Source organism: Ovis canadensis, chromosome 23, assembly GCF_042477335.2.
Source record: "Ovis canadensis isolate MfBH-ARS-UI-01 breed Bighorn chromosome 23, ARS-UI_OviCan_v2, whole genome shotgun sequence".
Classification (NCBI taxonomy): Eukaryota; Metazoa; Chordata; class Mammalia; order Artiodactyla; family Bovidae; genus Ovis; species Ovis canadensis.
Genome location: NC_091267.1, coordinates 44,103,293 through 44,221,525, shown reverse-complemented (window position 1 = coordinate 44,221,525; position 118,233 = coordinate 44,103,293). Strand labels below are relative to the sequence as shown.

Below are 118,233 nucleotides of genomic sequence, written 5' to 3'. Positions count from 1 at the left end.
AAATATTGCATGGCTCCACTTAATTAATTTACTTAGCAAATATTTACTAAATACCTTTTTAGTGTAATGTATTTTGCCATGAGTTATGTGTATGGGATACAAGAATCACTAGCGGAGTAGTGGGAAGAGATGTGCTTTGGGATCAAACAGACTGGTTAAATTCTCAGCTTCATGGATAAATTACTCCTTTGCAGTTTTTAAGCCAGTAAAATGAAGTTTTTTGCTTTTTTTTTTTTTATAAAGGAAGAGGAAAGGAAGAAAGCAAGAAGGAAATGTAAATATCCGTGACCAGGACACAAGAAGTGCACAATAAATCCGGTTTTCCTCTCTTCAATTCCACTTGCAGGAGTTTTTTATAAGGTAAGTGATCAAGTAAGCCTTCATAAAATGGGGAAGGGTGTAATTGACTTGGGTCTTAAGAAGGGTTCTTGATTTGGACTGACTGAGATAACAGGAGAAGACAAACTCAGTGATTGATGTGTTTGGACTGGAAGTAGATCCTGTTCTCTGGAACAGACTAGGAGGGTGAGAACTGGAAGCTGCAAAAGTCAGGATGCCTTTTATAATCTCATTCAGTATGGAACAGGTTCCTAAAAACACAAAATTATGAGGACAGTAGCGTGAAATCAACGCATCTTCTCTGATTAGATCTAAGGGGAACGTTTTTCCGAATTTGATTGTATTATTGATTCATTCACCGCACACTTTGGATTTATTCAAAGAATAACACAGCACTTAAAATCTAAACACTAGAATGTGACGATGTAGAAATCAAAAGACACTGTCCCAGTTTTGAAGCGGGCAGACACATAAACAATTTAAATATGTTTAGAGGTGATAAAGCGGAGAAGGCAATGGCACCCCACTCCAGTACGCCTGCCTGGAAAATCCCATGGACGGAGGAGCCTGGTGGGCTGCAGTCCATAGGGTCGCTAAGAGTCGGACACGACTGAGCGACTTCACTTTCACTTTTCACTTTCATGCACTAGAGAAGGAAATGGCAACCCACTCTGGTGTTCTTGCCTGGAGAATCCCAGGGACGGGAGAGCCTAGTTGGCTGCTGTCTATGGGGTCGCACAGAGTCGGACACGACTGAAGCGACTTAGCAGCAGCAGAGGTGATAAAGAGTCAGGTAGAGCAGCTCCGAGAAGAAAAAGATTTTTTCTTGGGTCAGTTCAACTTTAATTATACGAAAATAAACACATTTTACCAACTGTAAAATTATACGCCACGCTTAAACATTAAAAAAAAAGAAAAGGGACATCAAGTTTCCCCCCACCCCCGAAGTGTCAAACGTAAAGCTCATTGTAGCGATGCTTTTGGAGCTAAACCCGCAGAAAAACACTGAGGAAGCGTGACTGAGTTCTTACTGTTACTGCTCTCTGGAATCGGTCCTCCACATCGTTTCCTTAAAAAGAAGCTTGTGGGAAACACAGTCTTCGTTCCTCAACGAACACGCAACTGGAGACTCCAAGGACAAAGCAGAACGCGGATGCCGCAGCTTTCCAAGTGCGGTCGGCCCTTCCCACGTGGTGGATTTTTGGCAACTCTCCCCACCTTCCTCCGGATTCCGGGGAAGAGTCTAACGCCCTCTGGAGCCGTCCCTAGTGACGTCACGAGCGCGATTCCAGTCTGCGGCCAATCACGCGGCCGGATTCCGGGGGAAGCCCGGGGCGGCGGCGGCGGCCTGTGCGCGTGCGCGAGGTCTCCGCGTGGCTATATAAACATGGCTGGCGTGGCCGCGCGGCGGGGCCGTGCGGAGCGCGCGTAGGGGGCTTTGGGGCGCTCTGGGTTCGTAGGTTTGAAATTTCTGGCGGGGGATCCGCCGCGCCAAGTTTCGGTGGGAGGTGGGAGCCGACGTGACGCCCTTCCGGGAGCCGCGCAGCCGGACTCCGCTGCATCTGGTCCCGGGGCTGAGGCGCCGGGTTGAGCCGGCGCACGTGTGAGCGCCGCCGAGGAAGCGGCCGAGCAGGTGTGGCAGCCGGCGGGGCCGCGCGGACGGGAGGAAGGTCCAGGACGCCGGGGTCCCGCTGTCCAGCGCGGCGTCGGTCACTGACTCCTGTGTCGTGGCCCCGGCGCCTCTCCCTAGCGATGCTGTGGAGCTGGAACTGCACCGGAGTCGGCGGCCGCTTGTCAAGCCTCCCCTCGCCTCTGCTCCCGGAACGGCAGCGCCGCGGCTGCCGCTGATCCACCTGGGGGGATGCCCGCGGGCCTCACGGAGCCGGCCGGCGCCGCTCCCCCTGCCGGTGTGGGCGCCTCCGGGACCGTGACCATGGCCCCCGCCGCGGCTCTGCCCGTCCGGGTGGAGAGCACTCCGGTGGCCTTGGGCGCCGTGACTAAGGCTCCTGTCAGTGTCTGCGTAGAGTCCTCGGTGTCCCAGCCGCTGCGGTCCCCCGTAGGGACCCTGGTGACCAAAGTGGCCCCTGTCAGTGCCCTTCCTAAACTCAGCAACGGCCCTCGTCTACCATCTCCTCAGATCGTCGCCGTGAAAGCCCCCAGCACCACCACAATCCAATTGCCTGCTAATCTTCAGCTTCCTCCAGGTACGTGGCTCACCTTGGTAGCTTTAGCGGGCCAGCCGGCTGTGACAGGGGAAACGTCGCAGCCCCCGATCGCGGCTTGTCGCGGGGAGTTCCAAAACACTCAGCCCAGAGAACCTTTCAACGTCTCGACTTTGCGGGGCAGTGATTTGGCTTGACAGTGGAGATAACCTCTTTGAGTCCTTACTGCATAGTTTTTCTTTTCATATGTAAGGAAAGCATTTTTCACCTAAGGGGCCACAGTAAAAGCTGGAGCAGCGTGTTCCTGAGGGCCTTTCAGGCACTCTCTCGCTCTTAGATTCGGGAAGATAGAGATTCTTTCAAGTTTTATTTCGTATGGAGAAAAGATCAGTTTTTATATCCACACACTTAGATTACTGTGTGTGTGTGTGTTTTTTTAAGTGTTTCTAAAAGGTTCTTGTGTGTTAAAACCGAAAGAGAATTTTAACTGAAGCAAGCCTAAATACGTTTACTAGAAAGAGGTGCGATGATTGTAACCTGCCAGAGTTGACAGTTCAGAGCCAGAAGGTTATTTGTGAAGCAATGTGTGAATTCTGCAGTTAATGAGCCTGTGACTACTTTTTATACTAAAGTTTACTCTGTAGCGCTGTTTTTCTTGACTGAGGCAAAGTTTTTGCTTTGTGATGACTTACATATTGTAAATATGCTGGAAGGTGTGTAAGTATTTTATCTTGTTTTCTTGCCTCCAGTGAAAGTCACTTGGAATTTCTGTGGAAGGAAAAGGCACATTTTCTCTTTGGGAAAAAGTTCTGCTAGTAATTTTATTGTATTCTGTGTTTTGCTTAGCAGCAGTGGGAGCTCTGACCAGCAGAGGTGGTAAAGAAATGGAAACCTTTTGGTTCACAGGATGTCAGTTTCCCCTAAGCAGAATGAGGAGGCCTCTTTTGTAACTAATGTTCTGTTTGGTCAGGAACGTTGTGGAAAGATTAGTTCTTCACTTCTGATGAACTTGTGTTTTAGTTCTGTATGGTACAGGAGGTACTTACACTTAAGACTGTGTGCTCCACTGGATACATTTTTTTTTTAATGTTTTGAAAGGACATCATCTATTAAGAGAATCATCATAAATTAACCCTGTACAGAACACAGGAGCTAGGTGGACAGAGACTATAGTCTTTTGTAGGACATTGCTTCCTGCTAACCAGTCCCTGCAGGGCTTGCTTTTTTTCTTTCTTAACGTCTATACAAGGTTACTGTGCAATTGGAAAAATTATCTTTCTCAAAAGCTGATGTCAGTTTCCCACTGTCTACAAATTCCAACAAAAAGTAAACCCAAGCGTGCTCACAAAGTGCTCTTAGTCAACATTGCCACTCACATATAGTTTCGAGGTCTCCCCTCAATTGGTAAAATAAACAAAATCTTACAAGAGGAACACTAAAATATACATTAATACTTTGATCAATATCACACAGTAAGTTAGGCTGTGCGATCCACCTCATCCATACTGGTTCCTAGGACTGTGTCCACTTGGAGGTTTAAAATAAAGAAAATAAGCCTACCTCTGTGGCTTAGGAGTCATCTCTGGAAGACAGTACTGGCCTTCTGAATGCTGGGACTCACAGACTCGTTGATGTGGCTTTCTGCTGTGCCAGGATGTCCTGGCAGCTCCTGTACATTTCAATCAAGCAGTTCCACTGAATATATTTTCTGCTGGTTCTAAATTATCACCCTACATACCCTCTTATAAAGTAGCTATGAATTTGTTTAGATGAAGTACTCCTGATTTGTTAAAAATGAAATTCCTATCTAGTCACCAAAGTTTGTTTAGAAATGATCAAAAAGTATTGAGAGGAAAACTTTCAAAAGTGGGAACTTGCTGGTGAGAGGGACCTGATCACTTATTGAGAATATACTGTGCTATGAAAATTGAAGTAAAGTTGACATACAATATTATGTCGCTGGCCTCTTCTTATACATTTACATTATTTTGTTTGTTGGTCAAAATAGATAGCAAATAAGGAAAAAGTTCTCTAAGTGTAAATAATTTGTCCAATGCCAGACAACTCATAGATACCAAAGGAAAATTGAATCTAGCTTTGTTTGACTCTTTCCACAGTACTGTGCTTACCATTTGATGTGCATGTATGATATGCCTCCTAAGTAGCAATGTTAAAAGATGATTTATAGAATTTTAGCAGAGAAGGCAATGGCACCCCACTCCAGTACTCTTGCCTGGAAAATCCCATGGGCGGAGGAGCCTGGTAGGCTGCAGTCCATGGGGTCGCCAAGAGTCAGACAGGACTGAATGACTTGAGTTTCACTTTTCACTTTCATGCATTGGAGAAGGAAATGGCAACCCACTCCAGTGTTCTTGCCTGGAGAATCCCAGGGACGGGGGAGCCTGGTTGGCTGCTGTCTGTGGGGTCACACAGAGTCGGACACGACTGAAGCGACTTAGCAGCAGCAGCAGCATAGAACTTTAGAGCCTGATCTTTTTATTTCACAGAGAAACCAAAACTGAAACTTGCTAGAGCAAAAGAGCAGCAAGCCAGGACCACAGCTTAAGCATGCACCACCCTAACACTTGTTTTGCCGTGGGAGTGCTGTGCTTAGTCACTCAGTCGTGTCCGGCTCTTAGCGAATCCATAGACTGCAGCCTGCCAGGCTCCTCTGTTCATGGGAGCCTCCAGACAAGAATACTGGAGTGGGTTGCTATGCCATCCTCCAAGGGATCTTCCCAACCCAGGGATCGAACCCAGATCTCCCACATTGCAGGCGGATTCTTTGCCTGCTGAGCCACCAGGGAAGCCCATGCTGTGGGAGAAACATCCACAAAAGAGAGGAGATAAATTGTCTTTAGGAGTTATTTAGAGAAGAGATAGGATGGTACTTTGAGGGGCAGCTTTTGGAATTTCTGCTCAAGTATAGCATACTCAGGTTTGCAGTCTGTAGGACATAGAAACACTGATTAAAATAACATTTGGACACTGATTAATGTTTTAAAGAGTTTATCAGTCTTGTACTAGTTCTTTTATAGGCCAAGGATTAGCAGAGGATTGCTCAAAGATACTTAAATTACATAGGAGTCAGCTCTGATTTTTCCAAGGTAATGAATTCTTTGTTTGCTTTCTGTTTACTTCAAAATGTTCTCTGTGAACTGAACTATTTTTTAAAAATGTACATATGTACCACAGGTTTTTCTTGGGAGCAGGAGCTGGAAACAAAAAGAGGGGCATTGTGAGGAAATGAAAGAAACTGTAGCAAAGCCCTGAAGATTATTCTGTGGAATATTTTTGGTAATCTCTTCAGTCTTTTCTCTTTTATGAATTTGTGGGATTCAGACCAGACTGTGGCTCTTTGTGTTTTTGGTATCCTGTGCCTCTTCTATCATGTATTTGAGAGTGATGAGGAAGGACTTGATTGGTTTTTTTAAGTCACAGTTCTTTTATGAACTGTGTTTCATAAATTCTGCTTCCATCGTCTTACTGTACAGAAGTTTGTGAAAGTTGCTGGTGAAATGGATCAGGTCCTTTTATATCAGCTCCTTCATGTGAGACATGGTGTAGGTTTTGCATCTTTCTCAAACTCTGAATCAGTACCTGGATAAACTTGTGGCTCTTGTTTTCACCCCAGCTTTATCAGAGGGATATTACATGATCATCTGCTGCTATGGTTGTCCCAGTACTCCTGGACACCATGGAAAGAGTTGGCAGTTGTCTTCAGTGGTCACCAGTGACCCGGTGGCTCATCTGGTAAAGAATCTGCCCACGCTGTGGGAGACCTGGGTTCGATCCCTGAGTTGGGAAGATCCCCTGGAGAAGGGAATGGCTACCCACTCCAGTATTCTGGCCTGGAGAATTCCATGGACCGTATAGTTCATTGGGTTGCAAAGAATCTGACACAGCTGAGCAAGTTGTGTCACCTTCAGTGCTCACCATATGTACCAGCCACAGTTTGGATTTCAAGGGCTGTGAAATCCAAGGGCTTTGACTCACATTTACCCTTACAGCATTAATAACAACTACTACTGACAACTTTAAAATTCATAAATTTGCTCAGAAGTATTGTCTTATTTGATCTCTTTAACAATCTTGCAAAGTAGGTGTGTCTCTCAGTCCACAAACATGAGATATCTTTCCATTTATTTTAGATTTTTAATTTCTTTAAATGACATTTTATAGTTTCCAGATATTGCTTTTGTACTTTTTTGGTTAAATTTATTCCTAAAGTGTATTATTTTTTATCTTATTGTAGGTGGAATTTTTTCTTAATTCTGTTTACAATTATTCATTGAAAATGTATAGAAATATAGCATTCTTGTTTATTGATCTTGTATCCTGCTTCCTAGCTGAACTCATTTATTAGTTTTAATCGTTTTTTTTCATAGATGTTTGGATTTTTTTTTATAGATGTTTGGATTTTTATATACAAGATCATGATATATGTGGATAGATAGTTTTACTGTCTCTTTTGGATGCCTTTTATTTTCTTTTATCATTTCCCTGGTTAGAACTCTCAGTATAATGTTAAGTGTTAGTGATTGTAGGCATCCTTGTCGCATTCCTCATCTCAGGAATCCTGATCTTAGGGTAAAAGAATTTAGTCTTTCACTGTTAAGTATGGTGTTAGCTATGAGTTTTAAACCAACCTTGCATATTGAGATAAGTATCACTTGATCATGGGGTATAACACTTTTTATATGTTGCTGAATTTAGCTTGCTAGTACTTTGTTGAAAATTTTTGCATTGGTATACATATGAGGGTAATGAATTGACACATGTTTTCTATTCTGTTTTTAGAAGAATTTATGAAGACCTAGCATTTATTTTTCCTTAGATATTTGATAGAATTCATCATTGAAGCCATGGGGAACTGAGCTTATCTTGTGGATACTATTTTAGATTATTCATTCAATCTGTTTGTTAGAGGTCTATTCAGGTTGCCCATTCTCTTAAATTAGTTTTAGTAGTTTATTATGTTTCTAGGAATTTGTCCATTTCATATAATTTATCTAATTTATTGGTTCATAGTTGGTGATAACATTCAACTAGAATCCTTCTTTCTGTAAGATTAGTGGTAATATCCCCTCTTTCATTCCTAATTTTAGCAATTTGAGCCTTTTCTCCTTTTTTTTCTTTATTAATCTAGGTCAAGATCTGTCAGTTTTTTGATCTATTCAAAGAACCAACTTGATTTTTTTTCCCTCAGTTGTTTCTCTGTTCTCAATTCTCCTGACCCTGCTCTAATCTTTATTTAATTTTCTTTCATCTGCTTGCTGTCATTTTTGTTTAGTTTTTTTCCCAGTGTCTTAAGATAGAAGGTTATAAAGCTATTACTTTAAATTATCCTTCTCTTAAAATACAGGGATTTACTTTTTATAGTCTGTTTTCAGCCTGAAGAACTTAATTTAGTATTTTCTGTCTGATGCTAGCACCCAGTCCTCTGTTTTTATCTGAGGATGTCTTTTCTCTTCTTTTTTTTTTTAACTTTTTATTGGGGTATAGTTGATTTGCAGTGTTGTGTAAGTTTCAGGTGTACAGCAGAGTAAATCTGTTATACATACACATATGTCCAGATTCTAGATTCTTTTCCCATATAGGCCATTACAAAGTATCGAGCAGAGCTCCTTGTGCTATACAGTAGGTCCTCATTAGTTATCTATTTTATATATAGTAGTGTGTATATGTCAGTTCCAATCCAGGATGTCTTTGTCTCCTTTTTTTGAAAGATATGTTCAATAAATGTCTGATGGTTGGTTGATAATTGTTTTTGTCTTTCTTTTTCCCCAGCAAGTGGAATATGTCATACTCCTGATGTCTGGCCTCCGTTGTTTCTGATCAGAAGTTAGCTGTTAATCCTGTTAACGCAGTTCTCTTGTATATTTTTCTCTTACTGTTCTCAAGGTTTTGTCTTTGTATATTTTTATCATGATTTTATCTTATTGGGTTGACCGAAAAGTTTGTTCAGGTTTTTCCATCTTATGAAAATTCAAATGAACCATTTGGCCAATTCAAGACTTAAGAGTTTGTTTAGATTATTTTTCACCAAATTTGGGACGTTTTTAGCCATTATCTCTTTGGATATTTTTCGGCTCCTTTCTCTCCCTCTCTCCCTCCCTGCTTCTGTCCCTCCTCTCCTTCTGGTATTCACATTAGGCCTGTGTTGATGTGCCTGTCACTGCCAGGTTTCTGTGAGGCTGTTCGTTTTTCTTCATTCTTGTTGCTCTTCATTCTTTGGATTGCGTAATCTCTATTGAACCATCTTCAAGTTCACTGACTTATCTTCTACTCATTCAAGTTTGCTGTTGATCCTCTCTAGTGAAATTTTTCTTTGAGTTTTTGTACCTTATAATTACAGAATTTCTTTTTTTTTGTAATATCTGTTTCTCTAATGGTATTCTCTGCTTAATGAAAGAATCATCATCATATCTTCCTTTACTTCTCTAAGCATGATTTCCCTTAGTCTTTTGACATATTTATAACAGTTACTTTGAAGTCTTTGTTAAATCTAACATCTGGTTTCACTCTTAGGTGGTTTCTGTTGCCTGCCTTTCTCTGTGTGTCATTCTTTTTTCTTTGCATGTCCTATAATTTTTAAATTAATATATTGAAACTTCCAGTGGCTAAAGCTCCATGCTTCCAATGCAGGGGGCCTGAGTTCAGTCTCTGATCAGGGAACTAGATTCCACATGCTGCAACTAAGATTCAGCACAGGCAAGTACATAAATATTTTTTAAAAATTAACAGAATGACTTGAGGTATTGGTCTTTACTCCCTTGAGTGGATTATTGTTGTTTGTTTTTTAAGTGTCTGGCTGAACTATTTTAATGAGATCTGTTTCCCTCAGAAGACACAGCTTTAGGCATAAGCACAGCCTCCCTGGGATGACAGAGGTTTCAACAGGGCTCTTTTTGACTGTTTCTTTCTCTGATAGCTCTGTTAAGCTTTCTGCCTCTGCTGGTATCATGCCTAGACTCCACTCACTGCCAGTACCTTCTTGTTTTCAGCAGCACCCGAAGGCCTGACTAGCTTCACAGTCTAATTCAATTAAACATGGACTCATCTACAGGAAGTAGTTTTTGAGGTCATTACTTGAGGTTCTGACCCCAGTAGGGCCCTTCTTAGTTGTTTCTTTATCTTGCTCTCTGTGGTAGACCAGAGATAGACCTGTGACTTAGCATAGCTTGTATCTGTTAGGAAGATACCAGAACCCTTTCTTTTAATTGTTCGTTGTATTTGAGAATGCCCTTAGTTTGACCTTTCCCACACTGTGAAATAAAGTCAGTTTCTCTTGGGAGACGTTTGGAGCAGGTACTCAGGACAGTGGCATGCTTCTTTCTAAGTGATGTCTTTGCTTTAGAAGTGGGGTACTGGGCTTGGGTGGTGACCTCTAGTCTGCTCTGCTTATCTCTTCCATCATGGAACTCCCACCCCATGAAAGAGCTGGGGTGAGGGTGATGGGGGCCCAAGTATTCTAAGTCAAGCCTTCCCTTTATGAGTAGGCATGAGTAAAACAAGAAGCCTGGAAACCCTTGGATGCACTTGTCTCCAATTTATTCTCTTCTGTATTCAGCTTGAGGTGGCAGAGATGCAAGATACTGTCCCTGGAAAGTAACATAGCCCTCAACTGGAAGCTTGGGAGAGAGGGACACCCTACATTGGCCACGTTGCCTAAACTGAGAAGAGAGAGGGGTAGGTCATGGTTCAGATGCCGCAGATTCTTGTTGTTCTTACTGAGTTTTAGTAGATTCTCTTTAATAAATTGTCTAGTCATTTTCTGTATGCCTTTGGGCAATTTCTGAAGACTTTAAATAGTTGTTTTTAAAAATAATTTTCACCAGTTATGCTTATTTTGCTGGGGAATGGCTTTATGGAGCTCTTTGTGCTGCCATTCCAGGAATGGAACTCCAGCTATGACTATTCTTGCTTGTACCTACTACTTACATGGACAAGAATTTCTTTACAATAGAAATACTGGGTTAGAGGGTATGCAAATGGGAACCAGTTTGGCACAGTCATGGAGAGTTAAATGAAACAGTTGTACCAAACTATACTACCAGCTTCAAGATTTTAAGAGTTTTTGTTGCTACACATCTCTGTAACACTTAATATTGTCAATGGACTTCTTAATTTTTGTCTGCCTGAAGTAAAGTGAAGTGAAGCCGCTCAGTTGTGTCTGACTCTTTGTGACCCCGTGGACTGTAGCCCACCAGGCTCCTCTGTCCATGGAATTCTCCAGGCAAGAATACTGGAGTGGATTGCCATTTCTTTTTCCAGGGGATCTTCCTGACCCAGTGATTGAACCCAGGTCTCCCACATTGCAGGCAGATGCTTTAACATCTCACTGTGGTCTTAATTTACCTTTCCCTGTCATTGGTATCTGTGTTTCTTTTGTGCATTTTGGATGTTCATTCTTCGAATATATGTGAACTAAAATTTTTTCCAATTTTGTGCTTTGTCTTTTTACCTCATGGTACCTTTGGCTAAGCAAAAGTTTTAAAAATATAGTGGTATGTATCAAGCTTTATTTAGTAAGAAATTCTTCCCTGTTCCAAGTTCAGAATGACAGTTTTCTAGATTGTTTAAGAGGTTAAAAGTTTTTATTCTTGTATCCTTGATGTCCTTGGGTTTTTGTGCATGGTGTGGAACATTTCATCTTTTCATATAAGTAACTAATTATATAGTAGCTCTTTGTCTCACTGATCTGCAGTACCCTTGGAAAAATTTCATATGACATATATGGAGGCTATTTGGGATTTTCTATCCCATTGGTCAGTTTGCATAGTCTTGTGTTGTTACCATACTGTCTTAACTGTAGCTTTATAAATAGTTTGAGGTCATGAGGAAAAGTGTTTCGCCTCTTTCAGGAGTATCTCATCCATACGTTTAGACTTTTAATATATAGCTTTGAGTAATAGCATTTTTCTGTATTATATATTGTAATTAGTAGACATGGAATTCAGTATGTACTAACTATTCACTTAATCAGAGCATTTTACAGCATTGAAAGAAATGGGAGAACAAAATATATAAAGATTATGCTTCATTTATTAGCTGACATTTTGTTTTCTGTTACCTATAGGAACCGTTTTGATCAAAAGTAACAGTGGTCAGCTGATGTTGGTATCTCCTCAGCAAGCTGTAACAAGAACTGAGACCACAAGTAACATAACTTCAAGGCCAGCTGTACCAGCAAATACGCAAACCGTCAAAATCTGTACCATGCCGGTAGTATACATTAATGTTTCCTCATCCTCCTTAGTTTTCTAGCAATTATCTTCATATAAGTGTGTATGTATTTGCCAGTAAATATAATAGAAAAGATGATTCTGCTCAACTTTTTGAATTAAGCTACTTTCCTTGAATATGTTAATTATATCAAGATGTTTGGTTTTGTCATTTGGTAAAATTAAAAATTTAATCTTCATACTCAGATTTTGTTGTCCTCAAGGGAATGTTCAAAGGGCTATTTGCATCTCTAAATGGGAAGAAAATAACCATTCTGCTTCAATTTTTAATTTGTGGTAAGACATTAATACTACAGTTTACAGTATTCATTTTTATCTATATCATATAGGAGTTATCTTTAAAAAATTAGAAATCTACTGTAATATTTCATTAACATGGATTTTTTTTTTTTTTTTTTACTTTACAATATTGTATTGGTTTTGCCATACATTAACCTGAATCCACCACGGGTGTGCATGTGTTCCCCATCCTGAACCCCACTCCTACCTCCCTCCCCATCCCATCCCTCTGGGTCATCCCAGTGCACCAGCCCCGAGCACCCTGTATCATACATTGAACCTGGACTCGCGATCCATTTCACATATGATATTATACATGTTTCAATGCCATTCTCCCAAACCATCCCACCCTCGCCTTCTTCCACAGAGTCCAAAAGACTGTTCTATACATCTGTCTCTTTTGCTGTCTCTCATACAGAGTTATCATTACCATCTTTCTAAATTCCATATATATGTGTTAGTATACTGTATTGGTGTTTTTCTTTCTGGCTTACTTCACTCTGTATAATAGGCTCCAGTTTCATCCACCTCATTAGAACTGATTCGAATGTATTCTTTTTAATGGCTGAGTAATACTCCATTGTGTATATGTACCACAGCTTTCTTAGTCATTCATCTGCTGATGGACATGTAGGTTGCTTCCATGTCCTGGCTGTTATAAACAGTGCTGCGATGAACATTGGGGTACACTTGTCTCTTTCAGTTCTGGTTTCCTCGGTGTGTATGCCCAGCAGTGGGATCTCTGGGTCATATGGCAGTCTATTTCCAGTTTTTAAGGAATCTCCACACTGTTCTCCATAGCGGCTGTACTAGTTTGCATTCCCACCAACATTGTAAGAGGGTTCCCTTTTCTCCACATTCTCTCCAGCATTTATTGCTTGTAGACTTTTGGATCGCAGCCATTCTGACTGGCATGAAATGGTATCTCATTGTGGTTTTGATTTGCATTTCTCTGATAATGAGTGATGCTGAACATCTTTTCATATGTTTGTTAGCCATCTGTATGTCTTCTTTGGAGAAATGTCTGTTAGTTCTTTGGCCCATTTTTTGATTGGGTCGTTTATTTTTCTGGAATTGAGCTGCAGGAGTTGCTTGTATATTTTTGAGATTAATTCTTTGTCATTTGCTATTATTTTCTCCCATTCTGAAGGCTGTCTTTTCACCTTGCTTATAGTTTCCTTTGTTGTGCAGAAGCTTTTAATTTTAATTAGGTCCCATTTGTTTATTTTTGCTTTTATTTCCAATATTCTGGGAGGTGGATCATAGAGGATCCTGCTGTGATTTATGTCTGAGTGTGTTTTGCCTATGTGTTCCTCTAGCATTTTTATAGTTTCTGGTCTTATGTTTAGATCTTTAATGCATTTTGAGTTTATTTTTCTGTATGATGTTAGAAAGTGTTCTAGTTTCATTTTTTTACGAGTGGTTGACCAGTTTTCCCAGCACCACTTGTTAAAGAGATTGTCTTTTCTCCATTGTATATTCTTGCCTCCTTTGTCAAAGATAAGGTGGCCATAGGTGTGTGGATTTATCTCTGGGCTTTCTATTTTGTTCCATTGATCTGTATTTCTTTCTTTGTGCCAGTACCATACTGTCTTGATGACTGTGGCATTGTAGTAGAGCCTGAAGTCAGGCAGGTTGATTCCTCCAGTTCCATTCTTCTTTCTCAATATTGCTTTGGCTATTCGAGGTTTTTTGTATTTATATACAAATTGTGAAATTATTTGATCTAGTTCTGTGAAAAATACCGTTGGTAGCTTGATAGGGATTGCGTTGAATCTATAGATTGCTTTGGGTGGTATACTTGTTTTCACTATATTGATTCTTCTGATCCATGAACATGGTATATTTCTCCATCTATTAGTGTCCTCTTTGATTTCTTTCACCAGTGTTTTATAGTTTTCTATATATAGGTCTTTTGTTTCTTTAGGTAGATATATTCCTAGGTATTTTATTATTTTTGTTGCAAAGGTGAATGGAATTGTTTCCTTAATTTCTCTTTCTGTTTTCTCATTGTTAGTGTATAGAAATGCAAAGGATTTCTATGTGTTGATTTTATATCCTGCAACATTACTATATTCATTAATTAGGTCTAGTAATTTTCTGGTGGAGTCTTTAGGATTTTCTATGTAGAGGATCATGTTATCTGCAAACAGTGAGAATTTTACTTCTTTTCCAATCTGGATTCCTCTTATTTCTTTTTCTGCTCTGATTGCTGTGGCCAAAACTTCCAAAACTATGTTGAATTATAGTGGTGAGAGTGGGCATCCTTGTCTTGTTACTGACTTGAGGGGAAATGCTTTCAGTTTTTCACCATTGAGGATAATGTTTGCTGTGGGTTTGTCATATATAGCTTTTATTATGTTGAGGTATGTTCCTTTTATTCCTGCTTTCCGGAGGGTTTTTATCATAAATGGATGTTGAATTTTGTCAAAGGCTTTCTCTGCATCTATTGAAATAATCGTATGGCTTTTATTTTTCAATTTGTTAATGTGGTATATTACATTGATTGGTTTGTGGATATTGAAGAATCCTTGCATCCCTAGGATAAAGCCCACTTGATCATGATGTATGATCTTTTTAATGTGTTGTTGGATTCTGTTTGCTAGAATTTTGTTAAGGATTTTTGCATCTATGTTCATCAGTGATATTGGCCTGTAGTTTTCTTTTTTTGTGGCATCTTTGTCAGGTTTTGGTATTAGGGTGATGTTAACCTCATAGAATGAGTTTGGAAGTTTACCTTCCTCTGCAATTTTCTGGAAGAGTTTGAGTAAGTTAGGTATTAGCTCTTCTCTAAATTTTTGGTAGAATTCAGCTATGAAGCCATCTGGTCCTGGGCTTTTGTTTGCTGGAAGATTTCTGATTACAGTTTGAATTTCCATGGTTGTGATGGATCTATTAAGATTTTCCATTTCTTCCTGGTTCAGTTTTGGAAAGTTGTACTTTTCTAAGAATTTGTCCATTTCTTCCAAGTTGTCCATTTTATTGGCATGTAGTTACTGATGGCAGTCTCTTATGATCCTTTGTATTTCTGTGTTGTCTGTTGTGATCGCTCCATTTTCATTTCTAATTTTGTTGATTTGATTTTTCTCCCTTTGTTTCTTGATGAGTCTAGCTAATGGTTTGTCAATTTTATTCAGCTTCTCAAAAAACCAGCTTTTGGTTTTGTTGATTTTTGCTATGGTCTCTTTTGTTTCTTTTGCATTTATTTCTGCCCTAGTTTTTAAGATTTCTTTCCATCTACTAACCCTGGGGTTCTTCATTTCTTCCTTTTTTGTTGCTTTAGGTGTAGAGTTAGGTTATTTATTTGACTTTTTTCTTGTTTCTTGAGGTATGCCTGTATTGCTATGAACCTTTCCCTTAGCACTGCTTTTACAGTGTCCCACAGGTTTGGGGTTATTGTGTTTTCATTTTCATTCATTTCTATGCATATTTGATTTCTTTTTTGATTTCTTCTGTGATTTGTTGGTTATTCAGCAGCATGTTTTTCAGCCTCCATATGTTGGGATTTTTAAAAGTTTTTCTCCTGTAATTGAGATCTAATCTTACTGTATTGTGGTCAGAAAAGATGCTTGGAATGATTTCAATTTTTTTGCATTTACCAAGGCTAGATTTATGGCCCAGGATGTGATCTATCCTGGAGAAGGTTCCATGTGCACTTGAGAAAAAGGTGAAATTGATTGTTTTGGGTGAAATGTCCTATAGATATCCATTAGATCTAACTGTCTATTGTATCATTTAAAGTTTGTGTTTCCTTGTTAATTTTCCATTTAGTTGATAGGTGTGAGTGGGGTATTAAAGTCTCCCAGTATTATTGTGTTATTGTTAATTTCCCTACTTATTAGCATTTATCTTACATATTGCGGTGCTCCTATGTTGGGTGCATATATATTTATAATTGTTATAGCTTCTTCTTGGATTGATCCTTTGATCATTATGTAGTGTCCTTCTTTGCCTCTTTTCACAGCCTTTATTTTAAAGTCTATTTTATCTGATATGAATATTGCTACCCCTGCTTTCTTTTGGTCTCTATTTGCTTGGAATATCTTTTTCCAGCCCTTCACTTTCGGTCTGTATGTGTCCCTTGTTTTGAGGTGGGTCTCTTGTAGACAACATGTATAGGGGTCTTGTTTTTTTATCCATTCAGCCAGTCTTTGTCTTTTGGTTGGGGCATTCAAGCCATTTACATTTAAGGTAATTATTGGTAAGTATGATCCTGTTGCCATTTACTTGTTTTGGGTTCAAGTTTATACACCCTTTCTGTGTTTCCTGTCTAGAGAAGATCCTTTAGCAATTGTTGGAAAGCTGGTTTGGTGGTGCTGAATTCTCTCAGCTTTTGCTTGTAAAGCTTTTGATTTCTCCATCATATTTGAATGAGATCCTTGCTGGGTACAGTAATCTGGGCTTTAGGTTATTTTCTTTCATCACTTTAAGTATGTCTTGCCATTCCCTTCTGGCCTGAAGCATTTCTGTTGAAAGATAAGCTGTTATCCTTATGGAAATCCCCTTGTGTGTTATTTGTTGTTTTTCCCTTGCTGCTTTTAATATTTTTTCTTTGTGTTTGACCTTTGTTAATTTTATTAATATGTGTCTTGGGGTGTTTCACCTTGGGTTTATCCTGTTTGGGATTCTGTGGGTTTCTTAGACTTGGGTGATTATTTCCTTCTGCATTTTAGGGAAGTTTTCAACTATTATCCCCTCAATTATTTTCTTATGGCCTTTCCTTTTTGTCTTCTTCTGGGACTCCTATGATTCGAATGTTGGGGTGTTTAACATTGCCCCAGAGGTCTCTGAGGCTGTCATTTCTTTTAATTCTTTTTCCCTCTCTGTTTCATTTATTTCTACCATTCTATCTTCTACCTCACTAATCCTATCTTCTGCCTCACTTATTCTACTGTTGGTTCCCTCCAGAGTGTTTTTGATCTCATTTATTGCATTATTCACTATATATTGACTCTTTTTTATTTCATCTAGGTCTTTGTTAAACATTTCTTGCATCTTCTCGATCTTTGTCTCCTGGCTATTTATCTGTAACTCCATTTTGTTTTCAAGATTTTGGGTCATTTTCACTATCATTATTTGGAATTGTTTATCAGGTAGATTCCTTATCTCTTCCTCTTTTTTTTTGGTTTGGTGGGCATTTATCCTGTTCCTTTACCTGCTGGGTATTCCTCTGTCTCTTCATCCTGTTTATATTGCCGTGTTTGGGGTGGCCTTTCTGTAATCTGGCAGTTTGTGGAGTTCTCTTTATTGTGGAGTTTCCTCACTGTGGGTGGGGTTGGATGTGTGGCTTGTCAAGGTTTCCTGGTTAGGGAAGCTTGTGTTCTGGTGGGTGGAGCTGGATTCTTCTCTCTGGAGTGCATTGAAGTGTCCAGTAATGAGTTATGAGATGTCAGTGAGTTTGGAGTGACTTTGAGCAGCCTGTATATTGAAGCTCAAGGCTATGTTCCTGTGTTGCTGGAGAATTTGTGTGGTATGTCTTGCTCTGGAACTTGTTGGCCCTTGGGTGGTGCTTGGTTTCAGTGTAGGTATGGAGGCGTTTGATGAGCTCCTGTCGATTAATGTTTGCCTGGAGTCAGGAGTTCCCTGGTGTTCTCAGGATTTGGACTTAAGTCTCCTGCCTCTGGTTTTCAGTCATATTCTTTCAGTAGCTTCAAGACTTCTCCATCTATACAGCACCGATGATAAAACATCTAGGTTAATGATGTAAAGTTTCTCCACAGTGAGGGACACCTGGAGAGGCACACAGAGTTACATGGAGAAGAGAAGAGGGAGGAGGGAGATAGAGGTGACCAGGAGGAGAAGAGGAGGAATCAAAAGGGGAGAGAGCAAGCTAGCCAGTAATCACTTCCCTGTGTGCTCTCCACAGTCTAGATCCCTCAGAGATGTTCACATAGTTACACAGAGAAGAGAAGAGAAGAGAAGAGGGAGGAAGGAGACAGAGGAGGCCAGGAGGATAAAGGGGGAATCAAAAGGAGAGAGATAGATCCAGCCAGTAATCAGTTTCCTAAGTGTTCTCCACAGTCTGGAACATACAAAGAGATTCACAGAGTTGGGTAGAAAAGAGAAGGGGGAGGGAGGAGATAGAGGCAACCTGGTGGAGAAAAAGGAGAGTCCAAAGAGGGAGAGAGCAATCCAGCCAGTAATCTCGCTCCCAGGTAAAAATGAGTCCTGAAGATTGGGTTCTTAAAGGTACAAAATTTATAACAAATACCAAAAAGTAAAGATTAAAAATCTAGAGTAGAGGTTAGATTCTCAAAAATACAATATTAAAGAAAAGAACAAAGTCACAAAAATTATAAAATGTATATATATGAAGTTTGCTTTAAAAATAGGGTCTTTTTTTTTGCAAAGTAATAGTAGGTTGTAAAAATGAAAATTAAAGATATAATAGAGGACTTAAAATTTTTTTTAATTTTTTTAATTAAAAAAATGATAATAGTAAAAATATGTCTAGGAATTTCTCTGGTGGTGTTGTGGACTGTGTAGGGTCAGTTCATTTTTAGATAGTTCCTTGATCCGGCTTAACTTCTCAATATCTATATGCCCATTCCTATGTAGTCGGTGCTAACTGCAGGGTTTTAATCTATTACAACTGTCACTTCCAAAGCGGTTCCCTCTGTTCATTTTAGCTTCTGTTTGCTGGCCTCTTCAGTGTCTTAATTTCCACCCTGACACGAGGGGGCGGTGGTGGTCCCTTTTTTTAGGCTCACTTGTTCAGTCCTGCTGCGGGGAGGGAGGAGCATGGCAAACAAATTATCACTGGTGTCTCTGGGGAGTGCTCCCAGTGTCTCGGCCACACTGGTTTGCCCCACTCACGGCATGAGTGCTTTCCCAGTCTACACTGCTCAGGTTCTAGGTGCTCTGCCAGGAACTGTCTCAGGCCAGTCCTGGGTTGAGTGCACCTCCCAGGTCAAAGCCGCTCAGGTTCAGGTTCTCAGGTACTCCACAAAGGCACAGACTTGATTAGGCCTGTGTTTTGTGCCCTTCCCTGGTCCATGCAGCTCAGGTGGACAGGTGCTTGGTGAGCTGCGACTTATCACCTCCCCGTCCCAGCTGCTCAGTTTTCTGGGTATACAACAGGCACGCCTTCTCAGGTGTGCCCTGTGTCTCCTCTGGGGAGCTGATTGGCTGCGACCCTCCCGACGGATGTCGACCTTCCAGAATCCCAGTGAAGCCTGCTTGCAGTTTGGTAGATGATGCCTCTCTGGGGCTGTAATTGCCCCCTTCCAGCTCTGGCTGCCCTCATCTGCCTGTCTGGGACGGGGCGGTGGGGGGGCCGTGTGCCGGTCCGCAGCCAGCTAGCTCTGCTCAGTCCTTTGTTCTGTGAGCGGGCCTGGCATTGTTTTAGGTTAGGGCTTTTCGAAGGATAGCTATCCCACAGTCTGGTTTGCTATCTCAAGTTAGTTCCCTCAGATTGCCCTCTGGCCATTTGGACCCTTTCCTTACTCTAAGCAATGCAGCCTGTGCCTCCCTGCCCAGCCCCCGCTTGCTAGTGGCAGATGCAGGCATCTGCGCTGCTTCTCCATTGGGGGTTGCCTTAGGCACGTAATCTGTGGGTTTTAATTATTTATTTATTTTGCCTCCCGGTTATGTTGCCCTCTGAGGTTCCAAGGCTTGCCACAGATTCGCCAATGAGAGTGTTTCCTGGTGTTTAGAAACTTCTCTCTTTTTTAAGACTCCCTTCCTGGGATGGGTCTCTGTCCCTCCCTCATTTGTCCCCCTTTTTATCTTTTATATTTTTTTCCCTACCTCCTTTCGAAGACAATGGGCTGCCTTTCTGGGTGCCTGATGTCCTCTGCCGGCATTCAGAAGTTGTTTTGTGGAATTTACTCAGCATTCAAATGTTCTTTCGATGAATTTGTGGGGGAGAAAGTGGTCTCCCCATCCTATTCCTCCGCCATCTTAGGACTGCCCCCTAACTTGGCATTGTTAAAAGGTGATTTATTTTACATACACGATTATCTTTCTAGGTATCTAAAGCTTATCCTGTGTGTGTCAGAGTTAATAAAAAAACTTTTATGGGCATCTTTCTTTGGTTAAACAGAAAATACGGAATGTAGTATAGTAATTTCTTCATGAATCAGGCTCATCCTGATAAAAAGGTTCATTGGAGTCTGTGGTAATATCACCTCTGACAGTCTGTCCCAACCTGCTGTGTTCTGTGCTCCCCTAATTTGATTCTAGGTGCTCAACCAGTCATTTTCTCTATTTCTGTATTAGTGACAGCTACTCCTTCCTTTTCTTGGTTGCTATGGGTTGAGAAGATAGGTTAGCAGACTTTTGTTTATAATCACATATTAAATAAGAATCTAAAGGGGAGGGGCATGGATAGTGGTAGAAGACTTAAGAGATACAAACTACCGTGTATAAAGTAAGTAAGCTACATGGATATACTGTACAACACAGGGAATATAGACAATATTTAAAAATAGTTATTAATGGAATTTAACATTTAAAAGTTGGGAGTCAATATATTGTAAGCCTAAGACATTATTGTATTGAGGTACAATATTGTACCTCAACTATACTTCAATAAAAAAGGAATGATAGTTATCTGATACGATGTAGATGTTAGTGAATGTTACAGAATCATTGCATTATATACAGTCCCTTTCATGTTAGGGAATCATATAGCATTATATAAATGTATCAAATCAACATATCACACACTTTAAACTTATGCAATGTTATATTTCTATTATATCACAATTTTAAAATTTTAATTAGCAATATTTTTTTTAAAGACTGAAAGGATATCAGCAATGGAAATGACAGAAAAAAAGAATCTGTTTTCTGTGAGAATCAAAGAGTGAAATTCAAGATTTTAATGCTGAAATACTGTGATATTTAGGAATCTTAAGTCAACTCTTTACCTGCTGTGCCATCAGGAAGCCCTAGTAACAGTTTATTAGTTAGGTTAATAGTAGAAAATATGCATAAAATTCATAAGGTTATATAGCAAGTTATAACAAAGAAGTTTGTTGTGGTAAAGTATTTGGATGTTTGCTATAATACTGATTGATTTTAAATTACTAATATTGATAACTCTCTATCCCCCTTCCCCCAAGAATTCTAGTTCACAGTTAATCAAGAAAGTGGCAGTGGCACCTGTTAAACAGTTGGCACAAGGAGGAACTTCCGTGGTAACCTCTGTTCCAAAGCCTTCCCCAGTGCAAGTAAGTTGTGACTTGTGGTTATGTGAACCCTGGTTATATTCTCATATTTTGTTATTATTTGTTGTTAGCTATTTCCTGAAGAGAACAATCCACTGATACATGAGGACACTTACTAAACTGGGAACTGTTGAAAGTATGGGAAACACAAGATGAACATGGTATATATTTTTGGAATATCATGTTTATTTGAATGTATTAAATTAATACAAGATGTGTCTAATGTTTATGTGTCCCAGGGTCTATAAGCAGGTGCTGGGACAGAATTTTGGTGTCTGGGATGTTTATAAAGGATTGATAGCTGTGGAAGGGAAGGAGAATAGGAGTTTGAACTAAATGCAGGCCCAAAAATGCCTTGGCCACCCTGATGGGGAACTCTGGAGCAAGTGTGGCCTGTCAAGAGTTGTCTCACTGAGTGCCACCTTGGTTGGGTGAACCACAATTCCCCCTCTGTGATCAGTCACTGGATGTGGACTCTCCAGGGAGAGTTGTGTTCATGGCAAGGTAATGCTCTGTAGCTGAGACAGATTCTGAAGGAACTGACAACTGTCATCTCTCTAAATAGCATCCCCAACAGCTAGGATAACACACATCTTTCTTTGTGATGGTATATCGCAGTCTCCTCCTTGAAGCATTGGGACCTATGTCCTCATACATGTTGGAAACCAACTCTCCTTGGATTCTAATAGGTTTCTTCCTTGGGGAAGCAGAGAAGAGGAAGTTAGTAGGGTGGACTAAAGTCCCCACTGCTGCAGCTGACATCATCATTTCCCTCCACCATCCATTCTGGATTCCTCCCACTCTTAACTACCAATTCTGTTGGGTCTTAACTGGTAGTGTGATCAGACTTTTATCCCTGAGGGATCTGAGGTCCAAACTGCAGTCTTTTTTATTTTTTTTTAATAAGTTTGTTTATTTCTTTATGGTTGTGCTGGGTCTTCATTGCTGTGTGTGGGCTCTTCTCTAGTTGCCGTGCACAGACAGGCTTCTCATGGTGGTGGCTTCTCTTGCTGTGGAGCACAGGCTCTAGGGTGTGTAGGCTTCAATAATCGTGGCATGTGGGCTCAGTAGGTGGGATCCCTGGGCTCTAGAGCACAAGCTCAGTAGTTGTGGTGCACGGGCTTAGTTGTTCCACAGCGTGTGGGATCTTCCTGGATCAGGAATCAAACCCGTGTCTCCTGCATTGGCAGGTGGATTCTTTACCACTGAGCCACCAGGGAAACCCCACCACAGCCTTTTTAGGCAAGAGTTGTGGCACTTATCCATTTATCGCTGTAACTGGACAAGGAAGTAACCAAGAGCCAGTAAGTGAATCACCTGGATTCACTGCATAAACTCCTTGACCTTCACTGTATAAAAGGAACCACCCTATTCCAGATGTCAGGTCTGTTACCCCCATCATGGTAACGATTCTTCTCTTTCCTGCTGGTTGGTAGATAACGCGACCTTGAAGTCCCATGAGGCAGCCATGGTGTCTGCTTCCTAGGGACTCCTGTTGCATTCTTTGGTGGAAGCGTGCACACTGTGGGCAGGAATGGAAAGCACAGAGACCCCCAGTGGGTTTGGGGAGTAATAGTAAGTAGATCCAGTCATCCTTCTACTCTTTGATTTTTTTGGTTTTTCATGTTTTTGTCCATATAAAATTGTTTTATTCAGTGAGTACACCTAAGTCTTAGAAGATGGAGGATGGAATTCTGTCTTCATAGAGTATTATCTTTGAGTTCGCATTTCACCTGGTTTCTGCAGGCTTTTCTAAACTAAGCAAGCAGCTTCTGGATCCTGCCAGATATGACACAATCAGTGGATCCCACGGTCATGGGACCACTGTTGTCCTTCCTTTGCTGTATAGAAGGTACATCTTCCTGGACCATGTTATGTGAAATCCCATGCTGTAGATCAAACATGGTGTTTAAGGTTTCAAAATTGTTTAACCATATTAGTTCCTCTAACATTAGAGATGATGAGCAGTGACTCTGATTTTAAACGTAGTTTTTCTTTTACCCAATAATGGCTACCATTTATTGAGCACTTAATATGTTGACCACTGTAAGTGTTCTGCATCCTTCTCCTCACTTCAATTCGTCCTGTGACGACTCTATGAGGAAGTATCATCTCCATTTTATGTGTGTGAAAATAGGTTTAGAGAAGTTAGGAAATTTGCATGATTTCTGCTAATACGTAGCAGAGGGCCATTTGACTCAAGGTCTCTGTCTGACTCTGGAAACTGTTCTTTATTACTTCTGTGCTGATTGTCCCAAACTACTAGGTTCCCCCCAGACTTAGGTTATTTATTCTAAGGAGATCATTGGGCCAAAGAGCATGAATTTAGGCCTATTGATGTCTGCTCTGTATTGTAAGAAGTAATTATGTTTCTTAAAAGGGGATTTTGTTTTGATGATCAGTCAGATGTGGACACCAAATACCACCACAAGGAGGTATATGAAAGTAAAAGAGATTTACTATACTGACAGGTCTTAGAAGAGGGGACATGGCACGCCATGCAGGGGGGCGTGTGGGAGGAGGCCTGGGGCAGGCTCGACCAAACAGGTGGTATCCTGAGAGAGAATGAGGACTTGGGGGGCAAGTGGCTTTGTTGAGAGTTCCTATGGATTGAATTTCACTGGTGTGTTTGAATGGCACTAGGTCGCAGTCAGGAGGGCAGAAAGAGAGTTTGTAGGAGGAACCAGCCTTATCACACTGGGTCACCTGGTCACCTGGGTGAGGTGTTCACAGCCTGTTTGTGGGACGTTGAGACATCAGGAAAATATGAAATTGAAGAATTTATAAGATTATTCTATGAAAGATTTTCTCTTCTGCAGTACTTGAGTATATCATTTCCTTTATCTTTTTGAAAAATATTCATCTATTTATTTTGGACATGCTGGGTGTGTCTTCATTGCTGCGTGGGCTCTTCTCTAGTTGCAGCAAGCAGGGGCTACTCTTCATTGCGGTGTGCAGGCTTCTCTTGTTGCGGAGCACCGGCCCTAGGAGCACAGGCTTTAGCAGTTTTGGCACATGGGCTCAGCAGTTGTGGCATGTGGCCTTAGTTGCTGTACAGCAGGTGGATTCTTCCTGGACTAGGAGTCAAATCTGTGTCCCTTGCATTAGCAGGTGGATTCTTATCCACTGAGCCACCAGGGAAATCCTATCAGTTTTTTAAATTGTATCTATTTCTTAAAGATTTAGTACATGTAGTTGTTCCAAAATGATATATATATGTGTTGTTTCATTCTTTTCTACCATTGCTCTTTCCATGTACTGTGTGCATAACTTTTCTTAATTTAGACTGATGCATATTTTAAGCTGGGTCACTCCTTAGTGGTAGGCTAAAGCAGTAGAAATATCAGTGAATTAGTGAATAATATCTGTGTCCACTTTGAGAGGTCAGTCAGTTCAGTCATTCAGTCGTGTCCGACTCTTTGCGACCCCATGAACCACAGCATGCCAGGCCTCCCTGTCCATCACCAACTCCGAGAGTTTACCCAAACTCATGTCCATTGAGTCGGTGATGCCATCCAGCCATCTCATCCACTGTTGTCCTCTTCTCCTCCTGCCCTCAATCTTTCCCAGCATCAGGGTCTTTTCAAATGAGTCAGCTCTTCGCATCAGGTGGCCAAAGTATTGGAGTTTCAGCTTCAACATCAGTCCTTCCAGTGAACACCCAGGACTGATCTCCTTTAGGATGGACTGGTTGGATCTCCTTGCAATCCAAGGGACTCTCAAGAGTCTTCTCCAACACCATAATTCAAAAGCATCAATTCTTCGACACTCAGCTTTCTTTATAGTCCAACTCTCACATCCATACATGACTACTGGAAAAACCATAGCCTTGACTAGACGGACCTTTGTTGACAAAATAATGTCTCTGCTTTTTAATATGCTGTGTAGGTTGGTCATAACTTTCCTTCCAAGGATTAAGCGTTTTTTAATTTCATGGCTGCAGTCACCATCTGCAGTGATTTTGGAGCCCAAAAAAATAGCCACTGTTTCCCATTTCCCCACCTATTTGCCATGAAGTGACGAGACCGGATGCCATGTTCTTAGTTTTCTGAATGTTGAGCTTTAAACCAACTTTTTCACTCTCCTCTTTCACTTTCATCAAGAGGCTTTTTAGTTCCTCTTCACTTTCTGCCATAAGGGTGGTGTTATCTGTATATCTGAGGTTATTGATATTTCTCCCAGCAATCTTGATTCCAGCTTGTGCTTCTTCCCACCTAGCGATTCTCATAATGTACTCTGCATATAAGTAAATAAGCAGGGTGACAATATACAGCCTTGACATACTCCTTTCCCGATTTGGAACCAGTCTGTTGTTCCATGTCCAGTTCTAACTGTTGCTTCCTGACCTGCATACAGATTTCTCAAGAGGCAGGTCAGGTGGTCTGGTATTCCCATCTCTTTCAGAATTTCCCACAGTTTATTATGATCCCAGTTTTTGGCATTTTTTTAGAAATGAGGGTCTAGAACCCGGATGACTCTCTGTAGTCTGTTAAATGTGCATACAATTCATTTCACTGACTATGTATAACTGATTTTTCACAATTTGTTTTACATATACCCAAGCTTTTTTCTGTCCTGTCTCCTAGACATGCCTGTCAGTGCCAGTGTGGTCTTGAAAAGCATGGCAATAGCATAGCCTGGTCTGCTGCTGCTGCTGCTAAGTCACTTCAGTCGTGTCCGACTCTGTGCGACCCATAGACAGCAGCCCACCAGGCTCCCCCATCCCTGGGATTCTCCAGGCAAGAACACTGGAGTGGGTTGCCGTTTCTTTCTCCAATGCGTGAAAGTGAAAAGTAAAAGTGAAGTGGCCCAGTCATGTCCGACTCTTAGCGACCCCATGGACTGGAGCCTACCAGGCTCCTCTGTCCATGGGATTTTCCAGGCAAGAGTACTGGAGTGGGTTGCCATTGCCTTCTCCCGCCTGGTCTAGCATATGCAAAGTTAATGATTAACACAGTTCATCCATTAGAGCAGTGTGATTACATATAGTGTAAGGCTGGGATCGTGTAACTCCATGCCTCTTAAGAGGTGCAAGTATCAGGTGAGGTACAGGTAGTAGCTATATTAGAAAGAGTTACAAAGGACAGATTTTGTGCTGGAGACAGGATAAAATATTGACAAGGAAAGTAGAAACGCTATAAATGCTTCTACTCACAAAAAATAGGACTCTTCCCCAGATTTTCCTTATTTTGCTTCATAAGGAAAAGGGACAGTAGTACCCCGACGAACTTCTCTCATCAGTCCTAAAGCTGAAGTTCAACATCACTTTCTTAAATATAGTAGTACAGAGAATTAATGGCAGAGTACAAAACATTCACTGAAGAAGGAGTATGTATTTACTGTCTGTAAACCTAAGAAAGTTTATTAGAAAATCTCCAGGATTCAGAGGAAACTGCATAGTACTTTATCTCAATATGGTTGTCTCAAATATTTATTATCCAATTTGTGATTTCTTGTATTTAACTTTTTATCCTGCAGGTGGTGCTGTAATCACTCCTCTTCATTTAATAGAGGCTAGAAGAAACAACTGAGATTCTTTTCCATGTGAAAATAACACAATCACATAATATTTGTTATTACAAATTTCAAAAATATTACTTCTCTATTAAGTCTGCATAAAAATGGCTTATCTGAATATAAGATGATCAGTAGATCTCACAGCTTTGTACTTACTAAAAAGCAGAATATTGCAGAATAGGAAATTCTGTATTTTCATATAAAAACTTACTATTTCGGATCATTTTTGGAGACATATTAATATGTTTAAGGACTGGGCGCTTGGCACTGTTTTTTAAAAACAATCCCAAGATAGTAGGTACTGTTGCTATCCTTGTTTTCTTACAGACAGGAATCAAGAAGGTTAGCAAGATTAAGTAACTTACCTGAAGTGGATGCTTGGGTGTCAATGAAAAATAGGTAGTTAATGAAACCCAGAAATGAAACCTAAAAATAGGTGAGAATGAAACCCAGAGGTACTAGAGTCCAGATCTGGTAAATGATTTTACATTGCCTTAGACTGCTGCTGCTAAGTAACTTCAGTCGTGTCCGACTCTGTGCGACCCCATAGACGGCAGTCCACCAGGCTCCTCCGTCCCTGGAATTCTCCAGGCAAGAACACTGGAGTGGGTTGCCATTTCCTTCTCCATGCCTTAGACTAGCAAGGCAGTCAAGTGGATGCATCTGTAGTCTTAAGTGTGAAATGAGGCACCCACGTGATACGTAGCATAGTAACGCGTATCTCAGTGTCTGCTGCTTTTAATTTCAGTCTGTGGCTGTGCCAGCCAACGTGGTCACAGTTACTCCTGTAAAGCCCGTGAATACTGTAACAACCCTGAAGCCTTCAAGTGTGGGAACAGCATCTGCCCCTTCAAATGAGCTCAATCTCAAAACAGAGAACTCGGCCTCTGCTCAGGCTAACCTGTCTCCGGTAAGCTCTCACTTGCACCTTACGTAAATCAAGCGCTCTACGCGTTTTCTTGAATCCTGTTTTCTAGCCAACATTTGTGAGTGTTTATATTTCTGTATTTAGACGATGCTAGAAAATGTGAAGAAATGTAAGAACTTCCTCGCAATGTTAATAAAACTAGCGTGTAGTGGATCCCAGTCCCCGGAGATGGGGCAGAATGTTAAGAAGTTGGTAGAGCAACTTTTGGTAAGTTCGAACTATAAAAGCTCTGTAAGAATCCATACAACTGGTTTTAAGGGGGGAATAAATATATATTTTTAAATGAAGTTTATCTTAAATGGATTTTTGGATAAACTTTACGTTTGCTTCTTGAAAGCTCTGTAATGATATAAACCTTAGAGTCGTAAACCTTGTCCATCGGGTCATTGCCCTGTATCGATGGGGGTTGGTTTTAGGAGCCACTGTAGATACCAAAATCCCCGGATGCTCAAGTCCCATAGTTGACCCTCCCTGTCTGTGGGCTCCGCATCTGCGGATTCTACCAGTCACGGGTTGTAAATCTTGTAGTAGCCCATCCTTAACTGGTTGAATCTGGATGAGATTCTGCGCGCACGGAACGCAGGGATCCAGAAGGCAGAGTGTGTATTACTTTTTGTTTGCTAGTCTTGCTTCTCTTAGCCTAAAGACAGCTTTGGAGAGAAGGTTGACTCTCTTGTTTTTTGGTCAGATAAACTTATTTGGGGAGTATTTGGCCTCATGGAAAGAGATGGTTGAGAAAGTACTTTGAGAGCTTTTCTCCAGATCATTATAGGTATTCTTTATAGTCCACTGGTTTATCTTGTACCTTGAATGGATTTTTCACCCATGTATGATTTTTGTAACAGCTCACATTTGGTCATCTGGAAAATAACTGGTTCAGTGGGTTGAATAGATCTTCCAAATGTTGACAGATCTGTTTTTTAAAGTATCAAAAAATCATAATCTAACAATCACATCAGAAAATTTTTTCAGTACAGAGAAGCTATCAAACTCAGGATTATGGTTACACATTTTCCAAAATTTTAATTTTGGCTTGAGAGCTCTGATTTTTATCATTAGCAGCAAAAACTGACAGTTGTTTTCCTTACAGTGACAGGTTTGGTTCATTTGTTTTTGTTTTTTTTCCTTTTGAGAGACTGTCTCTCAAAATACCCCAGTGTGAATAACCACAGCTGGTTTGATATTCTTTCCGGTAAACCAAAAGAAAAAAACCAACAAAACACAGCTAATTCAGCTAGCAGCTCATTGGAAAAGTGCTTTTCCTTGAGTATCTTACTTTGGCCTGCTCTGTGTGTAGTTCCCAGTAGGTTACATGCAGTATTTTTAAAAGACGGTTACAAAAGTGTTGAGATTTGGTAAAATTAAGTATTACTGTTTGGTCAAAGACATTTTTGAGTGGAACTGGTTCTGTTTTTTGTTTTTTTCCTATACTTGCTTTGCAATGTAGAATATGACAGCTATTTAAAACTGCCAGCAGTTTTATTCAGTGTTGCTTTTGTACCATTGGTACAAATCTCAGCACAGTGAAAAAGGCCCAAAAATGATTAGTTATTAATGTGAGAATAATTTAGACCTCATAGACCCCTGCAATGTTTAGAGTCCAAAGTGGCATGGAAGGGTCCCTAAGCCCTTTGAAACAACAGCATGTATATTATTGTGGCCTTGTAATAGCATTCTAAAAACACAGTCTAGTCACAGTTAGAATAATTTAAAAATTGGAAAGGCAAAACAAAACAAAATCCCAAGCCCCCACACCAGGTAACTTTTCAGTTTTCTGCCCTAAGTAATGTAGGACTCCTGTGTTTTTACTTCTTAGTTTGTTCTTAACAGACTGTGGTCTTAATACTGTCACCTTGCCATTTAGCCAGCTTTCATCTCACTTTCACTTTCCTTACTGAGATCTTAAAAAATAATAATAATTGCTTCATTGTATTCTATATTAAAAAAGCATCTGTTTATTCACTTTGTAGGGGACATAAAAAAAACCCACCTGTATTTAATGATAGACTTTGACTTTATCACTGTTGGAAGCTTGCTATATCTCCAGTCATGAATTACACACTTTTCCTCTTGTAAAATATTTGTAAACCTAAAAGTGTTTTTTCTATTCTTCAGGATGCAAAAATTGAAGCAGAAGAGTTTACTAGACAACTGTATGTTGAACTCAAGTCTTCACCTCAGCCTCACCTAGTTCCTTTCCTTAAGGTAAAGTTATGTGTTACTTTGAAGAAATTGTTTGGATTGGATTACTTAAAAGTAATTTAAAATCTGAATATTTCAATATGACAGCAACTTAATATGAAGATAGTAACAGTAGGAGAAACCTCTTAGGGCTGTTGCAATCTGTAAAGCACGTTTATAATCCATATTCTTTGGATTGGAACATGCTGAGAAAACAAAAGTAACATCTTCATCAATATAACTTAATGATTATATTATTTAGTGCTTGTATCCTGAAAAATTCTTAACTTAAAAAAAGTAGGGTCTCTTCTTTGTCCTATTGTTTCTTAGTGTCAGAAATAGTCAACCTAAATTTGGTGCCAAATTTAGTGGGAAAACTGTTATATTTTGGGTTAGGGAAAGCTATTATCTTTAAAAATTAATTTATAATGTTAGACATTCTCTTCTCTAAGATTTATTGAATTAAATAGATTTTGATGGAGAACAATATCTTTGATAACAAGAGCTTTGTTTGGCAGACTGAAAAATTGTGTTCCTTTTGTATATTTAGTAGCTGGAAAAGAGTTGACTTGAAAGTTATAAATTTATTAAAGACCTGGGATTATAGTAAACCAAGAGTCCTCCCATACATTTTGAAATAGCAGAATGAAGAGTTGCCTTTAGAAAAATTTGGCATGGTTGTCTAGGAGAGAGGAGTAAGACTTCGTGGAGATGAAAGAAGAGCGGGAAAGGGGTTGGGGCACCAGGCTGTCCGAAGGCTATTAAGATAGTGGAAATTGTCACCAGGAGGCTGACCATGTTAATTAGGAGGGTGCCAGATATCTGATCTGAACTGAAAGTGTTTTAGCCAGGGCAGTCTTGGTCTGGGAAGGGAAGATTAAAGAGTCAGCACAGTGCTGAACATCAGATAACATTTCCAGGTGGCCCTCATGATTGAGAAGCTGGCAGCAGTTCTTCCTTAGGTGCTTTCAGTGCAAAAGGTCTGTGACTCTAGGTGCTCTGTGTGACACTGACAACTCTGTGTAATATGAATCTATGTTTCATACTCATTGGAGACACTGTAGGGAAGAAGAGGGGGGGCAAGTAAGTACCTACTATGTGTTCTGTACTTTGCTAGCTACTTCTGTTTTTTTTAAATTTGCATTGTTTGGATTTAATTTTCCATTTTGGAGGTGAGAAAATTGTTCAAGTTAACTTTGGATTAAACACACAGGCCTGGAATTTAGCCTGACTCTATGGCCTATGAAACACTACCTTGAAGTTATCAAATATTACCATTAAGTATGTGCACTTTGCATAGTTTTCTAAGAACTGTAACGAAGCCTTTTTTTTTTTTTTTTTGGATCCTTCAGCACTCTGGCGGTTGGATGGTGCACTGGGATGAGGGATTTGGCATTTAAGCTTAACTCTGGCCAGATAATCAAGAGATAATTTAGTGTACATATTGTATTTATTTAACATACATATTTTTATTGCTATCTCTTTAAGTCATATTACTTTAACATGTCTTTCCAATTGTGTTTTTCCCAGGTCTCCTCCATCTTTGATTTCTTACTTAAATTTAACTAATCACGTCGCTTCATATGTTCATGTATTTTCAAAGCAGCTTATTTTCTACCATTTTTAAAGTTTGGGAAAATAACGTTGAGAGACTTTCTTTCCTTTGATACTGTTTATAGATATATAATTGAAAATCTTCAGTTTAAAATTTTTTCAATCTTTTTAAATAAAAAAAGTAAAAGAAGTAACTAAAAGGAAAAGAAGGGAAGAGGAGCCATAGTTCTCATTTGCTTCTTAAGTAAATGTGGTCTGGCTGAATTTAAGTACCAAATCATGGAAATCTTCCAAAACAGCTCAAGAATTCACCAAAAGATAGTCTACTCGCCTTCTCCTTTCTTATCTTTTTTTCTAACTTAAAAACAAAAGCAAATAAAAATCCCAGGGATGAAAAGGGAGAACCTTCTACTTTTTAGTTTAAGCTGTTCTTATTTTTTTAAGCAAGATACAAGGAGACCCCAACTTTAAGTCCAGTCAGAAAATACTCTAGCTCAATTAAGAAAACTGACCTTGTTTCTGTTTTATTTTCATGTGAAGACTGTTTCTTTTCAAAGTTTGAAAGTTATTTAATAAACAATTTTTTTTAAGATGCTGTCCTGTAAACAAACTTGTAGATACTGAAGTTATGGGTGATCTATTAATGGGGTTTAGATAAATACAAATAAGTAGAATAGAGTATTTTATTTTACCATACTAATATTTGATACCAAATTGATAACTACGGTCTATAAGCTTAATACTGAGACATAATACTTTTTGAAAAATGAGGCACTTTGGAGCTTTATTTATATCCTGGATATTGACAGAAGGTAAATGATTGATAACAGATTTCCTCAGCTGAAACATTATACTTTTTATGTTGTCGAGATATGACACACAAAGTAGTTCTATTTTACTAGAGCTCACTTACTCAATTATCAGTTTTGTTGTTTTTTTCCTTTCCTGTTTCTAGAAAAGTGTGATTGCCTTACGACAACTGATGCCCAACGCCCAGAGCTTTATTCAGCAGTGCGTTCAGCAGACTTCTAGCGAGGTGGTCACTACTACCTGTACCACATCAACGCCTTCTCCCGTGGTAACAACGGCAGCTTCCTCCATCCAGGCTGAGAAGCCTGTTGGTGGTGGTTCGGAAGCAGCGGTGCCTGGAGTTGTGTCCGTACAAACTCTGAAACCACTTGCTGGTCCAGGGGGAGCAAAAACTGGAGTCGTGACTCTTCACTCTGTGGGTCCGGCTGCTGTGCCTGGAGGGACAACAGCTGGAGCTGTCGTGCTGCAGACTCCAAAACCTCTGGTGACATCCCTGCAGAACACGGTGACAGCCCTGCAGAACACGGTGACAGCAGTCTCTCTGCAGCCTGAAAAGCCGGTTGTCTCCGGGACAGCAGTGACGCTGGCACTCCCCTCGGTACCTTTTGGAAAAACCTCAGCAGCAGCTGTTTGCATTCCATCCGTGAAACCCATTCTTACTTCCGCTGGGACCACGTCCGACAAGCCCGCCCTTGGCCCTCCACTCCAAATCAAACTCGCGCAGCCAGGCCCCGTGCTTGCACAGCCAGCCGGTATCCCACAGGCAGTTAAAGTCAAACAACTAGTGAGTAACTTTTCATTTCTTCCTCAGTTTCTTTAGAAAAAGTCCAACATTCAGAATACTGGCAAGACTAGTAAAATCAACCCCTGTGTACCCTTGACCATGGCTGATCAGTTGGTAACAGAACACGTTGGCTTTGTCTCTTTCCCCTTTATTTACAGGTGCAAACACACACATAATTTTTTTCCTGAACCATTTAAGAGTTGTTTGCAGAAATTGTGACTTTGCACCATTAAATACCATGTACCTCTTACGGAAAAGGGTTTCTTTTTCTTTGCATTAACTACAACATACTATCACGCATGGGAAGTTAATACAGGCACAATATTTCCTTTGTTGTCCTAATAAGTTCCTTTATAGCTAGTTTGCTTCCTGATGTTGTTTCTAGTAAAAAATTGCTTATTACCCTTATTTGTCTTTTTTTTTTCAGACTCCCTTAATCTAGAACAGTTCTCAGCCTTTTGTGGTTGTTCATTGTGTTGTAATAATTTTAAGTGCTTGTGGCTACTTGTTTTTCAAAATATCCTTTTGTGTTATCATTTCCTCAAGATTAGATTCAGATTAAATATTTTTGGTAGGCTTGTTACTAATACATAGGTGATGTTATGGTAACATTTCTTTTAAAAATTGCTAAGGAGAGAAGGTGACAATGAAGGGAGGAGATGAGTAAGCAGTGGTGTTTTCTCCTGAACTCTGTAAGTTGGGAAGGTCTTGGGTAAAAGAACTTGGGTGAAATATGCACTGTTTATGTATTCGTGTTTAGATAAACCTGACTCAAGACAAGTTTTATCAGAAGACTGAAAGTACTGTTAAGCTGTGGGAGACAGTACATGGTGAATTAATTGAAAATTATGTTTTTTAAATAAAGTTCCCACAAACCTAGTCCTGTAACAGAACTAACTGTTCTTTTTTGATTTTTGGTGATTGCACTTGTTCTTTATAAACCTCCATGTTAACGGATATGTTTTGAGTCTCTTTGTTTTAGTGTTTTCTGCTTTTTTGGAGTAGTAAAATCTAAGTAAACTTCGCAGCCTTGTTTATGTGATCAGAACAGAACATTAGTATCTGTGGGTGATGGTCTTTGAAGCAGAGGGCAAACCTTGGGTGTAGAATGAAGGTGTAGAATGAAAGAGGAAAGATCAGTTTGGACAGTAGTCAGACTCTTTTTTTTTTTTTCATCCCTTCCTACTCTGGCTCTGATTTTCAAGTGGAAAAATGTACCTGCCTCATTATGTTTCTCTTGGGTGTCTGAATTTAATCTAAGAGATAAAAGCTTCTTTAGAAGCAGTGATTCTTAAACCTCTGTCTGAACAGCCAGGTTTGGGAGATGCTGGAACCGTAAATGCCCCAGTGGAAGGTTGCTTTTGGTAACACTGGAGAGAATGGAAACCCTAAATGTCCCAGTGGAAGGTCACTTTTGGTAACGTTGGAGAGAATGGGGATCCTCTCTATGTGTCATAGCTGATTCTTGAATCAGTGCTCATCTTTATTGAAAATCTCTGGCATATTCACCCCTGAGTGAAATAACACTTCATGGCTACATAGAGTTTTAAAAACATATCTTGTATGTAGTATGGATTTTGAAATAATTTTGATGAAGGTAAGACAGGGAGAAAACTAAGAATCCCAGAATTTTAAGGAACAATCTACTGGCACTCAACAAGCAGTAGATCTCAAAGTAGAATCCATTGTCTTTCCCATTAGATTATGGTGCTCATGGCAAGAACTTCTAGGTTTCCAGAATGTCTTGAAACAGAAAACTGTCAGGTAATAATATCTTATGGCCTGCAGGGTGACTCAGTGGGAAAGAATCCACCTGCTATGCTGGAGGCACAGGTTCGATCCCCAACTCAGGAAGATCTCCTCCTGGAGAAGGAAATGACAGCTCACTCCAGTATTTTTGCCTGGGAAATCCCATGGACAGAGGAGCCTGGCAGGCTGCAGTCCATGGGGTCACAAAAAGTTGGACATGACTTAGCAACTAAGCAACAATAATATCTTGACAGCATTTACACTTTATAAGCTTGACTTGTTATACACTAGAAACTATTTCAATCAAGAAAAATGTAACAAAATCCATTGGTAAATTTTAAGGATTTTTAAACTTCTACTTTCATTCTTAAAAGAATGGGAATGATTTAGTTTTCTTATGAATTCTGCTTTCTTGTTTGGCCTTTGTTTCCATTTTAGTCAACAGATTTAATGTCAGTATTCCTATCTTCCTGTTTAAAACAGCAAAAACCAGAGCAGCTAGACTCTGAAGATGCATTGTAACCTGTTTTACAGCAGATTTTTACCTGGGGCACAAAACAGCATAAGCTGTTCTATATGGTAATGCCACAGAGAGGATTGAACTTGAATGCTCTTTCTAAACAACTAATTTAGAAAATTAGTATTACTTAGGTTTGAAATAGTATTACTCAGGTAGTTTAAGAATATCATCAGTGAATTCATTACAAACCGTAGTCCAGTTTAATCCTAGGTTGAAGCGAGGAGGAAAACACTCAGGGAGCTAGAAACAAGATGGTAATAATGCGGCTTATAAGAAACATGGTGAATAATTATTTAAAGTGTGAGAGTGCCACGCTGGATTAAATCTGTGGTCCATAGAACTCAGGATGCAGCCTCCAGTGATGGTCTGAACAATGCAAATGTGACTGTGTTGTTCAGTGTCAGGTGTAAATGTTTGTGTGGTTTATTTCCTTTAATAATCATGAATTTAAAAATTCCCATTAGTACTTTATCCTTTTCTAGCTTGTACAGATTTTTCTGAAGAATTCTATAGGTTTTCTTCCTTCTTAATAAGATGTTTTAAATGTCACACTTTTAAGTTACAAGAAGCTTCTTAACCTACCATTGCAGGATTTAGTTTTATCATAGATATTTCCCTTATTTCAGATGTTATTTCCCCAGGTGACTGTATTACTTGCATTTCTTTCTTACAGAATTGTATACATTTGATAAACAAGTGGCCAAGTACATTCAACAAATCATTGTCCAACTATTGTTTTGTGGATATAAGAGAAAAACAACTAATTAGTACATTATTAATGTGGTAATTTTCAGTTTTATTATACTGAAGTGAAACTGATCTCCTAAAATAAATGAACCCAGAATATTAGGAAAGATGTGTTGTTGTTGAATAGTATTTTTGTCTCATAGCTAACTAATTATTTTGAAGGAGAACCATAATGTATAGGAAACAAAACAAGAATTATTGTTTTATTGAGTCAGGTGGTTCACTCTCAGTTTCTTATTGGCCTGACCTAGATCTAGGCTTGAGTGATCAGTTTGTGGGGGTTTTTTCCTCCCCTTTTCTTGCATGCTGTTAAAAGAGTGAGAGGAGAGGTAGAATTCAGTTGTTGATTGTAATCCCACTAAGATAGGACTAGTGAAAGTTTGGGTGACGAGACTGAGTCCAAGTAAGGCCTACTGCCTTTTATTTGCCATATGTAATTAGAAATTGCATAGAAAAATCTTCATGGGCTATAATTAAGTCAGAGTTTACATAACAGTAGTCTTAACATAGGTTGATTAATGCCAGCTCATTTAAATTTACTTGAAGAATATATATTTTTTTAGGTTTTATTTTGATATGGGGGCATCAGAATTCATGGAAAATAAACTATTGAAACTATATTTACAGTGTTTATGTTGTCTTACTTTTGCCTTATTCAGGAAAATGTTTTATTATGAAAATTTCCAAGCATAGCAAAGTTGAAGTTTATCGTGAACACTGTATACCAACCACCTAGATTCTACTGTTTACAGTTGCTCTACTTGATTTATCCATTCATCAATTATCTTAATTTTCGATACATTTCAAAGCCTTCTTCCTAAAATATTTTATTATTAATGTGCATATCATTAACTGCCAATCAATATTTCTTTACTCTTTTCTTGTTTTTAGCTGAAAGGTATATACTGTGACATGCACAAATTTAAATCTATCGTTGGATAAATTCTGACAATGCTTAAAAGTGAAAGTGTTACTTTAGTGGCTTAGTTCATGTCTGACTCTTTGAGAGTCCATGAACTGTAGCCCGTCCATGGAATTCTCCAGACAAGAATACTGGGGTGGGTTGCCATTCCCTTCTCCAGGGGATCTTCCTGACCCAGGGATCATACCCAGGTCTCCCACATTGCGGGCAGATTCTTTACCATCGGAGCCACAAGGGAAGCCCCTTGACGATGCTTACCTCTGTAACTCAAATCTGCTTTTCAAGATATAGAGTGTTACCATCACTGTGAAGTTTCCTTCTCTTCCTTCCCAGTCTGTCTCTACCTGCCTACCTCCAGAACCACTGACTCTTCTAATAATAGCTCTTTGTTTTGCTTGCCAAGTAGGAGCAGATCTATCATCCTTGGACCAATTTCCATCTCTCTTAATAGCAGTCTCCGTTATATGCCTCATATTAGAGTCTAAAACTGTACTTTCTTTGAAAGAATACTGCTGAATTGTTTTATATTTTCTCACTCGTGGTGTTTTATTTTGTTCAGCAAGTGTGCAGGAATATGCTGCACATACGCTCCCAGGTGTTACAGTCATTAGGACAAGGAATGATGGGGATCCAGGATTGCTAAATCAGTTGGCGCATTTGCCTCCTGCCATGTACATGAACTTGCACTGGATTGGGCCTAGATTGGGCCATGCACAGCCCTGGTCTTGGAGTCCATGTGAAGGCTCACCTCCCCACTTATTCTGTGCCAGGGTCACATGCTGATGCTGGGTTCCTTTGGCCTTCCTACCCCATGCCTCCTGGCTGGTCCCCTAGTGGCCTGGAGCCTCCATTCACCTTAGGGGCCAGCCTCTTTGTTGTAATTAGAGAGAAAGTATCAAAAGTGGTTTGAAGACTAACTCAAATTTCTAATAACGTTTTATTACTACCTTTCTCTGTCTGCAATGCAGGAGACTCGGGTTCGATCCCTGGGTTGGGAAGAGTCCCTGGAGAAGGAAATGGCAGCCCACTCCAGTATTCTTGCCTGAAAAATCCCGTGGACAGCAGAGCCTGGTAGGCTACTGTCCATGGGGTTGCAAAGAGTCAGACACAACTGAGAGACTTCACTTCACTTTCATAATCAAAATATGAAAAGGATACCAAATAAAAGATAGCAGGGAAGAAAATAAACAATAGAGAGATAAGTCAGAGTTTTTAGGAGTATTTGTTTTGAGTTTTTATCTGAATGCGTAAGTGGGACTCTGAATGTATATTACTTTGTAGAATTTAAATCTGATTCCTAGAACTTGAGGATAGAGAAATATGATCTCAACTGAAATACATCTTTGTTTTCAAGGGTTCTTTCTCTCTTTCAAGAGTCAGTTCTCATAGAATCATGGCAATTGAATTATTCCAACTTGTATTTCTCCTCTAGGGGCCTTAGTTCCTATATGATTATTTACTGGGACATTTTGGATTTCTTGTAAGTTTTGTTTAGTAATATGCACTGGATTTAATTTTATTTGTAAAAGAATATAGAATAAATTATGGGCTTCTCTGGTGACTCAGACGGTAAAGAATCCGCCTTCTATGCAGGAGACCTGGGTTCAGTCCCCAGGTTGGGAAGATCCCCTGGAGAAGGGCGTGGCAACCCACTCCAGTATTCTTGCCTGGAGAGTCCCCACAGACAGAAGAGCCTGGTGGGCTGCAGTCCATGGGATTGCATAAGAGTCGGACACAACTGAGCAATTAAATTAAGCCCAGCATATAGAATAAATTAAATACCTCCAGAATTGTTATGATACTAGATGACTTATATTAGCCATATATGAGTTTGAGGACTGAAAAATAGTTCACTATCAAAGCTGGCTCAAATACATAGTGACTGTTTTTTTTCTTTGAAGTGAAAGAATGAAACTCTCCTATTGTGTTTTTTTCTTCTTTGTATCTAAAAGTAAGGCTCTGCTATTACTTTAATTTCTCTCCTTCTATCCCCAACCCTCACCCTGTGGGTTTCTTGAGCTGTTATCTTGGAGAATACTTTTAGCATTGCTGTCTTTCAGATACTTTTAAAAAACAACTGATTGAAAGTCATTATCTTTTAGAGGTATATTTTGAAATATTTATGGATTGAAAGATATACCTGAGATTTGCTTTAAAATAATTGAGAGTGGGGAGAAGTGGGTAGGGATAGAGATGAAATAAAATTGGTCAAGAATTAATCATTGCTGAAGCTATAATAATGGTAATAATGGTATAGGTGTTTTCTTTTTTGTTGTTGTTGTTCCCTCTGCTTTTGTATTTGAAATTTTCCATGGTAAGTTAAAAGCATGAAAATAAGATCTATTTGGAGATTTAAATTGATCCGTATATAAGTTTGAATTCTACTCTGAAAATTACAGTGTGAGATCGTCATGGTTTTCACTTTTGAGCTAGATAAATTTACCACACACAAATTTAAACTTTAAGTAGGCTTTCTTGTGATGCTAAGGTAAAGGTATGTATGGTTAAGTGAGGATGATCATTCGTTCTCTTGTTACAGTTGAAAGTTTGTGCTTTTCTAAAGCAGGTCTAGTTGAAGGACTATATTAATAGTTGTCATTGTTTCAGGTGGTCCAGCAGCCTTCAGGAGGCCTTGCAAAACAAGTGACCACCCTTACCCATTCCCCAGCATTGACCATCCAGAAATCTGGACAGAAGAAGGTGACAGTGAGCACTACTATACCTACCAGTCAGTTTTCTCAAGGTAGATAATAACTAATCTCTGCCTCGTCGTGTTGGGTTTGGAACATGATGGGTTTCTGTACTTTTTTTTTTTTTTCCACCATTATATTCAGAGAAGAGAGATTTCTTTTAAGTTGAGACCTATGAGAGAAGACTGAAAAATAGCTTTAATATATTCTTTGTGAGTCTTTATTTATAAGAGTCTTTAAAATCTACCAATACAAAAGATATAGTATTAACATGTTTCTTTTCTTCATAGTAACACCTTTTCTTCATAGTATTTTTGTAGTGCTGGTAATTCTCTAGACAATTTGGGGAACATACAAAAAAGAAATGGAGAGGTCTTGATTTTGTGATTTCTTTTGCAGGGAATAAATTTAATTGTAATGTTTGAATTTAAATATAGTTCTAGAAAGCTTTGAAATTTTCTTTGATTATTCTGTATGCATTGAAAATAGCTATTGTCCTGAATTTTTTCCTAGTGTGGTGTGATTGCTTTCTTTCATTTTACTTTTTCTTTCTTCTTTTGTTTTTATAGCTTCCATTCTAAAGCAAATTACCCTTCCAGGAAATAAAATTCTGTCACTTCAATCATCTGTTCAGAAAAACAAAATAAAAGAGAATGGAACAATATCCTTCAGGTAAAGAAATTAAATGATCAAAATTTTGTCTGGTTTAAGAAATTAATATTCTTTTTAAAAACATAAAAGATGACAAAATAATACTTTTATAAAATAAATTTAATGATGCCTTTTGAAAAAGCTAACAGTGCTTTATTGAATATAATTTATAAGTAGTAAAGTGCACAGATCTTAAGTGTAGGGCTCAATGAATTTTGACAAACGTATACCTGTGTAATGTTAATTCAGACCAAGATGCTAAATATATCCATCATCTTTATGCTCCTTTCACATCAGTTACTTCCAACCCTTGCCTCTGGCAGCCACTATTCTTATGTCCATCACTGTAGATCATTTTTGTCCATTCTTGAACTTTACATAAATGGAAAATTACATTATCTACTCTTTTGCATTTGATTTTTTTCACTCAACATGTGTTTGATATTCATCTACATCATTTTCATTATTACAAGATTGCTCTTTTGTTCTAGTCAGCAGTACTCATTATCTGAATGTAAATTTGGTTGTTTGTTTTCCTGTTGATGGACATTGAGTTGTTCCCAGTTTTTAAATGATTCTATAAAGTTGCTGTAAACATTTCCATACGGATTTCTCTGTAGTTAACATCTAAGAGTAGTATTGTGGGGTCACTAGCTTTACTATTTAAGAAACTATCAAACTGTTTATCAGAGGGACTGTACCATTTTTCATTTCCAACAGCAATGAGAATTCCACTCCAATTTTAGTACTTGTTATTGCCAATTCTTTTACCATTCTAAGTATACAGTGGTTATTGTCACTGTCATTTTAATTTATATTTTTCTAAAGACTTAAGATGTTGAACATCTGTTCTCGTGCTTATTTGCTATCCTTAACACTACCTTCTTTGGTGAAGTGATCTTTTGCCCATTTTTCTTTGGAGTTGTTTGTTTTTCTATGATTGAGTTTTTAGAGTTATTTATATATACTCAAGATCGAAGTCATTCTCTTACCAGTGTCTTTCACAGAGCAAAAGTTTTTAATTTTCCTGAAGCCCAGTTCATTAATTTTTTCTCTTGCAGATTATGCTTCTCATGTTTTATATAAGAAATGCTTGTATAACCACAGGTTATAGAAATTTTCTCCTGTTCTTTGTTTTAGAAGTTGAAGTTTTACAGTTTTATGTTTGTCCTTCTTGGATCAATACTTTTAAAATTCACCAGTTGCTTACTTAAAAATCTGTGTGGATATTCTGTTTTCTTCTTTATATGCTCCCATTTTTAGTTGCATTATTTGTCACAGTGTGTAAGTATTTGTACATTAATCCCCCCTCCTTATCCCCACCAATGCTTTAGTTGTAGTTCTACTTCTATATTAAAATGCTCACCTTTAGTCTGTTCTCTGGAGTTTTCTCAGTCATCTCTTATTTGGATGAAATTAATTGAATGTGGTCCATGCTTTGATCTACCAGAACACCTCTTTAGTATTTTTTGACTTGGGTTGTACTTAGTCTTCCTGCCAGTGGTATATTTCATCCTTTATTCTGCCACTAGTTCTCTGGTCTCTCTCCTGCAATTTTTATTCAGTCTGATTTTGTCCAAAACCTTTTGAGATAGGGTGAGTGAGTTGAGGAATCAGTTGCCACTGGACAAGAAAGTGTGCACTGGAAATTGTTGTTTTGCTTTTCCATTTATTCTTGTTTTGAAGTTTGGATATTCTTTGTCTTCAGGTTGTGCTGAGGCTGTAGTGTTTGTTGTTCTGTATTGCTTGGGGGAAGTAAATGCTGGAAGATGGTGACCTAGGTAGTCATCATTGTCTTCTAATGCAGTGAGTTTTGACAAAAGACTAAATTCATGTACCAAGTACCTCAGTCAAGATACATAGAATATTTTCAACACCCTGAAAGCCTCCTTTGTGATACTTCCCAGCCAGTCCCCTCATTATATTTTAGGCAACCACTGACTAGCTTCTTATTGTTGTTCATTTTTCTTTCCTAGGGTTTTAAATAAGTAGAACTGTATAATTTGTATTCTTTGCTTGGTTTCCTTTGCTCCGCATAATGTGTTTGATATACATCCAGTGTTGTTGTATGTATAAGTGATTTGTTGCCTTTCATTGCTGAGTAGTATTCCACTGTATGGTGCACTGTAGTTGTTTGCACTGAATTGTTTATCTCTTTAGCCACTGATGGATATTCAGGTTGTTTCGAGTTTTTGGCTATTGTGAGTAAAGGTGTTAGAAACATCTGTATCCAAGTCTTTGTATGGACATATGTTTTCCCTTGTGTAAATATATGAGCAAAGTTGCTGAATCATTTAGTAGGTTTATGTTTAACTTTATAAGAAGCTGCCAATCTGTTTCCTATGTGGTTGTACCATCTACAGTCCCACCACAAAGTGTAAGAATTTGTTCTAGTTGTTCTGCATCCTTGCTCAGTGGTTAGGTAAATCAGGTTAAACCTAACAGCCAGCTGAGTTTGCTTTACTCCAGAAAAGATCTGTGACTGTGTCTCATAGGAACCAGGGAGGATTTAGCACTACGTTAGCAAAAACAAGACCGGGAGCTGACTGTGGCTCAGATCATGAACTCCTTATTGCCAAATTCAGACTTAAATTCAAGAAAGCAGGGAAAACCACTAGACCATTCAGGTATGACCCAAATCAAATTCCTTATGATTATACACTGGAAGTGAGAAATAGATTTAAGGGACTAGATCTGATAGATGGAGTGCCTGATGATCTATGGACGGAGGTTTGTGACATTGTACAGGAGACAGGGATCAAGACCATCCCCATGGAAAAGAAATGCAAAAAAGCAAAATGGCTGTCTGGGGAGGCCTTACAAATAGCTGTGAAAAGAAGAAAAGCAAAGGAGAAAAGGAAAGATATGAGCATCTGAATGCAGAGTTCCAAAGACTAGCAAGGAAAGATAAGAAAGCCTTCTTCAGCGATCAGCGGAAAGAAATAGAGGAAAGCAACAGAATGGGAAAGACTAGGGATCTTTTCAAGAAAATTAGAGATACCAAGGAAACATTTCATGTAAAGATAGGCTCAATAAACTACAGAAATAGTATGGACCTAACAGAAGCAGAAGATATTAAGAAGAGGTGGCAAGAATACACAGAGTAACTGTACAAAAAAGAGCTTCACGACCAAGATAATCACGATGGTGTGATCACTCACCTAGAGCCAGACATCCTGGAATGTGAAGTCAAGCATCACTACGAACAAAGCTAGTGGAGGCGATAGAATTCCAGTTGAGCTGTTTCAAATCCTGAAAGATGATGCTGTGAAAGTGCTACACTCAATATGCCAGCAAATTTGGAAAACTCAGCAGTGGCCACAGGACTGGAAAAGGTCAGTTTTCATTGAATCCCAAAGAAAGGCAATGCCAAAGAATGCTCAAACTACCGGACAGTTACACTCATCGCACACTGTAGTAAAGGAATGCTCAAAATGTCCAAGCCAGACTTCAATAGTATATGAACCCTGAACTTCCAGATGTTCAAGCTGGTTTTAGAAAAGGCAGAGGAACCAGAGATCAAATTGCCAACATCCGCTGGATCATGGAAAAAGCAAGAGAGTTCCAGAAAAACATCTATTTCTGCTTTCTTGACTATTCCAAAGCCTTTGACTGTGTGGATCACAATAAACTGTGGAAAATTCTGAAAGAGGTGGGCATACCAGACCACCTGACCTGCCTCTTGAGAAACCGGTATGCAGGTCAGGAAGCAACAGTTATAACTGGACATGGAATAACAGACTGGTTCCAAATAGGAAAAGGAGTACGTCAAGGCTGTATATTGTCACCCTGCTTATTTAACTTATATGCAGAGTACATCATGAGAAACGCTGGGCTGGAAGAAGCACAAGCTGGCATCAAGACTGCTGGCAGAAATATCAATCACCTCAGATATACAGATGACACCACCCTTATGGCAGAAAGTGAAGAGGAACTAAAAAGCCTCTTGATGAAAGTGAAAGAGGAGAGTGAAAAAGTTGGCTTAAAGCTCAACATTCAGAAAACGAAGTTCATGGCATCTGGTCCCATCACTTCATGGCAAATAGATGGGGAAACAGTGGAAACAGCGTCAGATTTTATTTTGGGGGGATCCAAAATCACTGCAGATGGTGACTGCAGCCATGAAATTAAAGATACTTACTCCTTGGAAGGAAAGTTATGATCAACCTAGACAGCATATTATAAAGCAGAGACATTACTTTGCCAACAGAGGTCCATCTAGTCAAGGGTATGGTTTTTCCTGTGGTCATGTATGGATGTGAGAGTTGGACTGTGAAGAAGGATGAGCCCCGAAGAATTGATGCTTTTGAACTGTGGTGTTGGAGAAGACTCTTGAGAGTTCCTTGGACTGCAAGGAGATCCAACCAGTCCATTCTAAAGGAGATCAGTCCTGGGTGTTCTTTGGAAGAACTGATGCTAAAGCTGAAACTCCAATACTTTGGCTGCCTCATGCAAAGAGTTGACTCATTGGAAAAGACTCTGATGCTGGGAGGGATTGGGGGCAGGAGGAGAAGGGGACAACAGAGGATGAGATGGCTGGATGGCATCACCGACTCGATGGACATGAGTTTGAGTGAAATCCGGGAGTTGGTGATGGACAGGGAGGCCTGGCGTGCTGCGGTTCAGGGGTTGCAGAGTCGGACACGCCTGAGCGACTGAACTGAACTAGCACATGCTCTGGTGAACCTGACTTAGTTTCTTCACTCTAACAGAGGCCAGAAAACTAGTGTCAGCCTCAGGCATTTGCCCTTGAGGCAGTTCTACCTGGAGAGTGTGCTCGGTGCTTATTTTTACTGATACTTTTTGACAACTTCTCTGCACCCATCATTGGAATAAAAAGTCTTAAACCTGTCTAAATTAGAATGCCATATAATTTCTCCTGGGTACATCTAGTCCACTTAATGCCTGATGGAAGTGTCACCAATCGCAGATTTTAAATCAGAAAACTAGCTTTATCAGTCTCCTCCTTTATAACTTTTGAATTTTGCGTTATTCTAAGAAATCTTTTCCTATCCTGAGCTTATAATGAGGAGCCTCTGTATTTTCTTCCAAAATATCTATACACACCCCTTATATGTAATAGACCTTCACAAAATCATCAGTAGTGCTTGATTCTGTCTTTATAAATAGCTGAAGCAGAAATAACCTTTTCCTGGCTGGGTTGCTTATGTCAACAAGTTACTGAAGATTTCATCATCTTTACTTTTCTGATTTGAAATGCTACTTTACCTTTCAGTAAATCCCCAGTTGTTCAAGGGTATATTTCTAGAATTTCATTTTGCTGCTGTTTTTGTTTTATTTCTGTGTTAATATTTTTGCATTTTCAGTTATCTTTCATTATTTTTATATCTGGATAAATTCTCTATTCCTTTCTTATCAAAAATGTCTTGACTTTTTCTTCTTTTACACATAAATTTCAAAATCAGCAGGGCAGTTGTTTTAAAATTTTTTATTGAGATTACCTTGAACCATAGTTCTCTTTGTTACAGTTAAGTAAGGTTGAAGCTGACAGAAAAACTGAAGAATAGTGGCATAAGCAAGATAAGATTCTTTCCCACATTTAGGAAAACTGGAAGTGGGCAGACGGTGACAGGCATGGCATTCTCTTGGTGTTAGGGACCCAGGAGTTTTGTTCCCTTCCTTTCGGTTCCTCATACACACTAGTCAGGCCCCACTGTACAGTTTTTAAATGTGGTTATTTCCTGCATTTTCTTTCCCCATCTTCATATGGACCAATCCAGTTTAAAAGTTTCTTTAAATACAGTTATTATTATTTCAGTTTAAAAGCTATCTGACCAAAGAGTGTTTGCTTGGCCAACCCTGTAAAGTAGCTTTTTCAGTCACATCTGCTGCCTTGAAGCACTTATCTCAAGTTACTCTATTTATTTGTTGACCCTTCTTTATACTCCCCAATCTCTCTGAGAGTTCCTTGTAACTTTACCGTTGTGTGCTTAATGTGTAGAACAGTGCCTTGTTCATAGTAAGCATTCAAAAACTTGTTGAAATAATTTTGAAACAGAACAGGAATATCTATAATCTTAGATATAATCTATTTTTAAGATAAGTTTTATTTTAGTTCTAATATGCATTTCTCATTTTTGTACAATATGTTCTAGTTATTTGGTCATATGTGACTTTATGCATATCTTTTTATAGTGATGTCTTTTTGTTAAGTTTCTGTCTCAGATACTTAGTATTAATATCACTTTATTTACTGTTTAGGTAAGTGACTATTTAGGTAAGAGGAGATAATAGTGTATGGCATTTGATCTTGTCTTGACTTAACTGGATGAGGTTAATAGCAGTGATATCCGCCTGTATTTTCAAAACTACTTGCTTAAGTGAAAAGAACATTTTTGTGACTTTTTCCCTGCGTAAATCATATTTTCTGCTGTGCTTGTCGGTACATCTGGGATAAATAAGGGAAGCTATATAGTGTTTAAACACCAGAGGGTGCCAGAGATTCGTGTTTTATTCTTTATATTTCAGAATCAGAGGTGACAAATACCTCTGCATGTTTGTGTAGTTAACTTTATTTAAACTGGAAACTGGAAATTTGATGATCATAAGCAGTTATTGTTGATTTTTTTGAAGAGGTGATAGTGTCTTATGATTAAAGTTTTTCTTTAGAATCCTTATATTTTAGAGAGATAATAAAATATTTGTGGATGCATATTATATATATACGGATATTTATGTATACATGTATAACTTAGGAGGCATTATAACAGCTAGAGGTTAAGTGTTTTTTTTTTTTAATTTGCCTTAAAAGATACTTAGAAAATAACATAGGACAAGGTTACATACTGTTTGTACAGATATTACTCCGTCAACTTTAATGTCCCATTTTCCTCTTATTGCAGGAATCAGATTCTCTAGTGTAGATTAAACATGTGCTCTATCTTGATTCATATGTAATTAACTGTTTTATTATGTATTTAACATAATAACAGATGGTTAATCATTCCAAGGAAAGACTTAGAAAACTGTCTCTGGTGATAAAATCTTGGAAGGACAGGAGACGGAAGAAACACCCTTCTGAGCTGTGCAGATTAACTCTAAATCTAGGGTTAAATTCAACAAAAAAGTCTTGGAGTAGTTGCCTTTATGCTAAATCTTGTTAGACATTAAGTTCTTAAATATTCCTCACAGCGAAATTACATGAATGAAGATTTAGAGATGTGATTGTGAAAGCTTTCAAAATTACTAGCCAGATTTTATTATAGTAAAATGCTATTTAGGAAAAATTATCTTTATGCTTACATGCAGAATGAACTGGGAAGGAATATAATTTGAAGTAGTTCCTAAAGTCACTAAAGTTTGAGAAATACTGCAATATCCTATGCTATGTTTCTTAAAAAGAAGAAAAAAGATTTCCCATGGGAAAAAATACCTTTAAAAAAGCATAAAAGAGTAAGCAGGATGTTGTGTGAGCTTATATACTGGCTATAGTAGGTAATGCAGAGATTATGCTCAAAGGTGATGAAACGAATATTGAAGGTAAACTTATTTTACCAGGGATTTGTAACCTAAAAGAAGAACTTGATCTTCTTAAAATAAAAAGAAATGTACCCTCGGAAGTTCAAAAGTTGTAGCAATTGGACAGACACTTTAAAAGTATGAAAACAAACTAACATTTCCAAAGTAGGCAATTAAAGTCGATCTGAAATATGGATCGGGCATTGACAGCTGAAAGATAATAAAGCAAAAGGAGCTGAAGACTAGAGCAAGAAAGGGAGAATAGCCTGAGAAAGGCCAGGGTCGGTAGGAGCTATTTGATGGTAAGAAATGGGAGAGAAGAGTGTGCTAAGTTAGGGTCATTACCTGGAAGGCCTTGAATATCAGGTTTAGTTCGTGGGATCATGAAATGTTTTATAACAGGAAAGTAATGTGATTTTTTTCTACTAGAGAAGAATTAGTCTGATGCTATTATAGATCTGAAGAGGGTAGAAGAGATTTTAAAAGGTAGGCACAAGCGGTGGTTAACTTTATTAAAAAGCTAAAGAATTAGATCAGTTTCAGAAGCCAGAATGCAAGCCAGGTGATTGGGTAATACTTCTTTAACTTTTGCATAGTAACCTAGTACCCAACAGAATCTTGGGGTTGGAAGCCTTTCACTGTTAAATTTCCTTCTTGTATATCTTTAGAATGAAACAGGCTTATATCTTTCACAACACCTTCATTAAAAAATATACTGCATCAGACCAGAGGTCTTGAAGACATGATTCAGAGATTCTCGCTTTCTTTGCCCCTAAAATTAAACCAACCCAGAATCACAAATATACCTCAGCAGCAAAGCCTTTGTTACTGTCTTGGCCTATCTTTTTTAGCCTTATCAGCAATGCCGCTATGACATTGTGTTGTCTTTGCTTTCCTTTAGTCTGCCACCTCTCTTAGGGGAAGTTTTAAATGGTTCGGGTACTGTTGATCGTGGTACCCTTTCCTCTTCCCTCCTTAGGGTCTCCCTCTCTTCATGCTGCCCTCTGTAACCATAGCAGCTGATAGCTGAACTAGAGGGAGCTGTGTTCAGCTTGGGGTCTAAATAGAAGGGGCAGAGATGGCTAGGCAGGAACAAATCTTTCTGGGTGGTTAGCTCCCTGCTGATTTCAGAGAAGAGCTGCAAGAAGATTCTGAAAGACATGGGACAGTCTCTTCATTGATGAATTACATTCAGTTCTAGTACTTTGTTGCTGCTGCTAAGTCGCTTCAGTCGTGTCCAACTCTGTGCGACCCCATGGACTGCAGCCCACCAGGCTCCTCTGTCCCTGGGATTCTCCAGGCAAGAGTACTGGAGTGGGTTGCCATTGCCTTCTCCGCTAGTACTGTGCATGGGACTGCTAGTAATAGGAGGTCTGGTACTGGTCTCTCCAGTCTGTATGTGAGACTTCAGCAGGGGCTCAGTGGGAACACTCACCTGTGGAAGCAAGGTGCAGCGTACAGGGCTGGTGTACCTGGCACACAGCTAACATTGTGACCATGCCATGTTGTGTCCAAGTGTGTAAAGGCATGTGCTGTATACCTTAAATAAGTCTGGGGATTTTGTTAAGGGAAGGATGAGGCCATGTTCTGAACCTCATTATATTTCTGTCTTCAGTTTTCTTTCTCTGTTTGTTTACATATTATTTTTAAAATATCACTAACCATTTGATTGAGTAATCCATGTATATAGTACAACATTCAAAGGGTAGAAAAGATTATTTGTTTGCATGCTAAGTCACTCCAGTTGTGTCCAACTCTTTGTGACCCCATGGACTGTACCCTGCCAGGCTCCTCTACCCATGGGATTCTCCAGGCAAGAATACTGGAGTGGGTTGCCATGTCCTGCTCCAGGGGATCTTTCTGACTCAGGGATCAAACCCGTATCTCTTAATGTCTTCTGCATTGGCAGGCAGTTTCTTTACCACTAGTGTCACCTGGAAAGCCCTTAGAAAAAGAGTTTGATTCGATATAAAATGTCTTCTTCCTACTCATGCTTCCCAATTTCCCCCTCCAGAGATGAATTTCTTGTGTATCCAGAGATATGCCCATAGAAGTTATGCCCATGTAAGTGTGTATTTTTTCCCCCAGGGTACAGTCTGTCCTATACCTTGTTTTGTTTAGTTTTTCCCATTTTGTAATACACCCTGGCATTTGTTCTCTATCTGGCCAAAGAGAGCTCCCTTATTCTTTTAAGTGGCTGACAGTGGCATTAGAAAGTACCCTAATCAAAGTTATTCATTGTTTAGAGGAAGAAAATTTTGTCCTAAAGGTGTTAAGTAACTGGTTGGGATTCTATTTCAGAGTGAACAGATTCTGTTTAGGAGTGAACAGAGTTTTTAATTGAATGTACTTGGCCTCTTTTTTCTTTTTTAATAGATGGTTTTTTAGTGCAGTTTTAGGTTCACAAGAAAATTGATTGGTATGTTGTAGAAAATTCTAATACATGCACAGCCTCAATCATTGCCAACATCCCCCACCAGAGTGGTCTATTTGTTATGATTGATGAAGCTACATTGAGACATCATTATCAACCAAAGTTCATTTATCTTACAATTCACTCTTGTTGTGTGGTGCGTTCTGTGGGTTTTTACATTTTCATGTGATGACATATATCCCCCATGATAGTGTCATACAGATACTATATATTTCACTGTCCTAAAAAGTCCTCTGTTTTCTGCCTAGTCATCCTTTGCTGCTGCTGCTGCCGCCGAGTCGCGTCAGTCGTGCCCAACTCTGTGCGACTCCATAGATGGAAGCCCACCAGGCTCCTCTGTCCTTGGGATTCTCCAGGCAGAAACACTGGCATGGGTTGCCATTTCCTTCTCCAATGCATGAAAGTGAAAAGTGAAAGTGAAGTCGCTCAGTCGTGTCCGACTTTTAGCGACCCCATGGACTATAGCCTACGAGGCTCCTCTGTCCATGGGATTTCCCAGGCAAGAGTACTGGAGTGGGGTGCCATTGCCTTCTCTGATCCCTTTCTGCTAACCCTTGGCAACTACAGGTCATCTTATTATCTCCATAATTTGCATTTGCCAAGATATCATATAGTTGGAATCATCAGTATATAGCTTTTTCAGTTTGGCTTCTTCACTTAGTAACATGCATTTAAGTTTCCTCCACATCTTTTCATGGTATGGTACCATTTCTTTTTAGTCCTCAACAATATTCCACTTCTGGATTTACTACAGTTTGTCCAATCACCTGCCGAAGGACATCTTGGTTGTTTTCAGGTTTTGACAATTAGGAGTAAGTCTTCTAGAAACATCCATGTACAGGTTTTTGTATGGATGTGAATTTTCAGTTCCTTTGGGTTAGTACAGAGGAGTATAATTGCTGTATCATATGGTAAGAGCACAGAGAAGGCAATGGCACCCCACTCCAGTACTCTTGCCTGGAAAATCCTATGGACGGAGGAGCCTGGTAGGTTCAGTCCATGAGATCCTGAAGAGTCAGACACGACTGAGCAACTTCACTTTCACTTTTCACTTTCATGCATTGGAGAAGGAAATGGCAACCCACTCCAGTGTTCTTGCCTGGAGAATCCCAGGGACGGGGGGGCCTGGTGGGCTACCGTTTCTGGGGTCGCACAGAGTCAGACACGACTGAAGCGACTTAGCAGCAGCAGCAGCAGCAGCAGCATGTTAAGAGTATGTTTAGTTTTGCAATAAACTGCCAGACTGTCTTTCATGGTAGCTGTACCATTTTGCATTCCCACCAGCAAAGAGTTCCTGTTTCTCCACACCCACATCAGCATTTGGTGTTCAGGGTTCGGGCCATTCTGATAGGTGTATAGTGGTATCTCATTGTTTTAATTTGCATCTCCTTGATAACATAGGATTTGGATCATCTTTTCATATGCTTGCCGTCTTTTTGGTAAGTTGTCTTTTATGTCTTTGGCCCATTTTTTAATCTGTTTGTATTCTTATTGTTGTGTTCTAAGAGTTCTTTATATATTTTGGATAACAGTCCTTAATCAGATATGTGTTTTGCCAATATTTTCTCCCAGTCTATGGCTTGTTTTTTCATTTTCTTGATACTTTATTTTTAAAAAGTATTTTTTACTCAGACCTTTAAAAAAAATTTTTTTTAACTCAGATCTTGGTCCATCTTTAGGTTTGCAGTTTCTATTGTACTTACATTTAAGCTTTAAGTGTTCAGATGTTTCTGAAATACTTCTTTGTTTACATAGGTGGTACATTAGTTCTTAGAACCATTCTCAGCATCCCATACCTCTGACAGTACCTCTGTGACATATGATAAGGTGGAGACCAACCATTTTTACAGTTTCTTTATATTTTGTTTGGTTGATTTTAGATACTAATTTTAAAAGTTTTCTTTTCCTTATTACAGAGACACAGTTTTAAAGGTTAGGCTTTTAAATATACTGTTCAGGTTGTGGAACCATATTTCTTTCTCTTCACTTGCAACTGCTGTGTCTGGCACTTAATTTTCTTTCACTTAGTTTGAATCTCTTATACCTATGTGAGTGGGGTCTCTTTCCCTCTCTTACCCTTAACATGCTGCTTTTTAAAGTTGAACACCAGAGGCTTTCATATCTTAAACACTTAATTGGTATAGTTTATTTCCCTCTTTTGTACACAAATGCATTACTACAAGGAGGTTCAAATCTATTGATATGAAACCACATGACAGATCATTTGGCCCATGCAATAAATGGAAACAATATCTTTTTTATAGAATCATGTTTGCGTAAATTGTTCTACATTGGCACCTGAGTTATGGTCAGTGACATGCCTCTTATTATGTATGGTGTTAAGGATGCCATTAGAATTTTAGTATTTCTTTGGTCTTTCTCTTCTCTCTCCTTAAACATAATATACTCATCTTAGTATACCGTAACCATGTAGCAATTCTATTAGATAAAAACAACTATTTAATTTTGCTGGCACAATGCAAGGAGCACAAACATATTTTGTGTTCTTATATGTATGTCTTTTACATATGTATGTATAATTTTATATCTTAAATATTAGCCCTTTGCAGCCATTTGCTTCAGGAGGTGGTTTAATGAATTCATTTGGTACAGATGGAGCATACCAAAAGTCTGAAGCAGAAAAACAAAGCTAGTTTTAACCATACAGTTTCAGAATAGCTAGTCTAGAGAGATTCTTCTCAAGGGCCTTTTAATGGGTATGGACCTTTCAGGATCGAAGGGTTTCTCCTCCTCCTCGGTGGACCCGTGGAGGACACTGGGGATATTTCAGGGGCTTTTAGTCATCTTGGATGAAAAAAAAAGAAGCCTGTTTTTATTTCATTGTCTTTCATTGGAGACAGTTTGTGGATAACCTAGACTAACTTCCAAATCCCTGTTTTTTGAAAAAAATTATTTATTTTAATTGGAGGACAGTTTTTCCACAATATTGCATTGACATCTGCCATACATCAACGTGAATTGGCCATGGGTATCCTGTCCCTGCCGCAAGCCTCTCTCCCACCCCTCTAGTTTGTCACAGAGCACTGGACCAAATCCCTCTTAGTGCACCCTATTTACTAAACTACGAGAGGGAGAAATGGGCACCAGGAGACAGGTGTCTGTGATCCATCTTTCTGATATTAAATGTACTAGTGGTTAGAGATACCAATTAATTTTAAAGACTGACGGAGAGGGATAGCCATGCCTCACTTCTTCTCTGGCTTGGATAAATTAAGTAAGATAATGTCTTTAGTTATAAGGAGAGATCAGCACTTCCTTGCACTTTGAAATCACTCGTTCACATACCACCACCACCACCAAAAAGCTTTCCTTTTTTTTTTTTCTATTAGAGATGAAGATGACATCAATGATGTGACTTCCATGGCAGGGGTCAACCTCAGTGAAGAAAACGCCTGCATCTTAGCAACAAACTCTGAATTGGTTGGCACACTCGTTCAGTCCTGTAAAGATGAACCGTTCCTTTTCATTGGAGCTCTACAAAAGCGAATTTTAGACATTGGTAAGTGTGATTATTGACCTGATAAGAATGTCTGATCCAAGGAAAATGTTACCAAGAGTTAGATAGCCTGGGTTGGTTTTTCTGGAAACTGAAGCTTAACAAAAGCTCTGGAAGTAATCAAGATTTCATGGGTGTTACAGAAGAAGTATTTTATTTTAAAAATTATTAAAGTAACAAATTATATAACCTGTGGTTTCTGGTATAGGTAGTAGTTAATATCATAAGTATATAAATATACTTATGGTATATTTTTTTTTCTGTGCTTTTCTTCCTTGGTTGGCCTTTAGGCATGTAATTTATGTTACAAATTTGTGTTTATGAAACAAAGAAATAGTCAATGAGATTAAGTCCCTTTTTCCTCATCTCCACCCTGAAACTCAAACCCATCCTTACGATAAAAGAGTGAAACTAGAATATCAGGGTTCTCTCTGGCCAGTAGTTGTTAGATGGCCTGAAGTATATGAAACGAAATGGTAGAGAACATACCTGTTTTATTCTGGAGCCAAACATTTTTGTTGTTAATAGCAGACTCACAGCAGTAACTGAGAAAAGAGACAAATTCAAGAGAGATTGTTGTGTGTGTGTCTTCTCATTTCTTGTGTCCTGACCCAGGGGCTTGCCACAGACTAACTCTCCTCCTTCACCCGTGTCCAACTTGAGGGGCCAGCACCAGTGACCTTTTAGTATGCTTGAGTAAGAACCTTTGCACTCTGTGTTGAAGGCTTCACACAAAACTGTGAAAGTTTCACATGTTTGATACATCTATGGTATATTTAAGGACTATAAAATGCATTGCTGTTACATATTCTAAGTCTACTTAAAAATTACTCAGTAAATATTTGAGCTCCTACTGTATGCTGTACAAATTATCACTTGTTTCACCTCAGTATATGCTGTCCTTTTATTTTGAAAAAGTAGGATTTCAGTTCAGTTCAGTTCAGTCGCTCAGTCGTGTCCAACTCTTTGCAATCCCATGAATCACAGCATGCCAGGCCTCCCTGTCCATCACCAACTCCCGGGGTCCACCCAAACCCATGTCCATCGAGTTGGTGATGCCATCCAACCATCTCATTCTCTGTTGTCCCCTTCTCCTCCTGCCCTCAATCTTTCCCAGCATCAGGGTCTTTTCCAATGAGTCAACTCTTTGCATGAGGCAGCCAAAGTATTGGAGTTTCAGCTTCAACATCAGTCCTTCCAGTGAACACCCAGGACTGATCTCCTTTAGGATGGACTGGTTGGATCTCCTTGCAGTCCAAGGGACTCTCAAGAGTCTTCTCCAACACCACAGTTCAAAAGCACCAATTCTTCAGCTCTCAGCTTTCTTTATAGTCCAACTCTCACATCCATACATGACCACTGGAAAAACCATAGCCTTGACTAGACGGACCTTTGTTGACAAAGTAATGTCTCTGCTTTTGAATATGCTGTCTAGGTTGGTCATAACTTTGCTTCCAAGGAGTAAGCGTCTTTTAATTTCATGGCTGCAGTTACCATCTGCAGTGATTTTGGAGCCCAGAAAAACAAAGTCAGCCACTGTTTCCACTGTTTCCCCATCTATTTGCCATGAAGTGATGGAACCAGATGCCATGATCTTAGTTTTCTGAATGTTGAGCTTTAAGCCAACACTTTTTTCACTCTCATCTTTCACTTTCAGAATTTACGTTAGTTTAAAAGAATTGGAATTCAGAAAAGTTAATTGTAAAATGTTTGTTTGCAGTTTGCTTGTGTTTTGACTGCTGTCCTCTCCAGCCCTCCCTCTCCCTCTTTCTTCTCCCCCTCTCTTTCCTTCTCTTTCGTTTTCTTCATTGCATTCTGTTTTGTACTGTGCAGGGGCCGTTTCCTTAATTTGGGATTAAGCCTAAGCACATACCTTTCTGTGATGGCTTGGGAAATTTGCTGGTGTTTTAACAGCTTTTAGCCACATAATTATTTAGAACTCTGGTGGAGCACAAGTAGATTCGTACTTAATTTTATCAATACCCTGCCCCCTTCTAAATTTTATTTCTAGCTTGATTTAGACCTTGACTGTGTGATAGGAGAAATTTTAGTATTGAAAGAACATTTTTGATCTTTTAGGACAGAGATTGGCAGGTTGTTTTTTTTTTCCTGCAGAGGACCAGATAGTAAATGTTTGCTACTTTGTGGGCAAATATAGTCTGTGTAGCAACTGCTCACCTCTACTGTTACATTACAAAAGAAGCTGTAGACAATATATGAACAAATAGGAAAGACTGTTTTCCCATCAAACTGTCTATAGAGACCAGATTGAGTTTGCTAACCTCTGCTTTCAGGGAGAATTCTGGGGATAAGTCTTTGTATTTTCAGTTCTTAGTGATAAAACACAAACTTGTCATTTAATATGACGGAAAATTGCAAAACTTCTTCCCTTTAATTACCTAAGCTTTTAAAACAAAAACCATAGAGTGAACGGAGTTATATATTTCTAGGAATGTTCTTCATTTATAATAAAATTCCATGTTCACAGAACAGGTCAGAACCAAGATCATTTTTTAATAACAGGAGTTATAAATTAACCCAAAGAATTTGGGGAGGAAGATTTTCTTACTTGAATATGGTAGGGGAGTAAACATGCCAGTGTTGTTCTTTTTTTGCCAATTACCAAAGTTAAATTACAGAGACTTTCTATAAAATCACATAGTAAGCTTTTGACTACCAACTTGATCTCCTTAATCAGTTAATGATGACTTTACCAAAGAGAGTGTTTTATTTTAAAGTGAGACTTTAACTTTGTAATTCTGTCATGTTTTATCATCAGTTTAGTGAGGATATTAGAAAATTTGATTGTTCACTAAGCCCTGAAATTGTTGGCAACTCTGAACACTTGTTTATTTGTAGTATTTTAGAAATACAGATTATTTCTTTAACTTAGGCTTCTGTTTTATACATATGAAGTTATCTTCAAAGTTTTTTCCCAGACACTATATTATTAAATGTTCATTTTTCTTAAAGTATCAACTGGCATATCATCCTCTACATACCCATGTTTACTTATAATTTTAACCACTGGGTTGTTTTGAAATTGTATTATTGCTGCTATACAAGGCCCCACTATTTATTTATGCTAATGTTTTAGTAAAGTGGATTTGACTTTCCAGTTTTTTCCCCTTCCTTGAATCATGTATTGGTGATGAATTCAGTTTTGCTACGAAGTAATGAACTACATTTTGAAGGTTTGGTACAGATGAAGCTGAATCGTTTTATATTCTTTTTCTGTCTGGTTTAACATAGCCCATGTTTTAAACTAAAGTTCAATTCTTATGGCAGCATTTCTTATGATCAAACAATATATTTAAGATTTGTTGGCTTTTTTAATTAAAGTTTATTTTTTTTACAATCCTTATTCACACTTTGAGTATATAACAATGCATTTCAGATAGATTGCAAATTAAATATTATATTTTTAAATTTGTGTAAATGCATATGTTAAAAACAAACACAATAGCACTTAGAAAACTCATTTAGATGAGATTACATAATTGCGTGTATCTTTAGGGTTATCATCTCTGATGATACAGGTGGTTTCACTGAGCTGGAGAACTGCTATTTAAATACTGATGAGGTTGTTTTATAAATGAGCTTCTGCTTTGGGCTATGTAGTCTAAATTGTTTTCCTGAAACTTTCTTCCTAGTTAGTAGAAGGAAGAAGAGAAGTTTGGTTTATTTATAGAAAAAGATATAGTGAAAGAGAAGTTTTTAAAATTGATAAGTAAAATGATGAGGCTTTGAATTCTTTTCAACTTGTAATTATAGAACATGAGTTAGTGCAAAGTAAGCATGATTGGTATTGGACAAAAAGTATAGGTGTGTCGTGTAGATAAGTTATTAACATAGACTCACAATCTGAATTCATGGAAATAAATGTTGTAAATTGCTAACAGTGTCAAACAGGGCAAAATGTAATTTTCTATTTTTTTAATTACTAAAATTAGCAGAATACAGCACTAATTTCTGCAGTTACCATTTTCCTCCCTGAACACTAGACTTGATTTGTGTTCTTATTAACTTTGTCCTATAAATGACCTTGCAAGGAGAATGATTCTAGAGGCTAAGTGAAACAATGTCTATATTTTCTGAGGCTCCAGGCTAGGTTTTATTAATGTAATGTCTAAGATCTTTGAAGTTGTGACTTTACCAGGAAAATCATAATCTCCAAACCTTTATTCATAATGGGTATGACTTCCAGGGGGAACAGAATACCTGCTGTGCTAATTATTTCAATTATCAGCCTCTACTAAAACACGTAATGGATTTTCCCTGCTTCCACAGGTAAAAAGCATGACATTACGGAACTTAATTCTGATGCTGTGAACTTGATCTCCCATGCAACACAGGAGCGATTACGAAGCCTTCTAGAAAAGCTGACGACAATTGCTCAGCATCGAATGACCACTTACAAGGTAAAGGAAACCATTAGAGAAGACCAAACTCTTCTGTCTCCTTTTTGTTCTGTTAAAGGTAGCTTTTTGATATGGATTCATATTCTAGGTACATTTTCCAAGGAAATGGTTGAGACATAATTCATATTGGTAGAAAATCAAAATCTCATTCCTAATGTGCCTTATTTAGATATGTTTACATGACAAATAAATAGAGTTTCGGTAGTATCCAAAGCTTCTGTGTTAGTGTAGACTGAAAGACGCATCTGTTATGCCTGAGGCTTCTCTTCCTAAAGCTCTTGACTGGAAAGGGGAGGATATGTTAGAAGGATATATTGGGTAGCTGTGTTCTCTTCAGTGATCCGTACTCTGCTGGCAACTCCCATTTTCTTTCAGTGAATTAAGTGATTGCATTGAGGACTTTTATTTTAAAAATTACATGCACAAATAGCCTTGTCTTATTCCTAGTGGTATGAACCAAATCCCTTGCCATCATCAGGATGAAAGCACTAGATTTATTTGTATTATGGTTTCGATGGAGAAAAAATATATTGGTTGATGAGGGTTAAAAAAGAAAAAGATAACCTTTCCTCTCCTATCAAGAAGTGTTCATAGCTAGATTTTATACGACATGGTACATGGGTAACCTTATAAGGTTTTGAGTTTGCAAGAATGGTCATTGTCATGATGTCCTAGACATAGGTTAAAAGGAATCTAGGGAGGTATCAGCTATGCTTATGGTAAATTCCCTGGAGGAAGTCATTCTATTTTCTCCCCTTTCTGCTTCAGAAAAAAATGAAAAAAAGACCCCTAATGTCAGTATTTATTTCTGTGTACTTTTGGAATTTGTCCATTTCTTTTGGGTTCTTTAATTTATTGGCATACCTTTGTTCATAATATTATCTGGTAATCCTTTTTATTTTTGTAAGGTCAGTGATAATGATCCTACTTTCTTTTCTCATTTTGTTTCCTGAAGGTATAAGGTTGGTTACTTATTTACAATCTCCTCTTTTAATGTAGGCATTTCTTTATTGCTATAAAATTCCCTCTAAACACTGCTTTTGCTGCATTCAAAAAGTTTTGGTACATTGTGTTTTTGTTTTCAGTTATCTCTTAGTTATTTTCTAATTTCCCTTGAGACTTCTTTTATCTGTTGGTTATTTAAAAGTATGTTGTTTTATTTCCACGTATTTGTGAAATTTCCAGTGTTCTTTCTGTTGATTTCTAGCGTCATCCCATTGTTGTCAGAGAATATTCTTAGCACAATTCAGTCAGTTTAAATGTAGTGAGGCTTGTTTTGTGGCCTAACATATGATCTTCCTTAGAGGCTATTCTGTGTGCACTTGAGAAGAATGTATATCCTGCTGTTGTTGGGGAGGAGTGTTCAGTATGTCTGCTAGATCTAGTTGGTTTATAGTGTTAGTCCTCTGTTTTCATATTGATATTCTGTCTATTCAATCCAGTATTGAAAGTAAGGTATTAAAGACTTCAACTACTGTTGTAAAACTGTCTCTGTCTGAATTCTCCCCTTTTCCTCACCCTGTTGTTTCAGAGATACATGAGTGTACTTTCATTTACAGCAGACAGTTTCTGTACAAAATGTAGCATGTACATTTAGTATGGGATAGAATTTTTCCAATGATTGATTGTAATGGAATGGTTTCCATTTATTTCCAGTGTAATGTTTACTATCCCAAATACCATCCAAAGCTTTATTATATATAACCTTCAGATGGAGTAGTTCTTGTAAGGTATGTCAGCAGCACATATTCCAAGGATTTAGTTGCCCCAGGCAAAATGGATAGTATCTACTCCACTTAGAAACTCAGTAACTTAGCTTTAAGCTAATACCGCCTTAACTTTCTGCCTTAATATTGTCTATCCTGATTGATTTTTCTCTCTTCTGCCTTTCTTCACACTTACTCTTTAATATACCTAATGCCACTGTGTGAGTTCATGCATATAGAAAGGCAGCTACATGATCATCCTTCTTTAAATGCAAATGATAATCATTTAATTATTTTTCAATCTAATTCAGAATTATACTTAGTTTGTGGACTCTGATTATAATAACTTTTGTGTCACAGATTGAGCCTTGTCCTTATATTTCAGTTCATCCTGATAGGATTTGTTTTTATCTGTGTGGGAAAATTTACTCCATGAATTTCATAACAATGAGCTATTTTTATTAAAAGCAAAATCCCGCCATCTCTTTCGATTTGAAATCCATCTACTTTCGATAATCTTTCACCTGGTTAGATATAATTCTCTAACTAATCATAGTCATAAGTTGAAATTTAAATAAAGAAGTAGAAAGTAAAACACATGTGATGCAAAGCTTCTGATCTTGCTGCCAGGTTTTTCCCCGCTGAAGATATATTAGAGTCTTCTAGTGCCAGTGGCTGTGGAAAAGCTTCAGTGTTTTGCAGCTGAAAGGGGCTGTAGTGCTTTCTTTAGATGGGATTCACGTGATGATGTTATCATTTGGTCTGAATCCTTGTATTTTCATTACTAAACCACCCTCCTCTGTGATCCAAGAAGACTTCAGTTAGACCAGCTGGACAGACAGGAGAGATCATGATAACATTGGGGTTACTGTTATTTAGATAAAGTTAGAGACTCAGTAGAAATAGGGAAGACACTGATTTGTTTAGGATCTGGAAGAGTAAAGGAAGAATGCATTAAGCAAGAGTAGTTTCACTGAGCTGGAAGAGAGTGAGAGAGAGAAGGAATCTTAGCATGGAAATGAGATTGGGTTCAAATTTAGAAAGTCTGTGCCCCTTTTTAATTTAGCATTTGTTGTCCTTTTAAATTAAATCCTCTCAGTAAACTATCTCCAGAGTGTGTGAACACAAAAATGGTAAAAATGAAGTATTTAAGAAACCACTGGTTATTTTGTTTATGCCTGTATGGTTGGCCCATAATGTATTCCATATTCTATCTTGTATTTTATTTAACTTTAAAAAACATTTGAGAATTCTTCTTTGTATTAAACAGAAAGTAAAATAAGTAGCACTAATACATCCTTGTTCGTTATACTATGTAATACTCCTTTGATCCAGTTAAATACCAACAATAAAAATTTAATTTAAAAAGAATCTTGGGCATATGAAATCTCTCAGTCCCAGTTAATTGAATCATCCATGAGCATGGGATAAAACAAAGATGGGAATGGTACTGTAACCAGATTTCCAAGCCAGGCACTGACTGTTGGACTAAATGTTTAAAAACATTCAGTTTTCCTGTTATACAGTCTCCCTCCTATAGCTTAGATGTCTGAATCACTGAGATGAATAAATGCCAGGAAGTCACTCCCCACCCCCACAAGCATATATGTATTAATATTCAGAGAGACGGGTGGTCATATCAGATGAAGAAAATAACAAAGTATTTAGATTATAAAGCACTGTTTTATAGTTTAGCATATCAGAATAAATGAAACTGTAAACTTTATCCTTTTATGGAACATTGAAGATGAATAATTACACTTCTTGTTATGACTCTGATTTATGCAAGTTTCTGCCCAAGTCCATAGCTTAAGGAAATCCTCACAGCAGTGTTTAGGATTTTAATGTTTGCCATTTGATCTTATGTTGTCTTTTGATAGAAGTTGCACAGTGTTTAGGATTTTGTTTGCCATTTGATCTTATGTTGTCTTTTGATAGAAGTTGCATTTGCTTGTCAAAGTTAGACCAATTCAGCAATAGAAGCAGAGATAATAACTTTCATCTTTGGTATATTTTTCAGGGAAGTGATTATTTATTTTTATCTTTTATGGGCCTCAGATTTAATTAATCATTAAAGTCTGATGGGATTGACAGTTTAACTAAAAAGATTTAGATGATAGGTAAACAATACACTGTTTTGCTTTCTATTCCTATTATCAGTATCTGCTGGGCTAATTCCTTTTTCCTCCCCTCTGGACGAAGCTTACTAGGAAAGCTCTTTGAAATTTTTGCTTAATCGCCTCTCACATTTTAAGAATGAGGGCTTCTCTAGCGGTTCAGACAGTAAAGAATCTGCCTGCAATTTAGGAGACCCAGATTCCATCCCTGGGTCAGGAAGATCCACTGCAGGAGGGAATGGCAAGCCACCCCAGTATTCTTGCCTGGAGACTTCCATAGACAGAGGAGCCTGGAGGGCTACAGTCCGTGGGATTGCAAAGAGTTGGGCATGACTGAGGGACTTTCAAACTTCTTTTTAAATTGCCTCTCAGATTTTAAGAATGATTAACATACTTGCTTTGTTTAGCAGAAATAACATTACCTCCTGAAAATTTACCTCCCTATGTATCTTGGTGTAACTGTCTTCAGTTGATTTATAACAAGACCTAATGTAGAGTGTGTTGCCTTGGATCATCAGAAGACTCTTTTTTTCCCCCAGGCAAGTGAAAATTACATCCTGTCTAATGACACCAGATCACAGCTCAAATTTCTTGAAAAGCTAGATCAACTGGAGAAGCAGAGAAAGGATTTAGAAGAAAGAGAAATGTTACTTAAAGCAGCCAAGGTAAGATCCTTTGTGATGTATGAGTGAACATGGCTTGGCAAGGAGGTCAGAATCAGCTTTATCGTTGGTTGACTGTCTTGGTTTTGTTTGGCCATTAGCTGTCTCTGAAGGATTTCTTAAAATGGAATAGTTTTTAAAAGTTTATTTATTTTGAAATCATCCATGCTTATAGAAAGGTTGCCAGAACAACACATCTCCTTTTCCGTTGAGGTTCCCATTTTTAAGATTTTAGTGTACTTGCTCCATCTCCACTGTTTTTGGAAACAGGTACACACTCCCATCATCATTTTTCTTTTCTTCTGTTCTTTTTCTCTTTCAATTCAGAGGTTTCTCGTACTGTTTTCTCTAGTCTTTCTCTGAACCTTTGAAAGCAAGCTTTAGACATGACATCTCATCATCACTCCTGAACATTCTAGCGTGTTTGGAAAATCAGGGACATTCTCCTGTATAACCTTCCATGTCAGGATGTGATTAACATGACATAACCATCTAAGTCCTTAGACCCCAGCCAGATTTCCCCAGCTGTCCCAAATCTTTTTCCTTCAAGGTCCATTTTCCCATTCAGTTATATGTGTCTGTTCAGTTGTCATCTCTTTTCAGACTCCTTCTTTCAGATCTCCTCACCCTTTTCCTTTCATGTCTTTGACAGGTTTCAAGAGTACAGGCCTTTCCTTCTGTAGGTGACTCTGAACCGAAGTTCATCTTGTGTTTCCTTGCGATTTGATTTAGGTCATGCATTCTTGGTGGTTATGCATACATAGAAATGATGCTGCATTCTTCTCAGCTGATTCTTTCAAAAGGCAAACTTGATCAGTTCTCTCTATTTTAAACTTGCCCTTTTCCCCTTCGTAATCAATTAGTTTTTTGTAGAAAGGTATTATAGGATTGTACCAATAATCCCATACCTTATCAAACTCCACTTAGCAAGTTTAGCATCTATAGATGATACCTATGAATCAGCTACATCTACAATGGCTGCCAAATGGTGATTCTTTATTCTTGTCACCTCTTCCACATTTGTTAGTACTGTCTTCTATGGAAGAGCTTTTCTCTCTCTCATTCATTCACTCATTTTTAACAGTATGGCCTCTCAGATTTCTGTTTGATTCAACAGGTTGTAACCTAGTACTGTCATGATTTATTCTGATGCTGAGATCTCTTGAGCGGGAGACCCTTGCAGCTGGCACCTGCTTTTGTCTCATTAACATCATTCACTGAACATGTCCTTACTTTCAGGCACAAGATACTCCAGGCCCAGCTTTCATTCATCCTCCCCAGCCATAGAATCAGTCATTTCTCCCAGGAACCCTGTATTTTTTTGGTTGAGGATGATACCCAGAAACAAGATTAGAGCCTACTGTGTGCTCCTTGCTCAGAGGGTATTATTACATGTAGACCCTGTCAAATAGACAGAGTTAGGAAGCATATGTATGGTATGTATATATGTGTACATATGTGTATAAACACACATAGATCAATAAATATTTTTCTGTGTGTATATGTTATAAAACCATAAATTTATATTATAAAACTATAATTTTTTATATGAATACCTTTGACTCTATTTTATATCTTGGGATTCTTCCTAGCCTTAACCTTTCCATGTTTATAAGTATTTACTCTGTAGTCAGAAACTTGGCTCTCATTATCCTTGATATATTTACTTATATTTGCTATTTACTTATTTGATCAGCGTAACTAATCTTTCAAGCAGCCATGTTGACTGACTCTTCCGTCTGCTACCACTGTCATCCCTACCCTCATTTCATGGCCCATGTAATTGGCCGCCATGCCTGCTGGCCCTTGCCTTGGCGAGCCTCTGCAGCCCTTCATCTCCCTTCTTTCTTGGCCTCTGGTCTGCACCTTCGTGTGTCAGGGTGCACCAGAGCTGTGTGAGCAGCTTCTCACTGCCCACAGTCTCAGTCCCCATCTTGACCCCTCTTGCACTGGGAAAGGCAGCTGGGACAGGCAGATGCTCTTTCCTGAGCCCGTGAGTGTCATAAGCAAACATGCAGCCTCTGTAACGAGGTGGTTTATTGGGATTTTACTTCCAATTACTGTGCTGTAAACAAGGTTATAAACTATTAAATACTTGTTTAGTTCTTATTGGATGTAGTATATTATATTCTCACTTTCCCTTCATTTCACCTTGTAGTCTTGCAGGTTTTCTTACCCAGTAAACAACATTGTTACTCACCCAGCTGTTCAAGCCAAGAAACCTAGGATGTCATCATCAACTCCTTTCCTCTCTTGTCCTGCATCCAGTCACTTCCTATTAAGTTCCCAAAATGTATCCATCACCCTCTCTTCATCGCTGTTGTCACCACTCTAAGTCATCTTGCCCTTGAACACTTATAATATCTTCTAACTAACATCCTTTTCTTTCTACAATCCATTTTTCATACTGTTGTCAGGATAATGTTTTCATAACAAATCATGTGTGTGTCTCTGTTGCATAAAATTCCTTCAGTGGCTTCCCCTTGCACTTAAATTAAAATCCAAACTTCTTACCAAATTTTAAGAGGCACCCACCTCCCTCTCTGACCTTGCCTTGTGATTTTCCCTTCTTGGCTCATTCAGCTCCTGTCACAGTGACCTTTCATTGCGCTCCAAGTTTGTATCCTAGACTACTGATGAGGCATCCAAAAGTGATCGCTGAGTTCCCTTCCCCAGATCTAGTGCAGTTTTGACCTCCTCCGAAAGTTGGAACTATTATCCTTCCAGTTACTTAGACCACAGTCCTAGGCGTCATCCCTGACTCCTCTCTTTACTTCACACCCTGTGTCCAGTCCTGTAAATGTGGTTGGCTCTGCCCCCAACATATGTTTCAATCTAATTATTTATTGTCACCTTCTCTGCTCTGATGCCGGCTCAAATCATCCTCATCTCTGTCCCAGTCTTGTATTCACAACAGTTGTCTTAGAACAGCCTCCTAATTGCTCTGTGTTTCTGTGCCTCCAGTCTTGGGTCCCTTCAGTGCACCCTGTACACGGCCTCCAGGGGCCTTTCAAAAGTGTCTTGTCGGTGGCGTCTCACACCTGTGCTTCAAATCCTCCAGTTGCTTTTTCTTATAAGAAGACTCAAACCCCAACTCCTTACCGTGGCCTGCAAGGCGGCCCCTGGTATCCAGCCACAGCAGCCTCCTTTGTTCCTCAAGTGTGCAACCAGGTTCCCATTGTTTGGCTTCTGCAGTGACTTCTGCCTTCTGCTTGGGGTGTTTTCCCTCAGATCTTTGTGTGGCTGCCTCCTGCTTGTCATTCAGATCTCTACTCAGTTTTCACTCCTTAGCGATGGATTCCATCCCATTCTGGCTGTAGAAGTACTCCCCCGCTTCAATCACATGATCCTGTTTTCTTTATAGCACTTACCATTCTCAGTCATTTTTTATTTTTCCCCATCATAAATATTTTTATGTTTCACAGCTGTGTTTAATTTCTGTAAATTTTATTATTTTCATCTTCTTAGGCAGAGACTTTGTCTTGTCATCTCATTTCTGTATCTCCAAGGCCTAGAACAGTGACAGGTCAAGTAGGGTACATACTATGGGTAGTCAGTAAACGTTGGTTGACTGACAAGGACTTGATAACAAAATGTGCCCGTTTTATACTGAGGCAAAGCATTATATACACAAACATGTACACACACACATATACACACGTTTCTGTGTGAATACATACATACACATACTCATTCTCTCCTAATGTAAATGTAATAATAAAGGAGTTTTCTTAGTTTCAGTTGGAGTGAAGTTGTTCTATTAGACTTAGTATTAAGTCTAAGTATTAGACTAAGTATTAAGGTGTTTAAAATTGGAAGGCACTCAATCTAAACAGTTTCTGGTGTTTTCCTTTAACAAAATTCTATCAAATTAGGAAAATACATTTAGCTTTTATTTTGTTAGCCTACCTTTAGTTAGCTAATGTTTCATTTTATAGAATAAATATTCAGATTTATAAGGAATTAAGTAATTTTGTTAGAATGAGAAAAAGGATACACCTGTCCATAGCGTCTTTTTCAGCAGACGAATGTCCATGGTGTCAAAAATGAAATTCCTTCCTTACCTTTTGATCCATCATAGCATTACATGTAGAAGGTAGCTCTCTTCTTTTAGAAGTCTTCCAAAATTACTCATTTTTGGAGCATTGAACTGAATTAGCATGGAAAGAAACATTCAATAAACAATTTTTGAACTTTTACTTGGGCACAGCATTCAACTAAGTGCAACAGAGACTCCAAAGAAGAAAACATACTCTAGTGAAAACACTGGGATGTATTTCTCCCTTAATTCTTAAAAATTACACTTTTGAAGAGAGAGAAATTCAGTTCAAAGTCTGTCAGTTTCTTGATTTTAATAGTCTTTGAAATACCATATGTTTTATCAAAATGGCTTCACCTGAGGATTAGCCAGTGTTGATTGTTTTCATCCATTTAAGCCAACAGTTATCCTCCTTTGCTTTCCTTCCTCTGTACCATCCATTTTTCAGTTTTTAGTGTTCCAACAAGAACAACGTCATGCCTCAACTGGACCTGACCGACATTGTTAGCATCATTTTCTGTATAAACTTCCTCCAGGCTAGAACTGCAGCAGCCAGCCCAGATGAAGGGGTGGGAGGAGGTAGGGGGAGCACGGGACTGGATTGAGGCATTTTCCCCCAGAGCTAAGGTTTTCAATCACAAGAGAAAATTGTCATTTATTAAATATTTAACGGCAACTATGGTGTTTAGATGCTAGTAATTTCTATTAAAATTTTCTTTTCCTTTGATAGAGTCGTTCCAATAAAGAAGATCCAGAACAGCTGAGATTAAAGCAGAAAGCCAAAGAGGTAGGACTTTCAAGTTACCATGCTTGTCTTTGTGTTGAAGGGAAGGTTGGCAGCTCTCTCCTGGCAATTAGGTCAGGGTTTATTTTGCTGTTGCATACCATTTGCCGAAGCCTTGGGGAAGGACAGGAACTGCTGAAGGCAAGGGCAGTGCTTCAAATGAGGTCAATGAGTTATGTGCTCTCTTTTTAAAATTTATTTTCAAGGCTTAGGCCTGTCTAGAAATGGCTCTTTGTAAACTCCAGCAGCCCAGTTGGAGGAATATAATGTGGGATTAAGAAAAAAAAGAAAAGAAAAAAAGAAACTTCTGAGATTTAGCATCTGGGACTGTACAATAGGCTACATTTTTCCAGGGTAATTGTTCGTTTTGTAAATCTGATACTGCTTATAATTCTTTGGCTGGGAGGTGGTACTGGGATTTAGTTTTAAATGGAAAACGCCTCTGGCTTTTAATTTTCTGGGCCCAGCAGTTTTCTGTTCTGGAATGGAGCCCTTGTTTCACACAGTTCATGTTTAGCTGCAGGGGTTTTAGTTTATAGCTTAGACTGGTTAAGCTTTTACTCCCAGAGGCCTCTGCATAGCAACTGTAGAAATCAACAAATAAGTTCATTTATGTCTGCAGCCTCCTCTCAGTAGCTGACTTTTTACATTTCCCAATATCCATTTCCTGACTTTTCTAGCCCCAGAGAAAAAAGCTCCACTAATTGGAGCTTATTTTAATTGAGCCTTAATATTGGATCTCACTGGAGTTGCCCCCAGAGCTGCTGAGAACAGAAGGAAATGAAAGTACCTAAGGTTGAAGATGGAGTGTGTGTGGAAGGGTGTGTGTGTGTGTGTGTGTGTGTGTGTGTGTGTGTGTGTGTGTGAAATTTTTCACTTGACCTACAGATTCTTTTCCCTGCTGAATAAATCATCAAGCCTGTTCACATTTCTGATTAAGGATCTGACAGCAGACGATAATAAAGACAATTGAGGTGTGAGACGTGTGATATGGAGCTGAAGAAATTGGTTTCTATAGTTACTTGACTGATTTCATGCAATTTTTAAGGATCTTTGTGCTAAATAAGCGTGATTTCCTGAGCAACCCTTTTCCTTAACTGTGCCTCTTGAACTATGAAATTTGTTGTTGCTTAACATTGCTGCACTCGGCTCCTAGGTGCCAGCAGCAGCAGGTTATTTATGAATGTTTTAAGGGCCCTTATTGTTTGGATTAATGTAGGAGCTGAGGCAAAACAAATGGAAATCTAGTAAGATCCTTACAATCAATGTGGTGTGTTTTCACTAAAACAGAAAAGGAAGAAAACCTGAACTCTGGATGGAGGAGTTTCTGGATTAGGGTGAAGAGAACTATGAAAGGAAGACATTAAAAATGATTTGAAACCAGAATCATTTTATTTCAACAACAAAAAGATTTCTGGTACTCATTTCTTTCGAGTGGAAAATTAACCTAAAAATATCACCTGAGAAAAGGAACCACAAGAACTATACCTATACCCTTTCAGTAAGCCTGGCTTGATGGTGGATTATGTGGGGATGGGCACTCTGTGGTTGCTTTGAATCATGAGTGGTCCTCTTTGTTTTCATTAGGACTGATTAGATGCTTATCTTGCTTCCGATTCCAGCCACTTTTGGAAAATATGTATCAGAAATCTTACCCTTTTATCATTAAAGGCCTTATCCTGTCTATTCTTCCTTCATAAACCTTCAAACATCTGGATGATTAGATTAAATTTTCCTTCAGGTTTATATGGAATGGTTTTGGTTGGTTGGTTGGTTTTTCTTTTAATTGTGTGTGTGTGTGTGTGTGTGTGTGTGTGTGTGTGTGTGTTTTAAATTCCCTGAGGGATGAATAGTTGGATAGGATTTTTCAAAAAAAAAAGTCTAAGAGCAAATACGAAGGGGAAAAAAGTTCTCCATGAGAGCAGGTGGTGGCAAACCTGTTCTTTTTTCTCCCCATTCTTTTTGCAGCTCCATTTATTTCTTTTTCCTAGCAAGATTTAAAAGACCATATATTTTCTTTCCAAAATATTTGGAAAGTTTTCTGGTTGCTTCCTATTCTAAATCGTCTTTGATTAAAAAAAGAATCAAATACATTGGCTCAGTTCCAAGAACAGGGCCACCCTGTATTCATTGCAAATGTTTAATGAAAGTAAAATATTGTCATTTTTGTCATCCCTTTGCCCCCTAGAGCTCTTGATAACTAATATTCTTAGGGCCTCTAGTTTAGAATCAAATATACCATATTTTTTTAAGAAAAAACTTCCATTTTGTATTGGTGATATAGCCAGTTAACAATGTTGTGTTAGTTTCAGTGGACAGCAAAGGGACTCAGCTATACATAAACATGTATCCATTTTCCCCCAACTCCCCTTGCATCAAGGCTGCCACATAACAGAGTTCCATGTGCTCTTCACTAGGTCCTTGTTGTTTATCCATTTTAAATATAGCAAAACACCGTATTTTGTTTGGTTGCAATAATCATTGACCCTGTCTGATAGAGTTGAATTGTTATATGGTAATTTGTAAGGTTATCATTTGGAATATGCTAATTGTTATCACATTGGTATAAACCATAAAGCTTTGGTTTGTAATGTTTTGGTATTCGGCTGTTTAGGAAGTTTTCACTGTCCAGTCACGAAAATTGGTACAGATGCCTTCCAGTTTCTTAATTAAAACTGGTTTGTTCTCCTTTTCCAGGTAATTACCTACCTACCAAGCTGGGCACAGGAAATAGATTAATGACCGTATCTTACAAATATAAAACTCCAAAGAACTATTTAAAGAAGCTGTAGGCTTTATTGATCCTGAGAAATGTTTCAGCAATGATGTCTGTCATATAAATATTAAATCACAGCTTGAGTCCCCTTTGTACATAGGCTTATACTTCATGATTGCTTTTAGTTGTTAAGGGCTAGACTTGTGATCTTGGTCATTTCTCCCCTTGGTTTTCTTGTCTCTAATACTGTTTTAGAATCTGTGCATTCCTTCTTGACAAACTGTGTTCAACTGAGCAGGTTTTTATAAAGATGTCTAATTTCTTTTCATCCTTCCTGTTGATGTCTTCCAATTTTGTCATTCTCATTCAGCACGTTAAAAAAAAGTAAACTGGGTACTTCCCTGGTGGTCCAGTAGCCAAGACCCTACGCTCCCATCTTCCAGGGGCCTGGGATCGATCCCTGGTTGGGGAAACTAGATCTCATATGCCCCAAGTAAGATCCAGTGCTGCCTTTGGGTTTGCCTTCAGCTTAATCGCAATCCAGTGAAGTAGCTCCTGATACATTCTGTTCTTATTGACCTGACAGGTTATCTGTCTATTTGAAAACCTTGTTGTCCGGCTAAAATGTCTGTGGATATCAAACTTTCTTTAAATTTATTTTTATTGGAGGATAGTTGCTTTACAGTGTTGTGTGGGTGTCTGCCATACAACAATGCAAATCAGCCATAAGAATAAATATATCCCTGTATCCCTTCCCTCTTGAATTCTGATTCCAACTTCGGGGCCATCTTTTTCCTGTTTTCTATTTTTTCCTAGAAAAACATCATTATACATGTCTTCTCTCTTTATTGCAACTTTATATTTTAAATATGGCCACTTTTAAATTGTGATGGCTTTTTTATTCCCTTAGATACTTTTATTAAAATGTAAGTACTGACATTCTTCCATTTCACTGTCCTTTTGTGAAAGGTCTTAAATAGATTACTAATTGCCAGATTGTGACTTCAAACAAGCAGGGGCATTTTTGTTCAGTGCATCTGCAGACTTGTCTGAAATGTGTACTGTGTATCCTATATTACCATCTAGCCTTCAGTGTTTTCCTTTCTTACCACATTATCCAGAATTCTATGGAACACGCCATCTGACCTTGGAGTTCAAACACCCTGACTCCTTAAACATTTGTTATATATATTGTGACCCTTATTTCCTTTTAAATATCTTCTTTCTCTTGTGGGAATGTGAATTCAGTACATCTGTGCAGAGTGAGACAAAGAACTCATTTTCTTTATAACAATTCCTAGCATTCCCATTTTCATTTGTTATCAGACAATAGAAGAAAGAAAAAGGAATGCAAGACATGTAGCCACTGGCACATTAGTTTTACAGTACTACCTCTAGAAACTACAAAAATAAGTATTAAATGATTAAAATGCATAACAGTAGCCTGAAGTACTTGGAATTTTTGTTTGTATAAGATATAAGAACTATAAGAAATATAATTCTCCATAAAACATTATTGTACAATAAATAGAATAGTGACTCATAAGACTCATTACTGATTAGAAAATATATTATTTAGATACAAGAAGGGTAAGGGACTTTTTAATAATGAAATTTTAAAAGATATGGAGTCAATGAAATGTGATGGTAAAGGCTAACTGTTAAATTATAGCAACTTGTGTTTAAACTTTATGGTAGTTCTACAGGAGTAAAAATTCATGGAACACTGAACAGGGCAAAATGAAATTTGTCATTAAAAGTACATTCTAGCAATCAAATTAATGTAGTATGGAGAAGGTGTTCTTAAAAGGACAAGTTATAAAGAACTTGTATACATAGCAGAGAAACAGAATTGCCATGTTTCAAAGCATTGGTAGTCTAAGTGGTTCTCAGACTTAGGTATACATAAGAATTATCTGGAGGACTCGTTAAAACACAGATTGCTGGGTCCCAGGCACCTATGATACAGCAGGCCTGGGTGAAGCATGAGAATTCACATTTCTGACCAATTTCCACTGATTTTGCAACTGCTGCTGCTGCTCTGGAGACCACACTTATAATCCTTGGTCCAGGAGGAGAAAGAAGGTGACCTTTGAAATCTATAACTTCTCTTTTTCCATTGACTATATAGTTACAGAAGGTTAAAGTAAATACTATGATTTGGGGAATCTGAGAATTGGCATCTTGAATTGGCATAGTTCAGTCCTCATCCAGTTACCATTCACTTAGTTCTTTTTGGACACAGGAAAGCTACAGTAGGTTTTTTAATGGATATTTTCACAAGAGACCTTTATTGGTTGTATCTCTGGATTGGTGTACGTAAAAAAAAAAAAGACATTTTTTTATTTAGAGCTTCTTCAGAAGGGAGTATGCATCTTTAATTTTGAATATGGGATCTGTGTGTCTTGAGAGACATGTTTTCCTTTTGTAGGAAAATGTATGTATTATAGCGGAGGGAGCATTGAGATAAGAGTCAGGAGTCTTGGATGCTAGATTCAGTCTACCACTGTCTCGATTTCTCTGTGGGAAAATCACTTGACCTCTTTGAACTTACCCATTTTCTTGTATTTAAAATGAATATAACAATACATACTCTGCTTGTATTACAGAACTGTCATCATTTAGGGAAAGGTGAGGTATTAGAGGGAAAACCAGTAGCTTAAAAACATTACCTATGGAGACCTTTAAGAAAGATGCCATCAGGCTTTTAAATATAAGCCTGAGATTGACCATGGATGTCTGTTTCCAAAAAGTAACTAACATACCAATTTTGTATGTGTATGTTGTGGGAGTGGTTTCCTTAGAGGCTGAGAATAAAAAAAGAATATAAGAGTAAGAACTGGGACAAAAGTTCTGTAAGTCCATATCAATATAGTACATTATATTTCTTTTCAACAGTATATAAAGAACTGTGTTTGAGTGTAAGGGGGGAAGTGTCCAGTTGAGATTATGTGGAATATACTATTTTCCTGAAGGGTGAGGTTGAATTATAAAGGCTAACTAGCAAGATAGCCCCTCTAATTCTAATTCGGTTTCTGTTTTCATGCTTGCTGCTTGATCCTAGACTTGGACACAGTCACAGAACTACATGGCCAAGAGGAGTAACTAAAGCCCCAGCCTTATAGCCAGAGAGGCAAAAAGAGGAGTGAGCCCCAAGGAACCAAGAATTACTGGGAAGAGGAGGTAGAAAGGGAGGAGCTCAGGAAAGCAACCCCATATTCTTCTGTTTATTTCTTGTTCCCACTCGAGCTACACGCTTATCATATGTGACCCTGACCTAATCTGCATACCAGCCAACAGTATAGATCAGTATGCCTCATGAACATAAGTGTAAACATCTTTACCAAAATATTAGCAAGTCAAATCCAGTGATACCTAAAAATAATACATCTTGACCAAGAAGAGTTTATCCCAGAAGGTAAAGCTGGTTCAGTATTCAAAAATTAGTATGCCAAAGGCTTTGACTGTGTGGATCACAATAAACTGTGGAAAATTCTTCAAGAGATGGGACTATCAGACCACCTGACCTGCCTCTTGAGAAACCTGTATGCAGGTCAGGAAGCAACAGTTAGAACTGGACATGGAACAACAGACTAGTTCCAAATAGGAAAAGGAGTACATCAAGGCTATATATTGTCACCTTGCTTATTTAACTTAAATGCAGAGTATATCATGAGAAACGCTGGTCTGGAGGAAGCACAAGCTAGAATCAAGATTGCTGGGAGAAATATCAATAACCTCAGACATGCAGATGACACCACCCTTATGGCAGAAAGTGAGGAAGAACTAAAAAGCCTCTTGATGAAAGTGAAAGAGGAGAGTGAAAAAGTTGGCTTAAAGCTCAACATTCAGAAAACTAAGATCATGGCATCTGGTCCCATCACTTCATGGGAAATAGATGGGGAAACAGTGGAAAGAGTGGCCGACTTTATTTTTCTGGGCTCCAAAATCACTACAGATGGTGACTGCAGCCATGAAATTAAAAGACGCTTACTCCTTGGGGGAAAAGTTATGACCAACCTAGACAGCATATTAAAAAGCAGAGACATTCCTTTGCCAATAAAGGTCCATCTAGTCAAGGCTATGGTTTTCCTGTGGTCATGTATGGATGTGAGAGTTGGACTGTGAAGAAAGCTGAGCGCCAAAGAATTGATGCTTTTGAACTGTGGTGTTGGAGAAGACTCCTGAGAGTCCCTTGGATTGCAAGGAGATCCAACCAGTCCATTCTAAAGGAGATCAGTCCTGGGTGTTCATTGGAAGGAATGATGCTAAAGCTGAAACTCTAATACTTTGGCCACCTCATGCGAAGAGTTGACTCATTGGAAAAGACCCTGATGCTGGGAAAGATTGAGGGCAGGAGGAGAAGGAGACAACAGAGAATGAGATGGTTGGATGGCATCACCAACTCGATGGACATGGGTTTGGGTGGACTCTGGGAGTTGGTGATGGACAGGGAGGCCTGGTGTGCTGCAGTTCATGGGGTCGCAAAGAGTCGGACATGACTGAGCAACTGAACTGAACATAGTAATTGTCTAAGAAAGAAAAACCATGTGACCATATCAGCTGAGGCAGAACTATGTTTGCAGATTTCACCATGCATTATTAATAAAACTCTAAGCAATGTAGAAATAGAAGGGACTTCCTCAGTCTGATATAGGACCTCTGTTAAAACCCTCCCACTAATACCATTCTTAATGATCAAAAGTCTGAATGCTATCTTCTAAAGATTAGGAAACATTATATTGCTAGTACAATAAGGCAAAAAAAGAAAAAGCATATAAATTGAAGAGAAAAGTAGTGTGTCCTTTCATTCTATTAACTGTCTTTTACAAAGCAAAAGTTTTTAATTTTTATGAAGTCAAATATGTAAAAAAAAAAAAAAAGTAGACCTGCTTTGGCTGTCAATGGCCGAAAATTCTTTGCTGGGCCATAAGTCATGAAAGCTTTTCCTTATGCTTTTTGTTAAAAATTTAGAGCTTACATTCTGAGGTTAATTTTTGTATAATGTGTGAGGTTCAAGATTCTTTTTTTTTTTTTGCCTATGAATGGTCAGTTGCTCAATTTGTTGAAATAACTGCTTTCTCAGTTGAGTTGTTTTTCACCTTGGTCAAAAATAAACTGGCCATGTTTATGTGAATCTGTTTCTCGATTCCCTATCCTGTCTCATTAATCTGTGCCCATTCCTTTGTCAATGCCACATTATTTTGGTTACTATAGCCTTATATAAGTACTTCTTAAAATTGCATGGTGTAATTCTTCCAATTTTGTTCCCTTTTTTCCCCCCCAAAAATTGATTTAGCTTCTGGCTTCACTTTCCATATAAATTTTACTAGCAACTTATACATATCTACAAAAAATTTTTTATTGGAATTATGTTGTCTGAAGGTCAGTTTGGAGAGAATTGAACCTTTACTGTTTCTTAAAATCCATGGATTGTTAAGTCTTACAGTCCATGAACACAGTGTATCTCTCCATTTATCTATTTTTTTCTTTTATTTCTTTCATCTGCATCTTGTGGTTTATAGCATACAAGTATCTGTATGTATTAGATTTACACTTATTTCATTCGGGGAAAAGTTATTTTAAGTGACATTTTAAAAAATTTAAGTTTCTGACTTTACCTTAATGGTATTTAGAAATGTGATTATTGTGTGTATTGACTTGCATCTTGTAGCCTTGCTTAAAGTCATTATTAGTCCTAGGAAGTTCTTTAATTTTGTTTTTTATAACTACCTTGAAATTTTCTGTGTAAATAATCATGTCATTTGCAATCTTGTTTCCACTAGGAAACCTCTAATTCAGTGACTGCTTTTATCACACAGAAAGTTTACATGTCTTCATCCACAGTGTATTGTGCTGGCCAAGATATATTGAGTTTAAAAAAGTTTATTGTAAATACAGGACCCACCAAACTATGGTCAGTTTCTATTTTTGTTAAGAGTTTCGCAAAATTTTCTAAAACATTGTATGTGAGATTTCTGAAAACCAAAGTATAATTTGCAGAGAGAAAATGTTTTACTTTTATAGGGAGAGGAATATGATGACAGAGGTCAATTTTAAAACTGATGTGACTGTCTTACAGATACCATTTCTCTACAGGGAAAGACTGTAAAATATAGCTGGTCGTTTCATTTGTGCTGCAGGGTAGATTCGCTAAAATTGTATTTTGTTACCCTGAAGTTCTATATTGTGACAGCGTCAAACTCTAAAACTGTATATTTTATTTAGAAGACCAGCCTCAATAAAAGATAGTTTACAACTCCCCATAATAGTTTTCTAACAGTTTATATATACGTATATACATAGTTTAAAGGACAGATTCTGCCCTGTAATTTGTGGAGTAAAAGGGAAGTGGTTCCTAGTTCACTTTCTTCATTTAAGTCAAACTTTTCTGCTTTGTTAGCCTCAGTTACCTATAGCTTCCTGGCTTATTCTTTGTCTTTCCTTTGATATTATAAAGTAATCTGAAGTGCTCTCTCTGAGATGGCCTACTTCATCCCAAACTTTCCTGCTTTCATCTGGTCTTTTTTTTTTTTTAGTGTTAAAAATTTGATTAGTTCTCTTTTAGAAGAATATTCTCAGGATATATTTATGGTTCCCCAGTAGGTTACTTCAGTTGACTATCTTGGAGTCTGATCTTGTTTGAATATTTATCTAGCAATCCCTACCTAGTTCTTTCTCCCTTTTTCTCCACAGTAACAAGATTTTTGGTAGGAATTGAACATTATTTCTCCTCTGGAAAAGCCCTAGGATCTGTGTAGTGATATTTTATTTTGATTTTTTTTTTTTTAAAAAAAGAATACTGTTTGACACTTGCCTTGGTGAAATGATGCAGTGTTTCATGCATTTATTTCTCAATTTTAGTATATTAAAGTTATTTACCTTAATAGGACATCTTTGATAGGTACAGCTTAGTGCCCAAATATCAAAAAATTATACCTTGTAGATTTCATCATTCTGGTTTAACCATAGTGATAGCAGTACATCAAAACAGTACTGACTCACTTTCAATTTTTCACGTGAAGATAAATATAGAGTAAATCCATAAAAAATGTGATATATTGAAAAGGTTTTTATGGCTCTGAGTTCTGTTTTTAATCACTTATTATTTGTGTGACCTTTATGATGTTTTCCCAACCTCTTCAAAGCCTCACTGTCTCCCTTAGTTTAAAAAAAAAGTACATGTATACTTTTCATGTTGTTATAACAACATATACCTTTCAATGTGATTGTAAGGGTTAAATGAATTAATTTTAAGGAAGTGCTTTGTAAATCATATATTTACGAACTATTTCCTATAACACATAAAACTGTTTTTAAGTACAGTTGACCTTTGAACAACACAGATTTGAACTATGCTTAAATGTATATTTTTTTCACTGACTACCTAGTACTACATGACTTGCAGTTCATTGAGTTAATGGATACGTACATATGCAGAAACCTCTATAAGTTGTATGTAAATTTAATTATGTGTTGTGTATTAGTTGCTCAGTCATGTCCAACTCTTTGCGACCCCATAGCCTGTATCCTGCCAGACTCCTCTGTCCATGGAATTCTCCAGGCAAGAATACTGGAGTGGGGAGCCATTCCCTTCTCCAGAGTGTCTTCCTGACCCAGAGTTAGAACCCCGTCTCCTGCTCGCAGGCAGATTCCTTATTTTAGTTATATGTTAGTTATAAGGTATATGGAACGCCACCTATAAGTTTTATGTAAATTTTCTGCTGCATAGGTAGTCAGCACCTCTAACCCCACATTCATTGTTCAAGGGTCAACTGTAATTCACTTTTAATCTGAAAAGTTTGACTGTAGTTTGGCCGCTTTCAGTCCAATTTACGGTTCAACTTACTCGATAGGCATTTCTTATCTGTGCTTAAACTTAAGGAGAGATTAAGCTCTAAGATGTCTTTCTTCTGTTCTATTCTATACTTCTTCCTTACCTAAATTCTGCCTCTTCTGTTTAGAGATTCAGGACTAAGGAGTTTATCAGAGGAAAGGAATCAGAATATGATATACACTTGGCTGTTAGGGAAATCTGTTATTTATTTTGATCTGATATTTATTTTGCACTGTCACGTATTTGGGAAAGAACAGAGAAGTGGGCTTAGTGGTCAGTTTCTTTCCCCTCTCTGAGCATGCTGCTGCTGCTGCCAAGTTGCTTCAGTCGTGTCCGACTCCGCAGGAACCCCATAGACGGCAGCCCAACAGGCTCCCCCGTCCCTGAGCATGGCTGTGTGTAAACACCGATTTTTTTTTTTTTAATTCTGTCTTCCAGTTACAACAGTTGGAGCTCGCACAGATACAGCAGAGAGATGCTAATCTCACAGCTCTTGCAGCTATTGGACCAAGAAAGAAGAGACCACTAGAGTCCGGGTCTGGAAGTGAGGTATGGAAACAGTGTTTGTCCTTTTATTTGTCATGTCAGAAAAGCAGGCCTAAAGGAAGCAGAGAATGCAGATAATTTACTCTACCGTGCACACTGTTGCTGCCAAATGCTTGTTAAAGCTCTCCTTTGCCTATTTTATAAAATCTTAATTTTTTCTTGTTCTTAAAAATATGTATCACCTTGAACTTTCCTCCAACTTACTACTTGTTTTATACTTCTTCCCGTCCCCCACCACTGGTCATACTGAGTTTCACTATCTCGGTTTTTTCCTGTACATTCTTCCAGGCAGTTTAATATAATTTTCTCCTCGCTGGGTGTCTAAATCCAGCTCATCTGTTAAGATCAAGTCTACCCTCTTTTTTCTACCATGACCCTGATTCTGCATACCCACACTAACTTCTCTTTTTCTCTGCATGTAATGTGTTTGCATGGCAGTAACCGTTCTCTGCTCCTCACATGAATATTTTCTCTTTGGTTTATTATGAGAGATTATGAACTTCTTGAGCAAGACTGTAATCCTTTTCCTTTGAATCCACAGGACCAGGTACATATTAATATATATTCAATAAATATCATTAACTATTTGATTAACACCAAGGAAGGATCTTACTTACATCTTTAGAGCAATTATTCTAGATTAATTAATCTATAATGCTAGATTTTCAGATTGGTCATTGGGGCTAAGATACAAGAGTGAGAAAGAGCCCTGAGTTGGGTCAGTAATAGAGAAACTGTGGCTCCCTCTGTTCTGCTCTATAAAACTTAAATGTGATCTGGGCCAAGCTCTTCCCAGCTGACCCAAAACATTAACAGTTCCTGATGAATGATAGTCATCTCTATAGAGGAAAGATTTTAAAAGTCTAGTTCTTTTTATTAATAAAAATGTAATGGAATAATACGTTCTCATGCAAAAAAACTCATAGTATAAAAATGTTTGAAAAAGATGAGTTTCCTCCTCCCAGATTTCTAGTCCCCCATCCCCTGCCCAACCAGATGTACCCACCTTTCAGATTCTCACATATCCTTATAGAATTTATTATGCATATGGACGTGTATCTCATGTGCCTTCACAGATTCACATTTGATTTTGTTTCTATCAAATGCAATCAAATTGTATCTATTGTTCTGCTCTTGATACTTTTCCCCTTTTCCATAATCTCTCTCATATAATTTACCTCCATATTTTTTAAAGGTATGTTACATCACCATGTTTAGATAAACAATTTATTCAGCTGATTCTCTAATGGAAATTTAGGTTGTTTCCGGATGCTTCTATTACCTCAGAGAGTGTCCTTGTACTTCCACTGTTGTGCTTGTTCAGTGTATCTATAAGCTGAATTCCTAAAAATGAAATTCCTGGGTTAAAGAGTGCATGAAAGGAACAACTTTGGAAAAATTCAAACATATTCAAAGATAGAGTAGTATAATGAATCCCCTACATACTTACCATGCCCATGCAACTACTATCATTTTATACCAAATTTTGTTTTATTTATATCTGCACTAAGAAGGTAAGATTTTTACTCCTCTGGTTATTTTCAACACAATCCTAGATTCAATATCATTTTACCCATAAATTATTTGTTGCTTTTCATTTTTGATAAATATTTTTAAATTGCCCCCTGAATGATTTGTATGAAGTTTTGCATCCATTCATGCCTGTTTTTCCACACAGTCATTAACCCTGGGGATTATCTTTTCCATCTGATGATTGGAAGTGCAATTTTTAATAGTGTTTAAATTCCAAGTGAAACTGAGCAATTTTTTCATGGGTATATTGACACTTTCAATTTATTTTCTACCCCTCATGTTATATTTTTTAATAGATTTTTTAAAATGGAACACTCCACACCCCTCTTCACTTTTCTTTCAGTTTGTCTGGGCTTTATTCATATGAAAGTTTGTATTTTGTTAAATTTTTAAAAAAATCGATCGTTTTGTTTTGTCCTTCTCGAAATCCATTGTGTTTGGAAAGCCCTTTCTTAATAATTAGACTTACAAGTTAGTCCTCTTATCATTTCAGCTTTAAAGTATAAATCTCTGACTCATTCAGAATTTGCTCGGAATAATAGGTGAGATCTGCCGTTAGCTTTACTCCCTTTCTCCCTCCTCGTTGTCCAGAAGAGCAGACTGTCCCAACTGTTTCCTCAATAATTCTTTCCCCACCAATTTGTTGTGCCACCTTTATCACAGACAGTTTTGTGTCAAATACAGATTCCCGTATGTATTTGAGTCTGACCCAGTGCTATCTAATAGAACTTCTTGTGATGAACACTTACCGAGTCTGAGCTGCCGTCAACAGCTACCCAACAGCTGTTCAGCAGTTGGGCTGTGGCTACTGTGATTGAGGAAATGAAATTTTAACTTTAAAAAGTTAATGTAAATTTTAATAGGCACATGTGACTAGTAGCTGCATATAAGTGCGTGGGACCAGTCTACTGTTTATAGACTATTTATACCTGTTTATGATTATTTATGTATTGCTGCTGAATCTTTTTTCTTAACCATCTCAACCATTTTTAAGTGCACAGATCAGTGATGTTAAGCATATTCACGTTGCTGGGCCCCACACCCCCAGAACTTTTTCATCTCGCAAAACTGAAACTCAATACCCATTAAACAACTCCCCATCTTCCCCTTTCCCAGACCCTGGTAAGCAATACTCTGCTTTGATTCTGTGAATTTGACTACTTAGATTCCTCATATAAGTGGAATGAATCATACAGTATTTGTCTTTTTGTGACCTCGAGGTTCCAAATACTAGTATATTTTTAAAATATGGTAAAACTAGTCCAATAGAAATTTTTATGTTCCAACTTCTCTACCACAGGATGACCCACTGTCCTTTATTATTGATCTATTTGTATATAAATGTGTGCAAATATTTTATTAAAAGTGGGGCATGCTATTTCATCATTAAGCACATTCCTATAAATATGGCCCCGTTAGCATACTTTTTTCTTTTTGGCAGGAACAGTTATTTGTAAATTTCTTCATCCACATATTTATTCTTTATAATGTTATAACTCCTTTGAGAAAGATACAGGAATGTCTGAGTTCCTGCCCTACTTTTTGATTAATTTTTTCAAAGCTTCATTTTTATGTGTCGTTTGAGTTTGTCACAAATCTCAGAAACATTAAAGGTTCCTTGGTTTCTAATAATCAAAGATTATAAACTACTTTTCATTTATTGTATGTTTAAATCTGAGAAAGTCTGTAGGTTACAGGGGGCAGAAATGAAATGTACTGTTGATATTCAGAATGGTGATTTTAAAAAAAATCAGTTTATATCAGTATTAAAATGGAAATTTATTTAATTTTTATTTATTTGATGGAAATTTAAATTAAATTTAAAATTTTAATTTAATTTTTAAATTTCAGAACAGATATATGTTCTAACTTGGCTGTAAATATATTGAAGTATTTGTTTGCTTGGTGCTTCTTCAGTTTTGAGAATTTAGGCATATATATTTTCCCCTTTATTCCTGTATTTTTAACTTAGATCGTTGTCAGACTTTTTCTGAACTATAAACAGCCAGTACATTAAGTAATCCAACCTGAATTGAAAATGTCCATTTCTTTAATGAGCTGGTGACATTTTAGTACTATCTTTATTTTGAAATTAGCTGAAAACCTCTTTTTTTGTGTTGATTTGTATTCATGGTGTTTTAACTTTAAAGGCAATTTTCTTTGAAAAATGGGAAACTGGAGAGAACCCTCCTATATGCTCTTTCAGTGTTTACATAAACTGCTGATTGATTTGCCCTTCCAGTCACTTAAATTGCATGAATCAGATTGTTAAAAACCCTTTAACAATTTGAATTTTTTATTCTCACAAATATCACAAAATTGATATTTTAAACCATTTATATTTTATTACTCTGTACCTAAAAATTGAGGGTCTACTTATTGTCTGTCTCTTTCTTTATAGATGGAAACCTGAAATGTTACCTGTTTGGTCTGAATTTGCTGGAATAAGCATAAAATCCCAGAGGGGAGTGAGGTGGAATCTTGCTCTTTGAGGAGTAAATCCTTGGCTCAAATGCAGATTTTTCTAGTACTGAAGAGGAGAGCTTTCAGTTTGGAACACTGCATAAAGTGGTGGCAATTTTTAAAACTATAAATTTCAGAGAATTAAACTTAGAACATTCAGCATTCATAGCTTATCACTTTTGCTGATAACAAATCAACAAAAATACATTTGGAGAAATTTGTTTTAGACCTTCCTTTAGAATTTTTTTCTGTTATGCAAACTCCCTCTTATCCTTCAAAAATCTTTCTAATTGTATAATTTATATAACTATCCTCTATGTAGATTTACATTTAATATTCTTAGAAGTCTTGCTAAAGTTGAATAGCATCAGCCACTGTCTCCAGGTGTTACTCTGGCAAAAAGCAACAAGTACCAATTATCATTTAGAACCAACTATTCCATAAGTCTATTGTGTCTAAGAGAGGGGAACTGTTAAAATTTGCTACTTTGGAGTATTTAATTTCTCCTTAATTTACTTCTGTGCATTGAAATTATATATAAGAAGATAAGTGTATGAAATTAGTTCTTAGATTAATATAGATTGTATGGGTACCTATGCAGTAATCTAGAACCCACTTAAAGATTTAGAATGTTTGCATGTGTGTGTTTTGTATGTATATTACTTAGGTGATGTCTTTGGAATGTTAAGTCATGAATAACTTTTACTTCCTCCATTAATTTTAGGTCCTTGGATTAGAAAGAATCTCTTTTTTGGATTAGCAATACTTTAAAAAAATTATTTATTTATATTAATTGGAGGCTAATTACTTTACAGTATTGTGGTGGTTTTTGCCATACATTGACATGAATCAGCCATGGGTGTACATGTGTCCCCCATCCCAAACCCCCCTTCCTTCTCTCTCCCCATCCCATCCCTCTGGGTTGTCCCAGTGCACCAGCTTTGAGTGCCCTGTTTCATGCATCAAACTTGGACTGATCATCTATTTCACATATGGTAATATAAATGTTTCAGTGCTATTCTCTCAAATCATCCCACCCTTGCTTTCTCCAAACAGAGTCCAAAAGTCTGTTCTTTATATCACTGTCTCTTTTGCTGTCCCACGTATAGGGTCATCATTGCCATCTTTCTAAATTCCATATATAGGTGTCAATATTCTGTATTGGTGTTTTTCTTGCTGACTACTTCACTCTGTTAAATAGGCTCCAGTTTCATCTACCTCATTAGAACTCATTCAAATGCTTTCTTTTTAACAGCTGACTAATATTCCATTGTGTATATGTACCACAGCTTTCTTATCCATTCGTCTGCTAATAAACATCTAGGTTGCTTCCATGTCCTAGCTATTATAAACAGTGCTGCGATGAACATTGGGGTACACGTGTCTCTTTCAATTCTGGTTTCCTTCGTGTGTATGCCCAGCTGTGGGATTGCTGGATTGTATGGCAGTTCTATTTCCAGTTTTTAAAGGAATCTCCACACTGTTCTCCATAGTGGCTGTACTAGTTTGCATTCCCAACAACAGTACAAGAGGGTTCCCTTTTCTCCACACCCTCTCCAGCATTTATTGTTTGTAGACTTTTTGATAGCAGCTGTTCTGACCAGCATGAGATGGTTCCTCATTGTGGTTTTGATTTGCATTTCTCTGATAATGAGTAATGTTGAGTAGCTTTTCATATGTTTGTTAGCCATCTATACAGATGTCTTCTTTGAAGAAATGTCTGTTTAGTTCTTTCGCCCATTTTTTGATTGGGTCATTTATTTTTCTGGTATTGAGCTGAACAAGATGCTCATATATTTTTGAGATTAATTATTTGTCAGTTGCTTCGTTTGCTATTATTTTCTCCCATTCTGAAGGCTGTCTTTTCACCTTGCTTATGGTTTCCTTTGTTGTGCAAAAGCTTTTAGGTTTAATTCGGTCCCATTTGTTTATTTTTGCTTTTATTTCCATTACTTTGGGAGGTGGGTCATAGAGGTACTTGCTGTAATTTATGTCAGAAAGTGTTTTGCCTGTGTTTTCCTCTAGGAGTTTTATAGTTTCTGGTCTTAGGTTTCGATCTCTAATCCATTTTGAGTTTATTTTTGTGTATGGTGTTAGAAAGTGTTCTAGTTTCATTCTTTTACAGGTGGTTGACCAGTTTTCCCAGCACCACTTCCTAAAGAGATTGTCTTTTCTCCATTGTATATTCTTGCCTCCTTTGTCACAGATAAGGTATCCATAGGTGCGTGGATTTATCTCTGGGCTTTCTGTTTTGTTCCATTGATCTTTATTTCTGTCTTTGTGCCAGAACCATACTGTCTTGATGATCATAGCTTTGTAGTAGAGCCTGAAGTCAGGCAGGCTAATTCCTCTAGTTCCATTCTTCTTTCTCAAGATTGCTTTGGCTATTCGAGGTTTTTTGTATTTCCATACAAATTGTGAAATTATTTGTCCTAGTTCTCTGAAAAATAGCGTTGGGAGCTTGATAGGGATTGCATTGAATCTGTAGATTGCTTTGGGTAGTATACTCATTTTCACTAAATTGATTCTTCTGATCCGTGAACATGGTATATTTCTGCATCAATTTGTGTCATCTTTGATTTCTTTCATCAGTATTTTATAGTTTTCTATATATAGGTCTTTTGTTTATTTCAGTAGATTTATTCCTAAGTATTTTATTCTTTTCATCTCAATGGTGAGTGGGATTGCTTCCTTAATTTTGCTTTCTGGTTTCTCATTGTTAGTGTATAGGAATGCAAGGCATTTCTTTGTATTAATTTTATATCCTGCAACTTTACTATATTCATTGATTAGCTCTAGTAATTTTCTGGTGTTGTCTTTAGGGTTTTCTATGTAGAGGATCATGTCATCTGCAAACAATGAGAGTTTTACTTCTTTTCCAATCTGGATTCCTTTCATTTCTTTTTCTTCTCTGATTGCTATGGCTAAAACTACCAAAACTATGTTGAATAGTAGTGGTGAGAGTGGGCATCCTTGTCTTGTTCCTGATTTTAGGGGAAATGCTTTCAAATTTTCACCATTGAGGGTAATGTTTGCTGTGGATTTATCATATATGACTTTTATTATGTTGAAGTATGTTCCTTCTATTCCTGCTTTCTGGAGAGTTTTTATCATAAATGGATGTTGAATTTTGTCAAAGGCTTTCTCTGCATCTATTGAAGTATTCATATGGGTTTTATCTTTCAATTTGTTAATATGGTGTATATATCACATTGATTGCTTTGCAAATCTTGAAGAATCCTTGCATCCCTGGGATTAAGCCCACTTGATCATGATGTATGATCTTTTTAATGTGTTGTTAGATTCTGTTTACTAGAATTTTGTTGAGGATTTTTGCATCTATGTTCATCAGTGATATTGGCCTGTAGTTTTCTCTTTTTGTGGCATCTTTGTCAGGTTTTGGTATTAGGGTGATGGTGGCCTCATAGAATGAGTTTGGGCATTTATCTTCCTCTGCAATTTACTCAAAGAGTTTGAGTAGGATAGGTGTTAGCTCTTTAAATTTTTGGTCTAATTTACCTGTGAAGCCATCTGGTCCTGGGCTTTTGTTTGTTGAAAGATTTTTGATTACAGTTTGAATTTCCATGCTTGTGTTAGGTCTGTTAAGATTTTCTATTTCTTCCTGGTTCAGTTTTGGAAGGTTATACTTTTCTAAGAATTCATCCATTTCTTCCAAATTGTCCGTTCTAGTGGCATATAGTTGCTTATGATCCTTTGTATTTCTGTGTTGTCAGTTGTGATTTCTCCATTTTCATTTCTAAATCTGTTTATTTTATTCTTCTCCCTTTTTTTCTTGATGAGTATGGCTAGTGGTTTGCGTATTTTATTTATCTTCTCAAAGAACCAGTTTTCAGTTTCGTTGATTTTTGCTTTAGTCTCCTTTATTTCTTTTTCATTTATTTCTGCTCTAATTTTTATGATTTCTTTCCTTCTACTAACCCTGGGGTTCTTCATTTCTTCTTTTCCTAGTTACTTTAAGTGTAAAGTTAGGTTATTTATTTGATTTTTCTCTTGTTTCTTGAGGTAAGCTTGTATTGCTATGAACCTTCCCCTTAGCACTGCTTTTACTGAATCCCATAGGTTTTGGGTTGTTGTGTTTTCATTTTCATTTGTTTCTATGCATATTTTGATTTCCTTTTTGACTTCTTCCTTGATTTGTCAATTAGCAATAATTTCAAATAGTTTACCTAACTTACTAATGATCCAGCCATCATAACAGTATTTATTTTGTTGAAAATAAAGATAGATTTTGTTTGACCTTATAACACATTGGCTTGAAAATGCTGGTATTCCTTTTAAGATTAAGTGGTTACAGTGTCAGATCAACTACATGGTGCTTATAGAATTTATATGCCTAGTATGTGTTTCTTTAAAGAGTGTTTGTTTGCTAAACAAAGCAAAGAAATTATTGCCACATAGATAAGTGTATACTCTTTCTGTCTAGAAACTGGCTAGACTACTGCCCTGTAAAATTGTGAAGATTTTAGGGGAAGAAAAGGGACTTTTTTGAAACTTTACTTAGTAATAAATACAAATCTTATTGAATCAGAATTGCTTTTAGACAAATATATTTTTTTTCCACAGTTGAATTTTAATTCAGAAATGAATGTCAGAAAATGTTAACAGTTTTGCTATTTCTCCCAGCTATTAAAGGTACATCCCTAAAATTCATTTCTTCTTTATTGCACTTTTTAAGTGTGTATACCTTCAAAATAAGGCATATCATTTAAGCAGACTTGTAACTATTATTAAACCAAGGATTCTTTAAATATTATTAGCCAAGCAAATTTTATTTGGACAGAATCTATAAAATGATTCTACAGCAGAACTGTAAATCTATATGCTTAGCCATTTATTGGTTAATGGCCTCTCTGTAACATTAATAATAGAAATCATCCCATTGTAGTATTTTGTGAGTAGATGTATAGGGGAAAAAAGATGAGAAAGGACCATTTTAGAATAGTATGTTGACAATACCATAAAGCAGTTGTGCTTCAATTAAAAACGAATAAATTTTTTAAAAAAGAAATATTGGAGTCTATATTTGCCTGCTTATATGCCAGGAATTGTTCTAAGCATTAGGAATATGACAGTAAGTAAAAAAGTTAAAAGAGAAAGAGAAATAGGGTATTGAATTCCATTGGCAAGAATATTTCATGCCATAGTTTATAGAAGTGTGATTTCTGAGAAAGTTGTATTAATTTTTATGTGTATTTAGAGATGAACTTTTGAAAAAATCCTGTACCTCAAATAGTGTTTTGTAACAGTTTGCTGTAGATATTATTAGAACTTTTTTTACAGAATTTGAGAATCTTGTGATAGTATCTATTGTAGCAACCTGCCTTTCTCTTTAGCTCCAATTGGATGTTTAAAGTATTAGAGTACTTTGATTTGAGGGGGAACAGGGTATGGAGAGGGAAGGGGATTTTCAGAAGACTATGGGCAAACAGCAATGAAAAAACTCAGGGTAAAGAAATAAATAATGATGGTATAAAGGAAACAAAGGTGCTTTAAGAATCTTTCCTGTATGTTTTCTTTTATTTTAGCCTGTATCTGGTTGCCCTTAACATAGAGTGGCCCTACTCTGCTAGAAGCCTAGTCCTCTGAAGGGCAACGTACATTATTAGGGCCCGAGCTGTTTTAAGTAAAGATATCTTAAGGCTTGAAAATTCACCTGTTTATTTTTTGGGCACCTGGTATAAAATTTTAAAAATCAAGTGGGAAATAAAGCTTTTTTAAGAAAAGAAACTAAAATTGTTTGAAGAAAAATCACAGCGTACTATGAAGCAGGGTTGAAGCAATGTAACAAGTGATAAAATGCCTTGTTTTGAAAAGAATGTTCTAGAGCTGTTACATAATAAGTATGTGACAAGGCTTGAGATAACTCAGAAGAAATAATTTGCATTAATTTCATAAATTTATATTAAGTGCTTACTATTTTGAAATTTTCATTCTTATGAAAAGTAAAAAATATTATAGTCACTTCATAGACAGCCTGAAATCACTTGAGCATTATACTGATTTGAATATACCTGAGAAAAACTTTACCATAGTGGCACAAACATTTGCCTTTCCTCGTGATTTGATATTAAATCCTCAGTGTCTTGAGCTTCCCACGTGGCTCAATGGTATAGAATCCACCTGCCTGTGTAGGAGAGGCAGGTTCAATCCCTGGATTGGGAAGATCCCCTGGAGAAAGAAATAGCAACCTACTCCAGTATTCTTGCCTGGACAATCCCATAGACAGAGGAGCCTGGTGGGCTACAGTCCATGCGATTGGAAGGAGTAACATGACTTAGCAACACTAAATAACAACACCTCAATGTCTTAGGATGCCTGCACCTATTCAATAAAAGAATAGCTTAGTGGAGTCCAAGAGCTATCTCCGAGTTTCTGAAGAAATCTGTGTGGTAGGTAGCCATTTTTTTCCCTCCATGCTAATCCTAACAACAGTATTTCCTGTCCCCTTCCCATTATTTCCGTTCCTTGCTGGTATGCCCCTTCAAGGAAATGAAAATTAGCTAGTTAAGTGCCAGGTAATGATGTACCTGTTTTTTAAAACAAGGACTCAGCAGCAACTTCCTGCTCATAGCCACAAATGAGGTCTGGGAAAGGTGGGACATCCTGGAAAGGTAATGATGGTACCAGAAAGTGTTCTATCCAAGAACAAATGGAACTATGGTGGTTTTGTGTGTCTGTCACATAAGAGGAAACATCAGGAGGCAGAGTGAGATGGGTTCCATTCTTTGTCTTCTTCAGAGAAGATGGTTAGAGAATTTCTGGATTTTATTACTAATTCTCCTAATTATTACTTTTCCAAGAATCATTTCAGGGATTTCCTTGGTAGTCCAGTAGCTAAGATTCCAAGCTTCCAGTGCAGGGGGCTTGGGTTCAGTCTCTGGTCAGGGGACTAAATCCCACATGCCACAACTAAGACCTGGCATAGCCAAATAAATAAATAAATTTAAAATAAAAGAATCATTTCAACACGGAGCAGGCTAGGGCTTTCAAAGCACTAGGCCTGTGATCTCGAACACAGAGTGCCCACAGATTTCTTTGTACCTGTCAGAAAATGTTATTTTGTTTTCATTTCTTAACTTTTCTTCTCAATTCCCACCCACCTTTATATAAGGATAGTTATATAGAATTATTAAAACCAAAGCTCTTTGGAATATAATATTAGACAGATTTCAGTGGTAACTTTCTTCCATTGTTTAAACTAGTATGAGTTTACTTACATATGTAATCTCTTAAGATCCGTTCCAGTACCTACAAGTTTCTTATGAAATGAAGAGGACACAATTTCTAGAAGAGTATAATCAAAAGGTAGATTATTGATTGAGGGGGTAAGAAAGAGGTCTCCTGTGTCTGCTAGAGTAAATTGCTTTTTATTTGGGAGAAGGAATGTTAACTCTGATCACGTTGAAAAATGTCAAAATGATATAAAAGTATTAAAAACAACTCTTTATGTTTCCTGGGTTACCCTTTCTAGAAATATCCATGCCTATATTAGGTTAAACCCTATCAACTTGCCATTTTCATAGATGAAAATCTAACAGGTATTGGCAATTCCACACCTACGATCAAATACATATATATATATATATATATATATATATACACACACACACACACAATTGCATATTAATAACTATAGTTTACCTTTATCAAGGACTTAGAATGTATTATCTTCTTGTTAACTCCTCTACTATTATTTTCTTTAAATGAAAAAATTCAGGTATAAGGAAGATGACTTTTCCAGAGTTCTGTAGTTAGTAAGTGGAGAACCCCAGATACATATCAAGAAATTTGATGTTTCTCTGTACTCTTAACCACTATAATGGGGTCATCCTAAAAGTACTGTTTTACAACTTGTGAAACAGTGTATATGGACATTTTCCTGTGCTGGTTACATACTTTTGTGCTATAATTCTGTTATCCACTGATAGACATTTAAAATATTTTCATTTGTTTATTATAAATAGTTAGCATTCTCTGTCATCATGTACCCATTTATTTTGCGGACTTGATTTCTAGAAGTGGGACTTCTGGGTCAAAGGATATTCACATGTTAAATTTAATAGGTGTTTCCATGTTACTTTCCAAGAAGTTTATGCCAGTTTCCACCACTGCATGAATGCCTATTTTCCCATTCCTTTATTAGTAACAGATGTGATCAGACATTTCAAAATGTTCCAGTTTCTACAACTTTTCATTTATTGTATCTATACCACTTCTCTCTGCCCTCTTCAAAGGTTGAAGTTCTATTTATGTATGGAACATGGTGCATGAGTGTGTCAACCTCTAAGATAGCCTATAAGGAGAATACTTGGGTTTTTAAATTTTTATTTAAGCATTAAAAATTTATGGACACTTCTTTTCATACCTTAGAAATGGGTGTATTTTGAAACAGACAACCGAGTTGAATTCTTAAGGGTATTTGAATGATCTATCTTACATGCTGCTGCTGCTGCTGCTAAGTTGCTTCAGTCGTGTCTGACTCCGTGCGACCCCATAGACGGCAGCCCACCAGGCCCTCCGTCCCTGGGATTCTCCAGGCAAGAGTACTGGAGTGGGTTGCCATTTCCTTCTCCAATGGGTGAAAGTGAAAAGTGAAACTGAAGTCGCTCAGTCGTGTCTGACTCTTCGCGACCCCATGGACTGCAGCCTACCAGGCTCCTCCATCCATGGGATTTTCCAGGCAAGAGTACTGGAGTGGGTTGCCATTGCCTTCTCCACGATCTTAAATAGATGTTATTTTGTTTACCATATTTACTAGTTTCCATGATTTGAGGGTGTAAGTAGATTATAATTGAAATATTAAGCGTGAAATGATTGGGGGAACACAGCAGTTTAAAATCTACTAGGGGACAAACAGAATTAGATATTTCAACAGATTTGTTTCTATAAATATCATGTAGATACATTAGAATTGAGAACATGTATCACTTTAGATAAAGAAGCTTTTTATGTTTTGAGGTATATTTTTTCACATTTAATTTTGCTCACACTTTCATTAACAAATCTGCCTCTTTTTCATAAATGACTTAAACATAAATCTGAATTTTAGTTGGATCTTTAAAATTTTCCAGAGATTTAAAGGCTGACTCTTTGTCAGCTATCTTCAGAGACTGCCTGTGAAATAAGTTGAATTGCACATTATGGGTTTATCTTTCATCCTTCTCAAATCCCCTTTAAGAGATAGTAAAGGAGAGAAAATGACATAAAAACACAAGAATAAAGAAAAGAGAACACAGTAATACAAGTATTTACTTAGTTAAAATAACCCTAAATTTCTCTGTGAAATATTCCTAAATAAAATGCTCAGATTTTCAATTAATGTTGTCAGTTAAAACCCAGGTTTTCATGGAAAACAGTTTATCTGCCTTAAGTATTGCAGCAGTACCTAGTTAGAGTATGTTCTTGAATTCCTATTTATGCAGTTTTTACTAAGAACTGTAGACAGTTTTGAAAACAGTAAATATAAGTTGTTATTGAAATGTTTGCTTTAACTTGTTTATTTGACTTATCAGACTGTGCCAGTTGTTTGTATTTTTAGTTGAGGTAAATTCATATACCACACCAGCACGTCTTATGCTTAGTATTTGCATGATTTATCGTTTCTCCGTTCTTTTACTTCCAACCTATCTGTGTCTTTATTTAAAGCTGGTTTCTTATGGCTAGGGCTAAGTCACTTCAGTCATGGACTCTTTGCCTCCCTATAGACCTTTCAGTCATGTCCTCTGTCCGTGGGGTTCTCCAGGCAAGAATGCTAGAGTGGGCTGCTGTGCCCTCCTCCAGGGGATCTTCCCAGGGATCAAACCTGCATCTCTTCGTCTCCTGCATTGGCAGCAGGGTTCTTTACCACTAGTGCCGCCTAAAGTAGCATGTAATTGAGTTTTGGATTTGTATCCAGTATGAAAATTTATTTGGACAATTGAGTTCATTTACATTTAATGAAGTTATTACTGTGATTGGATTTGAGTCTACCATATTGCTAATTTGTTTGTCCTTATTTTTGTTGCTGTTATTATTTCTCCTTTTCATCTTTTGAGTTAATCAAGTAGTGTTTTAGTATACCATTCTATATCCTCTTTTAACTTTTTAACTATACCTCTTTTATTTTTTTTTAATGGTTGCTATACAGATCTGTCTAAAGGTACAGTATGTATTGTTAACTGCTTACACTCAATCTTGAATTAATGCCACTTCACATACCATGTAAAAACCTTTTAACGTAGAATTCCATTATATAAATCCCTCCCATCCTTTGTGTTATTTGTCTTCACCTGTTTTACTTCTGTATGTTTTTAACCTCCATAGTACATTGTTATTACTTGATCATATATCACTTAAAGAACTTATGAAAATAAAAACAGCTTTTTAACATTTATCATTTCTAGTGCTCTTTCATTTTCCCTGTAAATTCATTTCTTTCTAGTATCATTTTCCATCAGTCTATATGCAATTAGTCAACCCTAGAATTACCAGAGTTTCAATTAGACAAAGCTACTATTAATACCTTTAAATATACTGGTAAACCTACCTTTACTTGTGAGGCACAGCAATCCTTACAGATACTGTAGCTGGTTTTTTTTAAAACATTTACAATGCTGAAAGGATAAAATTAAAGCTGGCTCTGAAAGAAAAATCTTTTACTGGCAATCCTTTAAAGAAATTCTCATAGAATAATAGATAAAACTTGTTTTTAGACATAGTTTACTTGAGTTTTTGGAGGACTTTGTAAGTGTCTTAATTAAAGGTTAAAAAAAAATAACCAGAGTATGAAGAAGAAAATCCTACTGATACAGGCTCTTCAGCTTGCAGTAAGTTACTGCTTTCCAGAATTGACATTTATTTGGTTGCTTGCTGTTCTTGTGTGTTGTATTAGTTGGTGGGTTGAAGACTTGCTGACTGTTTGGAGAAAGTGACAGAAAATAGCCTTTTGAGTAAATACCGTCTGGTGGCAGCTTTGTGGGGATGAATAATGTAGAAGAACAAGTCATCAAAAGACTTTACCTTTCAGGTCTTCTCCCCGATTTATTTGGCTAAAAGGTAAGAATAGCAGCAGGATCTTGATTTAAAAGCCCGTAGTATGGCTCATTTTCACTGTTTTGGTCATTCACATAACTGATATTATTGAGTCATACTTTGTGCAGAAGTGCACAACATGTTGATTGGATAGCAGCTAAGTGCCATACATATAAAATATTCACAAGTCCAAAATCCTTCCTTTCCAGTGAGTGGGCAAATTTTTAGGTAGTCATGTTGCATTGAACACATGTAATGGTTAAGTAGAGAGCACTGAAGTCCCCAGGAGATGCCCCTCACCTCAGCCAGGGCTAAGTATGTTTGTAACACTGGAAAAACACGTTACCTGAGTTGAGTCTTGAAGAACTTAGTCAGGTGCTGTGATACAAGGGTAGGACAGAGACTGGAGAAGGAATCCCAGGAGGAGAGAAGTAACTCTCGGAACAAACTGGAAAACACATTCTATGGCCTGATCAATAGTTTGAGTAGTAGGAAGGAAACGAGAGATGAGAATGTGGAGAGAGGCTTTGGCATGCTCGTGGTTGACTGTGTCATGGTTAGATACTTGGACCTGGTCCTGGAGAAGATTTTTAGCCACTGGAGTGTTTTAAATAGGAAAATGGTATTACCAGATTATTTATTTGAGAAAGATCCTTCTCACTGCAGTGTGAACGCTATTAATACTGAAAATAGGAAGATTTCTTAAAAGGCTGATGAAGTAATCTCAGGCATGGAAGTGAAAATGTAGAAAGATGTGGATTATTTGGAAACTATTACGGAGATAGAACTAATAAATGATAGTTGGGATATAGAAGGTAGGTTTGAGGGTGACACCCAGTTTTCTGGCTTAGGCATTGGAGGTGAATGGTTTTACCATTCCTTTAAGTGAGAAAGAGAAGAGGAAAACAGAAGTAATGACTTACAGCTGTCTTCCCCAGCCTCTGGTAAAGAATCCACCTGCTAATGCAGGAAACACAGGTTTGATCCCTGGGTTGGGAAGATCCCCTCGAGAAGGAAATGGCAACATGCTCCAGTATTCTTGCCTGGGAAATCCCATGGACAGAGGAGCCTGGCGGGCCACTCGCAGAAGAGTCTGACACAACTGAGTGACTAAACAACAAAAATGACTTGCCACATTCTTTATGAGGAAGTTGAACAGTGAGATCTAGAACTGAAGAAGGTGTTCTTTTGGAGATAAAGATGAGAGTGGTTATTAGCACAGGGCAACCAGTATTGTCTTTATAGCTCTCACAATTGCGCCACTAGAATTAGAATTCAACTTTACCAGCTGAGCCACAATGGAAGCCTGGAGTTGGAATTCAGAACCCAGGATTACGTGTCACATCAGTCCATTTAGACATATTGCTTCTGTAAAAGACTGCTGAAACACAGAAAGCTAGAGGTGACAAAATTCTAGGGTGGAAATTACCATGCAGAGTTGTCTGTGTTCTGAAATAAAGGTGATAGAGGTGAAGATCTATTACTTCAAGAGTTCTGCTTGTTGACCAGCAGAGGGCAGGCAACAACGCGGCTCAGTATCCATAACTTCTGCTCTGTGTTGCCCTTCAGGCCTGGAAGCTCAGGCCTTCTAGTATAGACTTTTGGTGTTCTTGTTACATGAAGGCCAGGCATCCAGGACACTTTTATCTATCCTTGCTTCCAAGACTTAGAAGATGTTTGGGTTTTGTTCTGGAGCCAGATCTGCTTTCCACTCACTGTTCCCTCTGTCTGGTTCTTACTTTTCCTTCAAGTTTAAGACTAGAGTACATCCCTTAAGAGCTGCCATGGTGACATGGGGTTAGAATAATATGAAGAGAGTCTGAGAAATGTAATGGCTCTTTGCCTTCTAGAGGTACGAATGTCCAGCTTTTGTTCCTGGTTAACTGTTAAGATTCAAGGACATGTTTGTGTTTTTCTTGGTCTTACGATTCAGAGACTAGAATGGAAGGAATGGACATTGGCTCATGGAGATAGTGCTGATACGCCTGGTTGGTTCTGTAAGGCAGCACTGCCACTCCTCCACTATTTGATTTGAGGAGCTCGTGAAAACCTTCCTGTCCCAGGACACATCCTTCATCCACTTGCTGTATGTCTGTAATACCCATTAGTTTCCTTTGTAGCTTTAAGCATTCAAAGCTTAACTTAAATTTAAAATTTTCACAAAGAGGGACATGGTTGGGGTGGCAGGACAAATTATCAATATTTCTTTAAACTAACCAGGACTTAGAAGAACAGGACTTAGGCAGGAACGTTTAATTCGATTTAACTAAGGGGTGCAAGAAAGATCTTGGAACTAGGGTTACACTGTTTCCGATTTACAAACCGCCTCCCATCTGACAAATGACATTTATAGAGAATATACTGTATGCCAGGCATTGTTCCTATTTAGTCCTTAGGCCAATCTTATAATCTCAGTTACTATTCGTGTTTTGCAGATTAGGAAACAAAAGCACAGAAAAGTTAAGTAATTTTTCTGAGGTTACTGTGGAGGAGACAACCTATATGCACCACCATTCAATCCTCTGCTGTATTTTAATTTTTTCATTTATTTATTAAGCTAATTTATTTTTGACTCTGCTGAGGCTTCATTGCTGCATATAGGGTTTCTCTAGTGGTGAGCAGTGGCTACTCTATAGTTGCAGGGTCCGGGCTTCTCATTGCAGTGGCTTCTCTTGTTGCAGAGCATGGACCCTAGGGATGTACAGGCTCAATAGTTGTGGCATGTAGACTTAGTTGCTCCATAGCATGTTGAATCTTCCTAGACCAGGAATCAAAACCATGTCCCCTGCATTGGCAGATGGATTCTTAACCACTAGACCACCCAGGAAGTCCCCCAGATAACTTGAATTGAATTAGTACATGGGCTAGCGTGAATTCGCTAGTATAGCAGCAACATAATTTAAGAAAACATAGGTAGAGACTCTTTTAAAAGTTAGACCTCACAGCACCTGCCTGCTGTATTGAGAAATATGGATAATTGGTTATTTTTAATTACTTACTGATAACTGATACTGTTCAAGTGTTCCTTATCAAAAAAGGATCAAAAAAAGATCAAAAAAGTTCCTCTAAAAATATGCAACTTTGTTTACTGATATAATTGAACAACTTAAGGCTATTCATTGGAAGGACTGATGCTAAGGCTGAAACTCCAATACTTTGGCCACCTCATGCAAAGAGTTGACTCATTGGAAAAGACCCTGATGCTGGGAGGGATTGGGGGCAGGAGGAGAAGGGGACGACAGAGGATGAGATGCCTAGATGGCATCACTGACTCGATACACATCAGTCTGAGTGAACTCCAGGAGTTGGAGATGGACAGGGAGGCCTGGTGTGCTGCGATTCACGTGGTCGCAGAGTCGGACATGACTGAGCAACTGAACTGAACTGAATGAAGGCTAACGTAATTGACCTGGTAGTTTTAGAGAATGCTTACATTTAGGTTTGGTTATGATTCTGAAAACATCTGTTGTACACTTAGTAAGTGAATTATTTCTTTCATCTTCATTGAATTTCATCTTCTCTTTTCCCCTCTTTTCATCTAAATGAAGAATACAAATTAAGGAGTACCTTCATGTAGAAAGTCGGTCGGGAAAACCTTCTATTTCAGAAACAAATAGTACATTGTCCCAAGAGGTTTTTGTTTTTTGGTTTTTTTTTTCTTCTTAAAACTTCTCGTCTCCTAAGTACATTTGTGTTCTTTGGCACTGACTGAATAGCATAACCAGAAATCAGTCCTAGACAACTTTGGGCAAAAAGACTTGGTGAGAAAGAAGAAAATGAAAACTGATGGTGAGGGCAGATTTTGAGTTTTTACAGCTCTGGGTTCCACCCTCCTTACCGTGGATAATTAAGAGGTAGCTGACTGTTCTGGCCAGGTCAGTGGGAAGCTGACAAGTCAGACTGTGGATTTTCCCACATCATCAGCCTAGGAATAAAATTGCTATATATTTGTATCTAAGTTCAAGAAAGACTGGCTTTCCAAGCCAGCCACTGGTTTGGGAGAAGAGAACGCTGTCACCTTCGTAAAGTTGTGAATTATAAAAGACATTTCTGTTGGGTTACTGCATGTCCCTTGGGGTTTGTTTCATTTATAACATTGCCTCAGGCCTTCTGCGGCATCCTGTTGGAATGACCTCCTTTTCAACCCTGTGCTGGCAGCTGCAATGTGGCTCTTTCCCGGGGATCCTTCAGGCTGCTCACGTGATCAACATGAACTGTGACCCCTTTGTTCCTTACCCAGATGATTAGTTTTCCTTCTTTTTTTTTCTATTTAATAATTTTGCCTTATTTTCTGTCCTCTTTTTCCTCTTCACTTCCCTTTTTATTTCCTACATACACAAGACTTTGGGTAGTAATTTAAGTTCTTTTATTGAACTATACCATCAATGCAGAAAAGTACACAGATCATAAGTCAGCTCACTGAATTTTCACAGCATGAACATACCCATGCAGACAGTCCTCGGGACAAGGAAGAGAACATCACCAGAATCCCAGCAAACCTCTCCTGTCCCCTTTTCTGGTTACCATTCTTCTCCCTTAAAGAGAATCATTATCCTGACTTCTACAGCTTTGCCTGTTTTTTAAATCTAGAAATGGAATCAAACCATGTGTATTCCCTTTGCACCTATAACCTTTCATTGAACATCCTTGTGACTTGTCCATGTCAATCTGTTTATTCCTGCCGTGTAGTAGTCCATTTATGTGCATAGTCCCGAGTTTATTCTGTTCTTCATGGACATTTGGATTGTTTCTAGTTTAGGGCCATTATGAATGGTACTGCAGATGTTCTCATACATGTCTTTTGATTAAAAGACATGACATATTTCTGGATATTTACATAGAAATTGCCAAGACTTAGTGTATCCATCTAACCATTTAAATTTCACGTCAAACACTGCATGGATGATTTTTGGTGAATTCTTGTTAGGAAACATTTGTAAACATAGAGATTCAGCTTCAGCATGTCTAATCTTTGGCTATGAAAAATGCCTCTACTTAAATGTGCAGTAGTTTTAAACAGATAACTCCTATATACAACAAAATTGCCTCTCAGTCATGTGTTTTATTAACTTTCTTCCTAATGTGAACTTTTATCCAGCATTTCAAAGCTGAGTAGGTGGGCCCATTCTGTAAAAATCTTACCAGAATATTTTGATGGTAATAATTTACAAGAGTTAAGATTTCATGTTTGTTACACGGCCTCTAAGTAGCAGTGCTCTAAAAGCAGGAAAGAGTGATGTGCCGGTGCTTGACTGTCATGCTTAGTCAGAGCTACAGAGGCTGGTACTCATATTTGTACAAATTTATACCAAGACACCTGCAAAGATGATGAGAAACAGGCTCTACACCATAGAGGGTCTCCAGGAGAAGTAACCAGACAATTGTGTAGCCAAGAGTAGTCTTTTTGTTCTTTTTTTAAAGTCACGACTTTCCAAAACTTGTTTCATGAATGCTTCTGAATAAGTTTAACCTAATGAGTGTAGAAATGTGATTGTGATATCATATGCCTTCGAAACGGAATAGTATCTTTGAAGGAAAGTTTATTTGTGAAATAAAATGTTCCAGTCATTCTGTGAACATGTATGGAATTAAGTTGACTTGCTTTGACCATAGTGTTTTGGAGACCTTCAAGGGAATTTCCTTACCTTCCATCAAAATAAAGAAGAAAAAATAAAAAACAGAAAGAGGGAATAATTAAAATTTGATGGTTATAAAAATACAGTAATGGAACCATCAGATTCACTTCCCATCTTAGGTAGATAGCTTTCCTTTAGAAGAAAGTCTTTTGAGTAGGGAAAGGAGAGTTGCCATTCCAGTTGAGATGGTTTTGAAACAAAGTATAGTAAAAATAAAATAAAAGAATGAGAGAATAAAAGATTCATCTTTGCCAAATTATTCTGAGTATTCTATATTTTTGTTTCTTATTCCAGTCTTTTTTTAAATAGTGATATATAGACATACTGATAAGAGAATTTATAGATTTCATTCTATTTTGAGTGACATTTAGAACTCACACTGGAGATTGTTCTGTTTTAAATCAGTACGTTCAATTGAGAAAGTATTGCTGATAATTTGTGTTGTCCTGTGTACTTGGCTAAGCCCTAGATGACATAGAAATAATAGTCCCTGTCCTCAGAAAGCTTACAATCTAGTGGGTATGGCATGTACAAATTACAGTGTAAAGCAATTGCCACAGAGAGAATTCTTGCAGGAAAGGAGAAGGCAAGTAGACCCATTTAAAGTGAGTCTTAAAGGATAAGTAGATTGGCCTGGAATGGCCTTTTGCTGATCTTGGCAGTGAGAAGTAAGGCTAAAGGGAAGCAGGTAATGAGTTTGTACCTGATATGGTATTCCAGGTGACACAGTGGTAAAGAATCTACCTGCCAAGGCAGGAGATGCAGGTTCAATAATTGGTCTGGGAAGATCCCTGGAGAAGGAACTGGCAACCCACTCCAGTATTCTTGCCTGGGAAGTCCCATGGACAGAAGAGCCTGGGAGACTAGAGTCCGTGAGGTCGCAGAATTGGACACAGCTAAGTGACTAAGCAACACAACATAGAACAGACCAAGAGCATTCACTTTAGACCAGGTTAAAAATCGAGTCTCTGCTCAGTGTTGCTGTCTGACCTTAAACAGGTTGTGTCAACCTATCCAAGCTAAAATTTCTCGTTTACTTAGTGGTGACAGTGCCCATGTAATGTGCCACAGCGTTGTTGGAAAGATGAGATCCTGTGCAGAAGTGTAGCTCTCACAGTATATATCCTACTACGTATATATACTACTTTTATAATTGACATACAAAAGATGGCACACATTTAAAGTGTGTGATCTGAAAGTTTCTTCCACAAATACACACCAGTGACATCATTGCCACAGTCGAGTTATGACCACATCCAGCACTTCCAAAAGTTTTTGTAGGACCTTGAAAGAGAACAGTCAGCCCTGCTGTGTGGGCAAAGAACAGAGTGCATTGGAGAAGTCAGTTAAGAGGCTGCGGCTGTGGTCCAGGTAAGAAAAAGAGTGAGGGCATGAAGCAGGTGTGCCGGCCACAGCCTCCCTAACAGCCTGCACTGCTGGAGGACCAGGTCGAGCTCCACCGTGATGTGACCTCCAGCACCCAACTCAGGAGCTAGAGGAGGGCAGCCTCTTGCTGAACTGACAGATTCTCTTTGAAAGATGGCTTACTTTAAACTTGCTTCTCCCTTTATTTTGTTTAGGGTTTAAAAGACAACCTGTTTGCTTCTGGGACGTCCAGTCTGGCAGCCAGCAAGCAGCTGGTTCGTCCAAGAATCACAAGAATCTGCCTCAGGGACCTGATCTTCTGTATGGAGCAGGAGAGGGATATGAAGTATTCCCGAGCTCTGTACCTGGCCCTCCTGAAGTGACCACAGCCCCGTCATCCAGACCCTTGCTACTTTACTGCCAAAGAAGACGTCAAGAGCGTTGTTGCACATTTCAGTTTCTAGAAGATAATCACCAGTAGGGGAGACCATTGTTTACAGTTACAAACTTTTACTAAATCGTGCTTATATATCCCATGAGGTTCTTAATAACTAGGATTCAGCTTTGTCTCCTGAAAATTGGTTGTGACATATGGTTTACACCGTAGTAGGCCTCTGCCTTCGTACGTGTTTAATTACAGCAAGGCTTTGTTTGTTACTGCCTGCTTCACTTGTTAACAGGTAAGGTGTCTCTCCCTGTTACATTCTGCACTGAGATGCAGGGGGACAAGAGGAGGAGTCTTTACTTACCAGAAAACTGTATGTATTTCATCCTACATGGAACCTGACTCAAAGCATTAGGTTTGCTGGGCTTGAATCAGAAGTTGCTAAGCTAACTATGACAGTCACCTTCTGTGGTTGAAGGTGACAAGCCACAGGGAAAGGCCCAGTGGTGACTTTGGTCAGCTGAGACCCATTGATGTCAAAACATTGACAAATGGTGATAGTTTGTGCCCGAGGTTCCCTGGTTCATGTCACTATGTGCTGCTTCTGATACCAAGCGGACATCCTTGTCAGGGAAGGATGCTATACATTGAAGCTGCTGGTACACCTCATTGAAAAATGGAAAAGATAGTATACAAAGGAATGATGGGGTACTGCCTTCAAACTGATGGAGGGAAAATGAAAATAGACTCATAACAGGAAATATGCTTTATACACCTAAGAGGAGGCAGATCAAATTGGAACTCCAAAGCAGCCAGTACATGTTTTGTTGACAGGGAAAAAAAAAATCACAGCCCAACCAAAAAGGAAAATGTGTCAAACATTTTCAAATTACAGTATTTCAAAAGAAAGAAGTTATTCTTTGTTTTGTGTATTGCTTTAAATCTCAAGAAAGATAGTTTTATAAACTCTTTTAGCCTAAGTTTTAAGCATCTTGTTGCACTAAAAAAAAAATCCTAATTGATGATTAGAAATTTTTAACAATGGATTCCACTTTGGGTTCTGTACACAAAAGGTAATGTCAGCATCTTACTCTGGAGATCTTGGCCCTGCATATATTATGAGAAGCATGTTACATGTATACTCCTCTGAAGAGGAGGCTGACATTTTTCAAAGCAAACCCTTTTTTTTTTTTTTAATTCAACTTTTGTGGCATATGGCTGGTGAAAAAATAACTGTAGTTAGAATCACATACAGAAAGAGTGAGTAAATCCTCCAAAGAAGGTTTTTAAATAAGGGGGTGGGGGAGGAAGCTGTGCTTCTTAGAAAAAGAGTTAAGGGTGGGGGGGGGGGGAACCTCAAGTATGTTATTCTTCATCCTGTTCTTCCCTCTGGGACTGTTATGGCCATACTCTGTACTGTAGTAAGTTTTAAATTGGCCACATTTTCTGTTTCAGCAAGTTATTATGTAAAAATGCTATAAATTATGTATATGTTTAAAAAAAGTCCTTTAAGAAGAGATCTATACCTAAAGTTGTTTTTGTATATTTAAATGCTTAGCTTTATTTTTTGGTAAAGTGCAGCACACTCCCATATTTGTGTATAATCTTCTTGATCAGATGTTTAAAATTATTGCAAATACTTCATTAAAATAATTATTTTATTATAAGAATAACGTTGCACAATCACTGACTTGGGCAACATCTCTGGAACTCTGCCCATGAAGCTGGGGGCTGGGCAGTGAATCTTTCTTGGCTTGGATTGTTACTCTGGAGAATGAGCATTCTAGAACCTCACTTCAGATCCAAGCTCCTATATCACTTTCTTTGACATAATTGTAAATTTGCATGGTATTTGACTCACAATGAAAGCTACGCATATTCATTACAAAAGCTTTTCTTGACCCGTCAAAGTTTTCTTACAAAGCTATTCCTTTTTCCAAATTTATATTTATTATACATTTTAAACTTAGGGTCATGGAGTAGATCTTACACACAAAAGGACAAACACAGTGGACCCAAGGCATTCCTCCAGTTTGCAGAATGGTGGCCCTTGGGCCAATTTGATCTCTTAAGTGAATTCTGTGTAACTCACATGTTGCTGCCAATATTTTACTTCACAAAAGTATATTTCCAGTTCTTTTGAAAAATTAGATGATCTGGAGTCATTCGTTGTACCCGTTTGTGTGACGACCTTCTGGAGTCAAACCACTGGCCATCCGCTTCAAATGTGAGGGCGCAAGCTCACAATCCCTTGCCTGATCGCTTTAAGCACTGGCGTTTCAGGCTCTCTGCCTTCATAATAGATTTACTTTGTGTGATGAAAACCAAAAGAGCAAAGTGCCAGAAATTCTCCATCTATTTACTGTATTTAAGCAACTTTATTGAGACATGTTTTACATATAAAATTCACCATTTTATTTGTTTAATTTTAATATGACTGATGAACCTTTTAAATTATTTCTTCACGGATATCTATAAGATTTGTCTCTTTAAAAAAAGTGAATTTAACATTCTTTCAAAGCCTGTATTTGTCTTTTTCTTTTTTTATTGAATGAAAGTTTCAATTCTATAATGCTTTAGTGTTTTACAATTTTCAGAAGTTTCACACATATGACTTCATGTAATCCTATAATAACCCTTTTTTCCCTACTCCTTTTTTGTCCCCTTCCCTCTTTCTACTGGTAACTACTAGTTTGCTCTCTATATCTATGAGGCTGCTTCTTTTTTGTTTTTATTCACTAGTTAGATTTCCATTCGTAAGTAATATCATATGGTATTTGTCTTTCTCTGACTTATTTCACTTAGCTTAATGCCCTCCCATCCATGTTACTGCAAATGCAAATTTTCATTCTTTTTATGGCTAAGTAGTATTCCATTGTGTGTATATACATATATATATACACAGCACATCTCTATTCTTTCATCTGTTGATGGACATTTTGGTTCCCTCCATACCTTGGCAATTATAAATAATGCTGCTATGAACATTGGGGTGCATGTATCTTTTTAAATTAGCATTTTGGGTTTTTTTTTTATTTTAATCTATACCCAAGAGTGGAATTGCAGGGTCATATGATAAGTTCTAGTTTTAGCTTTTTGAAAAACCTTCATTTTTCCACAGTTGGCTGCACCAATTTACATTCCCACCAACAGTGTATGAGGGTTCCCTTTTCTCCATATCCTCACCAACATTTGTTACTTGTGGGTTGGTTGGTTGTTTTGTTTTTTTGGGTGATACCCATTCTGACAGGTGTGAAGTGATATCTCATTGTGGTTTTAGTTTGTATTTCCCTGATGACTAGTGATGTTGAACATATTTTCATATGCCTGTTGGCCACCTGCATTTCCTCTTTGGAAAAATGTTCTTCTGCCCACTTTTCAATTGGGTTTTTTGTTGTTTCTGTTGTTTTTTGATGTTGAGTTATATGAGTTGTTCATATATGTTGGATATCTGATTGGTCATATCATTTGCAAGTATTTTTTCCCATTCAGCAGGTTGTCCTTTTATTTTATTGATGGTTTCCTTTGCTGGGCAAAAGCTTTAAAATTTAATTAGGTTCCATTTGTTTATTTTTTCTTTTGTTCCTTTGCTTTAGGAGACAGATCCAAAAAATATTGCTGCAATTTATGTCAAAGGGTATTCTGCCTGTGTTTTCCTCTAGGAGTTTTATAGTATTCAGTCTTACATTTAGGTCTTTAATCCATTTTGAAGTTTATCTTTTTAAATGGTGTTAGAGAATTTCTAATTTAATTTTTTTACAAGTAGCTGTCTGGTTTTCCCAACACCATTTATTAAAGAGACTGTCTTTTCTCCATTGTATATTCTTGCAGCCTTTTTCATAAATTAATTGACCATCGTGTATGTGTTTATTTCCTGTTCTATTGATCTGTGTGTCTGTTTTTGTGCCAGTACCATACTGTTTTGATTATTGCAGCTTTGTAATATAGTCTGAAGTCAAGGAGTATGATTCGTCCAGCTCTTGTTATTTTTTCTCAAGATTGTTGTAGCTATTGGGATTTTTTGTGTTCCCTTACAAATTTTAAGATTATTTGCAGTTGCAAAAAATGCCATAGGTATTTTGATAGGGATTGCATTGAATCTGTAGAGTCAGTGCCTTGAATAGTATGGTCATTTAAACAACATTAATTCTTCCAATTCAAGAACATAGTATAACTTTCCATTTGTTGGTGTCATCTTCAGTTTCTTTCATCAGTGTCTTATAGTTTCCCAAGTACAGGTCTTTTACTTCTTAGGTAGGTTTATTCCTAGGTGTTTTATTGTTTTTTATACAGTGGTCAATGAGCTTGTTCCTTAATTTCTGATAGTTCATTGTTAGTGTATAGAAATGCAACAGATTTCTGTATATTAATTTTGTATCCTGCAAATTTATCAAATTCATTGGTGAGCTCTAGTTTTCTGATAGCATCTTTTTTGTAATGTGTCATCTACAAACAGTGACAGTTTTACTTCTTCCTTTTTAGTCTAGATTCCTGTTATTTCTTTTATGATTCTGTGGCTAGAATTTCCAAAATTATGTTGAATAAAAATTAAAGCCTGTATTTCTTGAAATCTGCTTTGAGGTAAATTTTGTTTCATTAGAATTTTGGCAGAACTTTATTTAGAATTAAAAGCATTTATACTAGTTATGTCATAGTTGCAGCAATAAACAAAAACCCACAAGCAGTATTAGGGCATATTCTTTAGAAAAATAAGGAACCAGGATCTCAGGATGATTGAGTTGGACTTCATACCTACTTGTACAATGAACCAAGTGTTTGTGAAACTTTAATGTTAGCAGGAGTCAGTGATTCTACAGGAAATAAAAGTATAATATAGCCTATGTTTATATATGACCTGGTTCCAATTTTTGTTTTTAATGTCATTAGCTTTTCAGATATTTTCATATGCCTTGCTGCACTGAAACAGCTTTTTTTCTTTTAAACATTTAAGCACAGTTTACATCTAATAAGCAGAGTAATTCTTATATCCATGGCATTGCCTATTAAGTTTCTTGTAGGGTTGGAAGTAGTAATGAAGCCATCCTGTTATTTTAAAATTTTTCATTGAAACTATTATAGATATTGTGAACAATCAAACCATATATCAGAGCATGCCAAAGTAATTCTACTAACAGACTGCAGAGGTCCTGTGCTCCCCTCCCTCGGTTCACCCACTTTTTCCAGTTTCATATCTCTCTCACCAGACATAGTCTGTATACACATAAGCATGTAGTTGTGGATTCTTCCTTTATTTATGTATGGGAGCATACTGATCTATCCATTGCCATTTTCACAATCTCATTATTATTATTCAGTTTATACTGTGTCCCAGGCCAGGAATCCTAGAAAAATCTTGATGCAAATCTTTGGGAAAACTACACTGAAATTTTCCTTGAGGGATTTTAGTCTCAGATTTTCTTACTGTTTAGTAAATTTTCTTTTCTCACTAGAAGAATCCAGTCTTATCTGAGTGTGTCAGCAATGTTCCTCTACCAAACAGGCATCATGAAAAAAATTAGCAAGGGGAGTAGAGGTTTCCTCTGGCAGGAGGTAGGGAGAAGGAAAGGGGAAAAATCACTTAAGCTAAGAACTGAGTGTACCAGTTATAAAGTTTCACTGACAGGACCCTCCCACCATGAACACTAGGATTGTAAGTTAACCTGACTTGAGGGTCACTCCAGCCTCTTTTTTTGTAAGATTGACATTCTTCATTTAAAGGTAATAAGTAGATCTTAATAGAAAGTGAAAGAAAGAAAGTAAAGTCGCTCAGTCATGTCCGACTCTTTGCGACCCCATGGACTGTAGCCTACCGGGCTCCTCTGTCCGTGGGATTTTCCAGGCAACAGCCCTGGAATGGATTGCCATTTCCTTCTCCAGGAGATCTTCCCAACCCAGGGATTGAACCTGGGAGATCTTAACAGGGATGATCTAAATTTGGGTTCCCGGGAGTGATCCCTGAAGGAATGCTTGATCACGAAATATTCATTTGGCAAACTTGTAAAAATATTCTGCACTATGGGGAACAAGGGCTTGCCTGGTGGCTCAGACAGTTAAGAGTCTGCCTGCAATGTGGGAGACCTGGGTTCAATCCATGGGTTGGGAAGATCCCCTGGAGGAGGCATGGCAACCTACTTCAGTATTCTTGCCTGGAGAATCCTCTCAGACAGTGGAGGCTGGCAGGCTAGAGTCCATGGGGTCGCAAAGAGTCGGACACGACTGAGGGACTAAGCATGGGAACAAAGATGCATAAGACAGAGTCCATGTCCTTGAGGGATTCTCTAGTCAGAGATACAGACTGAAGATACATAAACACACTAATAATGTGAAGTAGCATATATTCCCTGAAGAGAGGTGTCTCGTTATTTGTATTGGGCCTCTATGTGAGAAGGTAATGTAGGAGAAGAATTGCCAAAATTCTATATATAAACTACTGAGCAGAATCAAAGCTAGTGCGGAAATGTTGCCTATGAGATTTAGACCGTAGAATTCATAACTTTATGGTTTGTAATTTTAATGGAGGCTTTACCTGAAGATGAGAGGAAGATAAAGATTTGCTGGTTGATTTCTTGAAATCTCCTGACTTGGGTTTACACTGTGTATGCGTGTTCAGTCGTGTCTGACTCTTTGTGACCCCATGGACTGTATGTAGCCCACCAGGCTTCTCTGTCCATGGAATTCTCCAGGCAAGAATACTGGAGTGGGTTCCCATTTCCTTCTTTCCTTCTCCAGGGGATCTTTCTGACCCAGGGATCAAACCCACGACCCTTGCCTCTCCTGCCTTGGCAGACAGATTCTTTACCACTACACCACCTGGGAAGCCTGTCTTAGGTTTTCATTTCCCCAGATAGAGGTGTGAAGTTGTGCCAGGTGGTCTCCAAGGAACCTTTTAACTTTCAGATGGAGATATGAGTATCTCACAGGATGCTTCCTGGGAGGGTTAATTCCTGTCAGAGTAGACAGTGGTTGCTGTTAATGCTGAGGAGAACAATTGAGTTAAATGGTGCATCGCATCTTTTCTGTGTCTTCTGCTGTTATCGAGAAGTGTAAGTTGCACGTGGTACTGGACAGACCCCGACCAAAGAGCCATTCAAGTGCCCTTCTTCATCTCTCCTGAGCTGGATGAGGTTCCCACGGCTGCCACAACAAATTGCCACAACTGGGTGGCTAAAAACAGTGAAGTTCTCTCACAGTTCTGGGGGCCAGAAGTCTGAAATCAAGGTCCCACGGCAGTCCCACACTCCCTCCAGAGGCTCTTGGAGAACCTTTGCCCTTCTGACCTCCGGTGGTTTCTGCTGGCCTTGGCTATGGCAGCAGAACTCCAGAGTCTGCTTCCCTCTTCACCAGGTCTCCGTGTCCTCGCCTCTTATAAGGACACCAGGCATGGAATTCAGAGCCCACTGTAGTCTGGTCTGATCCCATCTTGACCCTCAGCTAACATCTGCAAAGACCCTATTTCTGTTTTGTTTTTTTAAATTTCTATTTATTTTTTAACTTTTTATTTTGTATTGGGCTATAACCAGTTAACAATGTGATAGTTTCAGGTGAACAGCAAAGGGACTCGGCCATACATACACATGTATCCATTCTCCCCCAAACTCTCCTCCCATCCAGGCTGCCACGTAACGTATGCTCCACAGTAGACAAAAACCCTATTTCTAGATCAGGTCCCATTCCAAGTTTCCAAGCGGACATGAATTTGGGAGGGGAGACACTATTCACCCTACTAGAGGGTGTAGAATGAATACTATATATGATTTATATTCCTAATACTTTATTTTCTGCCTCTGACTTGAAGAGTAATGAAAAAATGTCATGGTTGTCAAAATGAAAAGGGGTTGGTTGATTTTGTGTCTCCTGCAACAGGTAACTTAGAGTCTGGTGGTCTGTCAAGACCCTTGTCTTCCCCTTCTCCCTGCGTCTCTCCTCTTTAGGCTCAGAAGTTTCTAGTAGGTGACTCTGTTCTGAGCAACATGTCTTTGATGTGGTGTAGACTTCCATCCTGCTGTTTACAGAAGTATCTTCAAGTGACTGTCTTCTGAAGCCTTTTGACGTTTTTGCATGCTATGTACATGTTGACGGTTCTTATGTAAATTCTCCATACTGTGAGCAAATCATAAGTTTATTTCATGTGGAAATGCAGATTCTAACAGGTGTCAAGTATTAGACTTTTTTTTTTAAATAAATGTGAACTCAGGCCCCCTCTGCAAGAACTTCAAGAGATTACAGGCATGCCTTGTTTAACTTGTTAAAGAATGTGCTTTGCATACTGCAGCTTTCAAAGGCCAGCTTCTGTCTACTTCTTATGGATTTACTAAATAGGCAAAACAGTTGCTAGGGGTTTGGGGGAAAGGCCCTTAGAAGAAGTCTGCATATATTCTAGGTAGAACCCCACAGAAAAATCTATCAAGTGTAATCTGTAAAGGTCAGAAACCAGCAGGATCTGCCTGAAATGTTAATGTAGAATCAGTCATCTAGCAGATTCTCAAACTTGTTTTCATGACATAGTCTGCAGTTATCTCAAGGGAGGATTCAAATTTCAGGTTCCAAGGATGAAATTTTAATCCATCTTTTTAATAGATGCAGACACAGGCATGAGATAAGGAGAAGAAGATATCAAGTCAAGCAAAAGGGTAGGTGCCGGGAGCCAGCACGGGAGATCCCACCCATGACAAGGTCATGCGGAGAGGCCTGATGGGCAAGGCGAGTCAGGTCTTGAGGGGTCCTCTGTCTGAGCATCTACCCTGAAACCAAAATCTGTCTGTTTACTCTCTGCTATACCATACTCTTCTGACATTACCACCTTTTCTCTGGAAAAAGTTAACTCAGGGCTTCAGTTAACAGTCTCCTGCATATGAAAAGTATGTTTCACCGCTCAAACCCCTTTGATGGCTCTCTAACCTGCCTAACAGTTGGGGACTTTTACAACTTGTGAATTGTTTACAGCCCCCTAACCGCGAGAGGCACGAAGCTTAAAGCATCTTAAAGATACAGAGCCTTTTCTAAAGAGCTAAAAATTATACTGGTGATGGGTTTCACTGTTGAGTCAATGACTGCTGCCAGGCCTCCATATTCTTTATCTTTAAGGCATCTGGAGGATATTAATCAATGTAATTGGAATATAGAAATAGGAATATAGTAGTTTTTGATGTTAGCAACACTAGACATTTGAGTTAATTACTTTTCTCTGTTATAAATCACTGTACTTCTTTCATTGTTATAAATTGTTGCATCTTTGCTATGTAAGAATATAACTTTATTTAGTGCTTTCTGAGAGTGGCACCAGACTTTGGGAAGAACAACACAAATAAGTCTTCTGGTTGACAAACCCTTATCAGAAAAGGGCAATAAAATGTTAATTGGCCTTCTGGCCAGAAGATGATGTAAATCACCTAATACTTATGTATACAACTAGGTATGCAGAGAGAAAGCCTGGTCTCGATAAGAGTCAGGGCTGCTGATGCTGCATAATTTTATATTATCCATTGATCTCTATGTACAAAAAAAGGTATAAAAAGCCTTTACAACAATAGAGGATGGGCCAGTCACTGGACTGGTTTCCCCTGTGTTGGCTTTCTCTCTCCCTCTCCTTTTCTGGCTGAATTCCCATCTGGGGCGTGGAGGCTCGCCATGTCTATTTACTTGCCCCAGCTTTTAAGATCCACGAGAGAGGGAGCCCAAGGTGGGGCACGCCCCACTATTCAAGAGGACCTTGTCTGGAACTTTATTGGCTTTCCACATAAACCAAGTTATTCAGCCTCTTTTCTTCACTAAATTTTCCTACTATACTATTCTTTCCTAATTTCTTTTATATTTCTAAATAAATAAGTTTTTCCTTGCCACATCGTCTCCCCTTCAAATTCCCTGGAACCACCGGGGCTGGACCCCAGCAGGTAGGGTGTTGCATCCTCTTAATCTGGTTTCATTTGTTTCAAGGCTACTGAGTGACATCCATTGCTGAGGTGCAGTCCATAAAACAAGGATGTTGATGTGGTCCCATCTACCACATTTGTGTGCAAATCTGCTTAGAATCAAACCACTTATTTGCAGCCCAAGGTTCTTGATATTTCTGAGGCTATTCAAAGGTTAGCTGGTCCAATATTCAATGAATAAACTCCATTTGGCCTCCCTGAAGCCAAGGTCCTCTACTTGAATAGCTCCAGTGATGGGAACCTTCCTGTCAACACAGAATCCATAATTGAACTATTATTTCTTTGTTTTGTCTTGGTTCGATCTGAAATCTGTCTCCCTGTAATTTAATATCTGGGAACTACATTTGTTCTCTAAAGTTAAATGATAACAGCAGTTTGTTGAGTGACGACTGTAACAGGGACTAAGCCAAACTCAGCATTCTCTCTGCGCTGTCTAAAGCATCACCCTCAGAGCAGCCTTAGGAGAGAAAGCAGCTGGGAGTAGCTGGCTGTTCATCACGTCCGTTTCTTCCTGGGCTTAACCACGTTTCTGAGTCTCCCTGTCACTGAATGTGACCCTGTTTCTGAGGTCTGGCCAGTCACATGCAGGCAGAAGCGATGTGTCACCTGTGAGAGCTGGCTCCTGACAACCTGCTGTGTGTGACCTGCTTGCTCTTTTCCTTTCTATCAAGACCCTGCAAGGTTCATGACGTTGGCAGAGCCTCCACATGGAAGGAGCAGTGGTCACTGAATTGTGGCCAATTGGAGCAAAGCTAACTGCTAATCAAAGATACCTATTTTATTTATTTATTTATTTACTTGGCCGCACCATGTGGAATGTTGGATCTCAGTTCCCTGACCAGGGATTGAACCCCTGCCCCCTGTATTGGAAGCTCAGAGTCTTAACCACTGGACCACCAAGGAAGTCCCAAGAACATCCATTTTAGACTATTCACAACTGAGAAATAAACATATAATGTGTAAATCACTAACATGATGTAACTATCATAGCAGTTAATTGCTAATAACTATATATGTAATATGGGCTTTCCCAGGTGGAGCTAGTAGTAAAGAACCAGCCTGTCAAGGCAGGAGACTAAAGAGACACAGATTCAGCCCCTGGGTGGGGAAGATCCCCTGGAGGAGGGCATGGCAACCCACTCCAGTATTCTTGCCTGGAGAGTCCCATGGACGGAGGAGCCTGGGGGTTGTGTCGCGTTTCAGTCCGTTTTTCTAATGCTCTGGAGCTCTTCACAGCATTTTAAATATCTAGCGATAGCGACTATATCATATCCTGCACATGGTGTTCCCTTCTGTCGGCTGAAGCGTCCCAGTTCTTCCCATTCTCACCACGTAGATTCTAGATGTCTCAGAATTTTATTTGTTCTCTTGGTCACATTCTACTCCCCTAAAGGCCACATTAAGACGTGGTTTTCTGTCCTAAATGCAATACAGCAGAAGGGGCTGGGGCATCAGAGGATAGTAGGGCCATTCATTCGTGCGAAATCTAACGGTGGTCGTGCGAGCATATGGTCGGCAAACCGCTCAGGGCTTTCTCAGCCTCGCTATTCATCCCCAGGTCGGAAGGAAGGGCATCCCCGCTCCAGGGTTCTTACCTGGAGAATCCCATGGACAGAGGAGCCTGGTGGGCTACAGTCCATGGGGTCACAAAGAGTCGGACATGACTGACTTAGCACTCAGGGAGTAGCCAGTGCTCTAGCAGCACCCTCTTCACCCAGCAACTTGTCAAAAAAGCAGGCTTTCAAGCCCACACTGCAAACCTGCTGAGTCAGAACCTGCCTTTTAGAGAGAACCCCAGGTGTGTCCCGTCCTCACTGCACTTGGAGAAGCACTTGGCTGTCAGTTGCCTCTATCAACCTAAGAAGAGCCTTACTACGCGCTGCTTGCCATGTGTTGTTAGTTTTGGCCTGTTCTAGCAGGTGCTGATCATTTACACTTGATTGTCACTCAGTGAGGACATTTGAGTTCAAGTGACTCAATCCACTGTGCGACCCATTATCCTGTTCAGCCTTGTGTCACCTACGCGTTGCATCAGCGTGCCTTCTGTGTTCACTCTATCTGCCCAGAAGTGTGTCGAACAAGATGGGGCTGGCTTTGAGACCATGAAACTTGTTGCTGCCCTCAAGCATCAGTCTATTTTCTTTATTTTTATTTTTTTGGATGCACTAGGTCCTCATTGCTGTACAGGCTTTCTCCAGTTGCAGCAAGTGGAAGTTACTGTCTAGTTTCGATGTGCAGGCATCTCATTGCAGTGGCTTCTCTTGGTGTCGAGCATGGGTTCTAGGGTGTATGGAGTCAGTTGTTGTGGCTCGCAGGCTTGGTTGCCCTGTGGCATGTAAAATCTTACCAGATCTTACCAGGATGTTCCCCCACACCGCAATCAGATGCTTAACCACTGGACTGCCAGGGAAGCCCCTGCCGTGGCTTTTTGGTAGAAGTGGTCATCTGGCTCCCATGAGAAGATCTGAAGTGGACCTTTCTGTTTGTGTGAGAAACATGGGCTTAGGTGATGCTAACTAAAATGCCTCTGGGCCATTTACTCCGGTAACGACCTAGATGAAATAAAGGATTGATTCAAAGGGCAGGATCACTTCTAGGGTCACAAGGTACAGAGAAATGTTCAAGGCATGTGCATTCATGGGCTTTAATCAAAGCTTACGGGAAACTCCAGAATACCACACACCTGTGGCCAGGCTCCTGGGAGAATGAAAAGTCCTCTCCATACAGCACAGCCTCTAGCAGTCCTGTCGTCCTGTCCCCTCGACTTCAGCCCCTTTCTCTGGAATCCCAGTCCCTGCCTCTCCTGCTGACTTTCTGCTGCTCTCTTGCTCTCTGTTCCCTGCAAATGTGTCCTCCCTGCACCTGTGTGCGTCTGGGTGTCACATTCAAACCACCCAAGACAGAGGAAGCGTGTGGGTGGATTAAATAAATGCTCTTCCTTTTGGACATTCATACCTTTTGGATAATGTTTTTGTGCTAAACTATCCCACAGGTGACTGGCCAGCCTATAGATGGTTGCTCTGGGGTCAGGGCTGGTCCCTGGGTCAGAAAGCTGTGTCACAGGTATAACGCAAGACAAGAGCGTGAGGAAGTGCCAATTGCAGTGTTGTTTACAGGAAGGCTTTAGCATAGCAGACATGCTATACCCTTGCCACTCAAGCTGTGGTCCTGGGACCTGCAGCACAGGCCTCACCAGGAGCTTGTTAAACACAGGACCTTGGCCGCACCCCGAGTTGCTCAGTCAGAATCTACATTTTAACAAGATGCCCAGGGGATTTTCCTCTCTGGCAGAGGAACCAGAGATCAAATTGCCAACATCCACTGGATCATCAAAAAAGCAAGAGAGTTCCAGAAAAACATCTATTTCTGCTTCATTGACTATGCCAAAGCCTTTGACTGTGTGGATCACAATAAACTGTGGAAAATTCTGAAAGAGATGGGAATACCAGATCACCTGACCTGCCTCTTGAGAAACCTATATGCAGGTCAGGAAGCAACAGTTAGAACTGGACATGGAACAACAGACTAGTTCCAAATAGGAAAAGGAGTACGTCAAGGCTGTATATTGTCACCCTGCTTATTTAACTTCTATGCAGAGTACATCATGAGAAACACTAGGCTGGAGGAAGCACAAGCTGGAATCAAGATTGCCGGGAGAAATATCAATCACCTCAGATATGCAGATGACACCACCCTTATGGCAGAAAGTGAAGAGGAACTAAAAAGCCTCTTGATGAAAGTGAAAGAGGAGAGTGAAAAAGTTGGCTTAAAGCTCAACATTCAGAAAACGAAGATCATGGCATCCGGTCCCATCACTTCATGGAAATAGATGGGGAAACAGTGGAAACAGTGAGAGACTTTATTTTTGGGGGCTCCAAAATCACTGCTGATGGTGACTGCAGCCATGAAATTAAAAGACGCTTACTCCTTGGAAGGAAAGTTATGACCAACCTAGATAGCATATTCGAAAGCAGAGACATTACTTTGCCAACAAAGGTCCGTCGAGTCAAGGCTATGGTTTTTCCAGTAGTCATGTATGGATGTGAGAGTTGGACTTTGAAGAAGGCTGAGCGCCGAAGAATTGATGCTTTTGAACTGTGGTGTTGGAGAAGACTCTTGAGAGTCCCTTGGACTGCAAGGAGATCCAACCAGTCCATTCTAAACGGGATCAGCCTTGGGATTTCTTTGGAAGGAATGATGCTAAAGCTGAAACTCCAGTACTTTAGCCACCTCATGCGAAGAGTTGACTCATTGGAAAAGACTCTGATGCTGGGAGGGATTGGGGACAGGAGGAGAAGGGGACAACAGAGGATGAGATGGCTGGATGGCATCACCGACTCGATGAATGTGAGTTTGAGTGAACTCCGGGAGTTGGTGATAGGCAGGGAGGCCTGGCGTGCTGCTGTTAATGGGGTCACAAAGAGTCGGACACGACTGAGCGACTGGACTGAACTGAACTGAACTGAACTAAGTTTCAGAAGCACTGCTCTACCTATCACTGCCTTCATTGATCTTTGGTAAATTTGGATTTTTCTAAATATTAAGGTTTGCACTTAAGGTGCAAACTCATATTAAGGTGGCGCTCGTGGTAGAGAACCTGCTTGCCAGTGCAGGACACAGGTTCAATCCCTGGGTCAGGAACATCCCCTGGAGAAGGGCATGGCAGCCTACTCCAGTGTTCTTGCCTGGAGAATCCCATGGACAGAGGAGCCTGATGGGTTACAGTCCATGGGGTCATGAAGAGTCGGACACAACTAAAGCAACTTAGCACGCATGCATGCAAGTTTGCTTAAAACTGCACACCCCTGTGGGTCAGATAAGATCCAAGCTTAGGATTTTAAAGACGTACTGAGCCTTAGCCTTTCAGTTAGATTTCAGGATGATAAACTGAAACCCTTTAGAAACTAGTTTGCCTGAGGGCACAGTACTAGAATGAACTTAATGATGCACAATTGTCTAGAAATACAGGTAGTATTTTTTTAAATTATCTTCTTATGCAACCTAGCAATAACTGAGTCAGTTTCAGATCCAGATGAACGTGAGAACTGGGCCTAAACTTACTAAAGCAATGGACAAATTACCTGACTGCATACAGGAACTGCATTCAGAGGGGTGAGTGCCGTGGAGGATTGGAGAGAAGTTGGAAGGATTGTCTGCCAAAGAGAAACATCACCCTGCTTCCAGTTACAGGGGCCAACACTTGGCTTGGAGAGTCACACTATCTGGTCTTACCCTCTTAGGAGAGATTACTAACATCTATCCCATTTCTAAGCAAATTCTCCCACCTTTTATATTTTAAATTTCCATTTTTATTTGCATCAGAATGCCTTTGATCTAAATGGACACCTTGATAATAAAAGCATTTGTAGTAGTGGCATTGGTAGCAATAATAGTACAGCATTTCAGGTCTACTATATGAATGAACTATGTATGTTGCTCTGATAGTATGACTCTTAAAAAAAGTACCATTGCAATCCTGTTTTCCCTGATGAATTTTCCACTCATAAATAGATCTTATGGTCTAAAATGCTTTTCTAAGGTTTTGTAGTGGTCACTGTTCATTCAGTATTTAGCTATGGAAGACTTCCCTGGTGGCCCAGTGGTTAAGAATCTGCCTGCCAATCTGAGACATGGGTTCGATACCAGGCCCAGGAAGATCCCACATGCTTTGCCGCAACTAAGCCCGTGTGCCACAACTACTGAAGCCCACACACCCTAGAGCCCGTTGCTCAGCAACAAGAGAAGCCACTGCAATGAGAAGCTCATGCACCGCAACTAGAGAGTAGCCCACACACAGCAATGAAGACTCAGCGCGGCCGTAAATAAATGTCGTTAGCTACAGAATATCCCCTTTGCAGAGCTTTTGAGGGGGTGAAATTATACACAGGAGCAGGCTAAGGGATGTTTGAGAGCCTAGAACAGGCACCTCTTTTTACAATAAGAATAATGCCAATAAATGGTCAGTAGCAAAACAGACAACTGGTGCCCAGGGATACAGAGGTTTGAATCATTTATCAAGTTAGTAGGGTGTCCCCTTTGGCCATGAACTTGGCCTTGGGAGCCTGAGAGCCTGCCATCATGGGCATTTGCTTGAGCTGCCTGGCAAAATACTTAACCCCGATCCCCAGCAACAGTCTTAGCTGTGGCTCTTGCTTCCAAGTATACAGGTGTCTTGGTTGTAGGCTGGATATACCCCAAGGCACTCCACCATTCCCCCTCAACATGTAGTTGCTGCTCCTGTCTGTGGATTTCTTGCATTCACTGGTTTTGCCAAACATCCAGCAGACATTTATTTGGTGCCTACTGTGTACCAGGCACTACATCTCATACAGTAGGATTCTAGGATGAAGGAGACACATGCTCTGCCCCTAGAGCACCTAGATGAGACATATGGGAGGCAAGTGGCTGGAACACAGTGTGGAGAGGGCCCAGGGTGAACCCAGTGCAGTGGGAGGGCTTTCATCCTTGTTTGTATCAACTCTACTTCTTTCACTTTCTGTCTTTTCTTTCAGTTTCTTTTCCTTCTTGAAAACAAATAAATATCAAATAGTTCAAGGATAGTAATTGATTGTTTTTATTGTTTAGTTGCTCTGCTAAGTCACTTCAGTCGTGTCCAACTCTGTATGACCCCATAGACGGCAGCCCACCAGGCTCCCCCATCCCTGGAATTCTCCAGGCAAGAACACTGGAGTGGGTTGCCATTTCCTTCTCCAATGCATGAAAGTGAAAAGTAAAAGGGAAGTCGCTCAATCGTGTCTGACTCTTTGCTACCCCATGGACTGCAGCCTACCAAGCTCCTCCGTCCGTGGGATTTTCCAGACAAGAGTACTGGAGTGGGGTGCCATCGCCTTCTCCGGTTTAGTTGCTCAGTTGTGTCCAACTCTTCATGACCCCATGGACTGTAGCCCTCCAGGCTCCTCTGTCCATGGAATTCTCTAGGCAAGAATACTGGAGTGGGTTGCCATTTCCTTCTCCAGGGAATCTTCCCAACCTAGGAATAGTAATATCTGGTTTTATTTTATCATATGTCCTTGTCCCCAAGCAAGGTGATGGGTACACAGAGGTGAACTATATCCTTGACAGGTGACAAACTTGTCATCAAATAGCTGCATGGGGTGTGCTCAGTACTGGGACGGGAGGCATGCAAGGCCCTGTCGGGTGCACAGGGAGGGGGCCTGCTCCGGGAGAGACTTGGGAAATTTAGGAGCTACCCAGGAGTTCCCTACTGGCTCAGATGGTGAAGAATCTGCCTGCAATGCAGGAGATCTGGGTTTGACCCCTGGGTTGGGAAGATCCCCTGGAGGAGAAACTGGCAACCCACTCCAGTATTCTTGCCTGGAGAATCCCAAGGACAGAGGAGCCTAGCAGACCATAGGTCA

The 118,233-nt window shown here is 38.6% G+C and overlaps 1 protein-coding gene across 2 annotated transcripts; it reads left to right on the top strand.

Moving 5' to 3' along the window:
• The first annotated feature begins 1,689 nt into the window (after positions 1-1,689).
• TAF4B (TATA-box binding protein associated factor 4b) lies at positions 1,690-102,268 on the top strand. Of its 2 annotated transcripts, none has more exons than XM_069569212.1 (15): positions 1,690-2,543; positions 11,584-11,729; positions 21,097-21,204; positions 27,467-27,628; positions 27,731-27,853; positions 29,762-29,851; positions 32,337-32,975; positions 39,521-39,656; positions 40,173-40,275; positions 53,518-53,687; positions 57,975-58,105; positions 62,468-62,593; positions 67,360-67,416; positions 78,405-78,515; positions 100,756-102,268. In XM_069569212.1, exons 1-15 carry the CDS (start codon positions 2,201-2,203, stop codon positions 100,921-100,923), a joined length of 2,613 nt encoding a protein of 870 aa, XP_069425313.1. In that variant the 5' UTR covers positions 1,690-2,200; the 3' UTR covers positions 100,924-102,268. The 2 variants fall into 2 exon arrangements, with proteins under 2 accessions (XP_069425313.1, XP_069425314.1); XM_069569213.1 differs by lacking the exon at positions 100,756-102,268 and adding an exon at positions 82,447-83,146.
• Positions 102,269-118,233: the final 15,965 nt, after the last annotated feature.

Coding starts and splice junctions, on each gene's coding strand:
- TAF4B (XM_069569212.1), top strand. CDS start 2,201: ATGCCCGCGGGCCTCACGGAGCCGGCCGGCGCCGCTCCCCCTGCCGGT. Junction 39,657..40,172: donor TACCAGTCAGTTTTCTCAAG/GTAGATAATAAC, acceptor TTGTTTTTATAG/CTTCCATTCTAAAGCAAATT. Junction 78,516..100,755: donor AGTCCGGGTCTGGAAGTGAG/GTATGGAAACAG, acceptor TATTTTGTTTAG/GGTTTAAAAGACAACCTGTT.